At 49.6% G+C, this 115756-nt stretch overlaps 3 protein-coding genes across 9 annotated transcripts; 2 read left to right on the top strand and 1 right to left on the bottom strand.

The window, feature by feature from the left end:
• Positions 1 to 1196: 1196 nt before the first annotated feature.
• On the top strand, positions 1197 to 55457 carry LOC135183863 (integrator complex subunit 6-like). Of its 7 annotated transcripts, none has more exons than XR_010305742.1 (19): positions 1197 to 1827; positions 1919 to 1996; positions 25644 to 25793; positions 28001 to 28090; positions 28389 to 28572; positions 29547 to 29675; positions 31958 to 32121; positions 35301 to 35453; positions 37430 to 37562; positions 44478 to 44572; positions 45326 to 45436; positions 47124 to 47339; positions 48217 to 48340; positions 48937 to 49079; positions 49831 to 50062; positions 51719 to 52111; positions 53254 to 53347; positions 54314 to 54692; positions 55080 to 55457. XR_010305742.1 is itself a non-coding variant. In XM_064159124.1 (18 exons), the coding sequence occupies exons 1-18, from the start codon at positions 1717 to 1719 to the stop codon at positions 54411 to 54413; spliced, it is 2700 nt and encodes an 899-aa protein (XP_064015194.1). In that variant the 5' UTR covers positions 1197 to 1716; the 3' UTR covers positions 54414 to 55457. The 7 variants fall into 7 exon arrangements, 5 of the variants coding, with proteins under 5 accessions (XP_064015194.1, XP_064015196.1, XP_064015197.1 ...); XR_010305743.1 differs by having other exon boundaries at positions 54314 to 54615; XM_064159124.1 differs by having other exon boundaries at positions 54314 to 55457.
• An 11292-nt stretch (positions 55458 to 66749) lies between these two features.
• MMGT1 (membrane magnesium transporter 1) lies at positions 66750 to 72587 on the bottom strand. Its single transcript, XM_064159130.1, has 4 exons — positions 72490 to 72587; positions 71318 to 71370; positions 69788 to 69891; positions 66750 to 68985 (listed from the first exon to the last, which is right to left on the bottom strand). The coding sequence occupies exons 1-4, from the start codon at positions 72569 to 72571 to the stop codon at positions 68823 to 68825; spliced, it is 402 nt and encodes a 133-aa protein (XP_064015200.1). The 5' UTR covers positions 72572 to 72587; the 3' UTR covers positions 66750 to 68822.
• A 2559-nt stretch (positions 72588 to 75146) lies between these two features.
• Positions 75147 to 112966, top strand: SLC9A6 (solute carrier family 9 member A6). The gene is made up of 16 exons (XM_064159131.1): positions 75147 to 75420; positions 83187 to 83386; positions 84788 to 84865; positions 86052 to 86128; positions 87226 to 87338; positions 90412 to 90517; positions 96558 to 96699; positions 97816 to 97921; positions 98145 to 98233; positions 99778 to 99891; positions 102993 to 103104; positions 104318 to 104471; positions 105314 to 105344; positions 106554 to 106633; positions 107210 to 107315; positions 109446 to 112966. The coding sequence occupies exons 1-16, from the start codon at positions 75162 to 75164 to the stop codon at positions 109719 to 109721; spliced, it is 2043 nt and encodes a 680-aa protein (XP_064015201.1). The 5' UTR covers positions 75147 to 75161; the 3' UTR covers positions 109722 to 112966.
• Positions 112967 to 115756: the final 2790 nt, after the last annotated feature.

Below are 115756 nucleotides of genomic sequence, written 5' to 3' on the forward strand. Positions count from 1 at the left end.
CAAGCACTCACGAGCAGACATAGTGCTAAATGTTTCTCCAGTCTCTTTCCACTTACCCAGTTACAATCAGTAGTGGCTGCTGGGGCCTGTGTGTATGCCAGGGCCCAGCCCAGCCTGCTCAAGAGCACAGCAGTTTTATCACAGAATGTCAGAGGCTGGAAGGGACCTCCAGAGATCATCCAGTCCAACCCCCTGCCAAAGCAGCAGCACTTAGGGCAGTCCACACAGGAATGCATCCAGGTGGGTTTGGAAAGGCTCCAGAGAAGGAGACTCCACAGCCTCTCTGGGCAGCCTGCTCCAGGGCTCTGGCACCCTCACGCCAAAGAAGTTTCTCCTCCTGTGGAGCTGAAACCTTCTCTGTTCCAGTTTGCATCCATTGGTCCTGGGCTTATTGCTGTGCACCACCCAAAAGAGCTTGGCCCCCTCCACTTGACCCCCAGCCCTCAGCTCAGATCCCCTCTCAGCCTTCTCCAGAGTGATTATATAACCTAGCTGAAGACTGACAATAAATGAATTCTTTACAGGACCAATGGAGACAGATCCTGACCTTAAGGAGATTTCTCTGTCGAGAGAAAGCAGCATAGGGAAAAGACTGGCATAGGAAAAGCACTCTTCACAAGCTGTAATGCTCCAGCAGCAAGCCACCAGGAGAGCATTAAAGCTGTAGTTAAACTACAGCAGGTTCACTAAATGGTTTCTAACGACATCCAACCTCAACCCAAGAGCACAGAGCTCATTTCTTGAATTACAGAGCAATTTATCACTTCTTTCACCCTGCAACTTCTTCTTTTTTTTCACCTGAGTGGTAGGAAATAACACAGGAGTTTATGTATTTTCGTTTTTACAGCACTTTATTGTCACCCTGCCTTTACTCACGGAGTGGGTGCCCTGTGAGCACTTCTGTGCACTGCTAACAGCCACAGGTAGGCCACTGCCTGTGGAGTAGCTGTTCCCCGACTGGGAAACAATCCTCTGTGGAGGGCTGAGGATTTAGAGCTTACGTGAAACCTTTGCAGGCCAGAAACAGAGCGATTATACCACCAGCTGATTAGAAGAGCTCCTTCGCTCGGTTCTCCAGGGTCAGCCTACAGCTCCTGCCCACCTCCCTAAGCCCCGCTGCCGCTCCCGGGCCATCGAGTACCATGTGGGGCGCCGAGGCTACGCCGTAGCCAGGACAGGCCACGGTATGGGAGTCCAGGTGTGAGGCAGCGGCTTGCCCTATGGGCGTCAGCCACAGAACCGGGCCGGTTACCGCTGCTACCGGAGGCTCACAGGGTAAAGGCTGAGGCCAGCCCCGCCGGCTTCGCGGGCCCCAGCAGCTCCCGGAGCGGCCCCTGAAGCGAGGGGCGGGGAACCCCGCAGAGGGGCGGGGCGCGCTGACAGCTGAGGCGCGCACGCGGAGCGCTCCGCCGGCGGCACCTCCCCGCCCCCCCCCCGCCCTGAATATGCAAATGCAGGTATAATTGGCAGCCAATGGCGTGCGCGCTGGTCACATGGTGCTGCTGGAAGCTCGGGAAGAGAAGTTGAGTCTCAGCGAACACAGCAGCTCAGTAGCGAGCCGCCAGGGCCGCAGCCGGAGCCAGCCGAGCCGAGCTGAGCCGAGCCTGGGCGGGTGGACAGGCGGCCAGCCAGGGGGAGTGAGTGAGCGAACCAGCCGCTCCCCCCCTCTCACTCCTCCCCGCAGGGTGCCCGGCGGGCCGGGGCTCTGCCTGGACCATGCCGATCCTCCTCTTCCTCATAGACACGTCCGCCTCCATGAACCAGCGGGCGTATCTAGGCACCAGCTACCTGGATATCGCCAAGGGCGCCGTGGAGATCTTCATGAAGGTGAGTGCTGGGCCGGGAGAGGCCTCTGCTGCCACCGCCCCCGATCGTCCCCTTCGTTCGCTCACGCTGCTTCTCTCCGCTCTCTCCGCAGCTGCGGGCCCGGGACCCGGCCAGCCGCGGCGACAGGTACATGCTGGTTACCTTCGACGAGCCGCCTTACTGTATCAAGGTAATAACCCCCCCCGCGCCCGCCCTAGCCCCGCCGCGGCCGTCCTGGCCCCGCCGCGGGGCCGCCCTTCGCCAGGCGGCGGCGCGGCGTAGCTCGGTCCGGCCCGGCGGCGGCAGCAGCAGCCTGTGAAGATGGCGGACATTTTGCTTTTGTATGGAGGAGAGAGGCTGAGGGCGCTGCTGAGATGGAGGAGGGGGGAGGGAGGAGACGGACGGGAGCGTGATTCACCGCCCCGCCGTGCTGGGGAGGCGGGCGCCCGGCCGCGCTCCGCCCCACGGCCGTCGCTCGCCCGCCTCCCGTGAGGCGGTGGCTCCCGCGGGGCCTTGTCTCGGGCCTCCGCCGCTGCCCGCGGCCCCCCGCGCTGCTGTGAGCCGCCCGTCAGCGGAGCTCGATCCGGCCCCGCTGCGCAGTTAGGGCAGGAGGCTTCGTGCTGCTGGCGGCTGCGGAACCTCCGCCTGGCTGTGGCGGGGCGAGGGACAGCCGCGCAGCCCTCCTGCCGCTCTCCGCCGCGCCGCCTCCGACGTTAGGGACGGAGGCACCCGGGACCGCTTTCCGCCTTGCGAGGCAAGAGGTGGCGGTGCGGGTGTTGGGGTTGGGATTTAGTCTTCTCCTTCCTCTTCCCCTCGGTGCTCTGCAGCCCGAACGGTTTGGTGTCAGCTGCTCGCCATTGCCATTCGGGGGGCATCTCCATGCAGGGTTGCGGAGAGCTGGACGCTGAGGCTGCCCCCAGGTCTGGCTTCTGCCCCTCTTTTCTCACTGCTGAAGGGTGAGGCAAGCAGGGCCGTGCCGTGCATCACATCAACTGAGCCACGGAGTTGTGGGATGAGGGAAAAGAAACAATCTAGGTTGCGTCCCTTTAAACTGAAGCCTATTGATGAAAAATGCCTAATTTAATTAGAATATTTAAATAAAACATGCCACAGAAGACATCCTGGTGATTGGAGAGACCTCCTGAATAGTCCTGGGTCAGGACTGTATTTCCTATGACCAATGCAGTAGTGACTGTAATTGTTGAGCCTTTGGCTCCTGCTCTGAAGGCCGAAGAGATTAATGTAAAAAATCGTTCCTGATCGTCCCAGAGGAAAAAAGGAGAAACCTCTCTAGATCCCCTAGCTAAAACTTCTTGAAGAGAAGTTGTAAAAGCAACTGTGCTCACTGATGCTGTCTATTTACATCTTTGATAGTGAGAACTTAATTATCAAAGACCTATGAGCCTTGGCTCTTTTCATCAGCTGTACATTTACACAGCTAAAAAGTACAGCCTGCTTCTGAAGTGACAGAAGTGGTTTAGTGAGACAATATTTCTTTGTTACTGCACCTTTTGTTTCTTTAGAAGAAGATATGGAAGACCTCCTGTTTCTCTGAGTTGAAAGCATCCTTCTTGAGTTATAGAAACCTGCTCTCAAAAGACTTAGGTCTGTCTAGGAGGGGTTTTTTTGGACATAAAGACACACCTCCATCTCCCCATCCATGTTAATGGCTGAATGCAAAACTCGAATCTTTATTAGCATTAACTGGAGCTTTCTCATATTTTTTTTTCCTCCTAAGAGGAGTTTTTTTTTCTCCTAAGAAAAAACCTTTGCACTGCAGTGGAATAGCACATTGGTGATTCAGTGAAATGCTGGAGGTCTGGGTGGAAATCCAACAGGTTATTTATTACCACATATATATACACTTAGCTTTGCTGAGCAAGATTCTTATGTTTAATGAGCATCTGCATACGTTCTGATACACTAAGGAACCATCTGACTGTGTCCCTAGTTTTAGTAAACAGTAATTGGAATAAATGAGACTGTGATACCTATCACAGTATCCAATCAAGTTTGACATATAGTAAATAGCCAAGAAGAAAAATAAAGTAAAAAGCATTTGGGTTCTTTTAACGTGCTGGTGTCTCCTCACACATGTGTATGTGTGTGGTGGTTGTTTGTTGTGACTATCTTTAGCATGCTGATTTGTAAATTGGGCCTTAAAGTACTGTTTTCAAAACTAGGTAGCTTGTGTAGGAACTGATAAATAGGTCTTTATAATAATGATGTTCACACTATCAGTTCAGCTAATACATAAAGACTTAATGGCAGAAATTAATGTGCTTAGGCTGTCATCCTGCCTCTTAACTCAAGCAGAGCAACAACATGGTTCTTCTCCTGTTTGAAGATGTGTTCCCAAGACCTTTTACTAGTATTTATGATGCCACTCTGTTGTGTGTTCTGACATCCATAGTTGTTCTAGGAGAGCTTTCTGGTCTAGACCAGATACTCTACACCTAAAACATGCTTGTGAAAGAAATTAAGTTTAGCTTCTTTGCTAATGCTGCTGTAGTTAGATACTTTATCTCCCTTGATTTAGAGAAGGAAAACTTTGACAAGTGAATCTGGTTTGCAATTCTGCTTTCCAAGTGTGTGCAGTAGCACCTGGTTTTGGCCAGTGGCAGCTTCATCCTCTTAGTGTTCTTTAACATTTACACTAAGTTTATAATCTCACAGAAGGTTCTCAAGGTTACCATTGAAATTATTGAGGGGAAATAATCTTGTGGAGTTGAGACCACCTAGGAAATAGAGATATTCTGGGAGTCATTCTGTGATTCTGTGAAGTTCAGCTTGGAGCAGGAGTGCATGTGAGATGAGTGTGGTGTTCTTGTTCCAGAGCCTGCTTCCTTGTAGCCTTCAAGTGTCTTAAATCAACAGTGCTGGTTCTTTTATGATGGACAAGATGTCAGAACCCCACACATCTCCTGGTATTATGCTAAGTGAAAGTGTCCTGCTATTACACAGATGGTTTACTAACATCTCTGCAAGTAAGAGAAGGGTTTTGAAACAGTCTTTGGTATGGAGGGGTTGAAATTATTGACGAGACCTGTGGCTCCTCTCCCAGTCACTCCTGCTTGCAGCTCTCTGCTTGTGCCACTTTTTTGAAAACAGGATTATTTAGTCTCTGAGTTTGAAGTGTGGCTCTGCAGAGAACTCTGGTGGCATGTACCTTAAAGAAGAGGCAGGGCACTGTCCTGAGGAGCAGGAGGCAGTGAGCTAGGGATGGTAGGAATCTCAATTCCGCTCTGGCAGCTTTGGAACCTCATCAGCTGCTTTGCTCTTGTCTGTTATGTAATGTATAGATGGTGATTTGTGCCAGGAGTTATAGAGCTGTTTACAACTCCTGGCTTTGCTTCCAAAATGCTCTCCCATAACAGACAAATGGTCAGTATTTTAAAAGCATCTTAAAACATGTATAAACCTGTCTTTGTCAAACAAAAGTTGATGCTGTGTAGGATCAATGGAAAGATACCTGTGAGTTCTGTTGAGTCTTGGCTCCAACTTTTTGTTTTAAAAGAACAAGAGGGAAAATTAGTCTGCTATTTCAGGAGGCAAGAATTTTCAACCTAATATCTATAATGCATTTTTCCTTCACTGGTTTTAGTTGAAAACAGCAGTTGTGTCCAGTGAACCTTTATGAGGTTAGTGGTGTGTTAGCAACACTGTACTGAGGCGGTCTAGTCTCATTTGGGGTATTTGGCAGGCTTGGGAAACTGGTGATACCTACAGAGAAACTACTGTAACCAGTAGCTTGTGGCAGGTGTCTATTACAACTGCAACATCAGTGCTTCAGTCTAAGTATTGAAGGAATTTATTGTCCCATGTGTATCCATCTCTCTTGTGATGAAAAACTGGTTTAAGATCAGCCTCACTGTCTGGCACAATGCTTTGTTTTTTTGAGTGAATGTGGTACCTGGTATGTCCCTCACAGAAGGTTGGGACTGGAAGGAACCTTGACAGCTCACCCAGTCCAAGCCCCCTGCCAGAGCAGGGTCACCTATACCAGGTCACACAGGAACACATCCAGGCAGGTCTGGAATATCTCCAGAGAGGGAAGCTCCACAACCCCTCTGGGCAGCCTGTTCCAGTGCTCTGTCACCCTTACAGTGACAAAATTTCTTCTCATGTTTCCATGGCACTTCCTATGCCTCAGCTTTCACTCATTGCCCGTTGTCCTGGCATTGGGCATCACCCAGCAGAGCCTGGCTCCAGCCTCTTGGCACTCACCCTTTACATATTCATAACCATTAATGAGGTCACTCCTCAGGCTCCTCTCCAAGCCCTATCTCCCTCAGTCCTTGTTTTGAGGACTTAGAGCTCCTTCCATCCCATCCCTGTTTTGGTGGTGCAATGTCTCCAGCCCTGTGTGCCAGCCCCACCCTTCCCATGCCTCTGCAAACCGTGGCTGGTGGTGAATGCTTGGTGAGGGAGGTGAAAACAGGCCAAGCGTATTGCTGACAGCTCCGCAGAGCACTTTCCCAAGCTCCCACGGCCTGTGGCTCACAGACCCGTGCTGAGGCTTGGTGTGGCAGTCAGGGTCTTCTGGGGCTTTTTCTGTCTTAGTTTATTTTGCAATCAGACACACTTGCAGCATCCCAACTTGGTGTTGAAATGTTTTTTTTTCACATCTAAGCACATCATATAAATAGTCTGAGCCTTAAGGCACATTGCTTGGTTTATTTTCTCTGATGTGATGGTGCTAGAGTGAAAATAAAGAGAGAAGGGAGGATTATTCTCACCTGCTCCTTTCTCCCAAACATTTCCTGGGTTTAGTGATAAAGAGGGAGGGAAGCTTCAGCAAGATCTACCTGGATTCCTCTGTAAAGGCAGCACATGCTAAAATCTCAGCTGGAAAAGAGTTGTTTGAAAAGAAAGGAAGGTTTAGCTATTTTTTGTTTTGTTTTCTAGTCTCTTTCTTCTTTTGGTAAACCTCACATCCTGCAGGTTGTGCTCTGCTTGTGGATTTGTGCTGCACTTGGAAGTTCAGACCCAGAGCTAAAACCCAGTGGTGGTCTTATGGGAAGTTTCTGATTATCTGGATTGCCCTCTTCCATTGTGGAATCATAGAATCAGTCAGGGTTGGAAGGAACCACAAGGATCAGCTAGTTCCAACCCCCCTGCCATGAGCAGGGACATTCTACTCTAGAGCAGGCTGCCCAGAGCCTCATCCAGCTTGACCTTAAACACCTCCATGGATGTGGTCTCAACCACCTCTCTGGGCAACCTGTGCCAGCCTCTCACCACTCTCATGCTGAACAACTTCCTCCTCATGGCCAGGCTGAACCCACCCATCTCCAGCTTTGCTCCATTCCCCCCAGTCCAGGCACTCCCTGACAGCCTAAAAAGTCCCTCCCCAGCTTTTTTCAGATATTGGAAGGCCACAAGAAGGTCACCTGGGAGCCTCCTCTTCTGCAGCCTGCACAACCCCAACTCTTTCAGTCTGTCCTCATGGCAGAGCTGCTCCAGCTCTCTGAGCTTCTGAGATGTAGCTGCTAGCAGTAACAAAGTCTTCTCTCCCTGCTTGAGGAGTGTTATTTATGACAGGGTCAAAGAAATCTGGCTTTTGTTCTTGTGAGACTGTAGTTTGACCTTCATAGGTGATCTGGCCACAAGTCAGAGAACTCCAGGTGTTTGAATTTGGTATTGTGCCTTTTCATCTTTCTGATTTGTATTACACCAAGTGTAAGATTCAGTAGTGACTGCACAATAAATGGGCTGCCTCAATCTGGATTTAGAAATACAAACATGACAGTCTGAGAAGTTGCTCAAAACCCTTACAAGGTATGTGAAACACTTCACTGCTTGAGAAACACCAACCAGAATTGCTGGGGAAGATGCCTCCAATTATGTTGCTGTTCTCTGCTAGTCTGAACATATGCTTCAGTGCTGAAGAGCTCTCTTGTGGAAACAGTCTTTCATGATGGACTCTTAGCAACCCTTCTGTTTCCCTGTAATCCTCATGAGGGGTTGAGCTTGCTGACCTTTGATTTTGCTGTTGGATTGGAATACCTTAGAGGCTGGAATAAGAAACTTGTAGAAGGCTCTTCTGTGCATCTGTTGGAGTACTTGCTATATGTAAATAACCTGATAGTTTATCATACTGAAACAACACTTCACAACAGGGAGTTCATAAGGCCAGACTCAAGGAGGATAACTTTGGTGTCTCTTTTTTAGTGATACAAAAGCTTTTGCCTGCTTTATAAACTGCTTTTGCTTAAAAGCTGTGCTGGTGTAGAATGCAACTGATTGCCACTGACTCTGCAAAGGGAGGTGGCTGTACTGCAAGACAGATGTTGAATCGACATGTTTGGGAAGTTTGCTGATGACACTAAGCTGTGTGGGGGCAGCAGACAGGCTGGGGGGGAGGGATGCCATCCAGAGGGGCCTAGACAGGCTGGAGAGGTGGGCACAAGCCAACCTCATGAGCTTCAACAAGACCAAGTGCAGTGTCCTGCATCTGGGTCAGGGCAATGCCAGGCACAAATCCAGGCTGGGCAGTGACTGAGTGGAGAGCAGCCCTGAGGAGAGGGACTCGGGAGTGCTGGTGGAGGAGAAGCTCAAGAGGAGCCAGCAGTGTGCACTTGCAGCCCAGGTTCTGCTTGGCTTTCTGGGCTGCAGCAACAGAAGTGTGGCCAGCAGGGCCAGGGAGGGGATTCTTCCCCTCTGCTGTGCTCTGCTGAGACCCCACCTGGAGTCCTGCATCCAGTTCTGGAGCCCCTGGGACCAGAGGGCTGTGGAGATGCTGGAGTGTGTCCAGAGCAGGGCCAGGAGGATGCTGAGAGGGCTGCAGCAGCTCTGCTGTGAGCACAGACTGAAAGAGTTGGGGCTGTTGGGTTTGGAGCAGAGGAGGCTCCCAGGTGACCTTCTTGTGGCCTTCCAGGATCTGAAGTGGCCTACAAAATAAAGCTGGGGAGGGACTTTTGAGGTTATCAGGTAGTGCCAGGACTTTGGGGAATGGAGCAAAGCTGGAGATGGGTAGATTCAGACTGGATATGAGAAGGAAATTGTTGAGCAGGAGAGTGGTGAGAGGCTGGAATGGGTTGCCCAGGGAGAGGCTTGAGGTCCCATGGCTGGAGGTGTTTGAGGCCAGGCTGGCTGAGGCTGTGTGCAGCCTGCTCTAGGGTAGGGTGTCCCTGCCCATGGCATGGCAGTTGGAACTAGATGATGCTTGTGGTCCTTTCCAACCTGCGCTGATTTCTATGATTCTAAATCAGATCAGTGCTCCTGACCCTCAGCTGCAGGGAGAAAGAGAAACCCAGCTGTGGAACCTTTTGGCTTTGAGGCAGAGATCTCCAGGAGAGCTGCCTGAGGTGCTTAGAAATGCATTTGTTTGTGTTTGAACTTTTGTCAGGGAGCACTAGTAGAGTAATAACCTAGTCAGCTAACCTGTAGCGAATCCACAGAGTAATCTTACAGTGATTGGGCTTTTACAGGAACCTTGGGATACCAAACCTCATCAGTTTTACATGTAAAGCATCTGGCTTCTGGCAAATGCAAGTACTTGGTGGTCTGACCCGTGCTGTGGCAAAGGATGCAAAGGATGTCTGAACAGCTGGAAGTTGGTTTGGAGGACTGCTGGCTGCTGGTGAGCTATGCAGGCAGAATCGTTTTGTGCAAGGCAGATAGCAGCTGCAGGGGCCAGAGGGAAGCTGATAGTGGAGAGGTGCAAAGGGGAAAGAAAACCGAAGTAAATGGGAGAGGCCTATCTTTTTCTCCAGATAGGCTGTAAATAATGAATGAACTTAGCAAGCCTATTAGCCAGGCATTAAAAAAACTTCCACAAGCAAAATATAGTCCTGAAGGACTGAATGTAAGTAGGTTTGCTGTGCAGTGTTTGTTCTTGAGGGCTGAAGCTATGGTCTTTTTGCTCAGTGAAGAGGGAGCCTTTCCTCTTTTGCTCCACAGGTTTCAAGTCAGTCATAATGGTTTTATTTCTGAATGTTAACATCTTTTGTTGCTTGTGAAGTACTAAGGACACCACTCCTCCTCCAGTCTTGCAGTACAACTTCTGCTGTGATTGGCTTGGGTTTTTGTCATGGAACTGATGTGTTTTCAGAAGGCTGGCTTGGAGCAGATGATAGGCACATGAGAAGCCAACAATTGCACTTCCTCTGTTAAACAGAGTGAATTGAAACATGGAAACAGGAGTCACTGAATTGTTTAGGGAGTGCTCATGCAAAGCCTGATTGTCTTCTTTTTGAGGATAACACATTTGAGAATCCACTCCCAGTTTTTATCTGCCTTCTATTTAGCTGCCTTAACACTTAATTCCTAGGAGGAAGGATGTGTGTTCTGTGTGTGTCAATTTTTGGTATTGCTGTGTTTTTAATTAAGCACCTCTTTTGGAACTGGATAGTTAAATTGGACAGAATGTTGGGGCAAATAGTAGGTTTGTATTTGATATACTGGTGAGACCCCACCTGGAGTACTGCATCCAGTTCTGGAGCCCTATGACAAGAGGCATGTGGAGATGCTGGAGTGTGTCCAGAGCAGGGCTAGGAGGATGCTGAGAGGGCTGCAGCAGCTCTGCTGTGAGCACAGACTGAAAGAATTGGGGCTGTGCAGTTTGGAGCAAAGGAGACTCCCAGGTGACCTTCTTGTGGCCTTCCAGGATCTGAAGGGGGCTACAAAGCAGCTGGGGAGGGACTTTTTAGGCTCTCAGGGAGTGCCAGGACTGGGGGGAATGGAGCAAAGCTGGAGGTGAGGAGAGTCAGGCTGGCTGTGAGGAGGAAGTTGTTGAGCATGAGAGTGGTGAGAGGCTGGAATGGGTTGCCCAGGGAGGTGGTTGAGGCCCCATGGCTGGAGGTGTTTGAGGCCAGGCTGGCTGAGGCTGTGTGCAGCCTGCTCTAGGGTAGGGTGTCCCTGGGCATGGCAGGGGGGGTTGGAACTGGCTGATCCTTGTGGTCCCTTCCAACCCTGACTGATTCTATGATTCCATACTGCAGTGCATGTCCAGTCTTAAACTGAGAACTGGAATTACCAGGTGCCATCCCTGTAGCAAGCATGCAGAACAGTACTGTAGCTCCTTTTAGCTTCTAATGGTAATAAATATGTTCCACTAGAAAGCATTCTTTAAAAACTCCTTCTCTTTCTTGAGAGATAACACGTTGGGTGGTGTAAAGCATGTTAAAATGCTTTTAAACATGCATAAGCATGCTGGTCTTGCATCTTTCTCCCTGTCCTGAGTGACTGCTTTCTGTCTGCCTTTTGCTTGTGAATTGTTGTGAACATCCTTTTGCAGGAACAGGTATGTCAAGGAGAAAGCACTAAGGAATTTTGGGTGTACCTTTCTCTTTCAGAAGACCAAACCAGGAACAATCAGATGGATTCATTCTTCTAGAAGTAGTATTTTGCATTCTGAAGTAGAGGTCTCTTGTACAAATCCAAGTTCATGCTAGAAGGTTTTTTTCAGGAATTGATTTTTAAATGGAGGGGTAGCTTAGAAAATTAACTTCTTGGGAGATAAGATAGGCCAAACTCAGCTTGCCTGCCATTTTTTATCATTAGTTCAGAGAATCATAGAATCAAGCAGGTTGGAAGAGACCTCCAAGCTCAGCCAGTCCAACCTGGCGCCCTGCCCAACCAACCAGACCATGGCACCAAGTGCCCCAGCCAGGCTTGGCTTCAACACCTCCAGGAATGGCGACTCCACCACCTCCCTGGGCAGCCCATTCCAATGCCAATCACTCTCTCTGCCAACAACTTCCTCCTCACATCCAGCCTGGACCTCCCCTGCCACAGCTTGAGACTGTGTCCCCTTCTTCTGTTGCTGCTTGCCTGGCAGCAGAGCCCAACCCCACCTGGCTACAGCCTCCCTTCAGGCAGCTGCAGACAGCAATGAGCTCTGCCCTGAGCCTCCTCTTCTGCAGGCTGTACACCCCCAGCTCCCTCAGCCTCTCCTTATAGGGCTGTGCTCCAGGCCCCTCACCACCTTCTTTGTCCTACTCCAGCACCTCAACATCTCTGTGGAATTGAGTAGCCCAGAACTGGATACAGCACTCAGTTTTTTAAGTTGGTTAAGTACTACACAAAACTACAAAATACTACTAAAAACTACAGGTTTTGAAGTTGGTTAAATACTTGAAACTTGTGCTTTCACCTGCTACCTGACATCAAGGGAAGGGAGAGTCTTCATTGCTGTGTTAATTCTTAATGAGACTATTTTAACAGGTTTCACTTCTGCAGCAATCTGCAAACTCCAAGGTTGCTTTTTCATCTGAAATGTGTTGCTGCTTCATACCATTGATGAGGTGAGAGAAGCCTGGAATGGATACCCACAGCTGTTGTTTTTAGCCATTGCAGCAATTGACTTTTTCATCTTTTTATTCTTTATTTGATCTTGAATACATTCAAAGAAGTAAGCCCTTAAGACTACAGGATAAACAAGACAGAAGTAGATATATTTGCACTAAGAGGCTTAAGTCATCCTGAGTGCAAAGGTCACTTTTATTTTAAAAATAGAAGCTTAAAATGTGAACTCAAAACAGTTGAGTTGCATCTACCTACTTGTAGTTTTGTAGGGAGATGTCTTGTAGGAAGGGGAGACACTTGGTGAGGTGTTTGGTTCCTGCCACATGTAATCTTTCTTGGCTGCCTCCCTCATGTTTTGTGCTGTTAGTATTTGAGATGCACATACAACAGGGATGTTTTTTTATAAGATTTCTTCTTTGTTGCTGTGTGCTGAGGAAGGCCTAGACCTGTGTAACCTGGGTTTTTCATGGGGTCTAAAGTGAGTAAACACTCATTTTACCCCAAGCAGAGCTACAGGCTGGGGACAGAGTGGCTGGAGAGAAGCCAGGAAGAAAGGGACCTGGGGGTGCTGGTACTCAACACTGGTCAGGCCACACCTTGAGTGCTGTGTCCAGTTCTGGGCTCCTCAATTCAAGAGAGATGTTGAGGTGCTGGAAGGTGTCCAGAGAAGGGCAGCAAGGCTGGGGAGGGGCCTGGAGCACAGCACTGTGAGGAGAAGCTGAGGGAGCTGGGGGTGTGCAGCCTGCAGCAGAGGAGGCTCAGGGCAGAGCTCATTGCTGTCTGCAGCTGCCTGCAGGGAGGCTGTGGCCAGGTGGGCTTGGACTCGACTCTGCTGCCAGGCACGCAGCAACAGAAGAAGGGGACACAGCCTCAAACTGTGCCAGGGCAGGTCTAGGCTGGATGTTAGGAGGAAGTTGCTGTCAGAGAGAGTGATTGGCATTGGAATGGGCTGCCCAGGGAGGTGGTGGAGTGGCCGTGCCTGGAGGTATTGAAGCCAAGCCTGGCTGGGGCACTTAGTGCCATGGTCTGGTTGGTTGGGCAGGGCTGGGTGCCAGGTTGGACTGGCTGAGCTTGGAGGTCTCTTCCAACCTCCTTCATCATATGATTCTGTGACTTCTGAAGATGAGTTCTTTTGAAGGGGGGAGCAGTGTGACTCCAGGACCCAGTGAGAATATTCTGGATGTCTGCAGTGCTAAGCAATTCTCTTGTTCCCATTCTATATCCTTAATTCCTATATCCCTGCTTTTATTTAATAGAAGGCTAAAAAAAAAAACCCAATGGAAAGAGCAGTTGCTGCTGTTCTGATTTTTAAAAGCAGGTGGTTGTTTAAGTAATTCACTCCTGTAGATTTAGTCTTGATATTTTTTTTCCTTCATAAACTTTGTCTTTGCAACGTTGCCACTTAAATATTTTGCTGCAAATCAGGAATCTTTTGCTTTGCATTTTTCTTAACTGATGTTACACTAGCCAGAAAAACAGTCTAGTGCATACCCACCAGTTTCAGCTGTAAGCAGTGTGCTCTAGGGTTAAGGTTTTAGTTAGGTGCCAGGAAAAGAGTAATGAGTCTTGTAATGAGGCTTGGTGGTTGTGCAGATCAGAATCTGTGCTTGCCTGTAGGCTTTTTATTGATCCATGTGTTCACTTTGCAGGGAAAGAAAGTTTCTTTTGGTGTAAGATTTGGCAGTTACAGGATCTCTGAAACTTGAACTGCTTACTACCAGATAAGGTTGTAAGAACTTAAGTAACTGAAGGACCAATCTCATTTTTACCCAGCTACTGTGACTCTTAGCTTGGGCTCCTGTGCACCCTCCTAGAAAAGCAACACCAGAAGTGTTAAATGTAGCCTAGAACAACTACAGCAGTGCTTCAAAACACCTGAATTTTGCTTTTTTGAAGGTGAAGATGAATCTTGCTTAGGCTGTGCTTTCAGAGATGTGTTTTAAACTCTTAAATGTAAAAGGATATTAAAAAAACCCCTTACAAATCCTCATGAGATGAATGTTGTTGAATCACTGATTTGACTGAACAAAGATCCACAGTGTGTTTAAACTGGTGTTGCTATGCTCTGCTTAGAAGTGAGAATAATGCATTAGTATTGGTCTTCAGAGCATGTTAGCAGTAGAGCTGGTAAGGTTTTATTGGAGGGGAGGTGGAGTTAAACTCTGCTTTGTGGGAAAATCTGCATCTGTTGAGCCAGAACACTCAGTGCCTTTAGCTGCTGCCAGGCATCCAGTTTTCAAGATAAGTGTGCATCAGGCTGTGTTCTCTCAGCTCTGGGCTCTACAGCTAGAAGTTCATCACTAATTCTCTTACACTTGATTGCCCAACATGTGCCATGAAGCCTCTCTTGTGTTGATAGCACAAACTCCATAACCACTTAGCTGTTGCCTTTGTTCCTTGTGACTTTTCCAACCATGCTGGGAGTAGGCAGGGGCCAGGAGGCCAACTGAAAAGTACACTTGGTGGTTTAGAAGAGCAATTGGCACTGTGGGTAAATGCAGGGGTTTTGTTTTTTGGCTGAAACATCTGTGTTTTACCTGTTTGCCCTCTTGACAGTGTTTTAGATACACTTCTAGTAACATTTCTCAAATCATAGAATCAAACAGGTTGGGAGAGACCTCCAAGATCATCCAGTCCAACCTAGCACCCAGCCCTATCCAGTCAACCAGACCATGGCACTAAGTGCCTCATCCAGTCTTTTCTTGAACACCTCCAGGGATGGTGACTCCACCACCTCCCTGGGCAGCCCATTCCAATGCCAATCACTCTCTCTGACAACAACTTCCTCCTAACATCCAACCTAGACCTCTCCCAGCACAGCTTGAGACTGTGTCCCCTTCTATTGCTGCTTGTCTGGCAGAAGAGACCAACCCCCACCTGGCTACATCCTCCCTTCAGGGAGTTGTAGACAGCAATGAGATCACCCCTGAGCCTCCTCTTTTCTAGGCTAAACAACCCCAGCTCCCTCAGCCTCTCCTCATGGGGTTTGTGCTCCATACTGCTGAACAGAAGCATTCAGCCACTCATTTTGCTTACTGTCCTAGAGCTGCAGACTGCATGATCACATCTGTGCTCCCCCCTCCATTAGCTCTTTGAAACATAACTTCATTCTGCTTCAACTCTACTGAAATGTCTGAGCTTGTCTCAAATACTGCTTTTTATAAACTGGATATTTTTGCCTTTCTTTAAACAAGAATGCTTTTTGAAACTGAGTGCTACCATCATGCCTTTGGTATTTATACTTTCCTTTCTTCATGTGTGATCCTTTCATCCTTGGGCAGCAAAAAAGTGGTGTGAGTGTAGCTGTCAAACCCAAAAAGCTACACCCAGCAATGGGTTAAAGCAGGAGCAGCAGGTAATACATGAAAAGGTAGCACAGGCTTTTTCTTTGCTTGGCATTGATTATTATCACTTGATTCCAAGCATAGTTTGAGCTTTGAGTATCTCTGACATTTCTAACAGAGTGAAGGTATTGCTGCTCTAAAAATGCCAACCTTACCAGAAGGCCACAGTAGTCATTTTGTAACTAGACCTTAAGAGACTCTCTACTAATGTTTTCCATGGACATTATGCTTAAAGATTAGTAAGAGTTGCTCTTACACAAAGCTATTCAATTCTTATTGATGTAAAAGCATTTCAGTGTCTTGTTTAATGTCAAAGTCATCTTAAAAGGACAATCAGCCACCTTGGTGTGGTTTGGCTGAGTTTGTTTCTTACAGTGTGATTATTTTGGGAGGTATCTTGGAGAAGAAAAACTGAAGTGATTGTCAATAACAGTTAGAGATCACACCAGAATGCACTTCTGATCTTGGTTTCATTAATAAATACTCTAGAAAAGGAGCTGGTCCAGTCTGAATTAATCTTTGCACCCTCAGGAGAACTCAGCTTAGGAATCAGCAATTAAGGGGATCTCCTGTGCACCTCAGGTTACATTGCAGACCTGCCTTGGCGTGTAACAGCTGGGTTGCTTTTGGATGAAAGAAAGCTAGAAGATGCTCCTCAAGCACTGTCTGGGGAGTCCCTAAGTATATCCTTGAGATCCCTTCCAACCTAAACCATTCTATGCCACAGGACAGCTGTTCTGAAGTAATGTGGCTGTCATCCCCTCAGAATCTGCTGCCTTGGTTGTGCTTCACTGCTTGCTGGTCTAAAGGTCATGACCTGTTCTTCCTTGTACTAAAGCCGTCTCTAGTTGTGTAGGAGAAAAAAAATGAGTGAGGAAAGGCTCTGTGTTTGTGGTCAAGGTGCATAGTCCATCCCAGATCTGAAGGAATGGGAATTGTGATGCCTGAAAAAGGATGGAGGTGCAAGATCAAGTGAAGTGATAGCATTCTGGTAGAAATTTGGTGCAAAAAAGGTCTCAGCTTTGTGGGATTAAAGCAATCAGCTACTTGAGAGTCTTTCTACAGAGGCATTCTGGAGGTGTCTTGAAGCAGTTTATGCCTTTCTGTTCTCTTGGAGACATTTTACCTGTGTTAAACTTCTGTGACTGTTTTGAGACTCAAGCAAATGTTGTTTAAAATGATAATTTCTTTTAAACACACCCACCCTCTCCCAGGATTTAAAGGAGCACTTGACCACTAGGTTTCAATTTGAGTGCTCTATAAAACTAGCAGAAATAAATTGAAGGAGAAACAATTTTCTTACTATTCACAGCATTTCGGTCATAAAATGATAACCTGTGACTGACTCAAATGTAAGGAGGGACCCAGTGATGAATGCTGTTGTAGACTCTTCACTGTACTTGAATACTCTGTGGGCTCATTGAAGAAGCAGTTTAAAGCTGTGAATTTGCTGTCTGTTAAAATACTCCTCAAATGAAAAGTGAAAAGGTGGCTTTTTGTTAGGCTGATCTCATAGCAAACAGCAGCGTGTACCTGCTGAGCAACCAGGACTTGTTCCTCTTCTGCCTGCAGGGGGTTCATAGCCAAGTTTTGCTCTGAAGCTGTCCCTTGTTTTGCTTTGCAAAACCAGATTTCCTTGTGAAAAGCTAAAGATAGGCTCCCCTGGCTTGCTACCCAAGATGTATTTTTGTCTTTTCTTCCATCCTTGCATTAGAATCTTTGATACAGCAAAGGTTAGGGGTAGCAGCTGCCTATTTCAAACCTTTGTCTAAAGCAATGGGACACTGGAAGAGTGGGGAATAAAACTAGTAATAGAAATGATTTTACTGTGTGCTGGAGAGCCTGACACAGCACTAGCAAGTGCACACAGCTGGCTTGGTGTCCCATCAGACCTTCCTCTTTTCCCCACAAGCTTTGCATGAGAGCAGTGAAATCTGCTGAGGTACCTCCACCAGCATTCTCTAGTCGTTCAAATCCAGGACAGTACAGCTTGGATCCAAGCTGGCTCAGTGTGTTCAGCACTGCCCTGATGATAAGCTTACTGCAGGCCTGTGTGCCAGTATCATTCTGTACTGGAGGTATGCTAATCTCAGATATGAGAGGTGGGTGTTGTGATCCTGCCCTGTGCCAAGAGCACAAAAACTGATCTTGTGAGTTTCTTTGCTAAGGGCTGTTCGATACTGCATGGTGACAGGACTGGTAGGTTGCATAAAAGTAGCTAGAGAGCACAGGTACTGGAATAAGATAGATAGAATCAACCAGTTTGGAAGAGACCTCCAAGCTCAGCCAGTCCGACCTAGCACCCAGCCCTATCCAGTTAACCAGACCATGGCACCAAGTGCCTCATCCGGGCTTTGCTTCAACACATTCAGGGATGGAGACTCCACCACCTCCCTGGGCAGCCCATTCCAATGCCAGTCGCTCTCTCTGGGAAGAGCTTCCTCCTAACATCCAGCCTAGACCTCCCCCAGCACAACTTGAGACTGTGTCCCCTTGTTCTGTTGCTGCTTGCCTGGCAGAAGAGACCAACCCCCACCTGGCTACAGCCTCCCTTCAGGTAGTTGTGGACAGCAACGAGGTCACCCCTGAGACACCTCTTCTCCAGGCATGTAACCAAGATAATGTAACCAAGTGAAATGTGAACATTCAGTATGCTGAAAACTATTTTATCTTTGATAGGTACATAGAAACTTTCCTTAGAGTTCCTCCATCTGGGGAGAAAAAAGCCCCAGGTCAGTGGACCTAAAAGATACTGAGGAGAAAAAATAACTATACTAATTTATTATTTCAATCTATAGTAAACTTTAATTATGATCCTACTGAGGAACAGAAGGAGGGGTTCCACATTGACATTTTTTCTTCCTCAGTTTAGAAAAAGCATATCAAGAAAGGTAACTTTGAATGCACAGTTTATTCTGCAGCCCAGATACAGAGAGAACCTGAGGGTTCTGTTGCCACAAGAATGGCATTCAGAAGTATTTGGAGAGGAGTCAATGTCTGTCTCATGGAGTTACTCCCTCTGCCCATTTGCAGAGTGCAGGCAGGCGTCTGTGAGGAGCAGATTAGTAGGTGATGTAGGTTGTGTGGTGTTGACTGATTTAACTTTCAGAAGTCCTAAAAGTAAAAGTACACACAATGTTTATAGCATGGTCAGCTCCTTTGTTCTCCTCTGCAGGGTTTCTAATCAGTAGATCTCTGAACATCAAATAAAAAGCACAAAGGTAGCCATAGCACTGATTGTTTTGTGCTAACAAGCAGCATAACCCTGCCCTTCATGGATAAAAGAGGCACCTGGCACCTCCTCTTTTCCTTTGCTAAGTTGTGTTGTGGCAAAACTGGGATGACCAGAATGGTTTTTGTGTTTGCTAGAATTCTTGTAGCAAAGCTGCTGAAGCTGGGTCAGGGAAGTTACAGCCCAGAAAGCCAAGCAGAAGCTGGGCTGCAGCAGCAGAAGTGTGGCCAGCAGGGCCAGGGAGGTGATTCTCCTCCTCTGCTGCACTCTGCTGAGACCTCACCTGGAGTACTGCATCCAGCTCTGGAGCCCCTGGGACAAGAGAGATGTGGAGATGCTGGAGTGTGTCCAGAGTAGGGCCAGGAGGATGCTCAGAGTGCTGCAGCAGCTCTGCTGTGAGCACAGCCTGAAAGAGTTGGGGCTCTTGAGTCTGGAGAAGAGGAGGCTCCCAGGTGACCTTCTTGTGGCCTTCCAGGATCTGAAGGGGGCTACAAAGCAGCTGGGGAAGGACTTTTCAGGATCTCAGGGAGTGCCAAGACTGGAGGGAATGGAGCAAAGCTGGAGGTGGGGAGAGTGAGGCTGGAGGTGAGGAGGAAGTTGTTGAGCAGGAGAGTGGTGAGAGGCTGGAATGGGTTGCCCAGGGAGGTGGTTGAGGCCCCATGGCTGGAGGTGTTTGAGGCCAGGCTGGCTGAGGCTGTGTGCAGGCTGCTCTAGGGTAGGGTGTCCCTGGGCATGTCAGGGGGGTTGGAACTGCCTACTCCTTGTGGTCCCTTCCAACCACGACTGATTCTATGATAATTATTGAGAAACTCATATGCTTTAAGCAAGTTGTAATATCTAAAAATCCAATTCTTTCTAGGGAACCATTAGCAGAGCTCTAAAAAAACCCATCTGTTTAAAGAAGTTTTGAGTCCTTACTGTGACAGACTTGTGATTGGCATGCTGGGTTGCAAGTTATTTTCCTACTTTGAAGATTATTTTTAGCAGTGTTAGAATTTTTGCATCAGGTTTGAAAGCAAGCCAGTGAACAGTAAACTCCACAGTTCTGCTTGGTTTGTTTGGTTTTGGCATGGTCTGTAGAAGTACTAAAAATTAAGACTTGCAGCCTGAGAAAAAGCAGCTCCCTGGATTTCATTGGGCTGGGGAAATCAGGAGAGACTGCTTTGCTCTTGGGGTTCTTGTGCTGGGCCTTTCCCCCTTCAGGCTGACCACGTTGTGCTAAGAATTGTTGGACACAGCCATGCTGCCTGAAAATGTGGTACTGGTTAACAAAATCCAACCCAATCAGCTGGTCAAACTAAAAGCCAGTCATTCTGACAGGTAAGCTCTGGTGTGTCTGAGATTATAACATTATACAGTGCTCTCCAGCATCTTTGGCAGTGACTTGGACACTGGGATCAAGGCACCCTCAGCATCTTTGCCAGTCACATCAAGCTGTGTGGCCTGGAAGGGAAGGGGTGTCAGCCACATGGACCTGGAAAGGTGGGCCCAAGCCAACCTTGTTCAGCAAGGCCAAGTGCAAGGTCCTGCACCTATGCTAGGCTAGTCCCAAGCATGACTACAGGCTGGGTGATGAGTGCATTGAGAGCAACCCTTCAGGGGAAGACTTGGGCGGGGGGTGTTGGATGGGGCATTTAATGTGAGCTGGCACTTAAGGACTTGGCTGCATCAAAAGAAATGTAACCACCAGGAAAAAAATGTTTCTTCTTAATTCACTGTATTTTTTTTCAGTGAGATTTGCTTGCAGAGGCTGAAGCCAGGAGCTAGAAGGTAGTCTGCTGCTTCCAGATCTCAGGGGTTTGTAGGACAGTGTCCAAAGCTTGCAGTTGTTAACACAGAAGTCTGAGTGACACGGCATTTCTGCCTGTTCTTGGCATAAGCAAACAGGGAGAGATTACTGCTTGTGGTACTTGTTTTCTTCCCAGCTGTATTTCAGAGTCTCTTGGTGTGAACAAACCATCTCAGAGCCTCTGTGCAACACATCAATTATCAAAGGAGAAGCTAGTAACACAGTGGCAAGACAAAGGTAGCTCAGATTGTTAATACATTCTGGGCATAAAAATGACCATGTAGGAATGTAATATTGAAGATGATGAGAAATTACAGTGGTCACAAACAACTCAAGTAATTAGTGTTTAGTTCTGACTTCATAAGTAGTGACTCTGTGTCCAGAGAAGGGCCAGGAGGATGCTCAGAGGGCTGCAGCAGCTCTGCTGTGAGCACAGACTGAAAGAGTTGGGGCTGTGCAGGCTGCAGAAGAGGAGGCTCCCAGGTGACCTTCATGTGGCCTTTCAGGATCTGAAGGGGGTCTCCAAAAAAGCTGGGGAGGGACTTTTTAGGCTGTGAGGGAGTGGCAGGAGTGGGGGGAATGGAGGAAAGCTGGAGGTGGGGAGAGTCAGGCTGGAGGTGAGGAGGAAGTTGTTGAGCAGGAGAGTGGTGAGAGGCTGCAATGGGTTGCCCAGGGAGGTGGTTGAGGCCCCATGGCTGGAGGTGTTTGAGGCCAGGCTGGCTGAGGCTGTGTGCAGCCTGCTCTAGGGTAGGGTGTCCTTGGGCATGGCAGGGGGGTTGGAACTGGCTGCTCCTTGTGGTCCCTTCCAACCCTGCCTGATTCTTTGACTTGTAGAGGAGACACAGGTTTTGTAGAGTAGGTTTGTGTTTAGTCCTCTAAGCTGGTAAGGTTTTGGTTGGGTTTTTTGGTTGAAGTTTTTGATGGGTTTGTGTTTTCCTCTGGTCTAATGTTTCTTCTGGCAAATGGAAATAGTGCTACATAAAAGTAGAGCTTTTCCTAAGCAGCATTAGTGGCAGTATTTTAAATGTGAGAGGGATTATTATTTAATCACTTCAGAGTGTTTTGTTGAACTCATAATGCATATACTCTATGCTCTCTACTTTTATTTTGCTGTCTTACTGTATATGTGGAGAATATATTAAGTGTTCTTTAGGGCTTTAATGTCTGACCCTGAAATAAATATTTAAATGCAGACATTGGTTAGGGTCTTTAAAACCAGCTTCCAGAAGTAGACCTCATTGTCAATGTTGGGGTTATTTGATATTAAGAAGCTAGTTTGAGGATAAGCCAGAAAATGCCCAGGTGGCCAAGAGAGCCAGTGGCATCCTGCCCTGTGCCAGGAGCAGTGTGGCCAGCAGGACAAGGGAGGTGGTTACTGTACTCAGCACTGCTCAGGCCACACCTTGAGTGCTGTGTCCAGTTCTGGGCTCCTCCATTGCAGAGAGATGTTGAGGTGCTGGAAGGTGTTGAGAGAAGGGCAGCAAGGCTGGGGAGGGGCCTGGAGCAGAGCCCTGTGAGGAGAGGCTGAGGGAGCTGGGGGTGTGCAGCCTGCAGCAGAGGAGGCTCAGGGCAGAGCTCATTGCTGTCTGCAGCTGCCTGCAGGGAGGCTGTAGCCAGGTGGGGTTGGGCTCTGCTGCCAGGCAAGCAGCAGCAGAAGAAGGGGACACAGCCTCAAACTGTGCCAGGGCAGGTCTAGGCTGGATGTTAGGAGGCAGTTCCTGCCAGAGAGAGTGATTGGCATTGGAATGGGCTGCCCAGGGAGGTGGTGGAGTGGCTGTGGCAGGAGGTGTTGAAGCCAATCCTGGCTGGGGCACTTAGTGCCATGGTCTGGCTGATTGGCCAGGGCTGGATGCTAGGTTGGGCTGGATGAGCTTCGAGCTCTCTTCCAACCTGTTTGATTCTGTGGTGATACAGTACACCTACTAATCAGTAAGTTATGGAATTAGGAAATCTTCTGTTTGCTGCCCTTGTTCACTTAATGAGCTGTTCTTCAGTATTACTATATTTGAAAGGTGTAGCTCTCCTCAGTTTCATCTTTTAAGGTCCTGTAAGATGAAAAATAATTCTCTTCAAAGGCAAACCAGTGGTGATCAGCTGCTTGCTTGACTCTGCATGGGAGAAATTGCAAGGCACTTTGCAGGCAGTTGACCATCCTACAGTGGGATGTGGAAGCCAAGAAGGTGTCTTCAGCAAAGGCAAAGGGCAGACTCTCAAAGTTTCAGTGAAGCTTGTTACTGTTTGTTTTACACAGAAACACTCTTAAGTTCATCAGAGCACAAAGTAAGAGTTTCAGGATAGGAGTAGTGTTGCCTTGTAAGTGTTTTGTTTGTGCCTTTGCAACAAATTAACTTACTCTTTGCTCCTGGGTGCTTGCAGCCCTGAAAGCAAACCGTATCCTGGGCTAAATGGGCAGCAGATTAAAGGATGTGATTCTGCCCCTCTGCTCTCACAAAACCCCATCTGAAGTGCTGTGTCCGTTCTTGGTCCCCCAGTGAAAGAAAGATGTGGACCTGCTGGAGCATGTCCAGAGGAGGACTATGAAGGTGATTGTTGAAACACCTCTCTGATGGGGATCTGCTTGAGAAAGTTGGCAGTTGTTCAGCTTGGAGAGGCTCCAGGGAGACCTTTTAGCAGCTATTCAGTAAATCAAAAGGGCCTATTAGAAAGCTTTTTATCAGGGAGTGCAGTGACAGGATGAGGGGCAGTGGCTTTGAACTGAAAGAGAAAGAAATACTTTGGAGTGGAAGTGGTGAGACACTGGCACAGGTTGCCCAGAGAGGTTGTGGGTGCCCCCTCCCTGGAGATGTTCAAGGTTGGATGAGGCCTTGAGCAACCTGGGCTAGTAGGAGGTGTCCCTGCTCATGGCAGGGGGGTTGGAACTGGATGATCTTCAAGGCCACTTCCAACCCAACCCATTCTATGAAAGCACTTTCTGGACTCCAGCCTGGCTGTTCCCTAGAAGCTGGGCTGGCTGGTAGGTGTTTGTCCCAGACAAGATGAAGTGGTTGCACCTATGTCTAAGGCTTCATAGCATGAATACAGTAAGATTGTTGTAGTTGTTCACTTTAAATTGTTTTTAGATGAACTTTTTGGGGATAATATAAATCATCTTGCTGGGATTTGGTGCTCTTTGAAGAAAAAAGGTCATCAACTAAGTCACTTTTAATCCAGGGCAGTGCCCCTATGCTTGTGCTTGATTCTTGCTTTGGGCTGAGAGCAGATGTGAGTTGCTGCTATGGCTCAGCTGATGAGATGCTGCAGTTGTAAGGGGTTGTTGATGGTGTTTTACTGACAACTAAGCTGTTCCTTTGAGCTTCAAATACTGTTTGATGATAAAGCTGGGCCAGTCCTGCTTGAAAGTCTTTTCTTTCTTTGCCTTATTGTAGTTCATTCTCTCTCTCTTCCCCTCTACCCTTGCAGTAATCTAAAGCTTGAAGAACTGGTTCAGGGAGCTAAACTTAAGCAAAACCTGGTTGTGTTGAATCTCCTTATGATAGTTCCTCATTCTGAAAAGAATCCTTCCTGGATTAGACCTGAGAACTTAACAGTGACACTGATCTTAGAATCATAGAATTGCTTCATTTAGACACCTTTAAGAGCATCAAGTCCACTCATCAACCTAAGACCACCATGACTATTAAACCACATCCCAAAGTGCTGCATGCACACATTCCTTGAACACCTCCAGAGATGGTGACCACTCTACTTCTCTGAGCAGCCTCTTCCAATGAAGAAAAGATCATCCAGTTCTGGGCCCCTCAGTTCAAGAGGAATATTGGGGTGCTGGAAAAGTTGGTGTGCAGAGAAGGGCAATGAAGCCGGTGAGGGGCCTGGAACACAGCCCTGTGAGGAGAGGCTGAGGGAGCTGGGGGTGTGCAGCCTGCAGCAGAGGAGGCTCAGGGCAGAGCTCATTGCTGTCTGCAGCTGCCTGCAGGGAGGCTGTAGCCAGGTGGGGTTGGGCTCTGCTGCCAGGCAAGCAGCAACAGAAGAAGGGGGCAGAGTCTCAAGCTGTGCCAGGGGAGGTCTAGGCTGGATGTTAGGAGGAAGTTGTTGTCAGAGAGAGTGATTGGCATTGGAATGGGCTGCCCAGGGAGGTGGTGGAGTGGCTGTGCCTGGAGGTGCTGAAGCCAAGCCTGCATGAGGCACTTGGTGCCATGGTCTGGTTGGTTGGGCAGGGCTGGGTACTAGGTTGGACTGGCTGAGCTTGGAGCTCTCTTCCAACCTGCTTGATTCTATGATCCTGTGATCTCATTTCCTTTCTTTTTACCCCATTCTTGTATTCACTTATGACTCTATAATTGTTAGTCCATGACCATCTCTGCAGCCCCACAGTATGCCTCAGAAACTGGCTGTTAAGCTACAGGGAAATGCTGTCCTTTTAGGATCTTGCACAATGTGGCACAATCAGTAGGTGATTGCTGCTGAACCCAGTGTGTCAAGAAGAGAATCTGCTCAGAAGTTGTCCCAGTGAAAGTCAGACTGTCTGAAATGATTCTGGCTTTGTCTGTGTAGCTAAGATTCCTTGTGGAGCATGGGACCTCCTCCAGTGCCAGATGATGGTGTGCCTGGATGAATAACTGCTCACTGACTGCAAGAATGGCTTTAGACAGTGAGACGTGATAGCAAAGCTGATAACTCTGTGCATGTCTGTGGCTTTCAAGCTTTGCTTGTTCCAGTACAGGCAGCTTAACTCCTGTGCTGATACCCTGTAAGCTGAAACAGTTCCTGAACCTTGCAGTATCCCATTCCTTGAGAGAATGGTCCATGAATCACAACTGCTTACCATGGGATCCCCTTTCACCAGACTAAACAGCCCCAGTTCTCTCTTCAGCCTCAGTCTTCCTTCACAGGAGAGAGATTTAAGTCCCTTCATCCCTGTAGCCTCCATTGAACTTCATCTCCCTGTCCCTCTTGAACCGAAGAGCCCAGAACTGGACACAATATTCCAGGTGTGGTCTCACCAGGGCAGCATAGAGGGGGAAGAGAACCTCCCTTGACTTGCTGGTTGCCCTTTTTCATGCATTCACCCCAGGAGACCATTTCTCTTCCTGGGCCACAAGAGCACATTGCTGTCCCACAGATAGCAGGAAATGATGCTGCATATCCATTAATCAGGAATACAGTCTGATTTTTGGTGGGAAAGTCTGGTTTTTGGTGGGAAGGGAGATAAGGGGCAGTTTGTTAAAATAATTAAGAAGCCTTTTTTTGTTCTCTATAATAGGCTGGGTGGAAGGAGAACCATGCAACCTTCATGAATGAACTGAAAAATCTTCAGGCTTCAGGACTAACCACCCTTGGTCAGGCACTCAGGTCATCATTTGACTTGCTAAATCTCAATAGATTAGTGTCTGGAATAGACAACTATGGACAGGTAACAAATCTCTTTATAAACTTTTCCATCTCTTTTTTATTGTTATATGCTTGGAGAAATTGTGGTTGGGGAGGATTTTATGGAGGGCTTGGAGTTTGTTCTTGTATTTTCCTTTCTGGTTTGAAACATTGGGTGCCTGTGTGTTTAATCTTGAACTGTGAACTTTTGTTTTCCTTTTTCCCTCTCTTAAATTCCATATTCAGAAGATGTAATGCTAGCACTTCTTTCCTTGCTGAACTGCAAAGAAAGGAGTGTGAATGACCTCAAGTGCAGACAGGCAATGGCTGTCTGGGAGTCTGCACAGTGACTGGCAGCATGCTGCTGTTGTGTGTTGTTGGTAGTTCATGTTCTGAATCCCTCAATTGAAAGCTTCAGTTAAAATGATTCTGGATTTTCCCCTCTACTGCCATAAAATACTGCTTCTCGGGGCTAAAGAGGTTTTGCTATATTGCTGGAAGGGGAAAAAGAGTAATGGGGTTGTGTGTAAGTGCATAAAGCAGCACATAGAGGTATTTTCCTACCTTAATGATTCTAAGATCATCAAGCCCAACCATCAGCCCAACACAACCATGGTAAGTCATAGTCATAGGCTGGTTTGGGTAGGAGGGGACCTCTGAAGGTCATCTCTTCGCAGAATCACAGATTGTCAGGGGTTGGAAGGGACCTTGAAAGCTCCTCCAGTCCAACCCCCCTGCCAGAGCAGGAACTCCTGTGCCAGATGAAACAGAAACACATCCAGGCAGGTCTTGAATATCTCCAGAGAGGCAGACCCCACAACCCCCCTGGGCACCTGTTCCAACCCTCTCTGCAGTGAGCAGGAACATCCTCAACTAGATCAGGTTGCTCACAGCCTTGTCAAGCCTGTCCTTGAGTATCTCCAGGGATGGGGCCCCAACTACCCCCCTGAGCAACCTGCCCAAGTCTTCCACCACCTTCATGATTCAGAACTAATTCCTAGCATCCAATCTAAATCTACTCTAATTTCAATCCATTGTTCCTTACCCTGTCACTATAATGCCTCATTAAAAGTCCCTCCCCAGCTCTCCTGTAAGCCTTCTTCAGGTACTGGGAGGCTTCTCTAAGGTCTCCCTGGAGCCTTCCCTTCTCCAGGTTGAACTGACCCAACTCCCTTCAGCCTGTCCTCTAGCAGAGGTGTTGCAGCCCCCTGATCACAGAATTTCTTAGATTGGAACAGACCTTCAAGCTCCCCAAGTCCAGTCATCAGTTTCACACTGACAAAGCCTTGACCAAACCAAATCCCTCAGCACAACATTTAATCACTATGAATTGCTGTGATTGGAAGGGACCTCTAGCATCATCTAGCCCAACCTTCATCCCAGCAGCCTTCATCACCAGACCATAGCCTCCAGCACCACAGCCACTCTCCTCTTAAACACCTTCAAGGGTGGTGACTCCACCACCTCCCTGGGCAGCCTGTGCCAGTGCCTGACCACCTGCTCAGGAGAGAACTTCCTCCCAACATCCAACCTAAACCTCCCCTGATGCAGCTTGAGGCCATTTCCTCTTGTCCTATCTTCAGTAATTGGGGAGAAGAGACCAGCTCCAGCTTCACCACAACCTCCTTTTAGGTAGTTGTAGAGGGCAATAAGGTCCCCTCTCAGCCTCCTCTTCTCCAGACTAAACACCCCCAGCTCCCTCAGCCGCCCCTCATAGATGATGTTTGCCAGACCTCTCCCCAGCCTCATTGCCCTTCTCTGCACCCACTCCAGCACCTCAATGTCCCTTTTACACTGTGGTGTCCAAAACTGGGCACAGTACTCGAGGTGTGGTCTCACGTGCTGAGTACAGGGACATGATCACCTCCCTCCTCCTGCTGGTCACACCGTTGCTGATCCAGGCCAGGATGCTGTTGGCCTTCTTGGCCACCTGGACACATTGCTGGCTCATGTTCAGCTAGCTGTCCACCAACATTCATTTTTGCTGGCCCTCCTCTGGACCCACCTTTGGAGGTCCCTTCCAACCCAAACTCTTCTGTGGTTTGTGATAGAAGATGTTTTAAAAATGGGATGCTATGGTTGATCATTTTCTTTTCTTCTTTATGGCTCCACCCTACTGAAAGAAAACCCCAGGGTTATTTGGAAAGGTTGCTGATCTGACTGATTATTTTACAGTGACAAAAATCTAAGCCTTCATTTTATAATGACAAGAATCTAAGTGAGTTAAGGTTGCTGTGCTTTCATCTGCAGGGAAGGAATCCATTCTTTTTGGAGCCATCTATTTTGATTACCATCACAGACGGAAACAAACTGACAAATACGGCTGGAGTTCAAGAGGAGGTAAACTTGCATCACATTCTTTTCAGTTACTGCCTTGCAAGTTGGCTCTGTCATGAGATGAGTATTTATGCTTCTTTCCTGCTAGTAGTACTTATGCTTCATCAACCTGTTTTGTTCTAGAGAACAGAAATGATGCTGTCAATGCCTAGCCCCTGAATTCATCATTCACATTTGTTTCCAGACCATAATGTCAGATAACTCAGTGGATAGGAATGGGATCTTTTACAGAGTGATGAAAAAAATTTGAGCATTGCTTTGTCAAAGACTTTGAAAATATTCTGCAATCTCTTTTTGCCAGCTCCATCTTCCTTTGAATTCTCCTTTGCCTGGAAGTGAACTAACCAAAGAACCGTTTCGTTGGGATCAAAGGCTGTTTGCTCTGGTGCTGCGTTTGCCAGGAGCTGCATCTGCTGAACCAGAGCAGCTTGGGAGTGTGCCTACTGATGAATCTGCTATCACACAGATGTGTGAAGTTACAGGAGGTAAGGGGATGCTACTTTGCTTTGCCTCACATTTGATAGTTGCCTTAGTGTGTATCTTTGCCTTTGATTCAATGCTGCTTTCTCCCTCTGAATCACTCAGTGCCTCTGTCAGTCTGTGGGGTGCTTTTTGAACTTGGTTTCCAGTAGCACAGGAGAACTTTAAACTAGAACCTTATTCCTGTTTCAGATCTTCCAGATGTGGGAAATTTTTTCTTAAGGCAGCAGTAGGAGGAATTGGAAAATCTCTTAGATTTTCCTTCCAGAAATTTGGCTTTGCTCAGTCATGAGATTTGTTATTTAAGTGCTGAATTGAGTGGGACAGGTCATTACTAAGATGTCAATTCTGTTGCAGGGCAAGGAGGCTGAATTTGATCTTCTCTAGGCTAAACAACCCCAGCTCCCTAAGCCTCTCCTCATAGGGTTTGTGTTCCAGGCCCCTCCCCAGCCTTGTTGCTCTTCTCTGGACACTTTCCAGCACCTCAACATATCTCTTGAGTTGAGGAGCCCAGAACTGGACACAGCACTCAAGGTGTGGCCTGAGCAGTGCTGAGTACAGGGGCAGAATAACCTCCCTTGTGCTGCTGGCCACACTGCTCCTGAGCCAGCCCAGGATGCCATTGGCTCTGCTGCCTACCTGGGCACACTGCTGCCTCCTCTTCAGCTACTCCCTACCAGCACTTCCAGGTCCCTTTCTTCCTGCCTGCTCTCAGCCACTCTGTCCCCAGCCTGTAGTGCTGCTTGGGGTTGTTGTGGCCAAAGTGCAGAACCCTGCACTTGGTCTTGTTCAATCTCATCCCATTGGCCTCTGCCCACCCATCCAGCCTGGCCAGGTCCCTCTGCAGGTCTCTCCTACCTTCCAACAGATCCACATCTGCTCCTAGCTTGCTGTCATCTGCAATAAAAACCTCTTCCTTAATGGAGGTGACTCAGAACTTGCTTTCCTCTTTTCCCTGTCTCGTTTATCCCTCGCACAGGTCGTTCTTACTGCGTTCGGACCCAGAGAATGTTGAATCAATGCTTAGAATCTCTAGTTCAGAAAGTCCAAAGTGGAGTTGTTATTAACTTTGAAAAATCAGGACCAGATCCAGCTCCTGTTGGAGAAGGTAAAGTAACTGATTTGGTTTTCTCCTAGAGTTCAATAGAAACCTTTTGCATGCATTTAAATGTCTTTGTCCTTCCTAACAGCTTTGCATTGTAGTGTCTGGGATGCATCATATGCCTGATACATACTCAAAAGTAGTGATAAATCTTACATGCTTCAGTGAGAGAGTTTTGATATCTTTTTTAATACCCCAAAATCATTCTGCATCTGTTCTTCAAAGCTTTTGAACAGTTTATGTGTTTGTGTTTAGTCCTGCCTTTGTGTTTTCACAAGTGTTGGTTTGATCCTTGCTAAATTGTGCCATATTTGCACAGATTTGTGTGAATGATCAACCTCCTTCCTAGCTCTTCTCTCACTCATTTCTCACCTTTTTGTTGGGGACTGAGAAAAGTGTTTACAGAAAGCAGTAGTTTGAATTAGTGTTGTCAGTTCTTGGTTTTAGAATAATTAAATCTATTACTGCTGTGTTTGAAACACTTCAAGTAATATTTATGCTTTATTTTCTGGATGTTTTCATTCTGTGAATTGATCACAACACAAGTTTTCAGCTCTGTGTGTGTGTTAATAGCTGCAAAAGAAATGCTGTCTGCAAAGAGCAAGGAGTTCTTTTTCTAGCTGCAAAGGAAGTGCATAAGAGGGGAGAGGAAAATGCACTCCTGATGTGGAGCAGTTGTTCAGATTTGCCACAATTCATGGCTTAAGTAGAGAGAGAGAGCAGTTCATAGTTAGGAAATGAGGATCTTCCTGGAATGTCAGAAACTTTATAGCTTTTAGGATCTCCTTAGCTTTAGCCAGCTTTAGTCCTGCTTCCATTTTTTGAATCACTTCTTTCTTGCTCTCTCTCTATATATTTCTCCTCCCGTTGCTTACTTCAATGTCATCTTATTTGAAGGCTTTCCTGTAATGCTGTGCAGGACAGCACCTCAACAGACTCCTGTCTATCTGTTGGCCTAAATGTTCTCCTTGGTGACAAAATAGCTGATGAAGCTTGGGGTTTTCAGTTTTTATCACACTTAAATGGTGTCCTCTGGGTACAAAAGAACAAAACTGTTGAAGTTTTCCATTTTTCATGAATTGAGAAAGTCCTAACCTAGAGAGAAGTAAAAATCACTGTGGTAAAAGCAGAGAAACCAAACTGATGAGCACCTGAAAAGTGTGTCACGTAATATTCTTGGCCAGGGGTCTAATGCAAGGGAAAATTAGTCATGGAAAATGGCTTCAAAATGAAGAAGATTGTTGAAATGGATGAGCTCTGCTGTGCTGTTGGGTTTGAAGAGCACTCCTGGAAAACTAATGCCAGGGATTTTGTACTGCTACAAACTCCTTATGAGGAAAGGCTGAGACATTGGGGGCTGTTTAGTCTGGAGAAGAGCAGCCTGAGAGAAGCTCTTATTAATGGAAGATCTTTATGAGTATCTGAAGGGGAGGTGTCAAGAAGGAGGCAGACTTTTTCCAGTGGTGTGCTGTGATAGGACCAAGGCAGTGGACACAAACTGGAACACAGGAAGTTCTACCTCAGCATGAGGAGAAACTTCTTTGCTGTGAGGGTGCTGGAGCCCTGGAACAGGCTGCCCAGAGAAGTTGTGGAGTCTCCTCTGGAGAACTTAAAGATCTGTCTGGATGTGTTCCTGTGGGACCTGCCTTAGGTGATCCTGCTTTGGCATGAGTGATTGGGATCTTCAGAAGTCCCTTCCAATCCCTACCACTCTATGATTCTTTGACCTCAAGTGTGGAGGGGAGTCTGTGCTTGTGCACTGTGGTAGCCTGCTGGAGAGCAGTCAGCAAGTGAGGTTTAAGTGATCTATGAGTTTCTTACTGATGAGAAATGTGGTGAGAGGTCCTCCTGCAAGAGAAATCTGACTTCTCCATGACACTTCTCTCCAGTTTCAGTTTTCACTCAGTCAGTGAGCTTTGCATCCCACATAGGACTGTCAATGTCAATTTACAGGTGCAGCAGAACTAAAAATGATAGCCTTGCTCTTGCCTCTCAGGTCCTTGTCAAGCCTTAAGCAAATGCCCTTTTTCATCACATGTGTGCCTTGCTGCACTAATTATCTAATGGCTATGCCACAGGAGCAGAAGGGCAGATGTGGCCATGTGTTAGCATTGATTGAGATGATTACTGTCTTGCATTTTGATGTGTGAGGATTTCCAAACACTGATGTGGGTCTTTGAAACAACTGTAATGAAACGCCTCGTGTGAAAATCATGCTGGGAGAAATATGCATGCAGGGAGATCTTCTTTCTTTGGTTGATGTTTATTTTGCTTTCTTTAAATTTTAGATGGACTTGTTGATTCCTCCAGGCCCATCAATTCATTTGCTTCTCAACCCTGGCATAGCTGTCACAAACTAATATATGTACGGCCTAACCCTAAAACAGGGGTTCCTGTTGGCCACTGGCCCATCCCAGAGTCTTTTTGGCCTGATCAGAATTCACCAACACTGGTAAGTAAAATAAGAACTGAAAAGGGCATTCTGCAGCTCATTACACAGACTGAAAAGGAAGAGTGTAGTAGTTCTTTATCTTACTCTAATATGATCTACATGAAGGCTGTGGAGGAACTGCTTACAAAGGTTTGTAGCACCAGGTCCAGGGGAAGTAGTTTGAAACTAGAAGAGATTTAGATTGAACACTTGGAGGAAGCTCTTTACTGTGAGGGTGGTGGAAGCCCATGTCATACTGGCAGCTGTGATAATTAAATCACAGAATCAAGCAGGTTTGAAGAGACCTCCAAGCTCATCCAACCCAACCTAGCACTCAGCCCTAGCCAATCAACCAGACCATGGCACTAAGTGCCCCAGCCAGGCTTGGCTTCAACACCTTCAGCAACAGAGACTCCACCACCTCCCTGGGCAGCCCATTCCAATGCCAATCACTCTCTCTGACAACAACTTCCTCCTCACATCCAGCGTAGACCTCCCCTGGCACAGCTTGAGGCTGTGTCCCCTTGTTCTGTTGCTGGTTGCCTGGTAGCAGAGCCCAACCCCACCTGGCTACAGACTCCCTGCAGGTAGTTCTGGTTGCCCAGGAATGGTGGAAGCCCCATCCCTACAGATATTCAAAGTCAGGCTTGATGACACTCTGACCAACCTGCTGTGCTAGACCCTGTTCACTGGAGGGAGGTTGGATTAGATGACCTTTAGAGGTCCCTTCCAACCTGATGCATTCCATGTGTATCTCCATCTCTGGAGATACTCAAGGTAAGGCCTCTGGATGACCTGATTTAGTGGAGGTTATCCCTACTCACTGCAGGGCAGCTGGACCAAAGAACCTTTAAAGGTCCCTTTGGACCCAATGTGTTCCCTGATTCTCTAGCTTAGCTTTTAAGCACCCTTTTAAAGCAACTTGTAGCACTGAATGGTATTATCTAATGTAGCTAGTGTGTGCTGTGATGGGTTTTGCATCTGGGAGTTTTACTTTCAGCTCTATGGTTTAGTTCATTTGGTAAATGTGTTTTTTAAAGACCACAGAATTGAGCTATAAATTACTTCCCATACCACAAAAGATTGTGATCCTTATCTGTTTTAATCAAAGCTTAATAAAACACATTTATTTGGGGAGCTAAAAAAAAAACCCTTGGGTTTGATAATAATCAGCCAATTTTTTTTCTTTGTACTCTTTATGTATGGGCTCTTCCTTCATTAACAGGAAGAATTAAAACTGCAACAGTAGTTACCCATAATTCTATAAGCATAGAATCAGGCAGGGTTGGAGGAGACCACAAGGAGCAGCCAGTTCCAACCCCCTTCCATGCCCAGGGACACCCTACCCTAGAGCAGGCTGCACACAGCCTCAGCCAGCCTGGACTGAAACACCTCCAGCCATGGGGCCTTAACCACCTCCCTGGGCAACTCATTCCAGCCTCTCACCACTCTTCTGCTCAACAACTTCCTCCTCATGGCCATCTCAGCTTTGCTCCATTCCCTCCAGTCCTGTCACTACCTGATATCCTGAAAAGTCCCTCCCCAGCTTCTTTGTAGATCCCTTTCAGAAACTGGCAGGCCACAAGAAGGTCACCTGGGAGCCTCCTCTGCTCCAGCCTGCACAGCCCCAACTCTTTCAGTCTGTGCTCACAGCAGAGCTGCTGCAGCCCTCTGAGCATCCTCCTGGCCCTGCTCTGGACACTCTTCAGCATCTCCACATCTCTCTTGTCCCAGGGGCTCCAGAACTCCAGGTGGGGTCTCAGCAGAGCACAGCAGAGGGGCAGAATCACCTCCCTGGCCCTGCTGGCCACACTTCTGCTGCTGCAGCCCAGGCTCTGCTTGGCTTTCTGGGCTGCAAGTGCACACTGCTGGCTCCTGTTGAGCTTCTCCTCCAGCAGCACCCCCAAGTCCTTCTCCTCAGGGCTGCTCTCCAGCCACTCACAAACAAAACGAGGGAAAGCCAGTATTTGTTTCTCCTTACTGAAATGATCACACATTTCACAGTATCACAGTATCACCAAGGTTGGAAGAGACCTCACAGATCATCAAGTCCAACCCTTTACCACAGAGTTCAAGGCTAGACCATGGCATGGTTTACCCTAAAAAGATGTCTCTCTCAGCATGTTCTCTTTCTCTGCCTTGAAAGTAATCAAGTTTCTCAATACCACTTAAAGATTCAAAGCTGAAAAGAAACCAGACTGGGTAGGGAGTGTCTTGAGATAGAGTGAACAGAGTTTCACATCTGTACCTCTTGAAACATCAAGCTGGGAAGCAGAGCTGAAATTTTTACTCTTAAACCTGTCTGTGCCTGGCACAGAGGTTCTGAAATACCAAAATAGAGGATGTTAACCACCTTTTCTCTTGCTGGGAAGAATGTGTATGGATGGCTTTCTATTTTTAAATGAGAGAATTACTTCATTGTGGGAGCTTGTGTCCTTTTTAGAGGGGATGTAGTAGATGTTTATAAATATCAGTGGGCTGGGAGTCAGGAAGGGAGGGACAGGGGTGGGGAGTTGAGCAAAGCTGGAGGTGGGGAGATTAAGACTGGACGTGAGGAGGAAGTTGTTGAGCATGAGAGTGGTGAGAGGCTGGAATGGGTTGCTCAGGGAGGTGGTTGAGGCCCCATGGCTGGAGGTGTTTGAGGCCAGGCTGGCTGAGGCTGTGTGCAGCCTGCTCTAGGGTAGGGTGTCCAGGCCCATGATAGGGGGATTGGAACTGTCTGATCCTTGTGGTCCCTTCCAACCCTGACAGATTCTATGATTCTGTGACAGCCTCTGCTCACTTGTGCCCTGGGATAGCACAAGGGGCACTGGATGTAAACTACAGCACAGGAAGTTCCACCTCAACATGAGGAAGAACTTCTTGTCTGTAAGGGTGACAGAGCACTGGAAGAGGCTTCCCAGAAGAGTTGCGGAGTCTCCTTCTCTGGAGAGTTTCAAGACCCAACTGTATGTGTTCCTCTGCAACCTGTGCTAAATTCTATGGTCCTGCTCTGACAGGAGGTTTGGACTCCCATCTGCAAAGGTCCTTTCCAAACCCTGACTTCTGTGATCCTGTGAAACTGTAGAAACAAAGAGTTTAAGCCTATTAGATGGTAAAATACACGTATATATGAATCTTCCTAAGGTCATTTATTTGTTAACCATAAATACCAGACAGTTGATAATGTTAATGTGGGTTTTTTGTTTCCTTCTTTCCAGCCTCCACGCACAGCTCACCCTGTGGTGAGGTTCTCCTGTGTGGATTGTGAGCCAATGGTAATAGACAAGCTTCCTTTTGACAAATATGAGCTGGAGCCTTCACCCTTAACACAGTACATCCTGGAACGAAAGTCTCCCCATACCTGCTGGCAGGTATTTGCCCTTTATGTCAAACTAGAAATGTAATGGGTGCCTTAAAGTCTTTGTGAGCCTGGAGAATTGGGGTTTGGTTGCAGACTGCATCTGATGAGAAGAAACATGTCAAGGTTTCAGTTACCTTCTTTCTAATACAATTATCAGGAGTCCAAATGAGTCTTCCCTCTACAGGCTTTGTAATCTCATTTAATTCTCTTTTTAGGTCCCTCTCATTTTGTTAAGAAATGTGTCCTGCAGGTTCCATTTTCAGCTAAATTGAAATTCTCTCTAGGCTTCCATTTGCTTACAGGGAAAACCTAGCTCTAGTTTCCATCATCTCACCTAATCAACAGCTCCAAATCATTTGCCCTAGATGGGTGAGGCTGCTAATGGGAATTGAATGGAAGCTGCTGATCTTGTTGGCTGGACTGGCCTTGAAGAGGTCAAAGTTCTGGTACTGAAATTCTTTGTTACATGCTCCTTTTGTGATTTACTTTTTGGGGGATAAGTGACTCCTTTGTGTATCCCCTACAAAATAAGGTGTGGAATTTCCTTCTCAGTGTCCTTGTACAGCAGAGGTTAATGTGCACACCAAAAGTCTGCCAAGTGTGATAATTTAGCTGGAAAAATGGGCTTGAAGCCTTCCCTTTCACATTTCTGTTGCCCTAACAAATACTACAGCTTAACTTTTTCTTCTCATTATGCATTTTTAGGTGTTTTTTGATAAACTTATTTCAGAAATATCCTTTAAGCATTCATAGGGACATTATTTATTGACGTTATTAAGATTACTCTGCTGTCTTTCAAACACTTTTTCCCATCCCAGCCACACATCGGAACTTGACAAACTAGAATTCAACTCATTGCCTTAACCATGGAACAAACCTTAGTCCTCATGGTCTGGAAAAAATAGAGGAGAAAAAGAAACACTTCTTACTACAGAGTTTTGGGCTAGAGGGGGTTGCAAGGGCTGCAGGTTTGGGGCTGGAGGGAGCGCAGGGGCTGCAGGTTTGGGACTGGAGGGAGTGCAGAGGCTGGAGGGACGCAGGGGCTGCAGGTTTGGGCCTGGAGGGAGTGCAGGGGCTGCAGGGAGCACAGGAGCTGCAGGTTTGGGCCTGGAGGGAGTGCAGGGGCTGCAGGGACCACAGGGGCTGCAGGTTTGGGCCTGGAGAGGGAGTGCAGGGGCTGCAGGTTTGGGGCTGGAGGGACACAGGGGCTGCAGGGACCACAGAGGCTGCAGGTTTGGGGCTGGAGGGACACAGGGGCTGCAGGTTTGGGCTTGGAGGGAGTGCAGGGGCTGCAGGGACCACAGGGGCTGCAGGTTTGGGGCAGATGTGTGTTATTCTTTCTGTCCCAGTAAGAATCTGTAGCATCTTTACCCAGCTGAAATAGTTTGTATCTCTTGCTCTGCAAGGTTAATACCCTCATGCATACGCACTTTCAAATCAAAACCAAATCAAAAAGTCAGTGTTGAAGAATATTGGTGCTTGACATAATGGAGAGCCATCCCTTGACTGTTTCTTTTGTTTTGCTTAATTTCTGTGCTTTAAAAGTCGTTTTAGATTTCTTTTAGCAGCACTTCAGATGCAGTCGTTTGAAATCTCAGCCATTTAAATTCAGTCAATTTCAAGTTCAGCTATTACGTGAGTCAGGAAGCTAATTTCAAATAGATTACATTTTAACATACCTTCAGCAGCTGTCCCCTGACCTATTTGAAATGATTTCAGAAGCTTTTCAGAGTATCACTTCAAAGTGGTTTCACTAAAGCTTATTCTGTGCAGAGCATTCCCACACTGAATTGGACCTACTCCAAAGTTTTATGGTGAGGCTTAGTGTAGGTCTGTGCTCATCTCGATGGGTGCATCCTCAATCTTTGCCTGTCCTTGATAATTTTCTGTCTTAATGCAACTGGATTCAGGTTAATTTTAGGGTTTTTTAAGTGCCTGATGCTTCATTTTCTGCTAACAGAGTGAATCTCTCTCGTTCTTTGTCAGGTATTTGTGAGCAGCAGTGGAAAATACAGCGAACTCGGCCATCCGTTCGGGTATTTAAAAGCAAGCACTACTTTAACCTGTGTAAACCTCTTTGTGATGCCTTACAACTATCCTGTTTTACTTCCCTTGTTAGGTAGGTAACACATTTACCTTGGACTGTCAATGCAGCTACTTCAGACTAAAAGAAAAGCAGTAATGGTTGGTGTTCTGCTTTAGTTTTGAGGCGTGTTAAAATAATGGAGATCAGAGAGTAGAGAATGTTGCAAACTCTTTGGGAGGAGAGGATTTTCATACCCCCTCTCCCTTTTTTTCTCTCCAGCAGAGGAGGAGAGCTACCTGCTTCCAGTGCATGTTTGATGCTGTTCACCTCCTAGACACGTAGCCTCTTCCTTAACCTGGAGTAAGCTTCAACCTCCATTCTTTTCCCTCATTTAGGGTGTGGTGTATCCAGGTTTTGCAGTTGCTCTTGGAGCAGCTCATTTTTTACTGGAAGATCAGATGCAGTGTGTGTCACGGGTGTTGGGAAGAGGGCATTCCCTGATGCAGTTTAGAGCACTAAGGAGGAGCTGAGCAGTGAAACAGTCTGCACTTTTTCCCTCCCCCAAGGACCAGTGTTATTTGCTTTGTTTCTTTTTGTTTTTACTCCCACTATGAAATTACTTTCTACAGGAAAGGTGACATAAGAAGGTGCTGTGTGAATAACTGCCATAATAATTGTGGCTCTTAGGGTTGTGGCATAAAGGTAATGGTAGAGAGAAGAGCTTCTTGGGTGCTGCTCACCCTTTTAGTTGCTGATGCTATAAGGTGATTTGGGTTTCTTTTTTTTTTAGTCAGTTATTTTGTGGATGTGTTTATTGATAATAACAGTGGAGATCAAGAGAATTAACCATGACTCTTACTGTCTTATGCAGGACTTTTCATTTCTAAAGCCAAAAAAAAAACCCCAAAAAGACCACAATACACTTCAGGAATGCTTGTTCATAATCCTGGTTATAACCAAAGAAATGAAATTTGTGCTTGCTGGTAAATTGGAATGTGTCTTACCTGATCATCCATGGAACCTAACAAATGTCCCTCAGTCTGCAAGTAGGATCCTTGGAGGCTAAATTAGAGTTTCTGCAAGCTTGTGGTTACTGAACTACTGTAGCTGAGAAACCATCACTGATACTAAATGTATTTCCCTGTTCATTTTGAGGTTGATGTTTTCAGTGTTGCTGGCAGCTCTTAATCTTACCCCTGCCTTTTTTTAAGCCCTTCCTACTCTTTGGAGAAAGACATTTTTCAGTGTGCAGTTTGCTGACCTGGTATCCCACATCTTACATTTCTGAAGGCTGTTTTAAAGGAGAATGCAGCCCTTCTGTGTTGCTTGAGTTGCAAAGGAGATGTTTTTTTCTCTAGAACACAAATGCTGTGCGTTCCATATTGCTAACACACACATCTACACAAAGTGTGATGTTCAGATCTTGTTCCAGGACTTTGTTTATCCTTGATCTCCGAGGCATGGTGGAATTAAGTTCTGTGGAACATACAGAAAACACCAAAGCAAATCTGGCCTCTTTTCTCCTTAGCAGTACAAGAAATTACTCAAGATAATAAGCAGCATTGCTGTTAAATGGTTTGTGGATGTTTTAAGCCCCACTGACTCTGTGTTTTTAGCTAGGTAGGTGCTGTTTCTGTCTCAAATCATTCCCCCTCATGTCTCTTAATAGCAACGGTTCAGATGAGCACAGCTTGGAGAGTGTAAAACAAATCTTTTCATTGCTCTCACCTGTTTTAGAAAGGATACAAGACCTTCCCAGCCAGAAGTCTGCTCTTCAGCCACTACCTCTGATACCACTGCCTCAGTGCAGTTCTAGTGACCGCTGTCCTACTGGAACAATGTTGTATTGAAGGACAGTGGCTTCGCTTGGGATAGTCTCTCTCCGTTCCTTCTTGGTGCCTCTTACAGACCAAGCCAAACTTACTGCCTTATCCAGGTGGTTTATGTGTGTTCAACCTTAGAAACAGATAGCAAGATGCTTAAGAATTCTTTTTCTTGCATTTTTTGTTTTGAGCAGGGGAAGGTTTAATTCTTTTTGTTTTGGAAGATAATGGAAGAGCTCCAAAAGAAAAGTAGGACAAGTCTGCATGAGCAAGCTTGTAGATGATACTTGAGCAAACTGAAACAAGTTGTAGCCAGTCATGGCTGAAGTAGATAAATTGTACCACATCCTAGAGATTTGGTGATTTTATATCTCCCTTTCTGCAGGAGTGGATTTGTGAATGCTGTAGTCTGCCCTAGCTTGTAATTTAATGGGTCTGCTTTTAGTATCTGAAGCTTTGTAAGGAGAGGAGCCAGTTAATGAGACATCATAAAACAGGCAAGCTGCAGTCTGTGTGTTAACCTGATCCATGCACTGTGATAAATTGGTTCTGTCAAAAGTCCTGGTCTCTAGTCTTCTCCAGAGGTAAGACAGGCCACGTGGGAAGTGCTGCTGCAGCTGAGCAGATCCTTTTTGCTCTCGTGGGAAAGGCTAGAGAGGCACCACGACTAGCTGGGGGTCATGGTTTGCTCTGAGAACTGAGGAAGTTGGGTGCAGTTCTTGCCTTTTTTTGTGTGTGCTCATTCTGAGGCAGACTTGTGAAGACAACTTCACAGATGCTGTCATGCTTTGCCCACAGATCATGGAAATCTCCCCTCAAAGGGCTGTTGCCTGTAGCTGATACTGGCAAAGTTACTGTATTTCAGATACTATTCTGTTTAGAAACAGTTGTACGGCCAAGATCTTAAAGTAGAAGTCAAAGGAGAGATTGAGAAGCAAGCTTAGCAAAGATGAGGTGTGCTCCTAGATGCTCCTCCTTGCCTAAGAGCTTTCCTTGGCTTCTCTTAGCTGGCTGAGTGGGAGGACAGGTGCTGCTGGGTGATGGGAGAGGTTACTCATTAGGAGTGTCAGCAGAAGCAGTAGTGAGACAGCCCTGATGGAAATACCACAGGAAGATGGTTAATGCTCTTTCTTTGTGGGTCTAAATGTGCAGAAGGATGAACACTTGGAGAATGTCTGCCTGTGAAGGACTGCAACGTGGGTAGTTTCCTCTGCTGCTCTTACAGCTGCTTGAGAGACTCTGCAAGTAATGATTTGATATTTGAGATACTCAGGGCTGTCTCTCACCAGCATGAACAGAAATGCTTCTGAATGCCCCTCCTTGCCTAAAAGGCTCCTCCTTAGCAAAGATGAGATGTGTTTCTAAATGCTTCTCCTTGCCTAAGAGCTTTCCGTGGCTTCTCTTAGCTGTCTGGGAGGACAGGTGGTGGCTGTGCACTAAGAAGGATTATTTATTGGGAGTGTCAGCAGAAGCAGTAGTTAGACAACCCTGATGGAAATACCACAGGAAGATGGTTAATACTCTTTCTTTGTGGGTCTAAATGTGCAGAAGGATGAACATTTGGAGAGTGTCTGCCTGTGAAGGACTGCAGCATGGATAGTTTGATTCTTTTACAGCTGCTTGAGAGATCCTGCAAGTAATGATTTGATATTTGAGATACTATGGGCTGTCTCTCACCAGTATGAACAGAAGGAGAGCCAAAGCAATGGAAAAGGAAGGCTGGAATAAATTCTTTTTTAATGGTGGATACTATTTGACATTCTAGTGCCTTGAGTTTGGCTAGATTGCCTGCAGGGAAGCATCCTGATTCCTGTAAATGTAAAAACCACGAGTCTCTGCTGGTTAAAGCAAAGCCTGTTACTGCAGAGTCATTCAAAAGCTCAGAATTACAGGAGGTGAGAGGTGGTGGTGGACTTACTCAGGTGGAATTTAATATAGAGTGATGATGTAAAAAACCTATGTGAAGGCTTTACTGTGGGTTACATAGTGCAAGCTGTCACTCGCCTGTGGGCTGTTGTCACATGAACTGTTTTTGGGACTAGGCTCCAGCTGAAATAGTAAAATTACCTGCTGACCATTCTTTTCTTATGCTCTTGGTTTGTGTTTGGCTTTTGTTGGTTTTGTTCTTTTTTTCACTGAGCTTGAAAGTGCATCAACACCCCTTATGTGTTACTGAGGGTTAAAGATGTAGATTGGTACCCTGCTTGTCACAACTGAGTTGTTTTCTACATCCCCTTGAAGTGCATAAAGACTTTGCAACAGAGTTTTAAATGCCCTGCTCTGTCTGTAGCTTGACCTGATCTGTTGAATTGTTGCAGCCTCCTAGCCCTTTCCCAGTGGTTTTAATACCATGTTCCCAGTTACACAGTGCATTTAGCATCCTCTGAGTGTAGAAGCAAAAGGAATTCTACCTCAAATGATCCACACAGAAAAGTAGTAGCTAAAAATGAATAGGTGGGCTTAAAACTTAACTTATGAAGGGATTTCTTCAGTACTTGGTGGATTTTCTCTATGAAAGTTTGGGATTTAATCTATGATGAAGTCATAGTTAACTGGATTTACTCTTTGCTCGTTGAGATAAATTACTATGTGCAGCACAGGGCACAAGAAGTACATTTCACATGCCTGTGGTTGCACTCTGCCAGCAGTGTATGTCTCAAACTCTCATGATAGAGGCAGGTAAGGTGTTGATGTTGTGATGTTGTCATTGGAACTTGGGGCTGTGTTAACCACTGTGACTGTTAGGGGTTGGTGCAGTGAGTTTGCTTTGTGGGGAAGCTCTCATTTGAAATAGGCAAGTCTTTGCTGAAGCTTTGCTTAGGTTTCATGGAATCATAGCATGGCAGGGGTTGGAAGAGACCCCTGAAGACCATCTTGTCCAACCTCCCCCTGCTAGAGCAGGGTCACCCAGAGTAAATCACACAGGAACATGTCCAGGTGGGTTTGGAGTGCTTCCAGAGGAGACTCCACAAACTCTGGGCAGCCTGGTCCAGTGCTCTGGTTTGTAGTTTTTTTTTCCTTATGCTTACCTGTTCCAGTTTGTGTTCATTGGCCCTTGCCCTCTCACTGGGCACTGCTGAGAAGAGTCTGGCTCCACCCTCAAACCTTTGATTGATCAGCATTGATGTGACCTCTCCTCTGGAATAAACAGTCCCAGGTCTCTCAGCCTCTCCTTGTCAGACCTGTTCCACTGCCCTCAGCATCTTAGTGGCTCTCCAGTAGTTCCTTGTCCCTTTTAAACTGAGAAGCTCCAAACTGGGTACAGTATTCCAGACTGAGGCCCTCACTAGGGCTGAGTAGAGGGGGATGGCCAAGGTCAGGGAAGTGACTCTCCTCCTGCTGCCACAGGCTGCTACCATACTGTGGGGAGAGGATCAGAACTGGCTCCCCAGGGTGCACTCTGAGTGTGCTGCTGGAGAGTGCCTGTGCAGCCCAACTGCAGGGCTTCTGTGCTGCTACAGTGCAGGAAATCAGTCATAAAGTGCTGATAAAGGGGTTTAAGGTTCAAGCTGTACTCACAACCAACTCATGGACTTTAAACTATTAGGACATACTGGAACTGCAGACATTTTACATCTGAATGTTGGGGTCGTTTTGCTGTGTTTTTCAGTTTTGACTGTGGAAAAGGATAAATAACTTCCATTTTGTTGCCAAAAGCTGATATGCCTATGAGCTAAGAATGGATGCTGGTTTATCTTTGCCATATGCCATGATATCATCACAGGTTCTTTTGGATGATAGTGAATGTGGTAGGGTGTTTTTTAAGTGGAGTTACAACTTGTCCTTTCAAACTCCACCCCACTTCCTTCAGGCCAGGAGAGAAGGAGCATCCCTAGTGTGTTTTTTTTTGTATGTGATACAGAATTTAGATTGGAAAATATCTCTAACTGCATGGGGTGACTATCAGAACTTGAAAAACATCTGTTCCATTTGTGCACAATACCATGCAAATAGATTTTCTTCTCCAAATAGATGTTGAAAACTCAAATCAGGACAAAACAACTTCCCTTGCTGCATCTCTCTTTTGTGCACCTCTTTTCATAGAATCAACCAGGTTGGAAGAGATCTCCAAGATCATCCAGTCCAACCTAGCACCCAGCCCTATCCAGTCAGCTAGACCATGGCACTAAGTGCCTCATCCAGTCTTTTCTTGAACACCTCCAGGGATGGCAACTCCACCACCTCCCTGGGCAGCTCCTGTCTCCTGTAGCTGTCCCCAGTGATTTTTGGACATCTTTCTCCAGTCCTGCATATCCTTATGGTAGCCTCACTTTGTCAACAGGCTACAGCCATGCTAAGGAGAAACTTGAGCTTGATAATTTGAAATGATCAATTGCAGCATACTTTGTTCACTGTTGATGTTTAGAGGTCACTGTTTCTAGTGTGCACAGCAAATAGGTACCTGCTTGAACTCTGGTTCCTTAACAGTACCATGCACACCTCTTGTGTGAGCAAGGCACATCTGAAAACCTGTCCAAAGGAAGCAATCTGTCTGCCCTTCTCTTAAAGGGCAGCAGGTTTGGTAGTAATTATTGTCTCTCATCTGTATCTGTGGGAGAGTTTGCTGCTGTGGCATGAGGCAGGCAGTGTGGCTGGAGGTGCATCTCTTCTCTAAGGGCAGCTGCTGCTAGTGTCAGCAGAATCCACCAAAACTGATCTGAGGGATTCCTTGCTCTGATATTTTAATTTTCATTTTCTTCCTTTCCCCCCCACCCCCCCTTTTAATGTCCAAGAATATTTTTACTGGAGACCAGAATTCATCATACAGGTTGAACAAAAGAAAGCTGGGTTGAAAATGGAGATTGAATCAAATGACTGTTGTTTGGTTTGATCAGATACAGATCAGATCTGATGCAAGAGAGAGGCCAGGGAGGTGAAGAGCTAAACAGGTGGATCTGTTGCACCTTCCATGCTGCTAGCAGTTGTGTGCAGTATTTAAGTCTGGTGTACTCTCTAAGTTTGACTACAATGAGGACTTGATCTGGATTGTCTACTGCAGCTAGGATTGGGGAATCACAATCCTTCAAACCTAAGGCTAAGACCAGGGTTTTTCTTTGTGGGGCAGCCCCAATGGGAGATGGGTGGAGGGAGGAGAAAAGGAGGGGGAAACCTGACACTTTGAATTTTGGATGATGGTCTAGGACTGTATCAGTGAAACCTTTTCTCTTGTTTTTCCTTGTTGCAGATGATTTGTTTAAGGTTCACAAACTTAAGCCAAACCTGAAGTGGCGACAGGCTTTTGACAACTACTTAAAAACAATGCCTCCTTACTACTTACTGGTATGTTCCTTTCTCATTTCATCCTCCTGGGTATAAAGGCTGCTGTGAATAGTCCTGTGCATCATACCTCTTCCTAGTAAATTTTGTTTACATAATGATGCTGACGACCTTCTAGGTAGTAAACATTTTGCTTTGCAGAGGTATGTAGATCAGGTCTAACCTTTGAAAAGAAATAGCATTTCTTGTAACACTGAGTTCTAGTTAATATGTTAACATTTTCCTATGGGGCTTCTCTTTGTTAAAGATGAAATAAGCTTTGCTCTAAAGTACTTCAGGTTGTTCAGAGAACTCAGAGTTGGGATGACCTTTTGGTAACTGGCTAAGGGAAACACAGAGTTGTTTGTTTATGAATGTGGGTGAAGTGCTAGAACTCAGGAAGTGGATACCAAGAAAGGGTGGTGGGGATGGAGGGGGGAGGCACGGTGTCATCTTTTACATGTAGCTTGGACAATGCACCTCAATATGGACTTGCATCATCCCGGCTATTCTGGTACTGAAGCCTTTGAGTGGATATTGCCAGTGGCACCACGTTGTCTGGTGTCTTGGTAATGTGGCATAATGTCCATTGTGAGCTAGTTAGCCTGCCAAACTGATGTCACCTGTTACCTGAATAGACTGGAATTTTAGTGGCCCAAAGCTGGAAAAGCTAGAGCACTGCTCCACGTGCCTTAGCTTCCTGTGATTTGAGCTGATTAAATTAGTACTTTTGAAAGACTTCTTCTCTTACTATTGTGTATTTTGTTTTCCTTATAGCCATTAAAGAAAGCCCTAAGGATGATGGGAGCTCCAAATCTGATATCAGATAATTTAGATTGTGGACTTAGTTACAGTGTTATCTCTTACCTTAAAAAACTCAGCCAACAGGTAGTATTGATAAAACCTTTGCGATTAGAAGTGCGTTGATGCTTTAGTTTGTGGTACTCTTGATGCTGAAGCAGTCAATCCCTGGGGGAGTTGCTATGGGGGTGCAGCACTGATGCTAACTGAGGATGGTTGAGCTTGCCCACTGCCAGCATGGATCAGTCCAGAGGGCTTCTGTAGACAGTGATTGTGCCTTCTGCAAGCGGTGGAGAGGAGTGTGAAGGAGACCTCTTCATCTCTATCTGCTAGATCTTTAAACTCCCAATGATGATCACTGATTGGATTTATGACTGCCATTGTCCTTCACAGCTGAAGTCAGAGGCTTGCTCTCAGACTCTTGTTTATTTCCATGTGTGCCTTGGCAATGTCCATGTTCCAAAAAGCAAAAGACCCCAAAGCGTGTGGGTGTGAAATCACAGCTTCCTGCTTCCTTCAGCTCACATCCATCCCATGTCTTAAGCATGACCTGGTGGGGAAACAGGGTTTTTTTCTGTACCCTTTTTGTCTTGTCAGGAGTGCCATTGCAGGTGTCAACTGAAAGCCATCCCTCCTTAGCATGAGTGGTTCTTACAACAGCACTTTAATATCTAGAAGTCAGTGGGGAAGCAGTGCAGCCTTTAAAATCACACAAGAGGGGGGGAAAAAAAATCCTACACCTTAAAGAATGCACAAAATCCTATTCCAAAAAAAGTCTCTGAATGACTGAGCATTTATTAGACATGAAACTTGCTGGGTTATTTGGTTTTTTTTTTAATATAATACAAATTTGCATATCATCTGCAGTATGGAGTTGGAATGGCTTGAGATGGCTGCTGTGGTTTTCACAGACATTCTCAGCACATGAAACAGCTTAAATGTGTTAGATACATTAGAAGCTTCTGTGTAGGGACCAGCAATTCCAGAACTCTGCTGTGCTCTTGCTGGCCTTGTTTACAGAGTTGCCCACAGATAATGAAGCAAAATCTGCAGAGGATCAGATCTGGGGGAGAAGTGGGTTACAATTACTGTGGAGTTTGGGGTTTTGGTTGGTTGGGAATTGTTTGGTTGGGGTTTGGGGTTTTTTTGGAGGTATTGCAAGTGGGTAAAAGGAAAAAAAAAATCTTACTTTGAATACAGTTAAAGCTTAATACAGTGAAATGATCTGTAGCTATAATAAACCTGTGCTAAGTGAGGAAATGCTATGTGCAAATGGAGCAAATTCCTGTTCTCTTCTGACTTCTCATTTGTCTGACTACAGACAGAGTGCAAACCTTAGCCTGATAGGTTGTATCAAAAAGAAAACCTCAACTTAAGGTGCTATACCCAAGTCAAAGTGTTGGTTTAGCTGTAACTTTGCAGTAGCCTAAGGCATCCTGCTTTCCTTTCTTTCCCCCCCGCCCTTTAAAGCTGATTCTCCAGGGACAGAAGAGTCACAGACTTGCAGCAAAATCAGGGATAGTCACAGCTATCCATTTAGCTACACTGGCTAAATACTGCTCGTTCTCCCTATGTTATAACACGTTAGGCTTTCTTTCGACTTGAGAGCTGATCTCTGTAATCCAATCTATCCCTGGGGTAGTTGGTTCTCCCATTTGTTTGAGTAGTTGGGAAGGAAATGTGTAGTTTTCTGTTGAATACACAGTGTGGTTTTTATGCTGGCAGTCTGCAATGCCTTCTGATTTCTTTAACTGGTGATGTGATTCCATTTTAGACTAAAATAGAGTCGGAACGGATAATAGGTTCAGTGGGTAAGAAAGTTCCACAAGAAATTGGAATAAAAGTGAAAAATCACTCCAGTGGCCTCTCCTTGGTACACAGTAGGGATTTTAAGCAACTGCTGCAAGGGATCACTGGGGAATCTCCACTGAGACTGGCAGAAACAAACATGAAAGAATTTGCTGGCTTCCACATCGGACTTTTAAACAAGGTACACAAGGCAGAAAGATATCCTGCATGACTGAGCATTTAATCTCCTTTGTTTGAAATGCTAACTTCTATGGACCTAGTGTAGAAGGAGGAAGGCATTTCACTGAGTTCTGAAGGCTGAATGAGGCTTTGAGCAAGCTGGTGTAGTGAGAAGGTGTCCATGCCCACGGGCAAGAGTGTTGGGACTAGATGGTCTTACACATCCCTTCACCCCAGACCATTCTGTTCATCTGTTAGTGGTGGCAGATGGAGTTTCTTTAAATGAAGACTGAAACAAAAACCTGGTTCTTGCAGCATTTTAGTTACCACAAAACCAGGAATTGTAAGGCTACTTGGTTGGAAGGGACCACAAGGATCATCCAGTTCCAACCCCCCTGCCATGCCCAGGAACACCCTACCCTACAGCAGGCTGCACACAGCCTCAGCCAGCCTGGCCTCAAACACCTCCAGCCATGGGGCCTCAACCACCTCCCTGGGCAACCCATTCCAGCCTCTCACCACTCTCCTGCTCAACAACTTCCTCCTCATGGCCAGCCTCACTCTCCCCACCTCCAGCTTTGCTCCATTCCCCCCAGTCCTGCCACTCCCTGATATCCTGAAAAGTCCCTCCCCAGCTTTTTTGGAGACCCCCTTCAGATCCTGAAAGGCCACAAGAAGGTCGCCAGGGAACCTCCTCTTCTGTAGCCTGCACAGCCCCAACTCTTTCAGTCTGTGCTCACAGCAGAGCTGCTGCAGCCCTCTGAGCATCCTCCTGGCCCTAAAGTTACCTCAGATTAATTTCTTCTTGCTATATTTAACCTGATTTCAGTGTATAGAAGGATTTCTGTGTGTGAGAGCTGATGAGCTTGACTGAAGGCTCTTTGTTGTCACCACACCAGGATTTGAAGCCGCAGGCATTCAGAAACGCATACGATATTCCTCGTCGCAACCTCCTGGACCAGCTCACTAGAATGAGAACCAACCTCCTGAAAACACACAGGCTTATCTTGGGGCAGGATGAGGGTAAGTAGCCAGCCACTGCTGAGCGGCAGCTTGCAGGGGGTACAGCCACATTTTATTCCCTAAAGCAGTGTTTTCTGTCCTGGGTGTGGCAGCAGTAACAGAAGTATCATCGTTTGAGTGTTCTTTTCTTGACCCTGAAGGGGAAAGGAGAAGACTTTTGCTTTTTGTCATGCAAAATGTCAGGTTTGCTTTGAATTTTGTAAATGAGGTTGATGGGAGAGCTTTCCTGTATACTAAAGTTGAGTAGAAATGTAGTTTGTTTTGATTGATATTTTTTTTGGGGGGGGGGGATCTTTTTTGTAGTGATGATGTCTTAGAGCAGGGAGGCCTCTTTGTTTTACCCTTCCTAGGTGCTGGTGGTTTAAATGCAGTTGCTAGCATAGAGATTAAACTTGCTTGTTCTTCATTCTTCTGCAAGTGAAGCTCACCTCTTGCCAGCCTCCTTTCTGAACCTGTAGCCTTCAGTTCTTGTTTCATAGTGAGAAGGAGGCAGTCATTTCTAGTTTGCAAATGCTACCACGTGCCCTCAAAGTCTGTCAGGTTTTTAGTGCTTCATTTTAAAGTGGACTAAGTGAAGCTCTCTGGTTCTGTTGCAGACTGCCTTCATAGTGTTCCTGTTGCTCAGATGGGGAACTACCAGGAGTACCTGAAAATGATGCCTTCACCTCTTCGAGAGATTGACCCAGACCAACCAAAAAGACTTCATACATTTGGCAATCCATTTAAACAGGATAAGAAGGTAGGAGGAGCCACACTTTCTGCTGTAGATTTATATTGAATTTGTTTTGAAATCATTTCTGAGTAGAATTTCTTTCCCATGGTTGCACTATGTTGCTAACTGTCATGTACAGAGAGCAGTGCTGCTTTTCATGTCATCCAAGAGAAACCTGTAAAGAGTTGTGCTGGTTTATTGTGGCACTAGCCTTAAGTTCAGTGTAGGTTCAGAGTGGTTTGAGTTGGAAGAGACTTCCAAGGGTAGTATGTTTCAACCTCCTCTGCCATCCTTAATTAGATCAGATTGCTCAGAGACTTGTTGAGCCTGACCTTGAATGTCTCCAGGGATGTGGTCTCAGCTACCTCCCTGGGCAACCTGTTCCAGTGTTCCACCACCTGTATGGTGCAAAATTTGTTCCTAGCATCCAATCTCAGTCTCTGACTTCAGGCCATTGCCTCTTGTCCTATTACTGCAGACCTTTGGAAATAGTCCATCTTCCACCTTCTTGGAGGCACCTTTCAGGTATTGGCTGAACCCCAGCTCCTTCAGCCTATCCTAGTAGCAGAGGTGCCCAACAGTTTGATCATCTTCATGGCTGCTTCTGGACCTGGTCCATCAGATCCATGTCCTTTCTGTGCTGAGGGCTTTGGAGCTACCAAAGGCTTCTCTGTTCAGAGCTGTCAGGTGTTTTGAAAGCCACTTGAATTTTGACAGAGTGACTCCACAAATGAATCAGTTTCCATGTTTTAATGAACAATGTTTTTATGCCTTTCAGGGTATGATGATAGACGAAGCAGATGAATTTGTTGCTGGACCTCAGAACAAGATCAAGCGTCCTGGAGAGCTGAACACTCCAGCGTCACTGAAGAGAAGGCGTAGCATGTCACCCCTGCTGAGACGGCCACAGTCACCACCTGTTGTCACCAATCATGTTGGGGGGAAAGGACCACCATGTGCTTCTGGATCCCCATCATATCTGAACCTCAAAGGTGGCCCAGCAAATAAAGGTGTGGTGATGCAGTGCTATAAAGGTTACGGCAGCTGCAAGTGGGAATATTTGTTTAGGAAATAGCCTCAAGTTGCACTGGGAGAGGTTTATAGAATCAAGCAGGTTGGAAGAGACCTCCAAGCTCAGCCAGCCCAACCTAGCACCCAGCCCTGGCCAGTCACAGTATCATAGAATCAGCCAGGATGGAAGAGACCTCCCAGATCATCCAGTCCAACCTAGCACCCAGCCCTAGACAATCAACCAGACCATGGCACTAAGTGCCCCAGCCAGGCTTTGCTTCAACACCTCCAGCCACGGCCACTCCACCACCTCCCTGGGCAGCCCATTCCAATGCCAATCACTCTCTCTGCCAGGAACTTCCTCCTAACATCCAGCCTAGACCTCCCCTGGCACAGCTTGAGACTGTGTCCCCTTGTTCTGTTGCTGCTTGCCTGGCAGCAGAGCCCAACCCCTCCTGGCTACAGCCTCCCTTCAGGGAGTTGTAGACAGCAACAAGATCTGCCCTGTGCCTCCTCTTCTCCAGGCTGAACAACCCCAGCTCTCTCAGCCTCTCCTTATAGGGTTTGTGTTCCAGGCCCCTCCCCAGCCTTGCTGCCCTTCTCTCAACACCTTCCAGCACCTCAACATCTCTCTTGAATGGAGGAGCCCAGAGCTGGACACAGTACTCAAGGACAGCACTGAAAAGAGTCTTAGCCCCTTCTCGTCACCCACTCTTCAGATATTTAGAACCATTGATCATATTCCTTCTCAGCCTTCTCTTCACCAGCCTAAACTGCTCCAGCTCTGTCAGCCTTTCCTCATCAGACAGATGTTCCAGTCCCTTCGTCACCCTTGTAACCTCTGTTGGACACACTCTATCCCTGTCCCTCTTGAACTGGGGAGTACTCCAGATGTGGCCAGGGTGCAGGACACAGTTTAGTGGAAGGAGGACCTGCTTGGTTACTTTCAGCATCCTTGTGGCCCTGTTGGAACAAATGAAATCAGAAGAAAACTGTTAGCTTGGATCTGGGGGAGGAAAGGAAATAGCAGTTTATTTTAGAAGGTCTAACACTGCAAGAGGAATGTAGAAAATGATGACTTCCTGATAGTGGTGTGAGAAGTCCAGAGGGAATCACAGAATTGCAGAATGCTAGAGGTTGGAAGGGACTTCTCGGAGATCAAGATGTCCAACTGCCCTGCCAAAGGCAGCTTCACCTAGGGTAGTCCACACAGGAATGCATCCAGGTGGGTTTTGAAAGTCTCCAGAGAAGGAGATTGAAGGCACTTAAGAGCTTTGCCACTTTTTGGTGCTTGTGCAGGTATCTCTTTGGTTTCTGATTGGTTTGGTTCTTAGGAGAGTGATGAAAGAGGCCTAAAATACACCTATACCCAAAGCAGCAGGGCTCCATTCAGAGCACTGCTGCCAGGCTGTTCTCTAGCCTCAGTTTAAAGCTGTTCAGTAGCTTACTAATTTCTGACTGCTGCTGCAGATTGAGCGGAAGTCTTTCCCTGGTCACCTCTGAGGTTGAATAAATGTGTTGTAGAGCTGTTCAGTGCTGTCAGGTCACTACACAGTCCTTTACATGAGGAAGGATAAAGGATACAGAACTGCTTCCTTGTGGGGGTTTTGCTGGTGCAGTCATGCACTAGTAAGATAGATGTTTTTAATTTGTAGATACCAACAACAGTGTTGTCCAAGATGGCAATGGAGAGAAGAAAGCAGAAAACTGTCAGCCGCTGGAAAAGCAAATCGATGGCTTACCGATGCAGATGGCTCCTTCGGTTCCAGCTGCTGTGGGAGAGGATGAAATGTTACCCAATGACTTGGACTCTCTACCTGTTGAATTCAACTGTTTAAGTGAGGATGGCTTGGATCATAAACCTTCCACCAACGCAGTAACTCGAGGACCTCTGAATTACAATGCGGCTGGAGATGACCAAAACCGAGGGATGGAGTCGACTTCTGAGTCCGTGCCAAACTCCTTCAAAATAACACCCATGATGCTGGAGGGGAACAATGCTGATATCAAAATCAAACTCATGAAAGAGGTTCGCAAGCCTGGACGAAGTAAGTCTGGAGGAGAAGGCTGTGGTGGCTTAATTAGGGTATTGTAAGTGGTGCTAGAGTCATAGAATCAGTCAGGGTTGGAAGGGACCACAAGGATCATCTAGTACCAACACCCCTGCCGTGCTGCCCACACTGCTCTTGCTGCAGCCCAGCACAGGGTTGCTGTCTGGGCTGCACTCACACTGCAGGCTCCTGTTGAGCTTTTCATCAGCCCAGAATCATAGAATCATAGAATCAACCAGGTTGGAAGAGACCTCCAAGATCATCGAGTCCAACCTATCACCCAGCCCTAGCCAGTCAACTAGACCATGTCACTGAGTGCCTCATCCAGTCTTTTCTTGAAGACCCCCAGGGACGGTGCCTCCACCACCTCCCTGGGCAGCCCATTCCAATGGGAAATCACTCTCTCTGTGAAAAACTTCTTCCTAACATCCAGCCTATACCTACCCTGGCACAACTTGAGACTGTGTCCCCTTGTTCTATTGCTGGTCCCATTCCTCAGGGCTGCTGTCAGCCATTCCCCACCCAGCCTGGAGCTGTGCTTGGGATTGCACCCACCCAGCTGCAGGACCTTACACTTGGCCTTGTTGAATGTCATGAGGTTGGCCTGGGCACACCTCTGCAGCCTGTCCAGGTGCCTCTGGATGGATTGCTCTAGCAAGTTGACTGTGCAACACAGCTTGGTGCCATCTGCACACTTGCTGAGGGTGCACTGATTCCTCTGTCCATATCACTGATGTTAAACAACACTGGTGCCAGCACTGGCCTCTGAGGGACACCACTTGGCACTGGTCTGCAGGTGGACATTGTGCCCTTGACCACCACTCTCTGCATGCCACCATCCAGCCAAATCCTTATCCAAAGGAAGATAAGAGGCTTCTCCACTCAGCCTGCATTTTTCTGAGGACAGATGTGGACAGATGTTTCTGGCTTCTCTTTAAGCTCTTACAGCCAACTTAAATCCTTTGGTGCCACGTGAATATCAGATCATCAGGCATCGCTTCCAGTTACTGGTGTCACCTCTTTTCCTGTGCACACAACTGTAACTGTCCTTTTCTTTTCTTCTTGCAAATGACATTTTCACTCAATCTGAGAAAAAGAAATGTAAATATATGGTTGGGTTTTTTCTCTTTGCTTTCTAGATTATGAAAAAATTTTCTCTCTCCTTGAGGAGGTGCAAGGACCCACAGAAATTCAGAAGTATTTCATTGAATTTGCTATCAAGGAAGCAGCAAGGTTTGTATAGATGTAAATGACTTGGGAGTCATATATTGGGTTTTCATTTAGATCCTGGTAGTGAATCAAACTTTTCCACTACTAATATGTTCTGCTTTTGTTTTTGATCCATTGCAATTGGATCAAAGCAGCTATAACCATTATATTTTTATGAAGTCTGTAGTCTTTGCTTAGAATTGAAATGTAAAATGAAAGGGGTGGGCTGCTGTTGAAGGCCAACCCCTAGGTCAAGGTTGAGTTGGGATGTGTTGCTGTTGAAGGCCAACCCCCAGGTCAGATTCGTCCTTAATAGATTGTTACTAACTTACAATCATATAATCAGCCAGGTAGGAAGAGACCTCCAAGCTCATCCAGTCCAACCTAGCACCCAACCCTATCCAGTCAGTTAGACCATGGCACTAAGTGCCTCATCCAGGCTCCCCTGGCAGCCTGGGCACACTAATGGCTCATCTTCAGCTACTATCTACCAGCACCCACAGGTCCCTCTCTGCCTGGCTGCTCTCAGCCACTCTGTCCCCAGCCTGTAGAGCTGCTTGGGGTTGTTGTGGCCAAAGTGTAGAACCCTGCACTTGGCCTTTTTCAGTCTCATCCCATTGGCCTCTGCCCACCCATCCAGCCTGGCCAGGTCCTTCTGCAGGGCTCTCCTACTCTCCAACAGCTCCACACCTGCTCCTAGCTTGGTGTCATCTGCAAACTTTTACTGATACTGGACTCAATCCCCTGGTCCAGATCATCAACAAAGATATTGGATAGGACTGGGCCCAAAATTTGGGTAGGCTGGGGAAGAGTGGCTCTAGTAAGTTTTGTAGCCATTCTAATACCAGAAACAAAGCAGAGCTCTTCCATACTGGACAGAGAGAACCTCTGGTGATGTGACTTGCCATGGCTGAGTAGTCTTGGGTGATTAAACTGCATTATTTTGGAATGGAAAAGAATAACCTTGCTCTCCCTCCTCTTCTTCCTTAGGTTTAGAAAACGAGTCTTAATACAACACTTAGAGAGAATACTAGAGGAGCTAGAGTTCAGCAGCCTACCCAACAGAGTTAACCATGTCAACAGTAGATAATAATGTACCAGCCAGACCAATATGGACCAGGAATGAGTTTGCTGTGCCACAGAAGAGCAGAAGAGGATGCAGCTGCCGCCCTCACCATCTTGGCAGCCAAGCGATTTTACTGTCACGGTCTGAGAAGAAGCAACGGAGCTTTAACTTTAAGAACCTCTCTGGGCAGAAGCTGGGCTATAAGCTAAAGGATTTGCTATGAAAGGTGTGGCTTTTTTCCTGTGGAGGGTGCTATTTGCTCAACAGGCTGAAGAAAAATAACCGTTGCTGCCCCTCCTGCAGGTGATGAGAATTTACTCAATTTGAACGCTGTTGGTAGACGTTTACGTGCTGTAGGCAGCAGGTTGCACTAAAATGGGGCACTGTCAAATGCACACTCAGTCTGCATCGTGGAGAGAGAGACAGAGCCCCCCCTCCCAAAAAAAAAAATACCAAACCCTCCCAGAAACACCTGCACTGGTAAAATTGCATGTTGCCACCACAGGGACAAGGGTGTGTCTTGTTCCCAAGAACTGCTAGCCATGCCTTTTAAACTTGAGATTCAGTGTAGATTGAGAGTAAAGCAAACTGCTATTGTGTTAATGAAAAGCTAAAAGACAGCCCTGTGACTGTTACCACCCGATGGTCACTAAACAATCTACCTCAGACTCTCTTTTGTTTTGTCTGCAGACATTATGAAAGTGCACCTGAGGCTTCCCAGGTCCCCGACTTCAGTTCTCTTTCATCCTGTGAGGAGGACGGAGATTCTTCAGGTGGCCTTGGCACACGCTGTGCTTTGGAAGCACTAAAAGGAAAAAAAAAAAACCCACACAAAACAAAACAAAAATGCTTTTAAACAAAGCCTTGTATTTTAAAATGTTCATACAAAAAAGAGATTATTTTGAACAGTATTGTTACCAGATCACTAATTTGATATTTTAACTGTATAAAAGGAAAAAAAAAAACCAAACCCAACCACCTTTTCTCCTTTTTTTTTTCTCTTTTGGAACATATATGTGTGTGTATATATATATATATAAAAAAATAAACCCTTTTATTAATTTTTAAGAAGTACCAATCTTGAGGAGTCTGTAGTAGGCAGTGCTGAGTTCCTCTGCTGTTTTCTGTTCCCAGCAGGTTGCTCCTATTGTTGTAAAAACCTGTGAGTAGCAGAGCTCTGCTGCGGCTGGACCTGATTCTGCTCACCCTCAAACGCAGCTTTGTGCTGAAAGTTGCAGAAGGTTTTTGTACCCAGCAGCACCTGCCCCAGCTCTCAGCTCTGTGTACCCCTCTGCAGGTTGTTTTACTCTTTGTGAGAGTTCCAGCTTACCAGACTTTACCTGAGCTGATAGCCTGTCCTCTTCTCTTCCTGTGTTGTGCAGAACTGATACTGTATATCACAAAACATGCAAAGAAGACTGAAGCACCTGCATGTAATATTTTGGTTAAAGCAGTACCAAAATGTGCCAGGAGTGAGTGGCTCTTCAGGTAATTGTGTATTCCCAGCTCTTCACACTTAACATCCTCTGATCCTTCCACAGCTTGCTTTTAAAGACAGGTTGGAGTTGTGCTTGTGGCAACTGGCTCTTTACCTTTACCTCTGACTGGCAACTGGCTCTTAATGGCAACTGGCTCTTTACCTCTGACTGCAAACATCCTAGAGAGTCTGGTGGCCTAGCCAGCACAAGAAAGGCAGGGAAACAGTTTAGGTGGCAAGTCTGTGCTGCTGTTTTTGCTGAGGCTTTTAGTAGTAGCCAGCTCATGAAGCATCTTTTCCATCCAGTCTGAAGCAGTCACTGTGGAAAGTGTGGTTTGACCATTGGAATTTCACCACTGGAATTGCAGGAGGAAATGAAATCCATCAACAGCAAACCTTTGTGACAGCATGGCATGAAGTGACACAGGACAAGATGTTGCTATAAATATGTCTCAGTTTATCTCTCACAAGAAACTTACTTTGCTCATCTTTACAGTGGAGCATCTTTTAGACCCTGGAAATCCCTTGGAGTTAGACAAAAGAGGTGAATCAATCACTCCTTCCAAATCATCGTGTGGAAGCTTTGTGTCACCACACCAAGCCTGCCATGTTGGACTCCTACAAGGGAATTTATTGACAGGAGGTCAGATCTGCTGTACAGAGCTTGTTTTAAAAGGGCCTGGTTGCATGCATGGAGCTGCATATAACACACTGAGGTTGAAACAGTAGGTGGTTAAGAGGAGCCAGCTCTTTTCTGTCTAGTTAATGGTTATTTAATTTCCTTCCCTGGCTTCAGAGGCACTCACTTGTATATTGTGTGTCTGAGCAGGGGCTGGGGTTTTTAACTGGTGACCTTGTCAGTATGTAAACCTGCTCTTGTGATGTGAAGCAGTTGGCTGCCAAATTAGCTACAGGAAGATGGTGGCTTTGGTTCATTCTTTTGGAGTCTTGTACCTCAGAAATGACAAAACAGTCCGTTCAAGTTCAAACAGTGAGAATTTTCCCTTGCCCCACCATTCTGTTACCTGAATAAATTGAATTTGGATCTGAATATTGGAGGGGAAGAAGCCTTCTAGTGGACTAGAGACAAATCTTCATAAGAGCAAATGAAGATGTAGCATCCTTCTAGGCTCTGTCAGTGAAGAGACAGAGAAGGGAGCAGCAGTCATCCATCCAAGTGTGTGTGCACAGCCTCTGAGTCCTGAATGGATCACAAAAGGGATATTGGTTGCTTGGGAAACAGTAAATTACAGAGCTGGAAAAGACCTCAAAGATCTTCCAGTCCAGCCACCAACCTCACACCACCACAGCCATTAAACCATATCCTCACATTTCTTGAACACCCCCAGGAATGCTCCTTGCCTGTGGAGAACCTTAACAGAGAGAGCTCCTTGCCAGGCAAACAGCCATGCTGGATGTGAGTGGAACCTGCATGGAACAACACCAGCCACGTGCTTTGAACAGCTCACTTGGTCTGCAGCTGGGCCAGTCAGGAGTGGTTTTGCTAGTGTCCAGCCTTGCCTTTTCTAGGTGGAGACCACAGCTGGAGCAACAGCTGTGTGATTGAGAGCATGTCCAGTGTGTGACAGCTGAGCCTCTGGAGTCAGTCTTCCTCATCAAGGGCTCAGGAGACAACTTGGCTCCACAAATACACCTGGCTGTATGGATGGACTCTGGAAAGCTGTTTGTGCTTTGCTCAGGCTTTGGAGCCCTTGTTCGAGGTTGAAACAGTGCAGCACAGCTCAAGTGGAGTTGTTAGAGAAGAGTGCAGCTTGCTGTGTTTCCTGCATTGCTTCACCTGAGTCACTGAAACAGGATGGCTCGAGTTGGAAGGGACCCTAAAGGCCATCTAGTTTAAACCTCCCTGCCATGAGCAGGGGCAGCTTCAGCTAGACCAGGCTGCTCATCCATTGAGTGCTGATCTTCTGCCAGGTAGAAGGGCTGGATACCTGTGTGTGTTCTTCTTCCAGGTTCTGATCCTCTTTTAATTGGGCATCCTTGTGGTTAACTTTTTATTCCTTCCACCTTTCTCTTCACCAAGGACTCTTCCTCTTTCCCAAAGTAAGCCCAGATCTATGCAGCTCCCAGCTCAGCCACTGATGGCAGATAGCTGCTGGGTGCTGCTGTGTGTGCACTGTGTTTGTGGTGGGCTACTGTATTCTTAATCAGGTTTAGCCAGCACCAGAAAGCAGTGGTCACCTTCCAAAGCAAAATCCACAGAGGCTGCTGATATTAAATAGCAGAGTGGCTGCTTGACTTTGCAGTGCTCAAGCAATTGGATCTCTTCCTTCATAGGAAAGAAACCATAAAAAACCCCTCCTTCTTTCCCTCCTTCCTCCTTCTTCCCCTCCAGCTTCTGCCTCTAAACTGTCTAGAGTGTTGAGTTTGTTTCCTTTAGCTCCGTTCTTGAATATCTATTATGAAACTTCTGATGGAAAAACAGGAGTGGAACTGAGTTGGTTAATAAGTGACTTAAAGCTCTATAGAGCTAAGCCAGCAACATGGCAACATCACACCTTGAGCAAATGGACTCTACAGCACTTGTGCTGAGGAATATGCAACCTAGTTAAGTTGAAAACAAGGCCAAAGACACTTCAAATCTGGCAGAAAGGAGGTTTGGCAGAGACCTCAAGGAAGGATGTTAGTCACTGGATTTAAAAGGAGCTGCTGCTCTCAGGTCTGCAAAACCAAGCTGAGAGCTGTCTGCAGTGGAAAAGGAAGAAACTGGAGAAGAATGCCTTGGAATTTAGCAAAAAGCTTGTGGCCTGCAAGAATAGTGAAGCTGTACTTCTGAATCTGAGTCTTGTGACTCTTCAGGGAGGGAAGCCTAAACCAAACAGCCTGGACTTACCTGATTTTTCTCCATTCCAGTTCAGCTGCACCTTGGCATCTCGTTTCATCTTTGGAAGTAGACTGTTGGCTTGGTCTTAGCATTGCTTTTTTTCCCACTTGTTCTGTGCTCTCGGTGTTTGTGGCTGTGTCTTGGTAGTGGCCTGGCAGTTCAGTGGGAGCCCTGTTGTTGTCCAGGGAGCAGGGAGCACAGTCAAGGGCCCTGGGTAGGAAATGCAGCCTTGCTTGCATGCTGTGAAAGCTAATTCTGCTGCAGAGCCTTCATTTTGGAAGCCTGTGAGATGCTTCTCGGGGTTGACAGTGCCAGTCTGGTAACATCAGCAGCTGGTTACTCAGGGTTGTTCAGAAGAATGTGCCAAGGAAGGAGTGGAGCTATTGGTGCAGCCTTGTGCTAAACTCACCAGAGGGTATATTCGCACACAGTGGAAGAGCACAGCTGCATCTGCCTTCCCTGAGCTGGCAGCCAGGAGTGATGAGTGCTGGAACCGTGGTAAGAAAACCCACAAAAGAGAATCACTTAGGAAGCTACCAAAGCAGCTGCCTGCTTCTTAAGAGTTTGAGCTTGGGCTGAAGCTCTCCAACAATTTATGGTGGAATCCAAAAGAAGAGTTTGGCCTGTGAAAAGGCAATGGAATGGAAACCCTCCTGTCAGACTTTCTGCTGGAGATTTATTTGGGCCTTTTTGGAGAGCTTGGGAAGTTTCATCTTCACATCCGCAAGGGGAATTTCACAGCTCTTCTGCAGTCCTGGATCAGGCCCAACAGCAGTGGAAGCAGCCAGATCCTTGGCTTTTATATCTGCTTGCTGTCATCTCAGTCACTGTCACTGCTCTAATGCAAGCAGTCTTGCATAATGTCCCTTAAAATATCAGGCACCTCTGGCAATCTGCTGTATCCCAGGGCTTTGCTCACTTCTGCTGAGCAGCTGGCAAGGACAGAGAGCTGTGTGCCCATCATAAAACACTTCCAGCCTCATGAGGTGGTGCCACAGGAGGAGAGGTTTGTAAAGCATTTTGGTAGTTAGCTGGGTAAAGCTCTGTTTGAGTGGTCAGCCTACTTCTGGCCCTTGGAGACTCACAGAGATGCTCTGGTTGGAAAAGACCTCTAAGATTGAGTCTGACCTCTGCAAAGTAGGTGCATGCTTTAATGTTACATTTCAGGTGGGGGCATCTCCTGTACTGAATAGATCAAAGAAGGGCTTGGCCTTCAGAAGGGTATGGAGCTGAGAGACTTCAGACTGCCCAAGGAGGCGATGGACTCTCTGTACCTGGAGGTGTTCAGTGAACCTGTGGACGTGGCACTTTGGGACATGGATCATTTGCCATGGTGGTGCTGGGTTGGTATTTGGCCTGATGACTTCAGGCTGCCCAGGGAGGTGGTGGAGTTTCTGCTCCTGGAGGTGTTCAATGAATGTGTGGACATGGCACTTTGGGACATGGATCAGTGGCCAGCGTGGTGCTGGGTTGGTATTTGGGCCTGATGATCTTAGAGGTCTTCTCCAAGCAAACAAATTCTGTGGTTTACAGCTGTGATCCAGCTGCTTGTGCAGAGGTAGTCCTTGCAGAAAAGGATGCTGGCATGTGCCCAGATTTTTTGCTCTGGAGCCATCTCAGGTCCTGGAGGTGTGGTGATAGGCAGCTGGAGCTAGGGTTTTGTGGGACTTGTGGATATTTTGTTTCTTGTGGTGGTAGCAGTCATAGATTGATAGAATGGTTTGGGTTGGAAGGGACCTTAAAGACCATCTAGTTCCAAGGCTCTCACTAGCCCAGGTTGCTCAAGGCCTCAGCCAGCCTGGTCTTCAACACCTCCAGGGAGGGAGCAGCCACAACTTCCCTGGGCAACCTGTGCCAGTGTCTCACCACCCTCACTGGAAAGAGCTTCTTCCTAACATCCACTTTGAATCTTCCCTCTGCCAGTTTAAACCCATTCCTCCTTGTCCTGTCGTTACAAGAGCTCGGCAGTAGTCCCTCTCCAGCCCTCCTGAAGGCCCCTTCAGGCACTGCAAGGCCACTCCAGGCACGGCCACTCCACCACCTCCCTGGGCAGCCCATTCCAATGCCAATCACTCTCTCTAGCAGAACTTCCTCCTCACATGCAGCCTAGACCTGCCCTGGCACAACCTGAGGCTGTGTCTCCTTGTTCTCTTGCTGCTTGCCTGGCAGCAGAGCCCAACCCCACCTGGCTACAGCCTCCCTTCAGCAATGAGCTGCAGGCAGCAATGAGCTCTGCCCTGAGCCTCCTCTGCTGCAGGCTGCACACCCCCAGCTCCCTCAGCCTCTCCTCACAGGGCTGTGCTCCAGGCCCCTCCCCAGCCTTGCTGCCCTTCTCTCAACACCTTCCAGCACCTCAACAGGTCTGTGGGATTGAGGAGCCCAGGACTGGACACAGCACTCAAGGTGTGGCTGTTCATCTCTCCGAGCAGCCTGTAAAAAGCCAAGTCCTGGCGTCTGAGCCGAGCTGCTCCGCTCCGTGCCCCTCCCAGCCCCTGGGGGTGTACTTCAAGCTCCTCTGGCGCCGCTGCAGCCAGGGCAGCTGCCTCTGCGCGCAAGAAGCAGACGGAGCCTGGGAGCCGCTCTCCAGAGCGATCGTTGGTGGGAAAGGAGGCCGCGGGGGCCCGCTGAGCTCCGGAGGGGCCGGTGCGGGGCCGGTGCTCGCAGGCCCTCCTGCGGGGCAGCAGGGGCGCAGGTGTGCGGCACTGGGCCGGCGGCTGGCTGCGGGCAGGGCAGGCCGGGGCTGGCGGCGCTGGCAGGGAGGGCCATCCCCGCGGCTGCGGAGGGTGAGCCGGGGTGAGCTGTGCTCCTGGGAAGCGGCAGGCATTTCCCCGAGGGAAGGCAGCTGCTGCTGAGTCACGGCCCGGGCTGCGGCGCGCAGCCGGTGCTGGACAACGGCGAGAGCGGCAGCTCCGTCCCGGCGCGCACGCAGCGGGGCCTGGAGGGCTCTGAGCCCATGGGCAGCTGAACGCTCTGTGTCGTCTGGGGGCCAGGTGGCCAGCCCCGGGCTCGCTGCGGATGCCAGCAGAGCAGGCGCTCTCCTCCCGGGATCTGCCTTGCGCCCTGCGCTGGCTGCGCGCTCTGCTGAGCCCAGGAGCGGGGGCAGCTGTGCCAGCAAGGGGACGAGCCAGGCTGCTCCGGTCACGGCACAGGCAGCCAGCGGCAGGGTGGACATGTCCCAGAGTCACGGAGTGTGAAGCAGCCTTCGGCATCGCCTAGTTGCAACTGCCCTGCCATGGGCAGGGACACCTCCTGCCAGCCCACGGCGCTCAAGGTCTCATCCGACCTGGCCTTGAACACCTCCAGGGCGGGGGCATCCATCACCTCCCTTGGGCAACCTGTGCCAGTGTCTCCCCAGCCTCACTCTAAAGAATTTCCTCCTCCTCTCCAGTCCCCAGCTCAAAGCCATTCATTGCCCCTCGTCCTAGCACTACAAGCCCTTGTCACAAGCCTCTCCTGAAAGCCTCAGCCAGAGCCGTGCCCTGTTCTTCCTCAGGCAGGTGTGTTGATGAGGAGCTCCTTCGGAAGGTGGAAGCCTGCACCCAGAAGGTGTCTTAGGGAGAGTCTGCTTTTTGGAGGACCTGTCCAACTGGCTCCTCCGAAACTGTTTTAGATGCAAGTGTCTTGTTTTGTGCACTTCTGTGTCCAAGGCAAGGAAGTAAATCTCTGCTTCAGCAGCTGCGGCGTGCACCAGGCCTGCTCTCGCCTGGGGCCTGCAGCAGAGACCTCCTGGGCACAGGGGATGGATGCTGGAGCAGCCTGAGCCTTGGAGGACGTCAGCACTGGCCTTGTGTGGCTGGCCCTGAACTGCTCCAAAACATGCCTTGGGGAGGAGGGGGAAGGTTTCTTTTTTGTTCTTTTATTAATTTTTTTCGTTTTTTCTTTATTCTTTTATTTTTCTTTTCCCTTTTCTCTTGTCCCCTTCCCCTTTTTTTGTCCAATTCCCCTTTTGTTTGCCCCCTTCCCCTTTTATTCCTTCCTTTCCTCTTTTCCTCCCCTTCCCCTTTTTTTGTCCAATTCCCCTTTTGTTTGCCCCCTTCCCCTTTTATTCCTTCCTTTCCTCTTTTCCTCCTCTTTCCCTTTTTTTGTCCCCTTCCCCTTTTTTTGGTCCCCTCCCCACTTTTTCCCCTTCTCCCCCCTTTTTTCCCTCCCCTCCCCTGTTTTTCCTCCTTTTCCCTTTCCCCTTCTCCTTTTTTCCTTCCCTTCCCCTTTTCCTCCTCTTCTCCTTTTTTTCTTCCCCTTTTTTATTTCCCCTTTTTTTTTCTCTGCCCTTCCTCTTTTCTTCATCTTCCCCATTTTTTTCTTCCCTTTCCCCTTTTTTCTTTCCTTCCCTTTTTCCTTCCTCTTCCCCCTTTTTCCTTCCTCTTCCCCCTTTTTCCTCTTCCCCCTTTTTCTCTCTTTCTTTCTCTTTCTTTCTTTCTTTCTTTCTTTCTTTCTTTCTTTCTTTCTTTCTTTCTTTCTTTCTTTCTTTCTTTCTTTCTTTCTTTCTTTCTTTCTTTCTTTCTTTCTTTCTTTCTTTCTTTCTTTCTTTCTTTCTTTCTTTCTTTCTTTCTTTCTTTCCATCCTTCTTTCTTTCCCTCTTCCTTCTTTCTTCCCTTTTTTTCCTCCCCACCCCATTTCCTTCTCCTTCCCCTTTCCCCTCCCCTTCATTATTTGTTCCTTTTTCTCCTTCTTTTCTCTTTTTCTCTCTATTTCTTCCAGTGCAGAGTAAATTTCTCCTGCAGCCCAGCCTGCCTCTGGCAAATCCTGGGGAAACTGGTTCAGCCAGCACCAGTCCAGACAGGGAGGGCACTGCCAGCCCTGCGTGCTCAGCCTGGCAGCAAAGCTTACACCAGGGATACAAACTGGAGGTAAATGGCTGCATCTATCTGCATGGGGGGTCTGTGGGGTGCCCAGGATCACCAGCAGGGGATGAGCCCAGTGATTTGATAATCCAAATGTCACCTTTCACTTGATTGTTGGCTTTGTTTTCCCCTCTTCCTTCCTTTTAAAATGGCCTGGTGAGCCCTGACAGTGCACAGCCTGGGCCCCTGCCAGAGCTCCCTGGGGCTTCTGTTCCTGCTCATGCTGCCAGGCTCCTGCCTGCCTCTCTGCTCCATGAACTCCCATTTGCCTTTCTTGGCTGCAAAAAAAAAAAAAAAAAAGGATTAACTTAGCAAGACAGGAAAATTAATTAGCTGCCATTTTAAGGATGTAGCTTTTGTTGCAGCCCAAAGTGTTTTGAAATGCCATTGTATCACTGAGACCAGCCTGGGGCTGATTAAAAAGCTTCTTTACCTGCTGGAATAGCAGATTTATTTCCACTCTGCTTCTCCCCCAGGTGATTACTGCTCAAGGTGAACCTCAAGGCCAAATCAGAGGAGTCACTGCTGGTGCTGGCCGTGGTGAGCTGGTACCAAAAGTGGTTTTTCCACCCCTGCTTGTTTAACATTCAAAATAGCTTTTCTTTGCCCTTCCCCTCTGCACGGGCAGGCTGCCAGCTCAGCACAAGGCACTGGCTGGGACAGCAGGGAACTGCAAAGCCAGCTGCAGCTTCCCTGCCCTGCTGAACCTGGGGGCCACAGGACAGGATGGGAAGCTTCCCATGGACTGCTCAGCAACAGTGCTGTGGGCCCTGGTGCTGCAGGATGAGCCTCAGCCTTTCCAAACTCGCTGGTGGAAAAGTGCTGCCTTTTGGTGCGGGTGACTCCTTAAGAGGAGCAGAAAAAGTGCTGCAGGGTGAGCCTCAGCCTTCCCAAATTGGCTGGTAGAAAACTGCTGCCTTTTGGTGCAGGTGACTCCTAAAGAGGAGCAGAAAAAGTGCCACTTTCAGGGAACTAGGGGGGAGGGCTGTGTCCAGCTGGAGGATGTCCCCATAGCTGATGAGCTGGCTGAAGGTGTTGGGGACAGAGAAGGTTGGTTCTACTGCAGCATGGTGAAGGGCAAGGGAACTCACAGCATGGGACGTGACAGGGAAGCCAAAAATGACTTTTCAGTTGGAAGGTAACGACCAGCTCCTGCTTTCTCCAGGGAAGGGGCTGCTTTGGTGCTCCAGAGCACTGGGAAGGGTCTGTTAGCCACCAGCTTTTCCAAGCAGGCTTTAATGCAGTGCTGGGCAACACTGAGGAGATGGCACAGTGGCCTCATTCTTCACATTGCTGGGTTTCATGACTGCTCTTTGCTGTCCTCCTGCACTGCAGTGATGGCTCCAGAGTGCTCTGTCTCTGCTGACAGAGCAGAACAGAACTTCTTGACTGTAAGGGTCCCAGAGCCCTGGCACAGGCTGCCCAGAGAGGTTGTGGAGTCTCCTTCTCTGGAGACTTTCTAGGCCTGTCTGGATGTGTTCCTGTGTGATCTGTGTTAGATAGGATTGTCCTGCTCTGGCAGGGGGGTTGGACTGGATGATCTAGGATTTAATGTAGCAGAAACATCACATCCTGCAGCCAAAGCTATTCAAGGTGTGGTGACGGCAAACTGGAAGCTTCATTTTTGGCCTGATCTGAGAAGGTCTTGGCACACCTTTTGTTTTGCTTTTGAGGAAGGGAAGCTGATCTGCGTGGCACTGCACATGCCAGGGTGAGCACAAGGAGCTAGTGAAGGTGCCCTTTCCCCAGCCCTCTGGTCCTTGGGTTTTCCCACCCTGCTGTCGAGAGTGGGATGCAGACCACAGCAGTAGAACAGCAAGGAGGCAAAGGGTGAATCTGCTGTGGTGCAATCACGATGCATGCATCATGATGTGGTTAAGCAAACTCCTTTAGTTCTTTGCTAGCTCTTCCACCTCCCCCAGTGGAAAAGCAGAAGAGGGAGTGAAAAGTGATCTTGCTCAAGTCCAAGGTTTTCACTATCTCCAGCCCCATCAGTTGGGCTGCTTTCCCCCAGCAGCTGCTGCAATAGCAGACCTTGCAGGAGCCTGTCCCATGGGTTGGCAGGGGATCAGCACGTGGTGGAAAAGCCATTGCCATGGTTAAAGGCAGGACTGAAGATCTTTCAGCTCTGCCAGACATAGCTGGCTCCCAATCTCAAAGGCTCACCCTCAGGCTGAGACTGTTCCCCCCCTAGATGTTTTGTTTATACTACCCATGCTATGTTACTTTAATTCTGCACAGGCTGGAGAGCTGGGCAGAGGGAACCTCATGGACTTCAACAAGGGCAAGTGTAGAGTCCTGCACCTGGGGAGGAACAACCTCCTGCAGCAGTACAGGTGAGGGGGGGCCTGCTGGGAAGCAGCTCTGTGGAGAAGGAGCTGGGAGTGCTGGGGGACAGTAAGTTATCCAGGGGACAGCAATATGTCCTTGTGGCCAAGGCCAGTGGTATCCTGGGGGGACGTGAAGAAGTGTGTGGCCAGCAGGTCAAGGGAGGTTCTCCTCCTCCTCTACTCTGCCCTAGTGAGGCCGAATCTTGTGTATTGTGCCCAGTTCTGAGCTCCCCAGTTCAAGAGGGACAGAGAAGATGATGCAGGGACTGGAACATTTGCTTTATGAGGAAAGGCTGAGACCTGGGGCTAACTTTGGGGAAGAGCAGCCTGAGATGGGGGTCTGGTCAATGTTTACAGATACCTAAAGGGTAGGTGCTGAGAAAAAGGGCCCAGGATCTTTTCAGTGATGTTCTGTGAGTGGACAAATGGCAACAGGCAAAGGTGGAGCACAGAAGTTCCATCACAACATGAGGAAAAACATCTTTGCTGTAAAGCTGCTGGAGCCCTGCCGCAGCCAACTCAGACAGGCTATGAAGTGTCCTTCTCTTGAGATTCTAAACCCACCTGGACATTGTGATCCCAGGCAACCTAGTGTGGGTGACCCTGCTTTGGCAAGGGTGCTGAGATTCTGCAATTCCCTTGCTGCTCTTAACCTCACAGCAGTGAGCACCAGCCCAGGTGAGTGCTTTCACCAAGCTGCTGCAATTAAGGCAGTCAATAGAATCAGTCAGGGTTGGAGGGGACCACAAGGACCATCTAGTTCCAAGCTCCTTCCATGGGTGGTCACTTCAAAATGGCTCAGCCGTGGGGACTGAGTGCAGCAGGCTCCATCCAGGGTGGTCAGAGATAACCAAACCAACTCCAAAACACTTTGAAGGAGATAATTTTTTTATTGGACATTGCAAGATCAATAAGAAAAAATAATTTGTACAGCTTTGTGACAGAACCACTGCTGCTGAGGAGTAAGGCTACTTGTCACCAGAGGACACCTGATGCAGTCAGGATCCATGGGAGAAGCAGAGGAGGTTCTCCACTTGCCCTGTTCCACGGCAGCACCTTCCACTTCAGGCAGGTCCACTTAAGCCTTACAGGAACACAAATGGGGCTTCTCAGACATCAAGGGTGAGCAGCCCTGCTCTAAGAGACCCTCTGCAAACGGCTCACTGCCAACCACAGCTGCAGTGTCAGGCTGGTGCAGTGCTTGCTGACCTTCTCCCTTGCTTCTGTCTCCCTCGGCAGCTTCTCTTTCCTTTGTGCCTCGCAAGGTCACCTGGCCGAGGCTCAGCCCTTTCCTCGGCGTGCAGCAGCTCCCTTCCCCGAGGAAAGAGCTCTGCTGCAACAGAGAGCTGACCTGATACTTAGATTTTGGAGGCCTTTGGTGACAGCAGCTGGCAGGAGCTGATCTGTGACACCAGCTAAGGGGGACCCAGGACACTTTAGGAAGCAGTCTGTCGGTTCAGACATTTGCAGCTGGCAGAGCAACCCTTTCTAACCAAACCCAGACTTTTAAGGGTGATTGTAGATACAGATATTGCTCTGGCACTGGGGCACCCACTCCATAGGATGGGCAGAGCTAGAAAAAAGAGGCTTCATTTTACACAGTATTTTGCTAAGCTTTTTGCTTTTGACAGTTTTTACCAGTTTAAAAACCAACAGATGCCAGGAAAAAAGGATGAGTTTCCACAATGGCAGTGAGACATCCTCAGACTTAGGCAAATTTCTAGTTGGCCCCATCAGAATCTCGAGCTACCACCCCTTTGCTAGGTCAGGGAGGTGAAATGCCAGGCCAAGAGGAATTTGAGCATTGATTCAGGCCTTAAGGGGAGATGAGAGTTTAGCCATCAGTAAGGGTGAAGCACTGCATCACCTGTCCTAATACAGGAAATCAAAATGGGAATCATAAATCAACTAAGGGTTCAGCTGAAAAAGGAAATAAACCAAGCTGAAAGGCTCTGCTGGCAGAAAAGGGGGCAGCTGTACCATGACCAGTTGATTACCAGTACTGTGCCAATGCCAGCAAGCAGACCTAGCTGCTGGACCCCTGACAGAAGAGATTTCTTGCTGACACTTACACAGGAGCTGACTTGGGAATGGATTTCTGGTGCCAACACAGCGTTCAGCCATCTGATGAGTGTTCCCCTGCGCTCAGCCAAACAAGCTGAGCATGGTGGACAAGCTCCAGGATCAGAAGTGAGCAGGCACCACGTGGACAGCCACAACCCATGCAGCTTGGGGCAACATAGGGCAGTCTACACGGAAACGAAGGCAGGCAACAAGGAAGCGATGCAAGAACGAAAGACTAAGGGAGGAAAAAAAAACAAACCAAAGCCCAAACCTTCACACAATTATTCCTGACACAAACAAACAAAAAGAAATAAAGCAAGCAACCTTCTGGACTTGCTGTGCCTACACCCTGCAGGTCTCCTTGGCATTCTAAGAGGAGAGTGACACTGCCCCTTTCTTGTGCTGTTAAGCGACGCAGCGCACACAGTTTTATCTCCAAAGGAAGGTTCCACCAACTGGAGTGCAAAGAGCACTCACGACATTCCAGCTAGTCAAAGAACATGAACTGCAGTTAAAAACTACCTTGTTTGCTTGTGAGGTGTTTTTTTTTTTTTGGGGGGGGGGGGGATGCTGTTTCAATAAAGTAGAATCTGAAGATGCATTTCCCAGCAGAACAATTTGCCAATTCACACCTGGGGAGGGGGCAGTTTTCGTTAAGAGCGTGTACAAAGAAGGTCCTTTTTAGCTTTTAATAGATATATATGTGTGTGTGTATATATATATCTTTATAAAGTCTGGAAGATCAATATAAATACTGCTCCAGAAATAAAAAAACAAACCAACCCAAACTTCCCCCTCCCCAAAAGATAAGTGTTTACATCCCCGACTTGAAGATTACATCTCAGTGTCCTGGGTGGTTTCTGCTCAGCTGTAAAAGTCTTAGCGGCGCAGAGGTTCAAGTTTGCGGAATTTCAGTGCTGAGCTGGATGACAAAGCATCTTGGTTTGAAGAGGAATTTGTTGTGTCTGGGGACTGGAACAATACTCTGCCACGGTGGTTAAATACATAAAAAGATGGATGGTTCCTTAAGGTGTCAAACGTCCTTTAAAAGAAAGGGTAAAAGGAGAGGGGGAAAAAAAATAGGCAATGTTAATATTCGTGAGGGGGAGGGGGCTGAGAAGAGTCAAGGTTAGGGTTTAGAGGTAGAAATCATAGAATCATCCAGGTTGGAAGAGATCTCTGAGATCATCCAGTCCAACCTAGCACCCAGCCCTGTCCAGTCAACTAGAAATGGTTGTTTAGCCTGGAGAAGAGGAGGCTCAGGGCAGATCTCTCTCTACAACTACGTGAAGGGAGGTTGTAGCCAGCTGGGGTTGGTCTCTTCTGCCAGGCAAGCAGCAACAGAAGAAGGGGACACAGCCTCAAATTGTGTCAGGGGAGGTCTGGGCTGGATATTAGGAGGAAGCTCTTGCCAGAGAGACTGATTGGCATTGGAATGGGCTGCCCAGGGAGGTGGTGAAGGTGTGAAAGGCAACTGCAGCTCAGTGTGAGCGTCAAATAATTCAGACTCTTGTAAAGAAGCAAAGACAAAGAGGGTGAGCCAGGCACACCGCCCTGTAGTCTACAAGCCCATCTCATGACAGCAGTTGGTAATTGCTGAGCCCTGACTTCCCAGCTAGGTGTTTCATTCCTCTACCAGCACTGCAGAGCAGCATTTTGGATGAGGAAAAGCAAGAATTTCATTTACTCTGCTATCCATCTCTCTGGAATTCAAGACACGGTTGGCTTTCCTAGGCGTGACGCTCTCAGTGTCGCTGCCTACAACATGCATTTAGGAGTTGAGATACAGAGTGTGCAGAGAGGAGCAGACAAAGGTACTTAGGACAAGAAGAAATAAAACTTACTTATTTTTTAGTTCTGAAGTGGCATCCATGTCTCTAAATTCTCCTGCAATATGTACTATCCCATAGCAGGTAACTGCGAAGGCTAACAGCGTCTGAAGAACTATCTGTAAGAGAGGCAAGCACAACACAACAGACACATGACTTTGGGGGCACCATAGGATCTCATCTTTCAAGCAGTGTCCAGTGACAGCAGGTGTCTACAGGGGGCAGCTCAGCACCAAGGAAACTGAGGCATCAGGTGAAAGAATGCCAGGTTGGAAGGGACCTCAAGGATCATTTGGTCCAGCCTTTACAGTGGAGTTATCACAGAATCAGTCAGGGTTGGAAGGGACCACAAGGATCATCTAGTTCCAACCCCCCTGCCATGGGCAGGGACACCCTACCCTGGAGCAGGCTGGCCAGAGTTAAAATGAGCTGCCCCAGCACCCTGGCAAGCTGAGTCTTACAACTGTCCAGCGCAGGGCAATCCACTTGGAAGATGAAAATATTTGCCCATGAGAACAGTCAGACACTGGAATCTTCTGGAGCCCAATGGGGATCTCCCCAGCAGCAACTTGTGCCCATCACCCCTTGTCTGTTCCACGGCACTCCTTGTGCAAATGGAATCTCCATCCTCCTGGTAGCCACCCTGTGTGTCCTGGTCCATGGTGGTAATGTCTCCCCTAAGCCTTCTCTTCCCAAGGCTGCACAACCCCAGCTCTCTCAGCCTTTCCTCACACGGCAGGGCTGCCAGCCCCTTGATCATTCTCCTGGCCCTTTGATCATTCTCCTGGCCCCTTGTCTGCCTATTTAGCATGGCCCAATGACGAGAAGAGCTTGACAACCTGCTGTCCTGGATGAACTCAACTGATTCACTCAGCTCCTCAGCAAGATCCTCAGAACAAAACACCCTGTTCTTCCCCACTTCAGGATCTAAAGCTCTCTCCAAGGGATGAGCTGTCAGCCAACACACGCTGTGCAGCAGTGGCAGCTGCTGCTTGGCCCTGCTTGTTGTGGCTCTTTGAACTCCTCACCTTTCTGCTTAAGTTAAAGAAAAAAAAAAAAAGAACCAAAAATAATCAGAAGTGGAATTTTACCCCCAGAAATACCCCAAGTAAATAATGCAAACTGAAAAAAAAACAAAAGCAACTCACACCCCACCCACTCCTGAAGCACGTTGTGCTGGGACCAAACGGGCATGCAGCCACACTGGATAAACAAATGTCAGCCAACAAAAGCCAGAGGGAGGAGGATGTTTATGCTGCAAAGAAGGAGATGAATGCAAAAATTCTCTGGGCAACGTTCAGGGAATTCCTGGCCAAGATGCTTCAGGGTAGTTCTAAAGAAGGAGAGGGTTTAGTGTCTCTGACAGATCTAACACAGTGCAGGAAGCTGGGAGAGCACACAGAGTTATTTTTGACAGAGGGAGCTCAAATTAAAGTGCAATTAAAACACTTTCCCCTTTTATTTACCTATCTCATCAAACAAAAGGCAGCTGAGAAAACCCAAACTGCCCACACGGCATTACCCCCCCCCCCCTCTTCGACTTACATCTATGGGCAATGTTTCATCTTCCTTTTCTGTTAACCTCATGTAAGAACGATCTACAAAAGAGAAAGAGACAGAGGCGTCAAGCGCGGGTACCGGCGAGCAAACCCAACAGCAGGGCAGGAAGCCCACGGGAGCTGGCCCTAAGGCTCAGACGCGCACGGGTCCCAGCCACCCTCAGGCAGCTGGGCTTGCTTTGAGACTCTGCTTCCCCCCGAGCACAGCCGATCCCAAACCCCAAGGAGTCCCCAGCACCTCACTGAATCGAAACGGGACCTTCCCTGTGACACTTCATCACCTCGCAGAACTCCGGCACAGCTGTTTCTGTATCGCAGAACTGCTTAGATTGGCAAAGCCCTTCAAGCTCCTCGAGTCCACTCATCAGGTTCACACTGACAAGTCCTTGACCAAACCAAATCCCTCAGCACAGCATCTGATCGCTATGGCTGGCAAGGAGCGCCAGGATTCAGAGTCACAGAACGATTTGGGTTGGGAAGAACCTTTACGATCCAACCATTCTCGAACTCTGCCACGTCTGGCGCTAAGCCACATCCCTCAGCATCACATCTCTGCTTCGCTGAAACACTTTTCAGCGACGGGGATCCAACCATCTCCTGGGGAGCCTGTTCCAGCCTTTGAGAATCCTTTCAGGGAAGAAGTTTTCGTTTCACATCCAACCCGAACCTCCTGGGGCGCAACTTGAGGACATTTCTGTCACTTGTTACTAGGGAGAACCCTCTCTAGCGCCAGGACGGTGGATGCGGAGATGGCAGACGCGAGAAATGAAGCCGCGATGCAGCGAGGGGCACCCTCCCGCCCCCTCACCCCTCCCTGCTCCGGTGCCGCGGCGCTGTCCGGGGCGAGCCTCGCTCTCCTCCCGGAGAGTTCCCGGCGAGCGCCGGTTCCGCTCTCCCTGCAGCCCAGCTCTCAAGGGCAGGGCCACCCCAGCCGGCGGGCCCGGCGGCGCCGCGGGGCCACCTGCGGGGATATGATGATGATGGTGATGATGATGATGATGATGATGATGATGATGCCGCCGCGGCCCGGTCCTTGCCCCGGAGCTCCTCCGGCGGCCGGCGGAGAGTGACGGAACCCGGCAGGCCTCCCCGCGCCGCAGCCCCCTCCCTCCAGCGGTGTCCCCGGTGCCGGCCAGCCCCTGCCGCCCGCTCACTCACGCTGCGCCGCCGAGAAGGCCGCGTGGGCCAGGGCGAAGAGGCCGAGCCCCACCAGCCCCTTCCACACCGAGGCGGCCGCCATCGCCGCCGCCGCCGCCGCCGCGCCGCCGCCACCGCCACCGCCAGGGGCGCCCGCAACCCCGGCGCCTGCTGATGGCGTCACACGGAGGCGGAGCTGCCGGGGCGGGGCGGGGCCGGGAGCGGGGCCGCTGCGGGCACTCGGGGCGGGAAGGGGAGCGGGGCCGCTGCGGGCACTCGGGGCGGGCAGGGGAGCGGGGCCGGGCAGGGAGCGGGGCCGCTGCGGACACTCGGGGCGGGAAGGGGAGCGGGGCCGGGCTGCGCCCGGGGGGCAGCTGAGGGAGTCAGGCGAGCCAGAGCGCCCGGCCCATGCCCTCATGGATGAACGCACTCATGTTCGGGGCCACCAGGAGCCCGGGGCAGGTCTCGCTTTCCATGGGCGTGTGCGAAATATATGTTTGATTCAATCAATTCGTGGCAAGAGGTCACAGACAGGGAGGAAGGGGGATTTTGAATGGAGCTGCACTCCTCTTTGCACCACCATCGCAAAGGTATACAATAGGCGTAAGATAACAGTAATTAGTAACTAGAAACTAGAAAGGTTGGTGGAGGAGGGAGGCATGTGGAAGAGACAGCCTTTTTGTGGGAGCAAAGGGAGGAAGGGGGGATTTTGAAGGGAGGAAGGGGGGATTTTGAATGGAGCTGCACTCCTCCTTGCACCACCTTTTTGCATGAGCTAAGGGAGGAATGCAAAGGACACTTGAGGAACACCCCTTACTTCATCACTGAAGACCACCAGAGGGACCGTCATCCAGATAAAAAGAGACCTGGCGTGGAAGAAACACCTCCCATTCCTAAAACTGATAAGGAAAACCCAAGCTTTTCTTAGAACCAGTAATGAATCTGTAACAGAATAGGGTATAAAAAGAGAAAGCTGAAACCAAAAGGTGTGCGTTAGGGTAGAGCAGAGCCTGCCCACGCACCCAGGGCTGTGCATTGCTTGATTCCTGCGACTCCATTAAAGGCTTATTTTGCATGAATGCCAGTTTGTGCCTGTTATTTATGACAGGTGTAACCTCGAAGCACCCATTGAGGAGAAGAAGCCGTGTCGAGGGGTGCATGCCCCGACCGGGCCTGGGGCAAAGCAAGGAAACCTGCCTGGCCTGCCTCCTGGGTCTGCTATGCCACCTGAGGCACAGAGGTCTTAACAGCACACAGTCTTTGTGGCTGCAAAAGTCCTTTCAGAGCATCAAGTCCAAGTACTCACTAACTCTACCAAGTCTGGTCCTTAATCTATCTCTCTCAGCACCACAGCTCTCTGAAACACCTCCAAGGAATCACAGAATTAACCAGGTTGGAAAAGACCTTCCAGGTCATTGAGTCCAACCTGACACCTTCTAATTAACCAAACCATGGCACCAAGTGCCTCTTCCAGCTTCATTTTAAATGCCTCCAGGGACGGTGACTTCACCACCTCCCTGGGCAGCCCATTCCAGTGCCAATCACTCTTGGTGTGAAGAACTTCTTCCTAACATTCAGCCTTAAACCTACCCTGGTGCAGTTTGAGACTGTGTCCCCTTGGTCCCTAGCTGACTGGGAGAAGAGTGCTGTGTCCAGTTCTGGGTCCCTCAATTCAAGAGAGATATTGAGGTGCTGGAAGGTGTCCAGAGAAGGACAATGATGCTGGGGAGGGGCCTGGAGCACAGCCCTGTGAGGAGAGGCTGAGGGAGCTGGGGGTGTGCAGCCTGCAGCAGAGGAGGCTCAGGGCAGAGCTCATTGCTGTCTGCAGCTGCCTGCAGGGAGGCTGTAGCCAGGTGGGGTTGGGCTCTGCTGCCAGGCAAGCAGCAACAGGCCCGTGGGTAGTGTCAGGAACTGTGGGGAGCTCCGAGGTGGGACCAGGGTAAACTTCTCACCCAGTGTGCCAAGAAATAAGAGGGGATTTGTGCAACTGATGGGGCAAGGGCTGCAGTAAATACCACATATTAAAGGTGATTCGTAGAAAACACCCCCAAAGAATTGCTATTGTGCACTTTGGTATTGAAACTTCTTCCCTGTAAAGGGAACACTTTGACAAGTGTTCCCCTGGGAGGCAGTTGGTCTCTTAATCACAGAATCAGAATCAAGCAGGTTGGAAGAGAGCTCCAAGCTCAGCCAGCCCAACCTAGCACCCAGCCCTGCCCAACCAACCAGACCATGGCACTAAGTGCCCCAGCCAGGCTTGGCTTCAACACCTCCAGCCACAGCCACTCCACCACCTCCCTGGGCAGCCCATTCCAATGCCAATCACTCTCTCTGACAACAATTTCCTAACAACATCCAGCCTAGACCTGCCCCCGGCACAGCTTGAGACTGTGTCCTCTTGTTCTGCTGCTGCTTGCCTGGCAGCAGAGCCCAACCCCACCTGGCTACAGCCTCCCTGCAGGCAGTTGTAGACAGCAACCCCCAGCCCCTTTCCTCGCCGCACTCTCCCCCTCAGCTTCCTTTCCCCCATCGCACCCTCCGCTCCGGTTCCTCTGCCCGGGCCGCGGGGGCTCCCATGCCCGCCCCAGCCCGCTCCTATCCGGGCTCCCGGCAGCTCCTGTCTCCGCCCCGCAGCGCCTGCGCCCAGCGCCGCTTCCTGGTGGTGGCGGCGGGGCCGGGCCGGTGCCGGAGCCATGGCGGGGCCGGTGCTGGCGGTGCTGGCGGGGCTGTGGGCGCGGGAGGCGGCGGCGGGCGGGGAAGTGGTGCCGGTGCATCCCGGGGCCCTGGAGGAGGAGATCGTATCGGAGAAGGCGGCGGAGGAGAGTCACCGGCAGGACAGCGCCAACCTGCTCGTCTTCATCCTGCTGCTCACCCTCACCATCCTCACCATCTGGCTCTTCAAGCACCGCCGTGCCCGCTTCCTCCATGAGACTGGACTGGCCATGATCTACGGTGAGGGGCACCCCCACGCACGGCGCCTCCTGCCCCCTGCACCCCTGGGAAGTGCTGCCCTTGCCCTGCCCCGGGCACTGGCATCCCCCATCCGAACCAGTGCTGGCTCTGCGCTGGGCCGACTGGCGTGCCTGGGTTGGTGCCTGACCGCCCCCTTCCGTGGCACCGCCGGGCAGGAGCGGCAGCCCAACGCTGCCTGGTGGCCCCTTGCCCGGGGGCTGCGACGGGGCAGGGTGCGTGGGCGCCAGTGTGGGCCAGGGGCCGCGGAGGTGCCCGGGCACAGGCTGCATCCCCTCGCAGCCTCTCTGGGGCCGCCGGGCGGCGTGTCCCGTCCCGGCGCACCCCATCCCCAGCCGTGCCTGGGTGTTGCTGGGAGGAGGGCTGGTTGGTTTCCAAAGGCAAGAGAAAGAGGGCTCTTGAGGGCGGCGTTACTCCCACAGCTCTGGCAGCGGGCATCTCGCTGGCTTTGCTCGGGTGGCCTTGTGGGGCAGCTGCAGCACAGGTAAAGCTGGTGGGGTCGGGGGCTGCCACATGCCGAGGGGCGTTGAAACCATGTCATCAGGCACCAGCAAGTGCCAGCTCCCTGCTCTGGGGCTGAGAGTGAGGACTTGCACTGGTCAGAAGCCTTGCGTCGTGCAGGCAGGGGCCGAAGGTTGTGTTACCACTCTGTATTTAGAGCTCCTGAATGCCCAGAAGCTCTCCAGGAGGAATGGAGAAGCAACCTAGGGAGATACTTGCACCTTTTGCCATTCTCAGGGTACCAGAGGGCCAGCAGCTTGTCTCCTGGCTGCTCAGGAGCCACCTCCCACTGTAACAAGGTCTCTTGGTGAGATGCCCTGCTTGAGTTTCCACAAGGAGTGGAGCAAGGCTGTGGGTCAAGAGGTTTGTAGCTGGTTGGATTCCAGCGGTGGCCTGTGATTTCCCAAGGCACTGTGGCCTCTGAAGGGGCCTGAACCATTGTATGGAGGTGCCATGCGTGGCCCTGGCTGGGTTATCTGGCGTGGCTTGGAGTTCAGCCAGAGTGGCACTGGGAGTTGTGGTGTGGGAGTGATTAACACAGCCATGGATCCTTATCTAGGCAAGATTTGAGTTTAGCATGGAAAAGGAGTCTTCTGCTGAGGGCTGTGTCTAGTGCCTCTGTGCTTTTTTTTGCCTTTGCTAGTTCTGGGTGACCAAGCTTGGTTTGGAGCAGCACCGTGGCTGAGTCCTCTGCCCAGCAGAAAGCTTTCCTCTCATGGCTGTGACTTGACTCGTTTGTGCTGTTGACTTTTGTGATCCTAAATTTCAGTTGGTTGGAAGCATCTTGCCAAAAACAAAAACAAAAAACAAGAACAAACAAAAAGAGAAGGAGGAGTGGAGATGTTTGTGTCCACCTCGGGGCACAAAATACTGCTCTGTCATTTCTGGTTCCTGCAAGCCACTGCTGAGCCAGGTGCAGGCACTGCTGGCCTCCTGCCCCGGGCAGGGGTGGTCACCTGTGGAGCAGTGGGTGTAATTTGCAGCCCAGCAGATTCCAGTTCAACACAGGAGGGAACTTCTTTACTGTGAGGGTTGCAGAGCACTGGCACAGGCTGCCCAGAGAGGCTGTGGAGTCTCCTTCTCTGCAGACTTCCAAGGCCTGTCTGAATGTGTTCTTCTGTGATCGGTGCTAGATTGTGTGGTCCTGCTCTGGCAGGGGGGTTGGACTTGATGATCTCCTTGGGTCCCTTCCACCCCCTAATATCCTGTATGATCCTGTGATCCTGACCTCCCTGTGGTGGGAGCTGTGATGTGGGAGCATATCCTTCCAGCACGGAAGGTTTTCCTTCTACTGCCCTGGAGCTCACTGAAACCTGGACTTTCTGTTCTATTCATGCTTTTCAACCTGCCTTTTACCTGCTCAGTTTTCTTTCTCGTGGTCCACTGTTGTGATGGTGGTTTGGGTGTTCCTTCCCCCCCCCCCACTTTGGAAATCACCCAGACTAGACTCAGCTGGTGCTGGAAATTGAATGAAGCTTCTATTTACATCTTAGCACAATACACAAGCAGATATTTACAGTATATACAGTTATAGACAGAAATAGACAAGGTAAAAGGTAACACAGAAACACAACTCCCCTCCCAGAAACCTGAGTCCCCAGGAGGGGCTCTCAACCACCCCTTCACCTTCCCCCTACCCCTCTCAACCTTACCCCAGTCCCAAGGAAGAATGGAGGTTCAGGCAGGGGATTAGGAAGCAAAGTGGATTAGCCAGAGAAATGGAGGGTGAGGTTAGAGAGAGAGCTGCAGCTCGGAGCTCGCCAGCAGGAGTAGTGCCTTATCTGTGTTTTGATTCTTCTTGTCAGCAAGCCTATGAGTGAAGTAGACATCACCTTTGTTTCCCTTTCACAGCCTGTAATCTAGTTCTTCTCACCAAAACATTCTAGCTAGCACAACTGTTCGCTCTGACCCACCTGAGTGCTGCCCTTGTTCTCAGAGGACAACCCCAGGTCGTTTCAGTCTCCTGCCCCTTTTCTGTCTGCTCTGTGGCAGAGTGTGCCCAGGGAGCTGCCGGTGACATCAGTCACGTCCCCTGCCTGCTCATGCAGAAAATCCCCCAGGTTTTCCCAGCTATCCAGGCTTTTGGAATTCTCTTCCCAGGCTGTGACAGCTGCCAGAGGGAAAGGGGTGGCTCATTTCCCCAGGTGCAGAGAGGTGCTGTTGGTTTTTACAGCAGCAACTTCAAAGCTGCAGGGAGCAGGGCAGGTGCCACTTCTGCTTCACCGTCCGTGCCCTGCTGCAGTGCTTTGCTTTCAGCCACCGAAAATGTGGAAGTGCTGCAGAGGGCAGGTTGCAAAACAGGCCCTGAAGTCTGGGCAAGAAAAGTAATCTGTCCTTCTCAAAGTTAAAAAAACCACAACACCCAAACAACTAAGTCAAATAAAACTTTTGCCTACATCTTTTCTAGCTGACATACATCACAGTTTCCTTGGTGTCTGGGGTGGGAGGGTGGTTTGGTTCCTCTAAGTTATAAAAGCTTTTGCTCCAAGTGGTGAGATTTGTAGCTTACAAATCCCACTGTCAGCTCAGGGCTGATGTTCAAGAGCTGGGCACAAGGCTGGATGTGTTTAAGGCCAGGCTGGATGAGGCTGTGGGCAGCTTGATCTAGGGTAGGGTGTTCCTGCCCATGGCAGGGGAGTTGGAACTGGATGATCCCTGTGGTCCCTTCCAACCCTGACTGGTTCTATGATTCTATGAAGTGGTTGAGGCCCCATCTCTGGAGGTGTTTAAGGCTAGGCTGGATGAGGCTGTGGGCAGCGTGATCTAGGGGTTTAGGAGCCCCTGAGCTTCATTTCAGTGTTCAAAATGAGGTTCAGGATGATTAATTGAACAGTTTTGTTTCAGTTCTTCTTGAGCCTGACGGTGGTTGTGGCAGGAACTTCCCTTGAGCTTTAGTTTCCTTCTACATGTTCTCACTTGGCCCTTGGATTGCCTGTGTCTAAATTGCTTGGGTCTGGAATGTCTTCAGTTGCTTGTCTCCATTTTTCTTTCCTTTTGGTGTCCAGATTGATTCTTGCCTGGGGATGCTGTGTGCTTCCACTGTTGCAAAGTGCCTGGCTGCTAACATGTTAGTCTGCGTCGCAAACCTTACCTCGGAAATGTTCAACAGCACCTGAAAAGAGAAGAAGAAAAAACAAAGGCCCTTGGGCCTTGGGGCAAATGCAATGAAAATAACTCCTGCACTTTGCATAAAAGAGATCAATTAATTTCCCAGCTTTGCCTTTAGCTTCTCCACTCATCGCAGCTTTTGGCTGGCAGCTTCCTTGGTTTCAGGTTCCCTCTGCCCTGCTCCCTCCCAGGGCTCAGTTTGGTCCAACTTCTGGATGCAGAAACACCTCGATGCTGGCAGAGCAGCTCAGCAGTTGCTGCTGCTCTCACTTTTGAGCACCAGGAGAGTTTGAACCATGAGAGACCTGGGGCTGGTTAGCCTGGAGAAGACCAGACTGAGAGGAGATGTTTATAATTACCTGAAGGGTGGGTCTCAAGAAGAAGGGGCCAGGCTCTGTTTCAATGGTGTCCTGTGATAGGATGAGGGACAATGGATATGAACTTGGAACTCAGGAAGCTTTCCCTTAAAATGAGGAAAAACTTCTTTGCTGTAAGGGTGATGGAGCCCTGCAGCAGGCTGCCCAGGGAACTTGTGGAGTCTCTTTCTCTGGAGGCTTTCTAGAACCACCTGGATGTGTTCCTGGGTGACCTGCCCTAAGTGATGCTTGTTTTGGCAGGGGTGTTGGACTCAGTGATCTCTGAAGCCCCCTTCCAACCCCTAACATTCTATGATTTCCTAAGAGGCAGACAGAAGCAGGAGGACCTGCATGGTCCCATGGGCTTGGCTGAGGCAGCTGGAGCCCAGGGCTGGTTTTGGTGTCTGAAAATCTCTGTCATCTGAGTTGAGCTTCTCCCAGGTGCCTCCAGTGGCATCATTCTCCCTAGTATCAGGTGACAGAATGAGAAGAAATGGCCTGAAGCTGTGTTAGGGTAAGTTTGGGTTGGAGATTAGGAAAAATGTCTTTGCTGCAAGAGTGGTCAGGGATGGGAACAGGTTGCCCAGGGAGGTTGTGGAGTCACCACCCCTCAAGAAATCTGTGGACATGGCACTTCAAGATGTGCTTTGATGGTCATGGTGGTGTTGGGTTGAGGATTTGACTTGATGATCTTAGAGGGGGTTTGCAACCCTAATGATTCTCTAATTCTATGATTGGGTGGGGAGGACTCATTAGGGGTCCACTGTTGGGCAGGAGTAATTGGCTTTGAGCAGGGCATCACCATGTGTTCCCTACAGGTAGCTCTGATGGTGTGTGTATGTTGGGAGCCACTGGTGCCATGCTGGCTGCTCTACGTTCGGTGCCCAGGAGGGGCATGTGTGGATGCATGTTTGCATATGGGTCTCTTTTCCCACATGGGTTTGCAGAGTGTGTTACAGGGCAAGACAAAATGCCTGATTTTTGGAGCCTCAGGCACAGTGCCCTTGGCAGGTATTGCAGGTTAGCCTCCTTTTCCCCTTATCCCATTCCTGACCAGAGTGGGAATTAGGCTGCATGGGGCTGGGAACAGCTGCCTGGGTGAGGGAGGCAGAGAGGACAAACAGGGCTGCTATCAGCTGTAGTGCTGCTTTGGGATAGGGATTAAGAGTGGAGAGGTGACTCAGGATCCCTTCTGAATTCCTAGCAGCCATGTCCTGCCCTTAGTCTGTCCCTCACTTCTCCTGCTAGCCTCTCATGTCAGAGTGCTGAGCCTGGGCATTAAAAGGGTTGCTGGATGGGTTTCCACCTGAGAAAAGACAGGCAGCTGCTCCTGGAGGTTTCTGAGTCCTGCATGAAGCTCTAAAATCCACTTTAAAAGGAATAAAAAAAAGAGAATTTGGAAAAGTCACCCCAGGTAGCTCTGGAGGACTGCAGTGTGGTGTACCTGGAGAAGCAGTTCCAGGGGTAGAGCTCTCCAGGTTGGCTTTCTGCCCTTTCATTTGAGTCCTCACAGTAACAGTCTGGTCAGAAGCAGGAGTGAATAACCCTTGGAAGCTTGCTTTATCCCAGTGAAGTTTTGGCCCTGTCCCATGGTACCTCAAGGGTTGTCATAGAATCAAGCAGGTTGGAAGAGAGCTCCAAGCTCAGCCAGCCCAACCTAGCACCCAGCCCTGCCCAACCAACCAGACCATGGCACTAAGTGCCCCAGCCAGGCTTGGCTTCAACACCTCCAGGCACAGCCACTCCACCCAGCCCATTCCAATGCCAATCACTCTCTCTGGCAGGAACTTCCTCCTAACATCCAGCCTAGACCTGCCCTGGCACGACTTCAGACTGTGTCCCCTTCTTCTGTTGCTGCTTGCCTGGCAGCAGAGACCAGATGTTCAAGAGAAGACTGGATGAGGCACTTAGTGCCCTGGTCTGGTTGATTGGCCAGGGCTGGGTGCTAGGTTGGGCTGGCTGAGCTTGGAAGTCTCTTCCAACCTGCTTGATTCTATGATACTTCTGCCTCTGTTCATGGCCCTGCCGTGCATGGACATCTCCTGGGATGGGAGATGGGAGATGGGAGATGGGAGATGGGAGCATTACTGTTGTCAAAATGACCAAATCTTTTCCAGGAAAGGTTCTCAAGGGCAGAGAAGACAAAAACTGGGCAGTAGATTTGGAACTGGCTGCAGGAGATGTAGAGTGGACCAGGACACCATGCGCTCCTGCTCAGCTCTGGCAAAGCTTGTACCCAGGCTCTGCATCCATGAGATGGTGGTGGAGGAAGTGTTTGTTGTTCCCTTTGGTTGGGTGGTGCCCTGCCTGTAGGAGAGCACAGAGCAAGGCCTTAATTAAGGCAGCAGTAAAGAAACAGGAGTGTCCTGGCAGGCAAATGGAGACTTCCAAGCCTTTAGCTCCCACGTGTCTGACAGCTTTTCATAACCCTGTGGTTCAGAGATGGGCTTTAAGGTGCAAGGTTTCTGTGGCCAGCCAGTGCTGCCTTGGTCGAGGAGTTTCCAAACCCTTTTGTGCTGAAGGCTGTGTGGAGAGGAATCTTGTGGGACATCCCTCCCCGGCCTGCAGGTGTCAGACAGCTCTGCCAGGAGAGCGCTGGGCAGAAGGAGCCCGATGGAGTGATGTTGTGCCAGTGCTGTTGCTCTGGATGTGAAGCCTCAGAGGGCAGCTCCTCAGCTTTGCTGCCATCCACAAGTGCCCTAAAATTGACTTGCACCTGAAGCCTGTAGACTCCTGTGCAGCAGTGGAGCTGGTGGCAGCGGTGGCTCACGGCTCTGCTGCAGGGCTGCTGCTGCTGGTGCAGAGCTGGAGCTTTGCAGGGGGTAAGGAGCAGACCCAAGGGGCCAGCCTCGTTCTCCCCCCACTCTGCTCTGCCCTGGTGAGACCACACCTGGAGTATTGTGTCCACTTCTGGGCTGCTCAGTTCACAGGGAACTGGTGAGAGTCCAGCAGAGGGCTACAAGGACGCTGAAGGGACTAGAAGGTTCTGCATGAGCATGGAGTGTTTGCAGGGCTCATGGGAGGGTGTGGATGGCTTAGTATTCCGTGGGCAGTTATCTGGGTGGAGGTGGGGCTCAGTCAGTGAGCAGAAGGTCAGGATACTGGCCTGGATCAGGCTAGTGCTGCATCCATGCTCCTGCATGCTGCTCCATGTCCTGGGCTGCTTCAAAAGACCAGCAGGTCAAGGGAGGTGATTCTGCCTCTCTCTGCTTTGGTGAGACCCTGCCTGCAGTACTGCATCCAGTTCTGGAGCCCCCAGTGCAAAAAGGACTTGGATCTGTTGGAGAGAGTCTAGAGGAGGTTGCAAAGATGATCAGAGGGTTGGAGCACTTCTTCTGTGGGGGTAGGTTGAGGGAGTTGGAACTGTTCAGCCTGGAGAAGAGAAGGCTCTGGGGAGACCTTAAAGCAGCCTTGCAGTGCCTAAAGGGAGCTACAGGAGAGCTGAGGAGGGACCTTTCGTAGGGGCCTGTGGTGACAGGACAAGCAGCAGTGATTTCAAACCGAGCAGGGTAAACTTAGGTTAGAGCTTAGGAAGAAGTTCTTTACTGTGAAGGTGGTGAGACACTGGAATGGGTTGCCCAGAGCAGTTGTGGACACCTCATTCCTGGAGGTGTTCAAGGCCAGGTTGGATGGATGAGGCCTTGAGCAACTCGGGCAAGTGGAAGGTGTCCCTGCCCATGGCAGGGGGGTTGGAACTGGATGGCCTTGAAGAGCCCTTCCAAGTCCAGCCGTTCTGTGGTGGTGTGGTCCGGGGTGTCTGCCACGGTTCCTGTCCCGCTGCAGGGGTGCTGGTGGGAGTGGTGCTGCGCTATGGCATCCACGTCCCCAGCGACGCCAACAACGTGACGCTGAGCTGCCAGGTGCAGACCAGCCCTGCCACGCTGCTGGTCAACGTCAGCGGCAAGTACTACGAGTACACCCTGAAAGGGGAGATCAGCGCCCACGAGCTCAACAACGTCCAGGACAACGAGATGCTGAGGAAGGTGAGCCGAGGCAGCTGCCCATGCCGGCAGCAGTGCTCCCCTCTGCTGCCGTGGGCGTGGGGCTGCGGGCAAAACAGACTTTACCACCTTCTCCTTCTCCTACCCCCATTCTCCCATTCTCCCCCTTCTTCTTCCCCCTTTCCCCTCACTTTCCCCCCGCCTTTTCCCCCACTTCTCCCCTCACCCCTCCCTTTCCCTTTCCCTTCCCCTTCTCCCCTATATTCTCCCCCCTCTCCGCCCTCTCCCCCTTCTCCCCCCTTTCCCCTTCTCCCTCCCCTCTTTTCCTCCTCTCCCTCCTTCTCCCCCTTCTCTCACCCTCTCTCTCCCCTGTCCCCCCTTCTCCCCCCCCCACCTTTTCCCCCCTTCTCCCCCTTCTTCCCCCTCACCCTTCTCCCCCATATTCCCTCCCTTTTCCCCCCTATTCCCCCACTTTTCCTTCCCTTTTCCCCCCTTCCCCCCTCTCCTTTCCCCTCTTTTCCCCTTTTTTATTTTTCCCCTCTTTTTCTTTTCTTCTCTTTTCCTTCCCTATTCCCTCCCTGTTTCCCCCCTTCCCCCCTTATTCCCCCACTTTTCCTTCCCTTTTCCCCCCCTTCCCCCCTCTCCTTTCCCCTCTTTTCCCCTTTTTTATTTTTCCCCTCTTTTTCTTTTCTTCTCTTTTCCTTCCCTATTCCCTCCCTGTTTCCCCCTTTTCCCCCCCCTATTCCCCCACTTTTCCTTCCCTTTTCCCCCCCTTCCCCCCTCTCCTTTCCCCTCTTTTCCCCTTTTTTATTTTTCCCCTCTTTTTCTTTTCTTCTCTTTTCCTTCCCTATTCCCTCCCTGTTTCCCCCTTTTCCCCCCCTATTCCCCCACTTTTCCTTCCCTTTTCCCTCCCTTCCCCCCTCTCCTTTCCCCTCTTTTCCTCTTTTTTATTCTTTTCCCCTCTTTTTCTTTTCTTCTCTTTTCTGTGTTTGCTCCAGTTGTGATCAGCTATAAATTACTGTCTCAGGTTGCCCAGGAAGGCTGTAGATCTTCCCTCCCTGGAGGTGTTCAAGGCCAAGCTGGATGAGACCTTGAGCACCCTGGGCTAGTGGAAGGTGTCCCTGCCCATGGCAGGAGGCTTGGAACTGGATGATCTTTAAGGTCCCTTTCAACCCAAACCATTCTATGAATAGATTCTATGAATCTCTGAGTGCAATGAAACTCCAGTTCCAGCTGATCTTAATTTAAGCTCTTAAAACTCTCGCCTCTGCCTCCAAAAGATCCCAGACACATCCTCAGCGTTGACCCAAAAGCTTTTCATCTGCTGAGGGTATGGAGTGCCCCTTATATATTTTACATGACCTTTTTATTTGGGTGGGTTTATTTGTCTTGCCAAGTCTTAACAAGGCCTCTAACTGATTTGTTCTTGTTTCCCCTCAACAGGTGACGTTCGATCCTGAAGTGTTTTTCAACATCTTGCTTCCTCCAATTATCTTTTATGCAGGCTACAGCTTGAAAAGGGTACGTGCAGTGCTTGTGTTTGTAGTTCCTCTGCCTCCAGAGCAGTTTCCATACTCGAGGGTGCTTTAGTGCTTGCTCAGCAGGCCAGGGCTGCAGAGCTGGGTATGGTTTTCCTCAGCACATTTGGGACTGTGGGAGGCAGGGCTGAGCGTGCCCCTGTCAGTTTCTGCCCTGAGAAAGGTCAGCAGCTTCAACCCCTTCCAGCATGGGTTTGTGCAGGGGTTGTTGAGGTCAGCTAGGCCATTTCAGCCATCCTTGCTTTGGAAGCATGTAGGGGGGTGAGAAGGATTTTGTGATGGTTTGGGTGCTACCTCCCCCCCCCACTTAAGAAAATCACCCGGACTAGACTCAGCCGAGCTGGAGATTAAAGAATGAAGCTTTGTATTGGCAGCTTAGCACAAAACACAAGCAGGTGTTTACAATATATCTACAGCTATAGACAGAAATAGGCAAGTTAAAAGTAACACAGAAACACAACAGCCCTCCCAGAAACCAGAGTCCCCAGGAGGGCCTCCCAACCACCCTTCCACCTCCTTGCCACCCCTCTACCTTAGCCCAGACTTTGCCTTATGTTCAAGGTGAGTTTGGAGAATCAACCAGGGGGGTTAGGAAGCAGAGAGATTAGTCAGACAGCAGTTTAGAGAGAGAAGTGCATGTGGCCAGAGCCCAAAGAGCAACTCTGTTATCTGTATTTAAGTTCTTGTTTGTATCCATCTCAGCAAGCCTATGAGTGCAGTAGACGTCAGCACTGCTTCCTTTTCACAGCCTAGCATCTAATTCTTCTCACTAAAATATCCCAGCTAGGCTCAGACTAGCAGAGATTTAGAGTACAGCAGCTCTCTGACATGCTGATTGGGAAGGAGAGGAAAATCATCTGGTTTTGCCCGTGGGAGAAGGAAAGAGGAATGCTGCTGAGTTGGGAAATCAGTTCCCAGGGCTTGAACCAGCACCTTATTAAATGCAGAGCTACAAGAAAATGATCTGTTTGTGTTTGTTTATGCTGCATGCACTTCTGCTCTGGCAGCAGCCACTTGTGCTGGGCACTGTTCAGCTGTGCTTGTCCAGTCGTGGTGTCTGAGCTGGGTCCAGATACCTGCAGACACTGTGTGGGTGCCTGTGCAGGCTTGAAAGAAATGGTTAGCAAATTATAATTCAGGGTTTGGGTTATTCTTTCTCTTCTTTCTAGAGGCACTTCTTCAGAAACCTGGGATCCATCCTAGCCTATGCCTTTCTTGGCACTGCAATTTCCTGCCTGGTCATCGGGTGAGTAGTTGGAGCTGGTTTGTTTCTTCCAGGTGGATTTGAGCCATGCTCAGAGGCAGTGCTCTGAGCCTGGAGCTGTGGCTGCTAATCCCAGCCCCGAAAGATCTCACAGGCTCTTTGGTACAGCTGCTTAGCAGCAGCATATAGTACTGGTTACTATCTAAACTTGTGCTGTGCAGACAGGGTGAGGGCTGTCTAACTGCATAGTGCTTCCTCAGCATCCCAGGCTAAATAGCTCTGTACATAGCAGGGAAGGTTTCACTCTTCTCTGCAGGCTGTCTTGGTAAAATCATAGAATCATAGGATCAAGCAGATTGGAAGAGACCTCCAAGCTCATCCAGTCCAACCTAGCACCCAGCTCTGGCCAATCAACCAGAGCATGGCACTAAGTGCCTCATCCAGGCTTTTCTTGAACACCTCCAGGGATGGTGACTCCACCACCTCCCTGGGCAGCCCATTCCAATGCCAATCACTCTGCCAATAACTTCCTCCTCACATCCAGCCTAGACCTCCCCCAGCACAGCTTGAGGCTGTGTCCCCTTGTTCTGTTGCTGCTTGCCTGGCGGAAGAGCCCAACCCCACCTGGCTACAGCCTCCCTGCAGGTAGTTGTAGACAGCAATGAGCTCTGCCCTGAGCCTCCTCTGCTGCAGGCTGCACACCCCCAGCTCCCTCAGCCTCTCCTCACAGGGCTGTGCTCCAGGCCCCTCCCCAGCCTTGTTGCCCTTCTCTCAACACCTTCCAGCACCTCAACATCTCTCTGCAATTCAGGAGCCCAGAACTGGACACAGCACTCCAGGGGTGGCCTGAGCAGTGCTGAGCACAGGGGCAGAAGAACCTCCCTTGTCCTGCTGCCCACACTGCTCCTGAGACAGGCCAGGATGCCATTGGCTCTGCTGCCCACCTGGGCACACTGCTGCCTCCTCTTCAGCTCCTCTCTACCTCTTCCCCCCAGGTCCCTTTCTTCCTGGCTGCTCTCCAGCCAATCCTCACCATGCTGTGACTGATAACTTTTGGGGTTAGTGCAGGTGTTTGGAGCCCACTTGAATGTCACTGTGATGCACTGCAGAGATGAGTAACTGCCACTTCTGCTCCCCAGCTCTGTGGTCTATGGCTGCGTGGCGCTGATGAAAGTCACCGGGCAGCTCGGGGGAGACTTCTACTTCACTGACTGCCTCCTGTTTGGTGCCATCGTGTCAGCTACTGACCCAGGTATGCCAGATGAGTTGGGTTTGGGTGTGGGGTTTTTTTCCCCTCCATATTTTACAAACATTTGGCACTGTTTTGTGGGTGGTGGTGAAAAGGGGAAGAAAGTCCCCTGCAAGTTCCCTCCTTCTGAATTTCAGAGGTCAGTTTATGTGTAAGGTTCTTAGGGGTGAGATCTGTCTCTGTGCCTTTTTACTTCCCTCCAGTTACATGTTAAAACCCTTCCTAACCTTTCCTTTCCTGAGTCATTGTTTGCAGAGAATCCAAGCAACCTCCCTCTTGGCTTTGCTGGGCTATGGGACAGGTCCCCGCTGCATCTCTGCCATCCTGTGGGGAGGGTTCAGTTGATGGTTTCAGTTCAGCTGTTTGCTTCTGCTTCTGTCTGGATGGGATTTTGGGAGGGGCTAATCTCATTCAAAATGGATCTTAACGAGCAGTCCTGAGGACTGGAAGTGACACCTTGGTCTACTGATGCACTTTATACATCAAAGCTATGAAAACCATGCCTTGCCCAGCTGAATTTGCCTTAGCTCCTGGTTGCTTTGATGCAGTAGCTGTTTATTTGTGTGTTCCAACTTCAGTGCCACAAAAAGCTCTCTCTTTCCTCCTGCCCTTTGCTGACCAGGGCTTGAATGTCTTCCTTTGCAGCCTGGGCTACACCAGTGTGGTGGGGCCAGGTTGAGGAGGAGAGTGACAGCATTAATCCCCACAGGGTGGCTTTGGAGGAGTCTTTGTAAATGCAGATGTTGGTCAGTTTTGCTTGGAAGGGAGAGGTTCATGCCTGGCCAAGCCAAGGCTTCTATCCTTTTGTAACAAGTGCCAGTGGTTGTCATTCCCAGGTGAATTGGGACCTTTTCCTGCTCCTCTTAATGACTCATTTCTGTTTTCAAAGGCAAAGCCAGGAGCACTGTGGGTATGTGGGCAAGAATAGTGCAGCTAGAACGTGACCTGCAGCAGCCACATCTGTCTGGCAGGTGGAGATGGCAGATGTGTATTCCCCAGGAGCTTTTAAACCTCTATTTTGGAGGGTTTTTTTGGGTGACTATTATCTCCCTAAGATGTGAATCATCTATTTTGGAGGGTTTTGGGGTGACTTTTATCTCCCTAGGATGTGAATCCTCTATTTTGGATATTTTTTGGGTAACTATTATCTCCCTAAGATGTGAATCCTCTATTTTGGAGGTTTTTGGGTGACTAATATCTCCCTAGGATGTGAATCCTCTATTTTGGAGGGTTTTTTGGCTGACTGTTATCTCCCTAAGATGTGAATCCTCTATTATGGAGGGTTTTTTTGGTGACTATTATCTCCCTAGGATGTGAATCCTCTATTTTGGAGGGTTTTTTTTGGTGACTATTATCTCCCTAAGATGTGAATCCTCTGTTTTTGAGTTTTTTTGGGTGACTGTTGTCTCCCTAAGATGTGAATCCTCTATTTTGGGTATTTTTTGGGTGACTATTATCTCCCTAAGATGTGAACCCTCTATTTTGGAGGGTTATTTTGGTGACTGTTATCTCCCTAAGATGTGAATCCTCTGTTTTTGATTTTTTTTGGGTGACTGTTGTCTCCCTAAGATGTGAATCCTCTATTTTGGAGGGATTTTTTGGTGACTATTATCTCCCTAAGATGTGAATCCTCTGTTTTTGATTTTTTTTGGGTGACTGTTATCTCCCTAAGATGTGAATCCTCTATTTTTGAGTTTTTTTGGGTGACTGTTATCTCCCTAGGATGTGAGTCCTCTATTTTGGAGCTTTTTGGGTGACTGTTAGCTCCCTAAGGTGTGCCAGGTGCTGATGTGGCTGTTGCTGCTGATACTTTTATGAGAAGAAAAATACAAAGCAAAATGATTTAGGTTCCCTGTCCTTGGGGTTGGAGTTAAATGGTCTTTGAGGTCCCTTCCAACCCAAACCATTCTATGAATCTATCATGTCCCAGGTTGTCTGAATGTATCTTGGGTGGGCTTGTGGTCAGGCCACCTTTAGTGGGAAGATGTTCCTGTGTGACTGGAAGGTTGAGCATCCTCCTTGTAGCTTAACAAAGGGCTAACATGCCAGAGGGGGCACATTTGCAAAGTGGGGAGCAGCTCACAGATGTGCTGATGGAGTTGGTGGCAAAGGGAGAGAGGGCAGGCAGGGACTGTAGGGGGTAGAAATGCTGCTTAGGAATGCTGCAGGTGAGCTCTTGGCATTGTGTCCCTCCTTCAGGCTTCTAAATGGGCACCAGAAGATTTCACAGGTATAAAAGGGGCACTTCTCTCTGCAGAACTGGCTGAACTCCCTCTCCAGTGTGCACAGATGAGCTCCTGAATGCTGTTTTAAAGGCCTTCCCGAGAAGTTGATTGGAATTAGCTGAGCCCTCCACAGCAGCCTGGGCCTTGCACGATGCACCACGTGTCACATCTGGCCTGCTTTGGGTGTTGTGGGTTCTTGTTTCATTTTGCAAGGCTGATAAGCAAAACCTGCTGTGTTTTCATTATATCTTGGAGCTGCTGAGGTGGGGAAGTGCTTGAGGGTACTCTGATTCCTGCCATCTGGCTGTCAATCACAGGAAACTCCCCTGCTCAGGGTTTGAGCTGATGCCTGTTTTTTTCCCTTGAATCCAAAGATTTCTCTTGGACTATCAAGAGTATCTTGGAGTATCCATCAGGGATGGAAGGAAAAGACAGCCTTAGTCCTGGAAAAGCCTCATTCTCCTGGCTTTCTGCAGGTGGAGCAAGGCTCTGCTTGATGCTCTGAGCTCTTGGCAGCTTAAAAGCTGAGTGGCTTGTGTCAGCATGGTACCATGGTCCAGCCCACGAGCTCAGGCCCTCAGGAAACTCAGAACAGGGCTTGCCTTCTGCAAACTCAACAGGAGATGAGGTGCTTTAGTAAAAGGAGGAAGAAGGAAAGGATAAAGCAAATCCAAACCTGAAAAGGCAGGAGGAAGAGTCTCAAAGGGAGCACGGGCGGGTGGCTGGCACCATCGCAGCAGGGCGGCACAGGGCTGGCAGGAGGGCAGCTTTCTGAAAAGGGGCATTTGGTCTTTGCCTGCAGCAAAATAACAGCACCTTTTTGAATGTCTCTCTGTTTTTCTGTTTGTCAGTGACTGTTCTTGCCATCTTCCATGAACTCCAGGTTGATGTGGAACTCTATGCCCTTCTCTTTGGCGAAAGCGTCCTCAACGATGCCGTTGCCATAGTGCTGTCCTCGTAAGTGTCTGCTGCTTTTCTTCCTGTCTGTGAGCTGTGTGACCTGTCAGGGGCTGAGGGGAGCCACTGGCCTTACTCCTGGAACGTTTGCAAGAGCAGGCCTCTCTATGAAATGTCCCCAAAGCCTGTAGTCACCTGCTGATACAGCTCACTGCAGACCACAGCTTGGGACTGCAGGTTGTACTTCCAACTTAGCCCTGCACGAGGCATAGTTTTGGTTGGCTTTTATGTCACAGGCTCACAGGATGTTATGGGTTGGAAGGGACCCAAGGAGATCATCCAGTCCACCCCCCCTGCAGAGCAGGGCAATCCTATCTAACACAGATCACACAGGAACACATCCAGACAGGCATTGGAAGTCTGCAGAGAAAGAGACTCCACAGCCTCTCTGGACAGCCTGTGCCAGGGCTCTGGGACCCTTACAGGAAGGAAAGAAGTTCCCCCTTGTGTTGAGCTGGAACCTCCTTTGCTGCAACTTACACCCATTGTTCTTTGTCCTATCCCAGGGAGCAGTGAGCAGAGCCTGTCCCCCCACTCCTGGCAGTCTTCAGATACTTATAAACATTGATCAAATCCCCTCTCAGTCTTCTCTTCTCCAGACTAAGCAGCCCAAATTCCCTCAGCCTCTCTACATCAGCCATGCCCTCCAGTCCCCTCATCATCCTTGTAGCCCTCTGCTGGACCCTCTCCAGCAGATCCCTGTCCCTTTTCAACTGGGGAGCCCAAAACTGAACACAGTATTCAAGATGAGGTCCCACCAGGGCAGAGTAGAGGGGGAGGAGAACCTCCCTTGATCTGCTGGACACACTCTTCCTAATACACCCCAGCATCCCATTGGCCTTGGCCACCAGGGCACACTGCAGTGCCATGTCCAGCTGGCCCAGCCAGCAGGCAGCTTTTATGTTCCTCTGAAAGTGGGAAAAGCACCATGCCTGCTTTTCAGCCACAGGATACCACCCAAACCCCTTGCTGATGGCTTTGCTCCTATTCTCCTTCCTTCCCACCCACAAACACCTGCTTTTGTTTAGGTGGGAAAAGTTGGTGCAGCAGCTGTTTCCTTCTCCCCCTTCACTTCTGTGCCTCAAGAAGATGTTTTTTTTTTCACTGACTGCATAGGAAATTTGCTGGCTTTCTAAAGAATGTTTTCTATTCTTTCATACTTCATGACCCCTGCATGTGGGATGTGCTTTAGCTGCACTGCCTCATCCTCATGGGGATTTGTTTGGAAGTATGTAATACCTGCAGTAGTGACAGGTTAACAGAGAGCTGAGACTAAGGCAGGAAAAGCTTGCTGGAATATTTGTCACTCCAGTGTGCTGGTGGTGTGGGTTGGGCTGAGGTGGAGGCAGCAAGTTGTGCTTACTGGATTGAGTGTTTCTGTGGAGGTTTGTACTACCTGCTGGCTTTTATGATGGATAAGAGGAAGTGCTGCACAGCCAGGTTGTGTTTAAGAAGTCATCTTGAGTGGGGAGAACGTGGGGGCTTCCAGATAGGAGGCTCTGAGTGTAAACAGATGAGTTCAGCATCAGAGTACTGACACTGGAGGAGGTGACTCTGCACACGGAGGTGATCACACCCTGCGTGGCCATTTGTTTCTTGCACTGTTTCAGTAGCAGTTTGGTAGCTGGTGCTCAGATTTCCTTCTTTCCTCTTTCCACAAGCTGACTTCAATCCATCTCACTCCCTGAAATAATTTGCACCAAAACCAGCAGCTGCAAGCTGCAGTCAAAAGTTATTTTGCTGAAGGGCTTTTGTGCAGGCTGGCCCAGCAGTGTGCTGACTTCTCAGGGCTTCTCAGCAGTTAATCTGTACCTGCTTTCAAGCTTAGAGAATCAGAATTGGTTTGGGTGGAAAAGATCTTTAAGATCATCCAATCCAACCATTCTCTAACTCTGCCAAGTCTGGTGCTAAACCATGACCCTCAGCACCACAGCTCTGCCTCTTTGAAACACCTCCAGGGCTGGGCACTCTCCCACCACGCTTCAGGCAGCCTGTGCCAAGCTCTGAGAACCCTTTCAGTGAATGAGTTTCTTCTTATGGCCAACTTAAACCTGCCTTGGTGCAACTTGAGGCCATTGCCATGTTTTTTGTGGTCATCACAAGCAGCATAATGCAGCCCTGGTCAGCATGGCAAGTGTCAGGTCAGCGCAGGTGATTCAAGGACAGCCTCAAACACATCTTAGATGCAAGGAGAAGGTGAGGGCCTCTTGTTGTGGGAAGCAGTGTTCCTCCAAGAGCAGTCCAGAGCTCCTTTTCATGGTTCCCCTTTTTTAAACTGAGGTTGGTGTTTGCCTGTTTCACAGCAGAGGCTTAAGTGAGGGAAACACATGGGGATGACTCAGCTCCCACAAGCAGGAGGTCTGCTCGCCAAGTTAGGAAGTGCAGACATGAGTTGGGAGGATGGAGAATAGGGGTATTTCTGGGCAGGTAGGTGGGCTGGATTGATGGAGGAGGTGCTGCCTGGGTCACAGCTGGTGGTGAGTCCCACCTGGTCCCAGGGGTGAAGAAAGGCTCCAGCCACAGCTGGCAGAGTGCCTGGGTTCAGTGATTGCCCCAGGAGGCACCACCAGTTGCTTGTGCCTGGTGAAAGCTGGCACTGTGGGCACCATCCCCATGCTGGGGTGGGGACAAAGAGCTGAGACTCCTTCAGTTTGTGGGAGCTGGGAGCCTTCAAGGCTCTTCACCTCCCTGCTTTCAGTCCTGGACTAATGTCCATTCCCATGCTTGAGGAGCAGGATCCATGTCTTCTTGTGCTCTCCTGGCCTGGCTTGGCTTGGTTGCAGGATGAAGAGGAATTGAACCCAGAACTGAAAAGTTGTGGGCAGGGAGGTGCTGAGGCTGTGGTTCAGGAGCAGGGAGGGAAAGGAAGCTGCAGGATCTCTACCTGCTTCTTCTGAGGGGGTGTTCCAGAGGGGCTAAATGCCATAGGGAGCCCTGTGGGCAAAGGGAATAAAACCCACTAAGAGCAGCTGGCAGCAATGATTTGGTAGCCGTGAGAGATGCAAAAGCAGAAGGAAAACTGTAAGTGGTTGAAACACAAACCCAACACCCAAACAATCAGTTCTGGAAGGGGAAACAAAACCAGTCTGGATTTTAAAGAAAGCCTCAAAGCCCAGAATAAAAGCACATTGGTGAATGAGAAGTAGAGGATGGGATGGGCAAAAGAAATGAAACCACAGGGGTTAAAACTGTAGCCTGCAGAGTAAAACACAAGGCAGAAAAGTGAAAGGCACTGGAAGCAGGAAAGCTTAGCAAGGGAAGGATCACTTGAGGAGGGTGGCAGAAAAGTGAAAGGCACTGGAAGCAGGAAAGCTTAGCAAGGGAAGGATCACTTGAGGAGGGTGGCAGAAAAGTGAAAGGCATTGGAAGCAGGAAAGCTTAGCAAGGGAAGGATCACTTGAGGAGGGTGGCAGAAAAGTGAAAGGCACTGGAAGCAGGAAAGCTTAGCAAGGGAAGGATCACTTGAGGAGGGTGGCAGAAAAGTGAAAGGCATTGGAAGCAGGAAAGCTTAGCAAGGGAAGGATCACTTGAGGAGGGTGGCAGAAGAGTGAAAGGCACTGGAAGCAGGAAAGCTTAGCAAGGGAAGGATCACTTGAGGAGGGTGGCAGAAAAGTGAAAGGCACTGGAAGCAGGAAAGCTTAGCAAGGGAAGGATCACTTGAGGGTGGCAGAAAAATGTTGATGTGTAGTTGAGGGAGAGAAAGCTGCGGGATGTGTGCAAGAGGGCACAACTTCTACTTTCCACTCCAACATATCTTGAGAGGTTAAAGAGCAACAGTTGAAAGTCCACAACCAAGAGTTCTAAGAGAGGCAGGCATGGGGTTGCTAACCAGGAAGTTAATGTTTCTGGGACGTTTATGTTGATAAAAGCAAGGTAAGGAGTTGCTGTTGCAATAGGATGTAGGAGATGGATAGGGAGGAGGACCCCTGTACCTCAGCCTTTCTTAGTCAAACAGTGGAATGACCACTGCAAGGCTCAGCTCCCCAGGAGTTAGGAGGAAGCAGGTTCAGTGCTGCAGAGCCCCATTTGCCATCTGACCACAAAGCTGTGTTGGGGTGTGGTGAGTGAAGACAGAAGTGTTGCTGTAAGCAAGCTGGCACGGCGCCGTTTGCCGCCCCACCATATTCCCCTTTGGATCCGGGAGCGGTGCCAGATAGATGTGGTGTGCATTAAATGTGGTAAACCAGCATAGCTCGGAGTTCCCCAGGGGATGTTCAGCTCAGCCAGCCCTGCAGAGCTGACAGAGACATGTGGGCTTCTCAGCTGAATGCTCTGTGGCCTGAGAGTGCCTGACTTCGTAGAGAGCTGGTGCCAAACCTCCCAAATACCATCACAAACCATGGGCTGGATTTGCAGATCATGCAAGAGAGGGTGTGATGGTTTGGGAGTCACCTGCCCCCCCAGCCACCCCCCAGTGCAGTCACCCAGACTAGACTCAGCCAGCTGGAAGTTAAGGAATATTTACAGCTTAGCAGATGTATACACAGATATGTACAGTTATATACAAGTTAAAAGTAATAGAGAGACACAATAGCCCTCCCAGAAATCAGATTGCCAGGAGGTGCTCCCAACCCACACCTCCTCTGTCCCCTCTGCCCTCTTTCCCTCCCTTCAGAAATAACCAGATCAACTCACATATATCTCACAAGATAAATCTGGAGAGATCTGAGGCTGGATGGGTGAGCAGAGGCCAATGGGATGAGATTGAACAAGTGCAGGGTTCTGTGCTTTGGCCACAACAACCCCAAGCAGCACCACAGGCTGGGAACAGAGTGGCTGAGAGCAGCCAGGCAGAGAGGGAGCTGGGGGTGCTGGGAGATAGTAGCTGAAAATGAGGCAGCAGTGTGCCCAGGTGGGCAGCAGAGCCAATGGCATCCTGGCCTGTCTCAGGAGCAGTGTGGCAAGCAGGACAAGGGAGGTTCTTCTGCCCCTGTGCTCAGCACTGCTCAGGCCACCCCTGGAGTGCTGTGTCCAGTACTGGGCTCCTCCATTGCAGAGAGATGTTGAGGTGCTGAAAGGTGTCCAGAGCAGGGCAGCAAGGCTGGGGAGGGGCCTGGAGCACAGCCCTGTGAGGAGAGGCTGAGGGAGCTGGGGGGGTGCAGAGCCTGGAGAAGAGGAGGCTCAGGTCAGACCTCATTGCTGTCTGCAGCTCCCTGAAGGGAGGCTGTAGCCAGGTGGGGTTGGGCTCTGCTGCCAGGTAAGCAGCAACAGAAGAAGGGGACACAGTCTCAAGCTGTGCCAGGGCAGGTCTAGGCTGGATGTTGTTAGGAAGTTGTTGTCAGAGAGAGTGATTGGCATTGGAATGGGCTGCCCAGGGAGGTGGTGGAGTGGCTGTGCCTGGAGGTGTTGAAGCCAAGCCTGGCTGGGGCACTTAGTGCCATGGTCTGGTTGGTTGGGCAGGGCTGGGTGCTAGGTTGGACTGGCTGAGCTTGGAGCTCTCTTCCAACCTGCTTGATTCTGTGATTCTATGAGATGTCAAAAAAAGACACCAAGGAGGTTAGAGGAAAAAGGGTTAGGTTAAAGACTGAAGGCAGAGGCAACCACAGAGACCAGACTGCCAGAAAGAAGGAGCAGATCTGAGAGCTGAGCAGTGTGTGAGCAGTGTCTTGTCTCTGTCTTGCCTAGTTGCATTTCTCAGCAGAGGCATGAGTGATGGAGGGTACTGTTGTTTGGCTTTTTTCTTTCTTCTCAGAGCTAAGGATTTCATTTCTCTCAGTAAAATATTCCACTTAGCCTCAAACCCACACAGAGGGGCTATGGTCTTCTGCTTTGCAACATCTATAAAGAGCAAACTCAGAGCCATACTTCTGGAGAGCTGCCTGGCAGTGAAGGAGATCCCAAACCACTCAGGGCATGCTGCTGGCACATGCCACAATCCCGGGGGGCAGGGATTGCAGCTTGGCACTCGGGTTTCATCTCCTTGATTTGTCAGGCTTGGTGTCTGCAGCAGTTGTGCAGAGCTCATGCAGCAGCCCAGAGGTGCCTCTGCCTCCAGCCTAAGGAGTGTGCTCTTGTGTGTGCTTTTGCCCCCCTCTTTCAGTTCCATTGTTGCATACCAGCCAGCGGGAGACAACAGCCACACGTTCGATGTCACAGCGATGTTCAAGTCCATTGGGATATTCCTGGGGATATTCAGTGGATCTTTTGCAATGGGAGCAGCTACTGGAGTTGTGACAGCTTTAATATCCTTTCTCTGGTGGTTTTTTTCCCCCCAAGGTTTTTTTTTCTGTGCTATGTGGCACTTGGGTGCATTATTTCATGCCAGGTGGGGGTTGGTCTCTGCTGCCGGGCAAGCAGCAACAGAACAAGGGGATGCAGTCTCAAGCTGTGCCACAGGAGGCATAGGCTGGATGGCAGAGAGAGTGATTGGCATTGGAATGGGCTGCCCAGGGAGGTGGTGGAGTGGCCGTGGCTGGAGGTGTTGAAGCCAAGCCTGGCTGGGGCACTTAGTGCCATGGTCTGGTTGGTTGGGCAGGGCTGGGTGCTAGGTTGGACTGTCTGAGCTTGGAGCTCTCTTCCAGCCTGATTGATTCTGTGATTCTGTGGTTTTGTGCCTAAATTAGTGCGAGGCAGAATCTCAGCCTGTTTAGGGGCAGGCTCTGTAAGGTTGCTGTGACATTCAACTGCATTTGATATCATAGAATCACAGAATGGGTTGGGTGGAAGTGGCTTAAATATCATCTAGTTCCAGCCCCCTGCCATGGAAAGGGACACTTCCCACTAGCACAGTTTGCTCAAGGCCTCATCCATCCTGGCCTTGAACACAGGGGGAGGACTTCCACAACCTCCCTGGGCAACCAGTTCCAGTGTCTCACCACTCTCACTGTAAGGAATTTCTTCCTAATGTCCAGTCTCAGCCTCCCCTGTCCCAACTCAGAGCCATTGTCCCTTGCCCTAGCACTGCACACCCATGTCAGAAGTCCCTCCCCAGCACTCCTGTAGCCCCCTTCAGGTACTGGAAAGCTGTTCTAAGGTCTCCCTGAAGCCTTCTCTTCTCTAGGCTGAACAGCCCCAGCTCCCTCAGCCTGTCCCCACAGGGAAGGTTCTCCAGCCCTGTGATCATCTTGGTGGCCTCCTCTGGACCTGCCCCAACGTTTCCATGTCCTTGTGCTGGAGGCCTCAGAACTGGATGCAGTGTTCCAGGTGGGCACTCGCAGAGCAGAGGGGCAGAATCCCCTCCCTGTCGTGCTGCTCCCTCTGCTTTGCACCAAGGACAGGAGTGGGTTCTACACCTCAGGCACACATGATAAGCTTTTAGCCTACAGCTTCTCTCCAATGTGTCCTTAACCATCTGCAACGTCACCAAGTTCACCAAGCTTCGGGAGTTCCCATTGCTGGAGACTGGCTTGTTCTTCTTGATGTCCTGGAGCACCTTCCTGCTGGCTGAAGCATGTGGCTTTACAGGTAAGATCCAGCACAGTCCTGCATCTGGGAGGGGGATCTGCAGGGTTGATGGCCTGGGGAGTTTTGCTTCTCTCAGTATCCGTTGCAGCTGGAGCTCTGCTTTTGCTTCCAGAAGTTTAATTACTCTGAGTTCTGGGGTTGTTGCATTGTCCTCTACAGTACTGAGGTGCAGCTCAGTTCCCTTTTCCTGACCAGGAGCCTAATGTGATGCTCTGCTCCCCAGGTGTGGTGGCTGTACTCTTCTGTGGGATCACACAGGCCCATTATACCTATAACAACTTATCTACAGAGTCCCAACACAGAACTAAGCAGGTGAGAGTTCCTCAATCCTCTTCAACCTCTCTGTATTTCAAGCTCAGTCTTTTTCCCTTCCCTCTAGCCAGAATGAAGTGCATCTGTCTTTCTGCCCGGTAAGATCATGGAGCAGATCCTCCTGGAGGCACTACTGGGGCAGGAGAATGGTGAAAAGATAACTGGGTACAGCCAGCATGGCTTCACCAAGGGCAAATCCTGCCTGACAAACCTGGTGGCCTTCTATGAACAGGTCACAGCATGAATAGTTGAAGGGTGAGGAACTGATGGCATTGACCTGGCCCTGAGCAAGGCCTTTGGCACTGTCCCGCACCACGTCCTGGTCTCCAGGCTGGTGACACATGGGTTTGATGGGTGGAGCACTGATGGATAAGGAACTGGCTTGATGGCCACACCCAAAGAGTGGCTGTCAATGGCTCCATGTGCAATTGGAGGGCAGTGACAAGTGGAGTCCCTCAGGGATCAGTTCTGGGACCAGTCTTGTTCAGCGTCTTTGTGGCTGCCACAGACAGAGGCACTGAGTGCAGCCTCAGCAAGTTTGCTGCCCACACCAAGCTGTGTGGTGCAGCAGCCAGGCTGGAGGGCAGGGATCCATCCAGAGGGACCTGCACAGGCTGCAGAGGTGGGCACAAGCCAACCTCAGAAGGTTCAACAAGACCAAGGGCAAGGTCCTGCAGCTGGGTCAAGGCAATGTCAAGCACCAATGCAGGCTGGGCAGTGAGTGGCTGGAGAGCAGCCCTGAGGAGAGGGACTTGGGGGTGCTGCTGGAGGAGAAGCTCAACAGGAGCCAGCAGTGTGCACTTGCAGCCCAGAAAGCCAAGCAGAGCCTGGGCTGCAGCAGCAGAAGTGTGGCCAGCAGGGCCAGGGAGGTGATTCTCCTCCTCTGCTGTGCTCTGCTGAGACCCCACCTGGAGTACTGCATCCAGTTCTGGAGCCCCTGGGACAAGAGGTCTGTGGAGATGCTGGAGAGTGTCCAGAGAAGGATGCTGAGAGGGCTGCAGCAGCTCTGCTGTGAGCACAGACAGAAAGAGTTGGGGCTGTTGAGTCTGGAGAAGAGGAGGCTCCCAGGTGACCTTCTTGTGGCCTGCCAGGGTCTGAAGGGAGCTACAAAAAAGCTGGGGAGGGACTTTTGAGGCTGTGAGGGAGTGGCAGGCCTGGGGGGAATGGAGCAAAGCTGGAGGTGGGGAGAGTGAGGCTGGAGGTGAGGAGGAAGTTGTTGAGCAGGAGAGTGGTGAGAGGCTGGAATGGGTTGCCCAGGGAGGTGGTTGAGGCCCCATGGCTGGAGGTGTTTAAGGCCAGGCTGGCTGAGGCTGTGTGCAGCCTGCTCTAGGGTAGGGTGTCCCTGGGCATGGCAGGGGGGTTGGAACTGGCTGCTCCTTGTGGTGCCTTCCAACCCTGCCTGATTCTCTGATTCTACAGATGGATTTTACTAGGGCTGCTTCTGCAGCAGTATTTATGGCAGGGGTGATGGATGGGCTGACTTTTGTTGTTGTTGTTAAATCTCTGATGTCTGACTTGCTTTTCATTTCTTTTTTCTCTTTCAGTTGTTTGAGCTTCTGAATTTCTTGGCAGAAAACTTCATCTTCTCCTACATGGGTCTTGCACTGTTCACCTTCCAGAACCATGTCTTTAACCCTACTTTTGTGGTAGGGGCTTTTGTATCCTTTGGAGCCCATTTTAGCAGATAACAAACCACCCATTTGTGATTTTCACTCCAGTGTGTGGGTTGGGTGTATTTTTCCTTCCAGTCAGCTCAGCTTTATTTTTACAAGGGGAATTCTCCAGTGCAGTGATGTCTTTGGTGGTTAAGAAGCTGGAGGAGAATCTTTTCCCAGCTTTTCTGTTCTTTTTGTTTTCTTCCTCCTCCTGTATCATCTCTTTTAGTGGACATCCAAATCAGCTGCTCCAAGAGACTGGGTATTTGATGTGAAGGTGGTGCTGAAGCCCCAGGTGTGACCAGCAGGAGGAGGGAGGTGATCATGCCCCTCTACTCAGCTCTCACATCTTGAGTACTGTGTCCAGTTTTGGTCCCCACAGTTTAGGAGGGACATTGAGGTGCTGGAGCAGTGCAGAGAAGGGCAATGAGGCTGGGGAGAGGTCTGGAGAACATGGCCTATGAGGGGGAGCTGGGGGTGTTTAGTCTGGAGAAGAGGAGGCTGAGAGGGGACCTTATTGCCCTCTATAACTACCTAAAAGGAGGTTGTAGTGAGGCTGGAGCTGGTCTCTTCTCCCCAGTTACTGATGCTAGGACAAGAGGAAATGGCCTCAAGCTGCATCAGGGGAGGTTTGGGTTGGCTGTTGGGAGGAAGTTCTTTCCTGAGCAGGTGCTCAGGCACTGGCACAGGCTGCCCAGGGAGGTGGTGGAGTCACCATCCCTGGAGGTGTTTAAGAGGAGAGTGGCTGTGGTGCTTGAGGCTATGGTCTGGTGATGAAGGCTGCTGGGATGAAGGTTGGACTGGCTGATGCTGGAGGTCCTTTCCAACCTTAGTGATTCATAGTGATCAGATGTTGTGCTGAGGGATTTGGTTTGGTCAAGGACTTCTCTGGGCTATTGGGACTGGTTTGTCTCAGAAAAAAAAACCCAAGGATTTGGGAGGAATTTTCTTCCTATGACATGGGAGCCAGTTCAGCTGTGCAGAAGCATATTCACCCTTTGCACTGCAGCAAGTTTCCACTGATAAAGCTGCTGAGGATGTTGGGTAGTGATAGGATTGGGAGGAATGGATCCAAGCTAGAGGAAAGCAGATTTAGATTAGATGTTAGGAAGAAGTTCTTCACCACGAGGGTGGTGAGAGCCTGGAACAGCTTGCCCAGGGAGGTGGTGGAAGCCTCATCCCAAAAGGTTTTTCAGGCCAGGCTGGATGTGGCTCTGAGCAACTTGATCTAGTGGGAAATGTCCTTGCCTATGGCAGGGGGTATTGGAATGGGAGTTTCCATGAGGTCACTTCAACCCTGACAATTCTGTGATTCTATGGTAAATAAAACATTGTTGTCTTCACCATGCTGGGTGAAGGAGGAGCTGCTGAACAGATGTTGAACAGAGTTGGGGCTGTTCAGGCTGGAGAAGAGGAGGCTCCCAGGTGACCTTCTTGTGGCCTTTCAGTATCTGAAGGGAGCTCCAAAAAAGCTGGGGAAGGACTTTTCAGGATATCAGGGAGTGATAGGACTAGGGGCAATGGAGCAAAGCTGGAGGTGGGGAGATTGAGACTGGCTGTGAGGAGGAAGTTGTTGAGCAGGAGAGTGGTGAGAGGCTGGAATGGGTTGCCCAGGGAGGTGGTTGAGGCCCTATGGCTGGAGGTGTTTGAGGCCAGGCTGGCTGAGGCTGTGTGCAGCCTGCTCTAGGGTAGGGTGTCCCTGTGCATGGCAGGGGGGTTGGAACTGGCTGCTCCTTGTGGTCCCTTCCAACCCTGACTGATTCTCTAATTCTCCCTGCTGAAATCTGCAGGGCTGCAGTGGGGAGAAGGGAAGGAAGTGCAAGGAGATGCTGCTTGGGTGGTTAGATGGAAATTTTGTGCTGTGCCTGTCAAGTAGGAATGGGCTAAACTGAACTGATGGAACAGCTCATTCAGGAGAGGGATCCTGAAATCCATCTCTTATGCAAATTCAGGGTGTTCAGGAACAAACAGAAAAGCTGGAAGCCTTTTCCATATCATTCAGGGCTGCACTGAATACTGGCTCCAAGACATTTTTTTGCCATCTGGGTGCTGGTATTAAAAGCCACAGCTTCAAAGATGAAAGCAATATGAAGGGGTTGGTGATTCTTGTGTCTTGCAGGCTATGGAAAGAGAGAGAGGATTAGATTTATTTTTAAGGCTTTTTTCTTTTTGTCCCCTTCTCAACTGCTGCTGCTTTCATTTGGCTGAATAATCTTTGGGGAATGGGAGCTGTCTTAAAGCTTCCAGCCCAGCTGTGAAGTGTGGTGTGCTGGGGAGTGTCAGAGGGGTTGTGATAGCTGTGATAATTTGAGCTTCACAGAGGACAAGTATTTCTTGGGGTGGAAAATGGACCCAGCAGGGGAGAGCATGCAGTGGGAAATGGTGGTTCTCCTCTCTTCTCACTCATCTAACCTGCCCTATTATCATCTCCTCTGTTTATTTGTGCTTGGCTCTGTGTGCTGCTCCTGAATTGCTTCAGTGAGGCAGCAGCATGCTTCCCCCCCCCCCCACTGTAGCACTCAGAGCTGGGTTGTTGTCTCTGCATCTGGAGGAGCAGCATTCCTGAGGCTCTTCAGCCTTTCCACCAGGCAGCAGAAATTGGCCCTGTGTGGAGGTGGGATGCAATGGGAGAAACAAAGCTGGTGAAGGGTCTAGAGGATAAGAGTTATGAAGAGTGGCTGAGGGAACTGGGGTCATTTAGTCTGGAGAAGAGGAAGCTGAGGGGAGACCTCACTGCTTTCTACATCTCCCTGAAAGGAGGCTGGAGTGAGGTGGGGGTTGGGCTCTTCTGTCTAGTATCAGGTGATAGGAGAGCAAATGGCCTCGAGTTGCAGCAGGGGAGGTTTAAGTTGGAGATTAGGAAAAATATCTTTGCTGCAAGAGTTGTCAGGGATTGGAACAGGCTGCCCAGGACGGTGGTGGAGTCACCACCCCATTAGATGTTCAAGAAATGCATGGCCTTGGCACTCTGGGACATGGTTTAGTGGCCATGGTGGTGTTGGGTTGAGGGTTGGACTCGATGATCTTAGAGGTCTTTTCCCACCTTAGTGATTGTATGGTTCTATAAAGAGGAAGAGCAATTTCCTTAATGAGTGCCAATCCAGCTTGCTATCTTCCTAGGAAGAGCTGCCAATATTTACCCACTGTCATTTTTGCTGAATTTGGGGAGAAGAAATAAGATTGGAACGAATTTGCAGCACATGATGATGTTTGCTGGTAAGTTGCTGCAGCATTGCCTCTGACCACCTGGCCCAAGCTGCACTTCCTGGCCCCTGGGCACCTGGAAATGTTCAACCCTAAACCTATTAGTAGCAGTGTCTGGAGAAGAGACTGGGCAGGAGAGAGCTCCCCTGTGCTCACTGGTGTGGGTGCCTTGGCTGTGGGATGTAGAAGTGAGCTCTTCCTGCCCTGTGCCTGAGAGCATGGTGTGGGGCAGGAGGAGGATTTGCCTTTCTGGGCTGGGAAAGAGCAGTGACAGCCCCAGCTTAGACAGCATTTGCTGTTGACTCATCCCTGTTAAAGCAAAGGGTTCTCCTCCAGTGGTGGATGTCCTGTCAGAGAAACAGGACCACACACAGGGGAATGTGAGGTAAATCCTGGGTGGGGAGTCCCGCAGTGGGGATGGCTGTTTTGTGCTGAGGGTTAACACAGCTTCTGGGCTGTATGAGAGTTAACCAGGCCAAGTCTGGAGCCTTGCATTTGGCTCACAAGAGCCCCATGAATGTTCCAGGCTTGGAAACTGCCCAGCAGAGAGAGAACTGGAGGTGCTGGTTGACAGTTGAGTGAACATGAGGCAGTGTGTGCCCAGGTGGTCAAGAAGGCCACCAGCATCTTGCTTTGGATCAGCAATGGCGTGGCCAGCAGGAGCAGGGAGGGGATTGTCCTGTACTCAGCGCTGGAGAGGCCTCACCTTGAGTCCTGGGTTCAGTTTTGGGGCCCTCACTCCAAGGGCACTGAGGTGCTGGAGCATGTTCAGAGAAGGGCAATGAAGCTGGTGAAGGGTCTGGAGAAGAGGCCTGGGGAGGAGCAGCTGAGAGAACTGGGGGTGTTTAGTGTGGAGAAGAGGGGGCTGAGGGGAGACCTCATTGCTCTCTACAGCTCCCTGAAAGGAGGCTGCAGTGAGGTGGGGGTTGGGCTCTGCTCCCTAGTACAAGTGACAGGACAAGTTGGCCTCATGCTGCACCAGGAAAGGTTTAGTTTGGCTACTGGAGAAGTGTCTTTGCTGCAAGCGTGGAAGGCACTGGAACAGGCCACCCAGGAAGGTGATGGAGTCCCCATCCCTGGAGGTGCTCAAGACCCCTGCGGACATGGCAGCTGGGGCCATGGTTCGGTGGGCAGGGTGGTGCTGGGTTGCTGGTTGGACTCGCTGATGTTGGGGGCCTTTTCCAAGGTGCACGATGGTCTGATCGTGTGCTGTCCCCTGCGGCAGGGCTGCGAGGAGCCATGGCCTTCGCCTTGGCCATCCGTGACACGGCCACCTACGCCCGGCAGATGATGTTCAGCACCACGCTGCTCATCGTCTTCTTCACCGTCTGGGTGTTCGGGGGAGGCACCACAGCCATGCTCTCCTGCCTCAACATCCGGTGAGTCTGGCGTGCCCCTGGCTCTCCTGGCACAGCGCCTCCTCCGCCCCGTCCTGCTCTCGCCTTGCGCTGCGCGGGGAGGTGCTGGAGGCACCATGACCTCGTCTGGAGTGCTGCCTTCAGGTTTGGGCTCCCCAGTTGCAGAGGGACAGGGATCTGCTGGAGAGGGTCCAGCAGAGGGCTGTGAGGATGATGAGGGGACTGGAGGGCATGGCTGGTGAGGAGAGGCTGAGGGACCTGGGGCTGCTTAGTCTGGAGAAGAGAAGACTGAGAGGGGATGTGATCGATGTTTGTAAGTATCTGAGGGCTGCCAGGAGTGGGGGACAGGCTCTGCTCACTGCTCCCTGGGATAGGACAAGCAGCAATGGGTGTAAGCTGCAGCACAGGAGGTTCCAGCTCAACACAAGGAGGAACTTCTTTACTGCAAGGGTCCCAGAGCACTGGCACAGGCTGCCCAGAGAGGTTGTGGAGTCTCCTTCTCTGGAGCCTTTCCAGGCCTGTCTGGATGTGTTCCTGTGTGACCTGTGTTGGATAGGATTGTCCTGCTCCAGCGAGGGGGTCGGACTCGATGATCTCTTTGGGTCCCTTCCGACCCCCAACATCCTATGATCCTATGACTCATGGATGTGGAGCTGGAGGACGTGGGTTAGTGGCGGAGTCTTAGCAGCAGTGCTGGGGTTGTGAGCTTTGGGTGAGCAGTTGGACTTGATGACCTCAACCTCGACAGCTCTATGATAATTGTAACAAGCAAGAGGAGGATCAGGTCCTCCCCACCTGGACCGTGGTTGTGTACCTGCCTGGCACTGCCTGTGCTAACCCTGTGCTTGTTTTCCTCTCTGCAGGGTGGGTGTGGATGCAGATCAGGAGAACGTGGTGAGTGCTGTGCTTGTTGGCACGGTGGCCTTGTGAATGGCTCTCTGTGCTCTGCTCCCTTCCAGCTGTGGGAGGGTTTTCATCTCCTCTGGTGAAAGCGTCGGCAGTCAGTGGGAGTCGTGGCTTCTCTGTGCCCTCTGTGGTTACAGTGAGGCTTGCTTTTGTTCCCTTGGGAAGATGCAACTCTGGACTGTTCAGTCAGCCCATGTTGCTGCTGCAGCAGCTTCAGTCTGTCCCTTGCTGAGTCTGAAGTAAATACCAAAGCGGGCATGACCTGGAGGCTTTCTGCCCTATGCCAACACCACAGATATGCCATTTGCTGCCCCATTTTTGATAGCATCTTTCATCCTATTTTAACCCACAGATGCCTTCGACCTCTTCTTTGCCCCCATGTTCCTCGTGGGTAGTTATTTAGCAGCCCATGCACCACTGACCACGCTGAGACAAATGCTGCAACCCTGCAGACTCAGGAGTTTTTCTGCCCCTGAGCTGTCTGCCTTATGCCTCTGCAGCCCATTTGTGCTGCGGCTCCACTTGATTTCAGTGTGGATTTTGCACTTTGGAGCTTGATTTTATTCAGAGCTATTTATTAGGTTGCTCACCTCCTGGACAGAAAGCCTCACACACTCAAAGCCAACCCAGAGCCATCAGTATCAAAGCCAAATACATGATCTGTGTTCTTAGTCATATCCAAACAGTCCTATTGTTCTCTCCAGTTTGAAAGAAGACAGAGGGGTCCCCATAACACCTGATTAGTGGCAAACAAAGATCTCAGGTGAGATCTAATGAAAGCTAGACATGTCAGTCACTATTAAATGTGATGTCTGGATGCAGCAGCAGGCTCTGAGGCACTTCAAACCTGGAAGGTTCTAGCAGAGAAAGGATGACACTGTGCTTTGGTCTCAGCTCTGTAAGGCTGCTGTGCAATGCTAGACACAGATGTGTGGTACTTGAAGCCCCTTCAGCTTCTCGTGGTGTGAATGTCCTTGTGCTTGCTGCAAACCAGGAACTTCTCAAGGGGCAGTGGGAAGGTGTCTGCCTTCTTCAGGTCCCCTGGAAATAACCTGGTGTCCCATGGGGGCTCCTGGACTGCAGTCCCCCATTCAGGGTGGCTGCCCCAATCCAGGTTGTGTCAGGTTGCTGTGGTGCCCCAGTGCAGGCTATAGCAGGCTGCTGCTGTGCTGCTGTTGAATCCTTTTCTCTCTCCAGGGCGTCCCCGAGAGCGAGAGGAGGAGTACGAAGGCAGAAAGCGCTTGGCTCTTCCGCATGTGGTACAACTTTGATCACAAGTATCCTTGAGTGCCAGCTGGTGCCACGGCCTCTCTGCAGCTCCACTGTCCCAGGGTGGCTCTTCACTTGGCATCAGAACCAGTTTGCTGTCCAGTCACGCTGCTGAGTTTGGATTTGCACCTCTTTGTGCCTGTGGCTGAGCAGTGGCTGTTTTCACCTGCTGTGAAGTGGGAATTCAGCAGCAGCTCAGCTCAAAGCTGGGCTCTCCAAGGCTGGAAGCTCAGGGGTTCCTTGGTTCTGGTGGTGGGTGGGCAGGCAGAGCAGGGGATCTTCTCATTTGAAGCCCTCTTGCTGGGTGCATGCCTCTTCTGCCTTGCAAATGCTGTGCCATGACTTAGCAGTGGAGCGATTTGCCAGTGTGGGAGGCACAGGTGATGGACAAGTGATGTTTCTGAGCCTCTTCTTACTGGGACCATGTCCTGTTTTGCTCATCTCTCACTGGTTCCGTTCACATTGCTCACCCCTGTGATTTCCTGGAGATGCTGAATAGAGACTCAGTGCCACTGCCTCTGCATCCCACCCCTTGACTGACCATCATCATCCCATTCCCCTTTCTTCCTTAACCCTCTCTGCAGCTATCTAAAGCCTCTGTTGACACACAGTGGTCCTCCTCTGACGACCACCCTCCCAGGGTGCTGTGGACCTATTGCCCGGTGCCTGACGAGTCCACAGGCGTACGAAGTGAGTCCATCAGTGTCCCTTCTGTCGTGGTGTGAGTGGAGTTTGAAAGGTTTATAGAATCACAGCATGCTGGGGGGGGGGTTGGAAGGTAGATCTGGAGATCATCTATCCCAACACTCCTTCTAAGGTAGGGTCACCCAGAGCAGCTTGCACAGGAGCATGTCCAGGTGGGTTTGGAATCTCTCCAGAGAAGGAGACTCCACAGCCTGCCTGGGCAGCCTACTCCAAGGCTCTGACACTCTCACAGGAAAAAAAGTTTCTCTTTAAGTTCAGCTAAGCTGGGGTTGCTCAGTCTGGAGAAGAGGAGGCTCAGGGGAGACCTTATTACTCTCTTCAACTACCTTAAAGGAGATTGTAGCCAGGTCGGGGCTGGTCTCTTCTGCCAGGCAGCCTGGGACAGAACAAGAGGACACAGCCTCAAGCTGTGCCAGGGCAAGTTCAGGCTGGAGGTTAGGAAGAAGTTCTTCACAGTAAGAGTGATTGGCATTGGAATGGGCTGCCTGGGGAGGTGGTGGAGTCACCATCCTTGGAGATGTTTAAAAGGAGGCTGGATGAGGCACTTGGTGCCATGGATTAGTTGATCAGAAGGTGTTAGGTGATAGGTTGGACTGGATGATCTCAAAGGTCTTTTCCAATCTGGTTCATTCTGTGATTCTATGAAACCTCCTAGGTTGTAGTTTGTGCTTGTAACATCTCTGCATAGCTTTTGGATGCTGCTCTGCAACATCCAGCTGGGAGCCTGGGAGGAGGTGAAATACTGAGGCTCAGGAATGAGCTAATTCCCATGAGCTTTTCCAGCTGACAGTTTGGTGATGAAGAGATTCATGATGTATTCATGGTGGTTCCTCAGTGACCTCCTCAGTGAAGCTGTGATGCCCAGCTGGCAGGACACACAATTTCCCCATCCCCTGCTTGCTTCCAGCCTTGCAGCTGAGCCATTCCTGCACTCCCTTCAGCTGCATCACTCACAGCCAAAAAGATTGCAGCGTCTAAACTGAGGGCAAAGAGCCCTTGTTAGAGGAGCTCAGAGAGGCAAGGAGATGACAAGTAACTTTGGAGAGACCCCTTCCAGTGGCTGCAAAGCCTGTGTGCAAGATGTGCTCTTCAAGGAGCGGGCTTTGCTGGTCAGGCTTAGCCTGCCATGGCTCTGTGGGTGGCTGGTGCCAGCACAGCTCTGCAGCAGAGCCTTGGCACTGAGGGCATGGCCATGCTCAAGAGCTGGTTGCTGTGGCAGCTCTCCATGACAGCGTTTTTCTTGCCCTGCCTGCAAAGTACCAGCATCAGGTCCATGCACAAACCAGAGGTGACTTTTACCAGCAGGGTGAGGGAGGTGATTCTACCCTTCTGCTATGCTCTCGTGAAGCACCACTTGAAGCACTGCATCCAGTTCTGGGGTCCCCAGCACAAGAAGGACATGAAAACGTTGGAGCAGCTCCAGAGGAGGCCACCAAGATGATCACAGGGCTGGAGAACCTTCCTTATGGGGATAGGCTGAGGAAGCTGGGGCTGTTCAGCCTGGAGAAGACTTCAGGGAGACATTAGAGCAGCTTTCCAGTACCTGAAGGGGCTACGAGAGAGCTGGGGAGGGACTTTTGACACAGGTTTGTAGTGCGGTGGCTTTGAGCTGGAAGAGGACAGACTTTGAGTGGAGATAAGGAAGAAATTCTTTAGAGTGAGAGTGGTGAGACACTGGAACAGGTTGTGGATGCACCCTCCCTGGAGGTGTTTGAGGCCAGGTTGGATGAGGCCTTGAGCAACCTGTGCTAGTGAGAGGTGCCCCAGCCCATGCCAGGGGGGTTGGAACTGGATGATGTTTAAGGTCCTTTCCAACCCAACCCACTCTCTGATGGGTCAGAGCCATGATTCCTGAGGTGGTGAGTGTGCCAGTCCAGTCAGAGCCACTCAAAACTGCATTCCCACGTACCTTGTGGGAGAAAGAGGAGCCAAGAGAGACCCCTTAGGCAGAGGAGGTGGTGTTGGGTGAGTGTCTGTGCGTGTGTGGCACGTCAGGTTACAGCTGTGGCGCAGGAGAGCGCAAGCTCCCGCCTCTGCTCGCTCCCCTCCGCCGCGCACCCGCCAGCAGCTCCCCAGGAAGTGTTTGACGTCGCTTTCCTCCTGCTTGTGGCCCAGAACCAAGAGCAGCTGAAGGATGACGACTCTGACCTCATTTTGAACGACGGGGACATCAGCCTGACCTACGGGGACTCCACTGTCAACACCGACTCGGTGGCTTCCAGCAGCACGTCGCGGCGCTTCGTGGGCAACAGCTCCGAGGACGCCCTGGATCGGGAGCTGGCCTTTGGAGACCATGAACTCGTCATCCGGGGAACACGCCTGGTCCTGCCCATGGACGATTCGGAGCCACCCTCAAACATCCTGGATAATGCCAGGCACGGCCCTGCCTAGGGGCTCCTGGCTGTGACTTGACCGTTGGTATTTGCATCTATGATCCAGAAGTATGTCGCTACCTAAAGTCTAATGCATGTCTCCAAATGTCTAAGCTGTATCAATATTATTTATATGGTGTCAGAAGAATCTCAATATTCTCTGCCAGGCACTTGTTAAAAAAAAACAAAACACAACAAAAAAAAACCAACAAAGGAACAAGCTGCAAACCTTTCAGTTACAAAACTGTTGTGGACCGCACTGTGTAAGGTGGAACTGTTTTAGCCTCAGAGTCTTTTTGCACACAGTGAGCTTCTTTTTAAACGTGTGGTTTGCTGAAGGGTTTGAGTTCCCGGCAGGCTGAGTAAAGGAGGTGGTTCCCTGCTCATCCTTTGAGCCTGGGAGAGGAGGATGGGAGCAGTGGAAATGGCTTTCTGTTCGGCTGAGGATTGTATCATTGCTTTGGTTTTGGTTTGTTTGGAGTTTTGCATGGTCGCCTTTGGCTTGTCAGCAAAACCAAATCTGCCTGCTGACCCTCTCGCCAGGCAGTGGCCAGAGAGAAACTCCTTCAGTTTGTGGGAAGCTGAGCTGGCAGCTGGAGACTTTCTGCTTTTCAGTGACCCTCTGCCCAAGGCTGGCTAGCGGCAGGCGCCGGCCAAAGCTGAGAGCCAGGGCTGCGTGTGCCTGGCTGCTCGGATGGGAGCAGGAGGAAGGGATGGTTTGTATCTGGAGTCGTGTTCAGGAGAAGGAGGTGATCCAGCAGCAGCTACACCAGGTATGCCACAGATGTTTTTTTTAGGGCTGAGGCCATCTTCTCAGCTTTCTAGAAGCAGCCATCAAACCCTCGATTGGCAACTAGATTCCACCTTCGGGGAAGTGCCCTTGTGCCCGTGTGAGCCAACCTCTTCTGCTGTGGTCACGGGCACTGCGGGGCCCAGCCAGCCTCCTCCACGAGCTTTACGGCTCCAGCTTGAGACGGTACCTCCGGACCTCTCCAGAGGGACTGAGCCACCTGGGTGGCACCGAGGGGGGAGTTGTCCATCCATCTGTCCATCCTCCTATACAAGTCAGAAGTCGTTGCACTTTGTTTAATAACTCTTTAGCATGCTGCGTGTCTGGGAGCCCCACCCCACCCCTCTCATCTCTTTTAACCATTGGAGCAGAAATGTTTGTGAGTTGATGATTTGATTTGATCTCTTTTTTTTCGGGGGGGGTGGGGGGAGGGAGGGGTAAAATGTTGTTTTATTTTTGATGTTTTCAATGTTTTCTTTCCCAAGGAAGAGCACACAGAACAATTAGCAATTTTAAGCTAGTCTTAAAGGATTTACTCTGTAGTTACAGGAATGGTTAAAGGTGCAGTGAAATTGTTAACCTTGACATCCTTCTCTCTCTCTTTGTTGTTTTGTGTCCTGAAAAGGGGAGGGAGGGGGGGAAAGAAATCACAGGAATGTGCTGTTTATAGTTTTGTTGTCCTGTTTGAGCTTCAGTTTTGCTATACAAACCTTTCAGGTTACAGACCTGTCCTGGGGTTAACCTTGTCCAGAGGGTTGAGGCAGAGGCATTGTGAAAGAGAATATATGGGAAAAAAAAAAGAGCTGGGTGAGTCCAGGCACTCTCACAGCTCCAGTTGACTTCCCTTGGAATAAACCCTGCAACTCTCAGGATCCAACCCTGAGACCTCAGAGCAGTGTCCCCATAGCTGTTCTCCTCAGCACCACTGGAGAGAGCTGGAGGAGCCAGGAAAACAGGGAAAATTCCAAGGGTGCATGTACAGTGGAGGAAAGGAATTTACACTTCTTTCGTTGTCCTTTCATTTTCTCAGGTCTAAGTAACGTTGCCTTAAATTTACAGCCCTGAAAGTAATTATTTAGGCAGTTTATCCCCAAGGAAGTGTTTGGGTTTGTTTTGCTTTTGTTTCCTTTCATGTCTAAGTGTTGCCATAGGACTCCTCTGGAAGTTGTGTGAGGGGAAGTCAAGCTGTGTTTTAATTCAGACAGGGCATCTTCCTTGCACCGGTAAGTGGCAGTCTCGTTGTTAATGTAGCTGTTGGATTAGCATTAGCCTCTTTGTTTCCTGCTATGCAGGAATTCCATAAAGTGTGTGTTTTATATGATGTCTGTAACTTAACTTCATGTGTTTAAAACAAACAAAAACAAGAAAAGAAAAAAAAAAGGTACCTGCTGACTTCAGGTTTACTGCATCACTTCAGCATCCTGGATTTTGGGTTGCCTTCTCGGAGAGGTATGATAACTACCTACCTCTTGTGGTCGATTTGGTTTGGTTTGGTTTTTTTTCCTCCCTCTATGATCTCTGAATTCAATTTACAAAGCTGACATTGGTGCAGCTGGAGGTGCAGGGTGGCTCTGCTCTCCCCCTGCCAGCCCAAGGTCCCGTCAGCATGCACTGGGCACAGGGTTCCCTCCTAGCTGCGATGCAGATCAGCAGCTGAGCGCTGTGAGATGCTCATGGTGTGAGGTTTGACCCTAGCCTTGGTGGCACTCCTTTTCTCTGACTCTTTGGCCTAGGGTGGTTTCTTCACTCTCTTTAAGCTTGCCAACACATCACCATAAGCCTCATCTTTTGAGGCCAGTGACACTTCAGTTAGTACCTTCAAGGGATAAATCCCAAGTTACCCAAAGTTGATTTTAATGGGTTACCTCTGAACTTTAGTGATCTATACAGAACATAACCAGGACTGTTTGGAATAGTCTTAGGGGGAATGAATGAATGAATCCAAGCTGAAATTCAGGAGTGATTTAACAAATGGCTCAGATTCCTTCTCAGCTGATTACTTCCTTCATCCTGCTGTAGCAGAGAGCACAGGAGTGCCTGGGGTTCAGGTGCAGAGTCCTGATGGAGCGAAGGGTACCCCGAGACCTTCTGCCAAATAGATGAGAGAGCCCCGAGGAGGCAGTTTATGGCTCCCACCAAGATGCAGAGAAGGTGCCCTTCTTCTGTGAGTTGTACTCCCATGGGTTTTGCACATGGAAGAAGCATTGTAGGTAAAAGTTCTGTTTCATCCTGGTACTGTCAGTTTGTGTGGCAATGGCGTTAACTCTGTAGCTGTGGTGTTTGTGCAGCCGATCCGTGGTAGCTGATGATCACTGTTGGACCTTCTGTTTACACTGACTAAATCCTTTTCCTGTTGCATTGTACTGTGAAAGAAGGATTCTGGGCCTATCAAAGACTTCTTCTTCTGTTTCCCTCTGGAATTCCTGTGTGCACCGTTCCATTCATTCACACAGAAATAAATCTGTAGCACCATGCTGCTTGGCCTGCTCAGACCAGTTTGTTCCAGTGGGTAAAGGCAACAGCTTGGTGGGCTGGAGGGCAACTGACCTGAGGTGCACACTCCTGCCTCCAGCCCAGCTCCTGAGATGCAGCCCAGCCCTTGGAGGAGCTGGCACTGGACATGCTGATGTCAACTAGAAGCTGCTGCACCTCCCCCTGGGCTCCTCCAGGGCCAGCAAAAGCCAGCTGGGGCAGCAGTGCTGACTGGCACACGTCCTTCAAGAGGGACAGGGGGTGACTGACTCTGCTTTCCAGTCACAGCCTCAGCCCTGACATCTCACCTCTGCAGTGGACAACCCAACAAGGCTTTGCCTTGCTTCTTGTCAGGCTTGCCCACGGGCTAGGAGCCTTCAGGGACATCAGCCCCACTGCATTGCTGTGCTGCTCTCCTTTTAGCTGTGGTACACAGGTCAGGGTGCTGGGAGCCAGACTGTCCCCACGGCTGCTCCTGCCAGCAAGATGCCAAGGGGCCTCTGACATTAAGATCACAGAATCACAGAATGAACCAGCTTGGAAAAGACCTTTGAGATCATCCAGTCCAGCCTATCACCTAACACCTTCTGATAACTAAGCCATGGCACCAAGTGCCTCATCCAGTCTCCTTTGAAACACCTCCAGGGATGGGGACTCCACCTCCCCAGGCAGCCCATTCCAATGCAGGTCACTCTTGCTGTGAAGAACTTCCTAACCTCCAGCCTGAACCCACCCTGGCACAGCTTGAGGCTGTGTCCTCTTGTTCTGTCCCAGGCTGCCTGGCAGAAGAGACCAACCCCACCTGGCTACAGCCTCCCTTCAGGTAGTTGCAGGCAGCAATGAGGTCTGCTCTGAGCCTCTCTTCTCCAGGCTAAAGGGCAGCAGGAGAGCTGTAAATACCTGGGCACTGAGTGACATCCCTTTGGATGTCTGTGGCCCCCAGCTGAGAGGAGGGCAGAGGAGCTGGAAAGCAGCAGGGTGCTGGTGCTGGGCAGTGTTGCTGTGCTTGCACTGGGCATGCTGAGTACACAAGCCCTGCCTCTGGGTTCTCTCACCAGCTTGGCAGCTCTTGTTCTGATTGTCAGCAAGGACATCATCTCACAGCTTGAGACTCTGTCCCTGGTTGTCTGGCAGAAGAGACCAACCCCACCTGGCCACAACCTCTCTTCAAGTTGTTGTAGAAAGCAATGAGGTCTTCCTTTATACTGGAGAGAGTCCAACAAAGGGCTGCAAGGATGATGGGTTCTTTACAATGAGGGTGGTGGAGCACTGGAACAGGGTTCCCAGAGAGGTGTTTGAAGTCCCATCTCTGGAGATAGGAGGAGGCTCGACAGGGCTCTGGGTGATCTGATCTAGTTGAAGATGTCCCTGCTGACTGCAGGGAGGGGTTGGATTGGATGAGCTTTGGAGGTCCCTTCCAACCCCAGTGATTCTGTATGGCTTGCCTGACTGCATGTCAGGCTGGTTTGTGTGAGCCTAAATGTAAAACAAAACCCAAACCCAAACAAGCTTTTGATTCTTCTTCCTTATTCTGGCCTGCAAGGAGCTCTTGTCCTTGCTGGGTCCTCTAGATGGCAATATTGGAAAGGACAGTGCTTGGCTGTCACGGCTGTGCCCTTGGCAGGAGCGGGCACTGCAGCCGCTGCCAGCCCACTCCTGCTCCAGCACCCTCTCCATCCCTTGCTGTGTTTGCAATACCTTATGCACCACCCAGCTCCAGCCTCTCTCTGCAGAAAGAAGAGGAATGGTTTGAGCTGGAAAAGTCCTTTCAGATCATCAAGTCCAACCATTCAGGTGTAGGTGAGCCTGCTCTGCTGGGGAGGTGGTGGAGTCCCCATCCCTGGAGGTGTTTCAAAGGAGACTGGATGAGGCACTTGGTGCCATGGCTTAGTTGATCAGAAGGTGTTAGGTGATAGGCTGGACTGGATGATCTCAAAGGTCTTTTCCAAGCTGGTTCATTCTGTGACTTTGTGATCTTAATGTCAGAGGCTCCTTGGCATCTTGCTGGCAGGAGCAGCCGTGGGGACAGTCTGGCTCCCAGCACCCTGACCTGTGTACCACAGCTAAAAGGAGAGCAGCACAGCAATGCAGTGGGGCTGATGTCCCTGAAGGCTCCTAGCCCGTGGGCAAGCCTGACAAGAAGCAAGGCAAAGCCTTGTTGGGTTGTCCACTGCAGAGGTGAGATGTCAGGGCTGAGGCTGTGACTGGAAAGCAGAGTCAGTCACCCCCTGTCCCTCTTGAAGGACGTGTGCCAGTCAGCACTGCTGCCCCAGCTGGCTTTTGCTGGCCCTGAAGGAGCCCAGGGGGAGGTTTGTCACCACTTGGTGTTGCAGGATGGTCCCAAAGGTGTGCAAAGATCTGCTCCCAGACGGGAGTTTGGGAACCAGGGGCTCTACAGCATGTTCCTTGCACTGCTCATCTTGAAGCTTTTCCTTACTCCAGCCCTTGGGAGTCCATGCTGGGCCCTTAGAGCCTTGGTCAGAGGCTGCAAGATGCCTTGGTGAGTGCAGGAGTCTCTGCAAGGTTCAGGACTCTGAGGTAGCAGAGCCTTGACGTTGTTGTCCAATATTTAGACACTTGTATATACAAAAGGATTTGGCCTTTATTAATTGGCCTTTCCTAGGAAATTCCACCAGCTGCTCTCCTTCCACGGGTGCCAAAGATGCTCCAGCCCCAAGCACTCCATATATGGTTGCAATCTCCTAACCCTCTGTGTTTCACAGAATAGTGTGGTCATAGCTACTTTTAAGGCTGTATGTGAACAGTGCTTCCTTATCCCCCAGGCATCAGCT

The sequence above is a fragment of the Pogoniulus pusillus genome, chromosome 19 (genome assembly GCF_015220805.1).
Source record: "Pogoniulus pusillus isolate bPogPus1 chromosome 19, bPogPus1.pri, whole genome shotgun sequence".
Taxonomy (NCBI): Eukaryota; Metazoa; Chordata; class Aves; order Piciformes; family Lybiidae; genus Pogoniulus; species Pogoniulus pusillus.

Bases quoted from the DNA above. Each gene is read 5' to 3' on its own strand.
- LOC135183863 (XM_064159124.1), top strand. From the start codon at position 1,717: ATGCCGATCCTCCTCTTCCTCATAGACACGTCCGCCTCCATGAACCAG. The intron at 1,997-25,643 runs GTAATAACCCCC...TCTCTATAATAG, and splicing joins AGCCGCCTTACTGTATCAAG to GCTGGGTGGAAGGAGAACCA. The intron at 50,063-51,718 runs GTGTGGTGATGC...TTTAATTTGTAG, and splicing joins AGGTGGCCCAGCAAATAAAG to ATACCAACAACAGTGTTGTC.
- MMGT1 (XM_064159130.1), bottom strand. From the start codon at position 72,571: ATGGCGGCCGCCTCGGTGTGGAAGGGGCTGGTGGGGCTCGGCCTCTTC. The intron at 71,371-72,489 runs GTGAGTGAGCGG...TCTCTTTTGTAG, and splicing joins GGCCTTCTCGGCGGCGCAGC to ATCGTTCTTACATGAGGTTA. The intron at 68,986-69,787 runs GTAAGTTTTATT...TTTCTTTTAAAG, and splicing joins ACTTCAGAACTAAAAAATAA to GACGTTTGACACCTTAAGGA.
- SLC9A6 (XM_064159131.1), top strand. From the start codon at position 75,162: ATGGCGGGGCCGGTGCTGGCGGTGCTGGCGGGGCTGTGGGCGCGGGAG. The intron at 90,518-96,557 runs GTAAGTGTCTGC...CCCCTCTTTCAG, and splicing joins GTTGCCATAGTGCTGTCCTC to TTCCATTGTTGCATACCAGC. The intron at 105,345-106,553 runs GTGAGTGCTGTG...TTCTCTCTCCAG, and splicing joins ATGCAGATCAGGAGAACGTG to GGCGTCCCCGAGAGCGAGAG.